Source organism: Anser anser (genome assembly GCF_964211835.1).
Source record: "Anser anser genome assembly, chromosome: 4".
Lineage (NCBI taxonomy): Eukaryota > Metazoa > Chordata > Aves > Anseriformes > Anatidae > Anser > Anser anser.
Window position 1 is genome coordinate 63904298 of NC_139724.1, and position 144179 is coordinate 64048476.

Below are 144179 nucleotides of genomic sequence, written 5' to 3' on the forward strand. Positions count from 1 at the left end.
TAGGAGACGTAGCAGTGCACCTGGCCAAATGCAGACCCAAGAACAAGGCATTTAGGGCTGGAAGTTGGAAACTCTTCCATGCCAGGTGCTGCTGTAGCCCCCCCAGTCTGCCAAGTCTCCTCCCCAGGCCTGCTGCCACTGTCCCAGCATCTGCCAGCAGATCCCAGGGCTTCAAAGTCAGCACACCTCATGGCCACAGACGTTTCTTACAGCTACCACTGGAGCGGCCACCAAAAGAGCTGAATTAAGTCCTGTGAGTGATATGGTGTTGTATGTGAAGATCCTTTGCCTCCGGATGGTTTCTGTCCCCTCCATGATAACTACAGGTAAAGTCAGAGGTATGAACATCACCATGGGCACAACTGATAATGTTCATATCATTCCTCCTCACGAAGAGGAGCAATCATCGTGGTGACAGTACAAAGAGATAAGACTGCAAGGATGTTGTTGTGTATTTTGCAGAAGACTCTGTCGCAGTGGTCTTTTTTGGAGCTATGAAGCACAACACTTTGTTTTGTTAGGAGATGCATTTCCGGCAAACGAAGCACATCTGACGCAAAAGAGCATTGGGAGTGAGTGAATGCATTGCCCCTGCATTACCCTTCTCTGGTCAGAGTCCCTTTGACACAGAAGTGTTGCACAAAGTATATATACACTGTGTGAAAGAAACACAAACTCATCAGAAGTCCTCCAGAGATATGAAAGGACAGATGATAGCAGCATTTTTGGCTGAAGACAGGGTTTTAACGCTTCCTACAGGCAGCAATCTATGATGGTCTTATGTGGGGTTGGAACAGCGAGAGCGTGTAGAGAAAAGCGTGGGTTTTTTAATCAGCTCTCATAAAAAACAGACAACGCTATAAAGCACCAGAATGCCACACCACATACTGCCCTCTTTCCCAAGCAGGGAGAGCAGAAAGCTCTCACTCCTCCTGCCAAAAATAACCTCATTCATAGTGCAGGAAATCACAGCTTTCCATCTTGAAAGTATTACCAAAATGTCCTTCCAGCCAGCACTCCTCTGCCTTCCCTGCTTCATTCTCAGGCAGATTTCTGTGTCCTTTTGTTATGGAAAACCTCCTGGATAAATAAAAGGACTTTCTTGGTTTTCCAAGGGATTCACAGCTGACATTTTGTCTACCCACATGTCTGGTCCCACTTAAGCACAGCCCCCCCGTAGTGCTGGGGACTTCTTCAACCTTTTCATTTACTCTCATTCATGTAATGAATTGGGTGCGAACTGCTTTTGTCATATTGCATATTTTTAATTCTTTGTCATGCCTTAGCGTTTTTTTTCTTCTGTTAGCCCCAAATGTCCCTGGCTAATAAATTATAGAAACTGTTACTCCTATGGCAGTAACACCCTGAGGACCCACTCAGGCTATGTTCACTCAACACCATAATAACACCCAGCAGGAGACACCTTGAAGCCCAAAATCTCTAATTTTAGTTGAGAAAGCACTAAAAAACAAATGGAGCAAGGAATTCTGAGAGGGGAGAATGAGCTTCATAAGGACAAGGAAGCGTGCGTATTTGCAGTCATCCATAATCGACATGTTCAAAGTCTCTGTTCTCTAAGATGCACGCGGAAAATACGGACAATAACTGAACTGCCTGCAGACAATTCGTGTCGTGTTTGCTAATTTTCTGGCGGCCAATTAAATTTGCATATGACCTGAACAAACCAGGGCCATTAATTCATTTGTGAAGTCTATGTAAGTATTTGTATTATCACTGAGCCAGCCAAAAAAATTCATGATTTAATGTAAAAGCTGTGTTTAAATGAAATGTACGGTCACTGTTCATACAAAATGATTGCCAGTGGAAACAACTCCCACGGTGGAGCTGTTAATTGCCCTAACTTCATGAACAAAACACTGGATCCAAGGTCTCTGTGCTCCAACAGCTTGGCCTTGCTGCTCCACAGGTTATGGGGTGTGGATCACATCATGAGTGAGCTGCCCTTGTCCCCCTGCTGCACGGTGTGTCGAGCTGGGTGTCCTGCTTTCTGCCAGAGGTGTCAGAAAGCCCTCAGACAGGCTAGGATCCCTTTGGAGAGTTGACACACCGCAGGGTGAGATGTTTGGTCTGAACTGCCTGGCTTCAGGCTCTGCTCGGAGAAGGGATGGGTGCGCTCCCGGAGGTGCTGCTGGTGCTCATCCTGGGGTTGGGGGCTGCAGATGCTTGCCCAGGGGTAGGAACAGCACAGCCTGCCTGCCCAAATCCTCCTGCAAGGTGAGGTGGCCCAAGGGCATCAGGCACCAAGGGGAGCACCAGGCCACGGCAGCATAAAGTGTCAGAACTCGCCAGGGCTCCTCCCTTTGCCTCAGTTTGACAGAGATCGGTGTTTACAAAAGACGCTCTTAACAGGAGATTGTACCCCTCTCTCCAGAAGTGAAGGGAATTCATTCTGGAAGGTAACTGCATGGGCCTGGATCGAAAACAGGACAGCAGGACCATGATTATCATCTCTGCAGCAAGTAATGTTTGGGCACCCAAGTTCCCTATCGGAATCCAGGCTCCTGAGTCTGAGACAGCCAGCTCTGCAAGCAGGAATCTGCCCAAGAAATACATTAAAAAAATAATAATAATTTTAAAAAAGGTTCTCTGTCTCCATAATTTAGGCTTCCAATTGAGTGAAAACGGTGTGAAAAGAGGGAATCGTTTGTCTTAAATTCAATTTTTTGGGGTAATTGGTGTTTTGTATAAATTTATAATATATAAGCCCCAAACCATCTCAGATATTAACTTTTATAGGTGATGAATAATAAAGGGGTAGAAAAAATAGTATAAAATGACTATTGACTTGCTACCAATAAAGACATGACTCTTAGACAAAGATCTGTAATCACCTTGTAATTGTAAACAGTTCCAGTGTCCTGAGAGGCGTGCAGGTTTGCTTGATTTACGTAGCAGAAAATCGATTGTTTAAAATTTGCCTCAATAAGTTAGTTACCAAGTTAGTCCATCGTATGTGAAAAGTGAATTCAGCTACTTCAAAATTAAAAAAAAAAAAAAAATAGGATGAATTATTACTTACTTATAGATTGAGGAGCAATAATAAAGGGAACCTGAACTTCACGTGATGTTGCACCCAATAAACATCAAATGACTAATTTGTACTTTAAGTGTCCTTAAAAGCCTAAAGACTTGCACACCGCAAATGCATCTAGTGTGTTTTAGCAAATATTTATTAAAACGCTCCAGCAAATAGTAGGCAAAAAATCAAAACAAATAGATGGACTAGATACTGGATGGTGACTCATGCGTGACTTCGGCATGTCATTCTGCTTCTATTCTTCTATCAGAAAGTGCAAATAAATTCCACTTTTATTGAATATAATATAATTTGAATATACGTATTGAATTTAACTTTATTAAAACAGATGAGAAGCTAAATACAGGAACAAAAAATCACAACATTTATTTCCCAGAAAAATTCAAAAGCTTTAATTAATGCCTACAAGACGCATCTGGCCATTTGGATACGACGGCTTGTTTTTTTTTAGTAAATCAATTTAATCCTGCCCGGGCTGCATTTAACTACGTCAGAAGACGAGGAATATATAACCATTTACTTGGGTAGTAGGAAAATCGGCGTAAAAATAAGGAAAGAGTCAAGGAGAGGACTGACTTCAGGAGATGGTCTTGCCTGCAGACAGCTGTGAGCTGGGGCTCCCGGTGTGTGCAGCTGGAGGTGGCCTCCTGGCACGGCGCTGGGCATCGACAAAGCATCTTCTCTCTTTCTTGGGAGCTCAAGGATTGGGTAATCCGTACGGTTTTTTTCCTCCTGGGGGTCTTGCAAGGACGGATAGCTCGGGAGAAATGCTGCCACGCGGTGCTGACAGCGAAACGCTGGTAGCTTTGCTTCCTTGCTCGGTGGCCGGGCGTGCCAAACCCTGGCTTTTTATCCTAAAGGTGAAGCAGCAGGAAGGGGATCTGGGCCGGTTTTCCCAGGAGCAGCAGCTCCGAGCGATAACAGCGGGCCGAACCGTGTCACACCACCCGCCAGCCCCCGGTTTCCTCCCGTTCGGTTGTAAGCGGCGACAGGAATGCTCGCATCGCAGCCTCCCAGCCCTAAAGGACACGGGCTTTTCCCCATAAAAGGAGCATGGGAGAAGAAGGGGATCGCCTGCCAGCTATTAAAACCCGCTGAGATAATTTGCTAAGAGTTTGTCAAGTCGGTAAAATTAAACCCCTCGCTGTCAGCGTTATATTTGCACATTCTCCGGGCTTAATATTCGGTTGGGTTCCAAAAATCATTACTTTTTTCCCCTCTAATTTGTAGGTGTCGTGTCCTTCTGTCCCTGCAGTCCATAAACATCTCACTCTCGACACCTCAGCGGGCTCCTGACGTCAATTTACAAAGCGATTTGGGGGCTGAGTGTCGCAGCAGAGGTTTACGCGAGGTCCCCCGGGCACATATGGACGAATCCTGCCTGGGGCTTGTCTCAGAGGCACGCAGTTACAGCTGCGGTTACATCTGCCTGGAAATAGGCTGTTACTGTTTAAGAAATAGGGTCGAAACCCGTTCAAAAGCAGACGACCTGAGATTTTCCTGCAAAACCAGCGAGCTGCCCAGGGCACCTTTACATTCGTTTGGTGCGCAGCCAGGGAGAGGCACGGCCGAGGTAAAAGCCACGAACCGCATCTTCCCCGCCAGCAGCAGAGCCGGAGGGGGGCGAAACCCCCTTGCAGGAGGAATCCCCGTTTGTGCCATTGCCATCTTCCACCCGAGCCCCTGCGAGACCCGGCAGGAGGCTCCGTATTTCTGTAAGCACGTCGGGAGGTAAAACAGGGACGAGTCTGGGGAGGAAAAAAAAAAAAATCGCATCTGAATAAATACAGCAAAGGTACTGTGTCCCAAGCGCGGGGCAGCCCTGGGCCATGAAACTGAGGAAGGGTTTTGGGGCGGGTGGCCGGGACAGAAGCGGGTCTGCCCGGCAGGAGCAAATCCTACCCTGGAGGAAAAGCTGGAGCATCGCCTTCTCCCCGTGGGAGGTACTCCCACCCGGGAGAGCTTTTTTTATACATTATATATGGGGTGTGTGCCCTTGAGAGAGGTTTTGCAGCCGTCTTTTTCCTCTGCGTGTGTGCCGTCGACTCTTTCCTGAAGCATCAGGGCATCCTGACAGTGCTTCAGCGAGCGAGTTGCATCGCACCTGAAAAGAAAGATGGCCCGGCTGATTGCATGAATAATAATAAATAATAATTAAAAAAGTAGTAGAAAGGGCCGAGGGCAGGAGCAGCGGCGGCGGGCAGTGCGGCCGGGACGCCTCTAGATGGGGCAGCCCGCCCGCAGGCGGCCCCGGGCGCTGCGGAAGGCGGGCGGGGAGCCGGGAACCCTGCAGGGCGTCGGCTGAATCCCGGGGGGGGTCTCCAAAGAGGGTCCCCCCCCGGGGAGAGGCAGGGATGGGGCAGAGAGGGGAGGCTTCATGCTCGGACTCCCCTCCGCCGCAGCCGGGCTGGCTGTGCATCCCCCCGGCAGGCTGTCCGTCCGTCCGCCCGTCCGTCCCGCTGCCCCTCTCCCCCGAGGGTAGGGGGGGGGGGGGGGGGGGCTCGGCGGGACCACCCAGCTGGCCCCCGGGCTCCGCAGCCCCCCGCCGGCCTCCCCCCGGCGCTGCTCGCTCCCCAGGCGTTTCCTCCCCCGAAATGTCCTTTTTTTTTTTTTTTTTGGCCGGGAAGAGGGCGCAGAGATAGCCCGAGGAGGAGGAGGGAGGTGGTGGTGGGGATAAAGAGTAAAAAATAAAAATAGAAAGATAAAAAAAAAAAAAAAGGACGGCAGGGAGGGAGGCTCGGTAAATCAGCGAAAAATCGCAGGCATTGTGAGCTAACCGCAGGTATTTCCAAAAGCTTGGAGGCGAAGCCCCACAAAGCAGGCACTCGGGGGACTGCAAGCTAGCTCTTCCTCCTCCTCCTCCTCCTCCTCCTCGCCGCTCCCCGAGCCCCACAGCGGCTCTGCCCCTGCTCTGAGCCCACACACCTGAGCGGCGCCTGGACGAAGGAGCGCAGCCCGCTGCTCCCCGTCCCCTCCGCGCCCCAAAGCCTCCCCCCCGGCCCTGCCCCGCCTGCCCTTCCCCTTGTTCTCCCCCCCCCCCGCACTCACACGTCCCCTCTGAGACCCCAGATTTCATCCCTCGGCTCTCCAGCACCCCTTAAACTCCCCGCGCAGGGCACCCTCCTACACATCTCCTCCTAAGAGGATCGCTCGCGGCTCCCCTCTTATTTCCCTCCATCTCTTAAAAAATCCCCTCGGACGTTTCCCGGCTGCATCGTGGCACGGACGGCAGAGCCGGCAGCTTCCAGGGGAAATACCTGGGTGGGAAAACGGGAAAAAGAAAGGAGCCCCCCGGGGTTACCGGCGCGGAGGGATGAGCCCTCTTCTCCTCGAGCCAGGCGAAGACCATCTCCGGCGAGGCGCTGCGTACCGAGGCGGGGTTATCTATTGTCTTCATTTATTTTGTCCGCTGAGGACGGTGTGGGAAAACATTTCCCTCTCGCCAAAGTCGTCGCGAACCGATTCCGGCGGGGCAGGAGGGTGCTGGAGGTGGGCGCCCGGCCGGGCAGGAGCAGGTCAAGGGCGCGCGGGTGGCCTTCGAGGGGCGAAGCCGAGCCCGAGGGCACCGCGTGGACGCGCTCTGCTCCGTTCCCCCTTGCCCCAAAAAACCCGGGTGCCGCCCTCCCGTCCAGCAGCATCCCCCCGACGGCGCGGCCCCGTCCCGCTGCACACACCCCCCCCCCCCCACCCGCCCCGCCGCGGGCCGCAAGGGGTTAACCCCCGGGGCGCGCGTCTCCCCGCGGCGGGGAGCCAATCGGCGCGCCGCCTGCGCGCCCGCCGCCCAATGGGAAGGCGCGGGGCCGGCGCCGTCGCGCGGCGGCGAGGGCCGGCGGCGCCGGCGGGAGAAAAAGCAGAGGGCGGGCGGGGGCGGGACAGAGCGGGGCGGAGGCAGCGCCCGCGCCGCCAGGGACCCGCGGCGGAGCGCGGCGGCGGCGGCGGCCCCGGCGGCCCCGTCCCTATGGGCGGGCGGGCCGGTAGCGGCGCAGAGAGGCTGCCCCCGCTGCTGCCCCCGCTGCTGCCCCCGCTGCTGCCCGGCCTCGCGGCGGCGCACCAAGGCCCGGCACCGGCAGCGGCACCGGAGCGGCCGGCGGCGGCGATGCGGTCGCCCAGCTGAAGGCGCGGCGCCGTCGCTGCTCGCTGTCGCCCCGCCGGGCCATGGCCGTGCGCGGCGGCAACGCCCTGACGCCTTTCTCCATCCAGGCCATCCTCAACAAGAAGGAGGAGCGCGCCCGACACGCGGCGGGGCGGCCGCCGGGGCCGGCCGGGGGATGGAGGCTCTGCGGGGCCGCCGAGGGCCCGCCGCTCCCCGCCGGTGTCGGGGCCGGTGCCGCCCGCCCGGCCGCTGCCGCCCCGCGGACGCCGGCGGGCTGGGACTCGGACTCGGCGCTGAGCGAGGAGCCCGAGGGCGAGCGGCGCTCCGAGGAGGAGGGCGCCGGGGGCAGCGGCCGCCCCGCCGAGGCGGCGGGCGGCGGGGGGAGGCCGCCGGCGGCGGAGGCTCAGCCCCCGGAGGCGGCGGAGCGGGACAACGCCGGGCTCAGTGACAGCGAGATGTCGGCGGCCGTCTCAGGTACGGGACGGGGCGGGAGGAGGGGTCGCCCTCCGGTGCGTCGCGGGTGGGAGGCGGCCGCGGGGCTCTTGTGCCGAGCGCCCGGACCGGAGGGGTGGGGGGGAAGGGGTCGGAGACGGGCCCAGGAGGCCGAAACCCCCCCGGTGCCGTCGGGCCCCCGGTGCCGTCGGGCCGGAGCTGCCGGGGCGCGGGGGACCGGGGAAGGGGGCGTCCCGGTGGCTGCCCGCCGTGACCGCCGTGCTGTCGCCCTGCCCGCAGATCGCAGCCCGCCGGAGGAGGAGGACGGAGCGGGCAAGTGCGGGAAGCTGCTGCCGGCGGAGGACGAGGCGGCGGCGGCGCCGAAGCCGCGCAAGAAGCGCTCCCGGGCCGCCTTCTCCCACGCGCAGGTCTTCGAGCTGGAGCGGCGCTTCAACCACCAGCGCTACCTGTCGGGGCCCGAGCGGGCCGACCTGGCCGCCTCGCTGAAGCTCACCGAGACGCAGGTGAAGATCTGGTTCCAGAACCGGCGCTACAAGACCAAGAGGCGGCAGATGGCCGCAGACCTGCTGGCCGCCGCGCCCGCCGCCAAGAAGGTGGCCGTCAAGGTGCTGGTGCGAGACGACCAGAGACAGTACCACCCCGGCGAGGTGCTGCGGCCGCCCTCGCTGCTCTCCCTCCAGCCCTCCTACTACTACCCCTACTACTGCCTGCCCGGCTGGGCTCTGTCCACCTGCGCCGCAGCCGCCGGCACCCAGTGAGGGGCACCCAGCGTGCGCCCCCCGCAGCACCCCGGGGAGCCCAGCCCGTCTCCCGCCCCCCCACCCCGCTTCCCATCCAGAGCCCCAGCCGCAGCTCTCGGTGCCTCGGACAGTATTTATTATTATTTTATTGTTATTTTTATTATTAATATTATTTGGACGGTCCCTCACCCGCTCCTCTCCCAGCGTAGGACTTCTCAGCCACCCCCTCACCCCATCCCCGCCCCGGCAGCCGAGGACTCTTGCAATTCGGCACGACTAGTTCATGGTATCCATGTTGTCAGTGTATTTGGTGTAGACTTTTTTGTTTTTTGTTTGTTTGATTTCGCTTCGGATCGGTAGAGACTCGATCTTGTGTGGGAGAGAGAAAGAGAGAGAGAGAGAAAAAAGGAAAGGAAAAAAAAAAAACACACCACCAACAACAAAACGCCGCGAAACCAAATGCAGCTCCAAAGAGGAGATCAAGGACTCCCTCGGTGGATTGTAAGGAAGCTTATTTTTGACGTCTGTTTGAGTCCTTGATCTTCCAGCTCGTTGCAAACTGAGTGTGCCTTGTATGGTGCTGAATGTAAGGAAGCCTCTTTCAGATCCCCCCTGCTCTTGTTGCCCATGTTATTCCTGTACTCCATGATCCCTGGCAAAGGATAAATATGTCACAAAAGGGTGAGACTTATATCGCAACTCCAGACTTCTTTTTTTTTCTTTTTTTTTTTTTTTTGTTTTCCTGAGATCTTTCCGTGTTCGGGGAGGGAGGAGTTACGGATTTTTCGCACTTTCCAGTTGTATTAAAGTTGTTGTTATTATTATTTTTATATTCAATGTGAATATTTCTAGTCAGGCTTTAAAAAAAAACAAAAATCGATGTAACGGGAAATCTTAATACCATCAGTGCCTTTCACAGTTCTTCTGCAGCCCTCTCCTTCAGGGGCGGGGATTTCCGATCTGCTCAGCAATGTAATTACACTTTCTTTCATTCAAGGTAACTCGTCGCTTTTTTTTTTTTCTTTAATTTTTTTTCCTCCCTTTCTCTTTTAATGGCACTGTGCACTCAACTAGAGTATTTACTTCAAATGAATTGTGAATGTTTGTAAGCTACCCGCTGTACCTTTTTTTTTTTTTTTTTTTTTTTAATTTATAAACTTTAGTTTAACACCTCGCTCTGCCGCGTGTGTCGTTTCTGAGGGCTGGCAGGGATTTCCCCGGCGGCTTTTTCCCTCCCAGTTCTGCTCCTTTCCCTCCGTGCCCTGCTCCAAGGGCACCGGCAGCGGCTCCCGTTTTCCTCCGGGGGCTCGGCCGTGCAGGGCACGATGCTGTTGGTCCGTCCGGGACGGAGCAGAGCCCCCAGAGCCCCCCCAGCTCCCGGAGAGGAGGCTCCCGAGCGGCTCCCGGGGAGGATGCGGCGCGGTGCGGGGACCCCGGGACCACCACGTCGGTTTTCCCGTGCGAGGGGCTCGCCCGCATCCCTCGAAAACCCGGGCGGCTCCTGAGGGAAGCGGATGGTGAGCGTTATTATTATTCCCCCGGGTCTGCGGGTTATTCCCTCCCTGCTGGAGCCTGCAGCCGGGCTCGTCCCGGCGGCCCGAGGCCGCACGGCCGCGACAGCCGCTTGGGGCAGCCTCCAGCTTTGGAGAGCAGCCCCCGGGGCCGGCCCTACAGTGAGCGTCCTGCCAAGGGCAGCTCCCCCCGGGGGGACGGGACGGGCCGGGCAGGGATGCGCAGCCCCTCGTTTTTCCATCCGATTTTGCCTCGCCCCTCTCCCGGGCACCCCCCCCGCCCCCCCCGGCTCCCCGCAGCGAGCGGCCCCGGGCGGATTTGCAGCCCCACCGCGCTGCTGCCGAGCCTCGAGTCCTCCGAGCAGCCTCAGGAGGCCTCCGGGCAGCTTCCTCAGCAAACCCCCTCGCCCCCCCCGGTCGTAATTTCGCCCCGAGAGCAGCGCTGCGGGCTGCGGCTCGCTCCCAGCCAGGCTCCCCGCGGCGTGGGCAGGGGCAGAGGGGTCGGGGGCGAGCGGGTCGCTCCTAAAGCTGGCGGTGTCGGTGGCACGGAGGGCTCCGCTCTGAGTTCGGGGCTTTAGCTGTGCCCCGCCGGGCGGATTGGGGCCGAGGGAAAGGTGGTTTGTAGCGAAAATCTTGGCGGATGCGGGAGGAACGACATTTGTTAGCCCCGACCCTGAAATATATTTTTTCCTTCCTTCTTTCCCTTTTTATTTATTTTTATTTTTATTTTTATTTTTAACCTTCTCCTCCCGCCTTTCCCACCGCCTTTCCCTCCTGGGAAAACGAAAGCTGTAGGTGGCTGGAGCAGGGATGGCTCCGAGGGGACAATTTGCAAGAGCGGAGGGGCCGGGGGGGGACACGAAATTTCTATCGCGACCGGGGGGGGCTTTCGGAGAAGCTGCTCACTGCCCCTCTCGGGCTCCGGGATGGAGAGGGGGAATTATTTCGAAGCCTTTCCCGTAGGTGACCGGGTTTTGTTATTTTTCTCCGTGCTTGCTGACGGATGGAGCGCTGCAGGGAATCGCCTGATGTGAAAAGAAAGCGTCGGTCAGGAGAGCTTCCCCGGGGCCCTTCGGGTTGTGCCACCGGGTAACAGCCGCGGGGCAAAGCCGCAACCTATTTTTCTTTGAATCGAGTAAAATTAAGATGCGTTTTATTCGAGACAGAAATCGCTGAACAGGGTGATCCGGGCGAAGTTACCCGGGACGCTAGGACGAGGTTCGATATCGAATATTTCAGTTTCGCTGCTGCAATCGTTTGGCGTTGGCAAAATCTGGTATTGGAGGAACGTCAGTGTTTTACATCGGGGGGGTTTAACTGGTAATTTAATGGAATTTTACGGCACTTTGGAGGCTTTCCTATTCCTGCTTCTACCAATAATTTTACACTTTGAAATATAAAGCAATCGCTCCGAGTCTTTTTGCCTTTTCTTAATGACAAAATCCCCAGTAAACCGCGCGTAACTGCACCAAGGCCGAAGGAATTAGTCTGGATTTTCGACGGTTCAGTTCACAGCAAAACCCGGGCTCTAGCTTGCTCTCTCCATCCCCCCCGACCACATACTCGGCTCTACAGCACATCCACTGCTGCACCACGACAATAACCTCCCCATCGGTCTGTCCCGGCCTCTCTCCCCGAGCCCGGATCGGTGCAGGAGCCGTGGGAACACTTTTCCATCCGGCCACCGGCAGGCTACGGTCAGAAAGAAGGAAAAAAAGCAGTCGCAATAGGGAGAGAGAGAAACTACCGCAGCTACGAGAAATTCGATTGTTGAAATGTAATGTAAATTGTGTATATCTTTGCATATGTCTCCACAGGCGCTCGTGTTTGTGTATGCAACACTCGCACAGGCGCAGAGACCAGCCCTGCGACCAGAAGGCTGCCTATATTTAGATCCCTCCTGCTCGCTCGCAGGGCAATAAAACAGGAAACCACGTAGGTTTCCCTTCTCACACGCGCTTGTCAGGTAGAAACCGGCGGAGAAGAAGGAGGCTCCGGGCTCGGGTGCTCGGATGCCCGCCGTGCCCGCTGCCTGCTCCCGACGGCGCGACACCTGCCCGGCCTCCCGGCGGCAACCGGCAGCGGAGGGCAAAGGTGGCCCGGGGGTTAAGGGCCTGTCCCCAGCCGGAGAGGGGCTTTGCAGGCCCCGTTCCGCTCCGCTTCTCCCGTCGGTGGGGAGAGAGGAGCCCCGAGGGCGGCCGCACGCCTGCCGTCGAGGGTGGCGGGGTGCCCGGCCGGGAGGGACCCTTCTCCGCTGTCTGCAGCTGCGAAGGTGCCGGGATCAAGCGGCTCCGTGAGACGGGGCTGGAGGTGTCCGAGGAGGCCGGGCAGCGCTGGGGACCCTGCCCGAGAAGGGAGCGGGGGCGCCGGGCACCGGGGCGGCCCCGACGGGGGCAGAGCGGGAGCCCCGACGCCGGGCAGTGCCGAGCCCTTGGAGGGAGCTTGGAGGTACAAAGCCGGAGCCCTGCGGCCAGGGGAGCCCCGAGGTGGTGGCAGCGGTGGTGGCAGCGGTGGTGGCAGCGGGGAGCTTGGTTTTGGCCGAGGTGATGCCACAAATCCGGGGCGCTTCTTCCTCGTCCCATCCCCGGGGCTGCCACCGCTGCCAACCTTGACGAGTCCTTTTCTCCCGTCCGAAAGTCGCCCAAAAACGAAATGCGGGCTGTGCCCTGCCGTTGCCCGTTGCAGGGGGAGCAGCACCGGCAGCCAGGGAGCAAAGGCAGCGCGTCCCCTGCCGAGTCGCACGGCGCCGGGACCGCGCACCGCACCGCGCCGGGGCAGCGCTCTCCAGCCTCGGCAGGGCTCCCCCCATCCCCGGGGGCGAGCAGAGAGGTCGGTGGGCGAGGGGGCTCTGCCCGGACCCCCCCGGCCCGGCTGGAGATGCCTGCAGGGCCCTGCGCACCCCGGGTGCCGCATTTCCCCCCGACGGCTGCCGGTGCCTTGGCGAGGAGGGGGCGGAATGTCCCCCGCAGGTGGGATTTGCTCTTTTTATTTATTCCTTTATTTAGTTTTATTTTAAGTATTGGCGTTTACGGTCTTTCTTTTTTGCAAAACAGGAAGGAGCCTGGAGCTGCCGGGAGGAGGCCGCGGGGCCGAGCGGGAGGGCACGGCCGGGGGGCGACAGCGGCGGTGCCCGGCGCGATCCGGCACCATTCCGGGGCAGGGCGGGTTGGGGGGGGGCCAGGGCTGCCCCCTCCCACCCTGCCCAGGGCTCGGCCGGGACCCTAGGGCCCGAGCAGAAAGCCCAGGGGAGCTTTAGTCCTGGAGCTGGGAGCGCTCGGCTGCCCGGAGCCCGTGGGGAGGCTGGGGAAGAAGCATCCCAGCCTCCTCGCCGGAGGGCTGGAGAGGTGTGACCCCACGGCTGGTCCCCAAAGGGATCCTGGCGAGCAGTGCCACTGGCGGGGGGCTCCTTGGAAATAAGAGCTGGGGCTGCGGAGCTGCGGCGTTTGCATCCCTTGGGCTCTCAGGTGCGCCCGTGGCTTTTAGCCTCAAGTGAGGCTCGGTAGCAAAAGAGGCCGGCGTTTGGGCTCCCCGAAACCCCCGCCGGTTAGGGACACCGCTGGTGATAAAATATAAATCTCTGTAGCAGGGCTCGTGGATAATTCAAACATTTATTTTAACTATTATTATTGCTCTTATTTATTTTAAAAAGAACCCAAGGCGGGGGCTCGGAAGGCTCCACGCAGCTTTTTCTTACACGGCCGACCGCAGAGCAGCCCGGTGCTCCACCCCCACCGAGCGACAACGTCCAGAGAACGGGGAACAGGGCTCTCCTGCGACACAAGCCCCGAGCTGAAAAACCGTGGCAAGGCTGGGAAAACGCACAAGTGCCCGATCTGCAGCTTCTCGGGGCCGGACGGCGGCAGTGGGCGAGCGGGGGCTCGGCTGGGCAAGGGCAGAGGGGCGGCGGGGGGGTTGGGGGGGAGTTATTTGGGATTGTATTGGGGCGAGAGCCCACGGGGCAGCAGGCGGCTGCTGGGCGGCGCGGCTTGCGGCTTTGTTTCCTCGATTGCTCTGTGGGGAAAGCAAATCCTGCTAGCGATGATGGCTCGGGAAGAAAAAAAAAAAAAAAAAGGAAAGGAAAAAAAAAGAAAGGAAAAAAAAAAAAACTGGTTCAGAGGCGAGCCCTGCCTTTCTGCTCCGGAGGGAGGTGGCTGTTTGACGACCCCGCTCGCCGTCGGTGCTCAGCTCCCCGCTGCAGCCGCCCTGTAGCGGGACCCCCCCAGCCCCAGGCTTTTCTCCGGAGCAGGGGCAAAACCCAAACGCTCTGCCCGTGGATCCGCGCTCCGAGCAGCCGGGGAAAGTCTTTGTGTCGCAAAGGACTCGAGTGATAATTAGGGATGAAATGCGCGTGGAGAGGACTAATATTATTTTTGGCTTGGGTGGGAATAATACAGATTTGCAACCCGTAAGAATAAAGCCGGGGTAAGGCTGGGAGAGGAGGGAGGGAGGGGAGGCGGCTCCGCTCGCCGCCGGCAGCACCGGGTGTTGATGGCGAGCTGCGTGCCGGGCGCTTCGGCTTGGGACAGCGACGGGCAAACGCTGCCGTGCTTGGGATTTGCCTCTTGGGGTCTCTGGGGAAGGCGGCCGGGGCAGGGCTGGTGCCGGGACGGGGGGGAACGGGGCCCTTTGGCTCTCGGGCGGCTGCCGCGAACGGATTTACCGAGGCTGCGGTGCCCAAGGCGATCAGAGCAAACAAATACTGTGCCTCGGGTAACTAAAGAAAAATAATAATAATAATAAAGTGTCCATTCGCAGCTCCATTTATTCGGTTAGGAACAAATACTGATCACAAACGGGGAATTTCTGCGGCCGCACTGCGTTTTCCCAGCGAGCGCACCGAGAAGGGAATATCTGCGCTCCTCTGCTGCTTACAGGCACCGCTCTGCAGGGCTGCGGGCTGTCGTTTTGTCAAGGGTCTCCGAGGTTGCTTTAATTTCTTACAAATCTGGCTAATTTATCGGATTTAAAAAACCCAGATGATGCCTGGAAGGAAAGGACGCTTTTCCTCTCTCCCAGGGCGCTTTTCCTCTCTCCCTCTTGCGCGCTGTGGGCTCGCGGAACCCGGGGAGCTGCGCGTGGATGGCCCCGTGTCAGGCTGTCGGGGATCACCTTGGCATGGTTTTTACCAGCAACGCCTCCCGAAGACGCTGAAATATCGGCTTCGCCTTTGCGAACAACTGATTTCGCCGAAGAAGGATTAGAAGCGAAGGGAGAAGGCGCAGAGAGGAAAAAAAAAAAAAAAAAACCACAAAAAACCACCAATTCAATCTCCAGCCCTCGCCGTAAGGGGGGAACTTTAAAAGGAAAGAAACGACATTTTCTCTCGGAAAAAAAAAATACGCAAGCCTCGCAAAGCGCAAATTGCTCTCGAATTGGTCTCGCCTCGGGAAGGATGCCGTGTGCCAAAAGCCCCATGGCCAGGAGGGCACCGGGGGGCTCGGAGGGAGCGTGGTGCCGGCCGTCCCTTCGTGCTGGAGCAGGGGGCTCAGACGGGTCCCCCTCGTGGACGGCATCCCCCAGCAGCACCCCACAACCTCTGCCCTCCGGGGGGTGCCAGCAGCACCCACGGGCTCCCCGAGGTGCTGCCGGCCTCCCCCGGCCGGCGGGGAGGGTGCCCTCAATGCCAGGCCTGTGCGCTTGGAGCTTGATTTCGCACGTCAAGGGTAATTTCTCCATACAACTTAATGGACGCGGCTTGACATCCATAATGATCGCTAATCATTCAAATTATTTTTGCTAGCGCCCAGACATGTTCCAGTTGTTGTGATAGATCGCGTTTCACCCATAATGACGGACAATTACCATTTCTAATTCGCCGGCTTTTGACACCTAAATCCACCCACCATATGTGGCTGAAACGCTCGGCGGCGAGGCCCCGATGCCGTTTGCACCGAGCCCCTCTCCTCGAGGGAGGGCCGGCCTCCGGCCTCCACGGCCTCCACGGCCTCCACGGGCTCCCCCTCGGCCCCCTCCCGATCCCGAGCCCCTCCGGCTGCCTCTTTACGGGACGAACGTCGGAGAAAACCCGGCTGGAAAACCCCCAAACCCGAGCCGCCTCCTCGGGCTGGTTTTCCTGGCTCTCCTCGACGTGAGGATGCGCAGGGGGAGAGAAGGACGGGCTCGGGGGGAGGATCAGCGGTCAGACGAAGGGGCCCGGGGCCACTTTCCGTTAAGAGCATCCCCGTACCGCCGCCCCGTGCCCTGCAAATGCGATGCTCCCGACGGCCCCAGCCCCTCTGCACCCCGGGTGACTTTTTAATCTATTCCTTTATTTTTCGCGAACGCCTCCGTGCCAAGCGCTGCAGGGCGAGAAGACCCCCCCTCGCCGCCGTCTCCGCGTGCCCTAAATATTTCTGCCGCCCTGACGGTGGAAAAATCCCCCTGGGCAGAGAAAACTCCCCGTGGGTATCCCCGGCGCAGCCGCCAGGCAGGGCAGCGAGGAGCAGAGGCGGACGGATGCTGATGCCGCCGTGCTCTGCCTCGCCGCGAAATGCTCTCGGAGGCAGCCCGAGGCCCAGGCAGGGCCGGGGCCAGGCAGAGCCACGCGTGTCTGGGGCAGACCCGAGCCAGGGCTGCCCGCTCGCGACACGCCCGAGACGCCGCGGGATCGCCCTCCACCTCGTGGGGCATCCCCTAAGCGACCCTACAAAAACACCCGCAGACTCGCCTCTCCCCTTGCCCGTTTCCCTCGTTTCCCCGACTCGCAAAAACTTCGAACCCACGCGAACCCGACAGCTCCGCTTTAATTGCCCTTTTCTTTATTCTTTTTCTTCCTTTTCTCTTTTTTCTTGTTTCTTTTTATTCTTTTGTTTTGTTTTGTTTGTTTTTCATTTTTTCTTTTCTTTTTCTCTTCTTTTTTCCTTTTTTTTCTTTTTTTCCCATGTTCCATTTCATTTTTTCCTTTTTTTCTTTTTCCTATTTCCTTTCCCTTTTTCTTCTTCCTATTTCTTTTTCTTTTTCTTTCTCTTTTTCTTTTTTTTGTTTTTCTTTTTCTTCTTTCTTTTTCTTTTTCTTTTTTTTTTCTTTTTCTATTTTTCTTTTTCTTTTATTTTTCCCTTTCACTTTTTTATTTTTTCCTTTTTCTTTTTTCTTATTTCTTTTATCTTTCTTTTTCTTGTCTCTTTCTTCTTTCGTCTTTTTTCTTTTTTTTCTTTTTCTTCTTTTTTCTTTCTTTTTTCCTTTTTCTCTTTCTTTCATTTTTTTCTTTTTTTTCTTTTTCTCTCCCTTCTCCTTTTCCTTTTTTTTCCTTTTCCCTTTTTTACTTTTCCTTTTCCCTTTTTTCCTTTTCCCCTTTTCCCTTTTCCCTTTTCCCTTTTCCCTTTTCCCTTTTCCCCTTTTCCCTTTTTTCTTTTTCTTTTTCTTTTTCTTTTTCTTTTTCTTTTTCTTTTTCTTTTTCTTTTTCTTTTTCTTTTTCTTTTTCTTTTTCTTTTTCTTTTTCTTTTTCTTTTTCTTTTTCTTTTTCTTTTTCTTTTTCTTTTTCTTTTTCTTTTTCTTTTTCTTTTTCTTTTTCTTTTTTTCCTTTTTTCCTTTTTTTCCCCGTTTGCTGCAAGGCACACCCCGACGGCAGCGCTGCTGCCTGGAGCCTCGGCGGGGCGGCGGGGGCCGAAGGGAGCGGCAGGGCCGGGGGCGTGCAGCCAGCGGGCTGAGGAAGGGCTGCCGTCGGGTGACAGCTCGGGGCGGTCACCAGGAACTGTCAGCGACCGGAAAGTGCTGAATTTTGACAGATTCTCGCAAGTCCCGCCTGAAGTTGGCACCCCCGAGGTGACTCCAGCGAAACGGCCCCACCAAGAGCAAGCCCGGCGAGCCAGGCACTGAAGTGTTTCGGCCACCACAGTGTCTTTTTAACGAAGAAAGCTGGAGATTTTCTCTTTTTCTATGCATTTCAAATTTAGCACTAGCGTGGGTTGCCTGCCTGAGTTTTCTTGGTTCACAGATAGGTATGTGGGTGAGGAGGGGCTGGCTTCTAATTAAACATCCACGGCGTGGTTGTGGTGTATTGCCATTTCCCCAAGAACTAAATGCATCTCTCACACTTTTTACAAGTTAAATATCAGGTGCCGAGTGACCGTCCTCCGTGAGGGAAGGCTGCCCCGAAGCACATCCCATGGCAAGGCGATGGGGCAGCCAGGGAGTGCTCGAGCAGGATCCCTGCCCTGTATCCTTGTCCCCATACTGAATGCAGGAAGCATTGCGTCCCCTCCCTCCCGTCCCTTTGCTACCTGCTGCCCTGGGTGCTTTAACCCCCAGCCCTTTTTTTTCTGGAGGGTCCCCACCAGTGCTTGCACCACCTGGCTCCTCAGCCAGCTTCTTGTCCTTCCTCCTCTTGCTCCCAGTGGATCATCCTGGTTTTAGGTCAACTGGAGAAGTGCATAAGCTTGAGCAGTACGTGGCACCTTGGTAGAGCAGCATCACTGCAAAAATCAGTCCTCGTTCAAGTGCACTGCCTTAGGATGGCGTCTGGCCAGGCCATGGAGCTGAGGTGGGAAGAGAGGTTGAGGCATGGAGCAGTGCAGGGTCAGTCTTTCTCTGGGAAAGTCATGAATCCCCCCATTTCTGAACCATTCCTGTGATGTGAGACGGGATGGGATGGGATGGCATGTCATGGCATGTCATGGCATGGGATCAAACTGCTACAACATGGGTCTCACCAGAGACCCCTGGAAGACTGGTCTCATGGGACTCACTGCCCTGGTCCCTGGTGCCAGCAGCAGTGCCTGATCACCCCACCTGCTCCCACCACCAGTGACCGAGCACTGCCTCCACCCTAATCACTACAGTTTTGTAGGACAGGGCCCTCCCTGCCTCTGTATCCTTCTGGTAGCACCAACCACTGGGTGCTTACCTGGCTTTGGGGTGCGTGGGTCAGAACAGGACCTCCAGCCCCAGACAGACTTCTGCAGCAGCAAATGCTCTTATACTTAAGCTCTTACAACATATATTTTACAAGTTCATGTTGGCTAACTTTCTTCACCCCAGTAAGAAGCCCCAAACTCAGCAGAACAGGGAGTGTTAATTGCCATAGTTGGGTTTGGACATACTGGTACGGTTAAAGGGTCTTTAAAGTCTCCGTCCCTACCGAGACCTTATCAGGTGTCTGGACTCCAGAAAGGTTCATTTCTGCCAGGTCTGAGCTGGAGCTTTGGCCACAGGTTTAAATCATGTTTGCTCTTTCACCACCCTCACCTACACATTAGTTGTAGTGAGCTTCCAAAAGCAAGCAACAAAACCAAACCATAGCATTTAAGAACTAATAAATAAACTTTCCTGTATTCCTTTGACAAAGATTGGGTTCTTACTACATGTGTCGCTCTAGCCAGCTACGGTGAGAGGTAAGTATTTTGAAAAATAAAATAAATAATAATAATAAAAAAAACCACCCTAGATTCTGTTCTCTGCTAAGATAAGCACAGGGAAAAGAAAAGCAAAATCCCAGTGGTCAGTTTTCCCTGATAAATTTGGAAGGCATATATTATTTTACATTCAACAGACTGTCTTAAAACGTAGAGATCCCAGATATCTGCAAGGAAGCAAGACCAGTTCTGCAGCAAATACTGTTTCTTCATCCCTTCTGCAGGGTATTTTCTAGGTATTCGGGGAACAAAGATGTCTCTTAACTTCCTAGGAAGATTTCCACAGGGGTATCAAGGAGAGCACCAAGTCCTCCGTGCTGCCCGCTCCTGCTCCCCCTCCCAGGAGATGCAGCTGAACCAGCCTGCAGTCCCCTGCTGCCCTGGCACATTGCGTCTGACACTGCCATCTTGTGTCCTAGAGTTTAACCTATTATTTACAAAACCAGAGTCTTTGTCACAGTTTCATCGAAAAGGTGTAATTGAAAAGTAAAAGCGTAGCTGAGTCTGCAGACAGTCTGATACGTGCTCTCAGAAGGAAATGCCAAGTGCCGGTTTTATTTAAGACAGTTAATTTCAATATGTTAGCTGCTAGCCAAAGAGGAAAGGTTTAAGCGTACTTTGAGCCTGTTGGATCTGGAAGGATGAGCAGGTATTTCTGTGTCTATCATGGTTAGACTCAGGCTTTTGCTGAACTCCCAGGTTTCTCCAGTGGCACTTTTCTTCCAGCCATGTTCACCATCCCCCAGGAAGAAACCAGGAAATCTGATTTGCCCTTTGTAGACAAGAGCATGAGGGTCATGGCAATACCTTCCCGCACATTTTCTGTCTTTGCTACCACCGCTGTAACCTCCAACAGATCTCTGCAGACTCACTACTCTACTAACCATGCAGTTCTGGTGTGTGACTTCAGTGGGTATAGCTGCATAAGAGACAAGCAAAGGAAAAAATCTCAAACAAGGTAAGACAAGGAAGACGGTACCCTCGCTTTATCATCACTCTTAACACTCATGCCGAAGAGAACTGCCCTGCTGTACACATGGAAAGGGGAATTTACCATGGATTGGCAGAAACATCTGGACAGGGAAGACAGTTGAGGTGAACCAAGGGTGATATGCTTGTTTTATGCCCAGTAGGAAACACCAAAACATTTGGGGGAGCTGGAAAGGGATGAGTGAAATGGGGACAACAGAGACATATCTGGAAATGCAGAAAGCTCGTCAAATTGTGTCTTCACTTTTAAGTTATCTCTCTCTATATATATATATTTCTCCTTACAGAGAAGGCCTAGTAGCATGTTAATGAGAATGAACCAAAGTTTATTTAATGTTTCCTGACTTTATTTCTTTCCTTTTTTTTTTTTTTGTATGCTATGACCTAGATTACTTAAACAGAGTTTTCTTTTTTAATTAAAATAAGTATAGATTGCAAATCACTGTATCCTTTTAAAAGTATTACAGTCACATAAGAATGGTGTAATTAGAGTAAGTGATGAAAACTTTCTGGTAAGGACTTCAAAACACGTCAGATTAATAATGAACAACTTGAGGAAGGCGTTGCAAATAATGTTAATTAAAAATGTCCACGTGCAGTCCCTTTGAGGGCATGTGAATAAATATCTAAGAGCTTCTATTGGGGTCTCAGTTTATACTGAAAATGAGGAAGTCTTTATAATTCATAACTATTTGGAGGTTTTATGAACAGTCTTTCTCATATTTCCCACTGGAAACCATTAGATAATCTGTTTTTATTATACAGAGCCAAACATTAGGCTTAATATTTTTGTTTTAGAACAGACCACAGAATCATGGGGATATTAGCCATCTCATAATTTTTAGGGGTGTCTTAAACCATGTACATTTATTCCCGTCTTGAGAGTTTCTTAATGTTACAATCTTTGATCCCTGTTCTCCTAAAAATGTTGCCCAAGATACATATAAAACAGGCATTAAAGGAGTTTCCTACTCTATGTTTCTTCATTAACCATCTACCTTACCACCCACCAATCTACTGGATTTAAGAGCCTACATAACCGAGTCCGTAAATTAACAAAAACTCCAGGCAGCTGGAGCAACCAAGCAGTAGATGGTACATTGGCCCTAATGTTCTCATGTTAGCACATTAAACAAGCAGGCAGGGAGCTTTTAATTATTATTATTATTATTATTTTTTACAGACAAGGTGCATGTCTTTCCTTGACCTTCTTTCTTGCAAGCCAGTTCTTTTTTGGGGCCAAATCTGAATTAACGGAGATAACAAAAGGCCTTGGATTGAAAGATTATTCTGAGTTTCTGAGGAACATTGTAAATGGGAAGTAATGAACTTCAGGCGCAAACAGAACTGGTGTTCGGTATTCTAACCGATGAGTTATTCAGCATGTCAAACTGACAGCTTGTAAATGTAAATTTTATTAAACGCAGAGCAATAAATATTTCTAAGTTTCTGTCATTTTGAATTTTAGTGGCTCACCTTGAGGCCTCCAGCCTTTTAAATCACAACTTGTACGAGCACAGCTCTGTACCAGTCACTATTCTCAAACGCCTGCTTTTAAAAGCCTCATTATTGCATTTGCTCACAAAACATCCTTGTCAGAATCCAGGTATGCATGTCTCATGTCAGTGATAGGCTGACAGGCTCATGCCCGCTGTTGTGTTTACATTGTATGTTGTATAAAGCTTTCTCCTCTTCATTCTCACTAGGCAGAAAATAAAACAGGGTTAGCCGTGATATCATCCTTCAGACCAGCCAGATTTTCTCCTTTGATCTCACAAAAATGCTTTGCATGTGCATGGCAAGAGTCTGGCTCAAGGATCCTTGTTTTGCAGTTGAGACAGTCACTGAAGGATTCAGGACAAACGAAAACACACCAACACATATCAATTAATGCTAAAATCCACCAGGAAATATTTGGGGAAAGTTCTTGCGTGACACAGTGAGATCAGTGGAGACCTCTGGTAACACTTTAATGCATTAACAGAGCTTGAGGAGGAGGCAGTTTGGTGTAGGGAAAGGATCTCAGGAACTCGGCCAAACAGCTCAGACATTTATGAGAGCAATTTTTTTTTTTTCAGAAGATTACAGCTGCCAGTGAAGCACCAAAGCAAAGTGACAGAATTGCACAGCCTCCAACAGGTTTATGATTGCCAGTGAGAATCTAAAATCCAGCCACTTCACTTGATGTGCTCCAACAGTCACATATAAAATGCACGTCTGTGTGTGCAGCTTGAGAGTGAGTGTGTTTGCCCAAGTAAGGGAACACTATCAATACAAATATCATTTTTTTTATAAAAATGGTTACTCTAGTTAAAAGTAACCATAGTAAATCACAACAAACATTTCAAATTGTGTTGCACGGTGAGAAAAATTAAAGACTCTACACGTCTAATTGTATGTCTGAATCTTGGTTCTCTTAGCACTCTAGATGTGTATTTTTTCACAGTATTTAATTTTCATTGTATTTCATAGTATTTCACTTGCAATACACTGTACAAGTTTTTTATTTAATATATTGACAAGCTAAAAAATTATTCATGTATTTATTTATTTATTAATCAGCAAGAATTTCCCCTGAGAAATAACTTAGCAAAACCAACAGGTTTAGATTCTATTAGATTATTCTATTATAGTCAACAACTATTAGATTCTACAGGGATATATGATGAAAGCCTCAAGACATTGAAAAGAACACCTAATATCTTATTAGTAGCACCTGCATATCCTCAAAACCTTAACAGCGGTCTACTTGAGTACAGAACTAGTTACGTAAATTCTGTCATAGTCTTTGCTTTTAATTTTTCCTGGTGTGCTTCCCCTTACAATCTCTTACTCACTGACCATTTTCTATACTCCTCTGGCTGCTAACAGTTTGGCTGACATAGATCTGAGATAATCACATCATAAAGCTAATCCAGCTCTGTCAAGAACACCTATAGTTTTGGCAGTGGTAAATTAAGAGGCCTCAAAGATATGAGGAGGAAATTAGTTTGGGAGCACATAGACTAGCACTGAATGAAAGCATTTTGGGTAAGTCATGAGTTTTGATAACATACGAGAAGAGAGTTTTGAAAATCAGTTATCCCAGACATTATTTTGCTGGTCAGACTCACTTAGGTATTATTAGCAGTTCATTCTCGTTTTAGTTTGCTGTGTGCAATAAGAAAGATGGACAGAAAGTCTCTGAAACTCTAGCCCCTTGTCATTCCAGCTGAGATACATTATCTCCGAACTGCAAGCTTTACTGTGTTAAATAACACCAATAATGTCCAAGAGAGTATGTTTACTAGAGCTATGACAGGCCAGCTGCTGAATTTGTCCGCCCTCCCCAGCTGCCCAGCCAGGACATCAGCTGCCGGCTTGCTGGGTAGCCAAGATGGCAGGAGGGATGGATATGTGCCCAGCCTCGCTGCTCACAGGGGGCTGAGGTGTGACTGAGGTATGGGTACGCATTCATTTTTCCCAAACCTCCCGTGGTGGGGGTAACCGCGGGCAGAGGTGTGGTAGAAAATAACGGAGGGAGCGGGGATGATAACATCTCGAACTGCTGCAGCTGTTTGCGCTCCGATGTGTCAGAGCCCTCTGTCACTGGTTGGTGACAAGAATGCCTCTTGGGCACAACAGACATTTCAGAGCTGATTAAGACTTGCTACATTTGGTTATTGAAATGGGGATCACTTTTCTGGCAAAGCACACGGGGGTATTTAACATCGCAGTCGTCTTTGCCTCTGTTTGCTGACAGGTTGCGCTGACGTGGCTCGGCGGATGAGTGGCTGGATGGTTTGTGGAGGAAACATCAGGCCCATCGTCTCGTGTAGTCACCAGCAGCAACACATGGCGTGAGTGGGAGGCTAATAGATGACACTTTACAGACATTTCAAACTCATTTTGGACTGGAATAATTGTCTGGTCAAGAAAATCAAGCTCGGTTGTCTGCAGTCAGTGCAAACCTATGTCTCCATGAAGGTGTCACAGAAAAACATGCATCCAGCTAAGTAATTAGACTAAGTAATTACTTATATATATATTATAAAATCAGACTGAGGTGTACAACTGACTGACTACATTGGTTGTATAGTTAAGGCGGCCCAAAACTCCTTGTCAGGGATGAGGATTTCAGTCCACTAAGTGATTTACACAACCAAAGCCATTGGCTCATATTTGTTCCATAAAAAAATGCAACTTGCAAGCTAGGCATGAAGAAAGAAACAGGAACTTGCCACAGTCATAGAGCAGAACCAGGAAACAACGAGGCAGTTTTATTCAACAGGATAGATGACTGTACTGGATCACCAGTACCTTCCAGTTAAGATATTTATAGACAAGCAGGTGGAGCTGTGAATGACAGGAGCAACAGGCTTTCATCTCTTCACATCCGAGTCTCTGTGTAATTGGACTGATTTTTCCCATACAGTATGGGGTCTTCTTGAAGAGCTCTGCAGATGCATAACCATGAGCATAACGAACATCATTAAAGACTGCAGAGATCTCTTGCTGAAAAAAAAGCTGCTGGAACAGAGGTTCAGGTTTTTCCAAGCAGATCATAACCCAGGCTATTTTTTCTGTGCTATTCAGAGACTAGTAAAAGAAAGCCTAAGAGTCTAGGGAACCAATTAGTTTAGAGCACACTGAAAGCATGGTTGGCATGTGCTGTAGTGAACACAGAATTGCCTGTTTAGATAGAGCAGTCATGACTGTAACACCTGCAGTTTAGTGACGGAGATAAATGTATTTCTGGAGAGGTCAAGGTAGGAGGCCCTAAGCTCTAATCTTGCCTTTGACGCTGACATCATGTAGGACTTTTAGCAGGTCCGTTAGGCTTGGCAGAAAAGGGATGGTAGTGAATTTCCCAGGTCAAGATTCATTCAGCTCATGTATGTGCAGTTCTTGGGACAGATATCAATAAGGAATGGTAATTGTTGGAGAGGCCAACCATAAAAATGTTGAAAAGGATAAATTCACTATCATGGACATTTTAACAATCGTTTGCAATTAATAATTTCTTCAGAAAACTGAATTTTTCTTCTTGTTCACGAATTGTTTACAAGTAGATCATATCTTCACAGATTGATAGACTATATAAAAGCATTTACTGATGTACTTCCAAGGGACTTCTCTTGGCATAAAGTGCAGTGTGAGAAAAGAATAATTAATAAGGACCCCCAGGCAAGTAGAAAATAGGATACATTGCAACACAGGTTTATTTCAGGTAGATTGTGTCAGATTGACGTGACAGTTTTCTTTGCTGAAAGATTTTTTAGACAAGAGGTATATAGTAGGTATCATCTATGTGGACTTTGATAAAGACAGGGCAGCTATTCATCAAGTTAGAAAGGTGGAAATCAGTAAATGATCTGTAAGATGGGTGGATTAGCTAAAGGGAAAATGATTATGGTATTACTGAAAGAAGTATCATGTTGGAAGGGTTGGGCTTCCTCAAGGAGCTCTAAGCTTCAGCTGCAATCTTGCATTTCTTGATGAGGTGACCACAAAAAGAAGGATTAGTCTGACTAATTGATAAGAGAATGTTCAAAAGCTATAGCAGTGTCTCAAGATATTGGGCCAAAAGAACTGGTTGACTGTGGGATAAGATTCAGCCATATATAAACAGCTGCACTTGGAAACTAGCAACTGAATCTTCAGGAGAAGATAACACATCATAGCTAACAATTAAATAAGGGAATGCATTGGCTGCTAGATCTATTGGAACTATCTGTCACCCCTGTGATTTATCTTTGAAAAAAAACCACAAATGCAATCCTAGCATTTATCTGCAGAGAGACTTAAGACAGAGAGAAGGGAGACAAAAAGGACAAAAGACTGCTAAGATATTATCTGACCCTCTAACGTACTTACTCGGAGGGACTGGTAAATTGGACTAGAACAAGTGTAGGGAACTGTTAAGATGATCAAGGGATAGGGGACACTGAAGGGAAACTAGACTAGAAATAAAAAAAAAGACTGAAGAGCAGTATTTTGGTTAGACTGATAAAATTAAAGATTAAAGAGTACAAGACTGCTGAAGCTACAGGATGAATAAAGCATCAGACAGGAAGCTACAAGACAGTTTAAGCACCAAACATAACGACAGAAAGCTCTGATCGATGAATTTAGCTTATGGTTTAATTTGTAGGCACTAGTTTTGGAGTGTACTGAGTCTGGCTGGGATGGAGTTAATTTTCCTCATAGCAGCCAGTAGGGTGCTATGTTTTAGATTGTTGACTAAAACAGCATTGATAACACCCTGATGTTTAACAGCATTTGTATAACTTCAAGGCCTTTTCTTTTTCCCATTCTGCCAACCTAGCGAGTACGCTGGGGGCAAGCAATAAGCTGGGAGGGGACACAGCCAGGCCAGCTGACTCCAGCTGACCAACGGGATACTCCTTACTGTATGATGTTCGGCAATAAGAGCTGGAGGAAAGGAGGAGGAAGGGAGAACGTTCAGGACTATGGCATTTGTCTTCCCATGTAACTGTTACATGTGTTGAGGCTCTGCCTTCCATGATGTAGCTAAATATCTGCCTGCTGATGGGCAGTAGTGAAGGAATCCCTAATTTTACTTTGCTTGTGTGTGTAGTTCTGCTTCACTTACTGTACTGTCTTTATCTCAGCCCATGAGTTTTTCTTGGTTTTGCCCTTTTGATTATTCTGATTCTACAAGAGGATTACTGATGACTCAGGTGTTTTCTTCCAATCCTGGCTTCTTAGATGCTATAAAATAGGCCAAGAATTATTTTCCTTAATTGTCGTAAAGGGAAGAAAACTTTCATGGCATGGCCTTTCACTAGACTGTCATCAGGCCAACACTGTGAGAAAGACAGCTTTCTCTGTTATTTGAACAAGCACTGTGGTTTATAGACAAGGAACAGAAGTTCCTCTTGATCCCTGGTGTTCAGGCAAGAAATTTCAAATTTGCATGACTCAGTAGCAGTTAGACTTTCTTTGTGTGAATGCAAGTTGCCTCTCCTCTAGATAAGTTATTGTTCTGAAGGTCTTTCTGACCTCTTTTGTTTCCCTAGCTGTTGTTGTAATTTACCCTGGCTGTAGCTGAATTTTCTGCTCTGAGTTGGCTAGCGTGCTTTCCTTCAACAGCGAGAAAAAATGTTTACCACAGTGAAAATGTGGTGTGGCTTTAGTAGCAAATTTGGCTAATGGAAAGACCAGAGAACTTGTTTGTGAGTTCACACAACTGGAGAGCAAGTTTCCAATGTGGGTTTTTCGGGTTAGCTGCGGCCAGAATTACTGTTGGTGTCTTAAGTACTGGCCAGGTGTTATTTAGCTATTTCCCTTTTCACAGTGCAGGGAAAATTTAGCACCTTACACAAAGAAAAAAAAAAAACAAAACAACAAAACAACACCATACTATTTAATTTACTCTTCTCTCACCAGCACAGACTGGGTAGAAGGAGATGTGCTGTTTAGGACCAAACGCCTTGTTCACTTTTGCGGGGAGGAAGATGAGGTTAGCCTTCTCTTAAACATTTAGCTTGGCCTCCATACTCTTGTGCCTGGTGAACCTCACTGGTCCTGTTTTACTGGTTATTTTGTGGGGAACAGCTGGCTAGCGGTTCTTCCCTGTTTTATTATGCAATGTAGTTCATAAAAGTTGCGGCCTTCAGTTTAACCATATTCCTGTGTGGAAAGTCTTGTTCACTGCAGCGTCTGGGCCAGAGACATTTACATCACTGTAATCAACAAGCACTTAAAGCAGTTATTCCTTAAACAACCTTGGCTTAGCAGAAAGCAAGATGGAAGAATGCCCTTCCAAAAGCAAGGATTTCCAACTTGAGTAGGAACTGTTTTTTTACATGTATTAAAAACAAATGATCATTTGCCATTTCCGTTCAGTTGCCAGTCTAGTCAGCTGTGTTCATCACTCAGCCTGACTCAAGGCACAATAATCAAACAGCACAGAAGAAAGATGATCTGGTAAAGACATTAGAGATGATACCAATGAAGAAGAAACCATTTGTTGCTGTTGTTTGTTTGTTTGTTTTGTTTTTATTTGGAAATCTCTACTGCAATGAAAACTAACAACTGCTTTCTAGTCTGGTCTGGAGCAGGGTGCTAAGATTAGCATAATAATAGATCTGTTACTTATTTTTTATTGATGCACATACCACCTATTTCTGCAACATGTTCACTTTTCAAGAAGGACACGTTCCTCATTCAAACTCATTCAAACTCCTCATTCAAAAAATTTCCATCTTGAAGATTAGGAGGATCTATGGATCTCAACTGCAAAGGACTTGAAACAGAAGAACTGGTCTGAATGAAGTATGTTAGGAAATGTGTGTGTGTGCAAGCACAATAAGAAACAGCAGAACAAAAGTTAAAGGAGGGGCTTGTACTGGTAACAGAGGCCACAGTTCCCACACAATCAAACTGAGAAATGTGTTATTTCCATCAAGATCTGAAGACGACAGCATCAGTGACTTGCTAGCTAAAGACCCTGAATTCTTGACGAGGGTGGCAGGAAGGTTGCAGAATCTCACACATGCCGTTCCTTTTTCCATCAGTCCAGATTTCTACCTCCTGGAGCTTGATTCACAACTATTACCAGAACGTGAGAAACGTCCACAGGTCTGACACAGGGAAGGATGACGCAAATGATTGATTCTTACTATGGATATTTCCTATGAGAGTAGTGATTTTAGTTTGCAGCAGCAGCAATAAAAATAAACAAACAAAGCCTTGTGGACTCTTGAAAGTCTCAGTTGAAAGTGGAAACCTATGTTGACTAAATTTAAGCCTTCTGACATTTGGTTTACTCTTCTCAGCAACCTCTCAGGGACTTCTGCAAGGTGTTTCAAAACGCTAAGGCTCCACTGATCAAGAACCATCAGGTTAGGGAATTGAATTTCCCTCCCTTTATCTGAAGTATAGACATAGAAAACTCTACATACTGTTTGGTTTCATATACTGAAGAAGTTGATTTAATTCAGTAGAAAATGTTAAAGCCAAGTAATAGGCCAAGACGTGACAGAGGATGAGGTTACAATTAGTTTCATATTTAGAACCTAAATGAAATATGGGGATTTGCAAATTGCTTCCATATAACTTATCATTCAAAATATTCTCGGGACCATCAGGGGAATTTCTTCATAAAGGAATAATATAAAGTACAATGTAAAGTAGAGAGTATAATGAATAACAAAAGAGTAAATATGAAAATACTGACTGAATATCTACTAAACACTATATAATTTTCCATGTCATTGGGTGTTCCAGGCATTTTTACATGAAAGTTCTATTCTGAGGCACTGCTCAAGATTTTTTTTCTTAGTATTCTAAAACTGCTGAAAAAAAAAAGTGACTGCAGTGTGTTCAGTTTGTTAATTCCAGGTCTTTTCAACAGAGTTCATAATATACTTCCTTTACCTTTATAGTATCAGACAATCCAAGACTAGCTTCTTTTCACCTATAAAATTTGTTGACACTGAGCAAATAACAAACTAGTTAAGATTGCAATGACAAAAACATTTGAATTTCTCTCTAGAGGGCCTGCTGGAACCAACAACCTGTATCACTCTGTAAAATAACCATAGCACAGTGCTAATGTGCTTACTGAACATTGACAAATAAGATATATAAAGACTTGTACCCTGATTGTCCTCTCTGTTATGGTAGTATAAATCAAAATAATGGTAAATAATCCTGTTTGGTATTTCTATTTTCAATTAAAGCTTTAACTGCACCAGGCAGCTTTAACCTCATACACTGGTTTTCCTATGGCCATAAAGGATTTTGGTACCTCACTGTTTTCCATGCACTTAACAACTGCAAGGAGGCTTTGGGAGTTGAGCTGTCTGCTTATGTTACCCCTCTGTCTCCTGGGGTAGTTTGCATTCACCTTTTCTGGTGGTCAATAACAAACATCAATTTTTTACCCATAACAAGTTTTTTTATTTGCAAAATAATGCTTTAATATATAAACATTTATTTAAGCAGATCAGTTATGCAGCCTTAAGACAACTTTAAGGACATGACAAAATAGTTCTGTATTGTTCACTCACTTGGGTGATGAAGCTAACTTTTAATAAGTTCAGATGATTTTCTAGAGGACAAATGAATGTACTATAGGAATAAAATTAAGTTTGGGGATACGTATTATAACACAGATGTTTCTTTGTCGTGTTTCAAGTGAGAATACATGGAGCCTAGAACACCTTCCCCTCTGACTGTCCTGCTTTTGCACTTGTGGCCCCAAACCACGCTAAATTATCTTAATTGTCTTCTCTCAGAAACGAAAAAGCAGTGGGGAATTTTTATGTCTCTGGGGTTTAACAACCTGCCTCCCTCATGCCTTCTCCTCAGCCTCCGCCCCTGCACCCCGAGGGGAGCAGCACGTGCGCCCAACGGCTGCCATGCCACCCCTGCCTCCTGGCAGGTGCCCTGTCAGCACAGGGTGGCCATCCTCCCCCACGGCCCAGCTCCTCCCCTTCTGGGCTGGGAGCCGTTATCTCCCAAAAGTGAGTTCTCCAAGGGTTGGGGCTGCTGTAAGGTCGTGGGACCTGCGTGGAAAAGTTTCCCCTGACAGAGCTACGGACCTTTGTGAGGAAAAGTTTAAAGCTGAGCTCCTGGTGGAAAAAAAAAATGGAATGAAGGATGAGGAGCCTGGCTGTGTTTTCACTTGCTAACCCATGCTATGAGAGCACTGATATAAACATCTCTTCTGGAGGAACGAGGGAAAAAACGCCCTTTTTGTTCATGAGTTTTAGGTAACTTAATCGGGAAGCTTTGAATTCATCCGTTCTGTTCTTTCTTAAGGTGACTGAGGCAGAATCAGCAGGGTTGTGGATGGTTCCACCAATATTTCCAGTGGTTTACTGAAGCATGTGTCTGCCCTGATGAGAGATGTGGAACTTTTAAATGCCTAATGGTAAGTGTACAACAGCTCTGTGTCAGAAGTCTTCAAGGAAAATTCCACATTTGTTGTCCCCATTGCTCTTTCTCCTGAGAGCTGCCATTCAGCTGGGCCCTGGTGCTGATCTTGCTGAAGTTCCTACTTAGGATAACTTGCAGTATAATTAGGCCAAAAGATGATTTGAAGTGGAAAATAGTTGATGAGTAACACGCTTAATTTGTTTTCAAGTATAGAGAGAAAGTGACATAGATGTGTGTCTGTCTGGTTTTCCATTAGAAATTAGTCTCTCTCTTTTTTTTTTTTTTTAAGAATGTCACTGGGAAAGCATTTAGCCTCAATTCTGCAGATGCATGAATACATGAGTAATTTCTTTTTTTTTTTTTTTTTTTTTTTTGCATAAGGAACCTTGATCCCATTGAGGATTCAGTAAAACTGCATACTCGTAAGATTGGAAACTTCTGGCATACATTCCAAGCACAAAACCTGAAAGGGATTGAAACAGGAATTATTTCTATTCAGATGTTATACAAAGTTGTTTTAAATATTCATAGCTTGTTAAAGTACATCTATACTTTATACAGCTTATGTTGTCTCTTTTGTTCAACTTGCTTAAAGCCTGTTCAAAGAATTGTTATCACTTGTCATACTGGAAGGATATGTCAAGTAGGGGAGTGTGGTGATCTGGCATTATCGCATGTTTTATGACTTTGGAATAAAGCAATACGATTCTTAAATTTACATGTAAAACCAAGTTGGGAGATGTAGCATGCATTTTGGAGGACAGTACAATGAATAAAATTATATCGACAAATTTTATAAGTAACCTGAAATATAGGATGAAATTCCATGGGGACATGTAGAAAGCACCACAGTTAAACAGGAATAAAACCTTAAGTGTATGAAATTCTGATAACAGGAGAGGATTCAGGGGTTGTGGTGTGCTTTTTTTTTTGCTTTTTTTTTTTCAGTAAATCAGAAACAGTATGAGTCAGCAATGTCATACCGTGAAGAAAGCAAACATCATACTGGGATATATAAACAGGAGTCTTGTATGTAAGACACATGAAGTAATACTTCCACTCTACTCAGCACGTATAAGGCCTCAACCAAAGTACTGTGTCCAGTTTTTGGCACAACACTTGAGGAAAATGGAGAGGGGCCAAAGGAAAAAACCAAGAATAATCAGAAGTCTAGAAAAGACAACACAGGGAAAGACTGAAAGAAGAGGAGTTGTTTAGTCTACAGAAAAGAAGACTGAAAACATACTAACAGTTTTCAAATATGTGAAAGATTGCTGTAAAGAGAAGGATATAAACCATTGGCCATTGTGCATAACAAAATAATGGTTTAAAATTTGGCTGGGGTAAGGTTTTACTACCACTTACCTATAGGGATAAAAAAAGTTCCGAGTAGATAGCCTAAGGAAACTGTGATGTCTCTATCTGGTGGCTTTTGGAGGCTAGAGAAACAGCTGTCAAGAACGGCTGAACTGCAACTTGAGGAAAATAGGCTGGCCTAGGTGTGGTGCTTGCTATTGTATTTGTTTTCTACGCTAGTACAACATTTTTAAATAAATATTAATCTATCTTGTTGCTGTGTGAAAGCCCAACCAAACAACACAACAAAGAGCCTTAGCCATGCAAGATGATCGAGCTAGAATGAAAACATAGCTCCACTGTCAAAATACATTACTTTCTGTTAAGAAGGCTCACAGACCATGTATTTTGTGCTTCCAAAGGGAATCTCCTGGGGACTTGCTCATTTTTTATTTTCCTTTTGTAAGTCTTACAGTGACCGGTCAGAAGATGCCTTTCACTGGAGGCCTGTAGGCTAACAAGGTATGCGAGGACGCGGCAGGACACGAGGTGGCCATCCCAGTGGGACAAGCGACATGAAGTAAGATGGTCAATGATTTGGACTTAGTGAGCTGCTGGCTGGGTGCAAGATGGTTGAAATTGCGCCGGTAGGTTATAAACTGAGTTTGCCTTAATCCAGTGCTTCTTAACTAACCTTCTTGGACATCTGTCGTTTCTTATACATTAAAAAAAAAAAAAAACCGCCAAGGAAAAGGTTTGAATTGTGTGGGAATTACGGCAGTGGGAAAGAAGTATAATTATCTGAGTGCATAACTTTGTGACGTGATGATCGCTCAGACCAGGAATTAATTATATGAGCGCAGAACTTCGTCATACGTGACGATCACTCGGACCAGGAATTAATTCTGAGCGCAGAACTTCGTGACATCCGACGAACTACCGACCCGAGATCCCTCGGGCCGGGCGCGGGGCGCTCCCACGCCGAATGGCGGCAGCGGGCGGGCGGCCAGCAGCGCAGCCCGGCTCCCGGCTCCCGGCTCCCGGCTGCCGGCCCCGCGCTCCCGCCACTGCCCCGGGCGGCGGGCAGGCGGCTGAGGGGGCAGGGGCGGGGCGGGAGGCGGGGCCACAGCGGACCGTTAGCCCCGCCCCCGAGGCGTGGCTAGCGGTGGCCCCGCCCCCGCCCCTCGTTGCTTAGTTACAGCGCCGGGCGTCACTCGGCGCCGGGCCGAACCACTCTCCCACCCGCCGTGGGGGGGGAGGAAAGAGAGCGAGCCGCGGCTGCTCCCAAGTGCGGCTGCGGGCCTCGCTGTCGGGATCCCCTCTCCCCCCTCCCCTCCGCTGTCCCGTTGGTTTCGCCCAGCGCGGCCCTTAGCGACGGCGGGGGCGCCGAGGGAAGATGGCGGCTCCGTGACCGCGCCGCCGCCGGCTCCGTTCCCCTTCCGCCGCTGCGCCCCGCGCCTGCCGCCCGCCCTCCCCGCCGGGGCCGCCGGCCATGTCGGACTCGGAGGAGGAGGAGGGCCCGGACCGCCAGCTCAAGCTCGTGGTGCTGGGGGACGGCACCTGTGGCAAGGTCAGTGCCGGCCCCGCCGCCAGCGCCCCGGGCCCCTCCCGGCCTTCCCTATCGCCTGGCGCTGTCGCGACATCGGGCGGCGTGACCCCTTCGGGTGGTCGCCCCGGTGGAGCTGCTGGAAGGGCGCTGAGGTGGCCTGGGGGTGCCCGGCAGGCTGCGGGGGCCGAGGGCTCGGGGCCCGGCCCGCGAATCCGGTGCGAATCCGGTGCGAATCCGGTGTTCGGCCGCAGCGACGAGCGGGGACAGGCCGCTGGTGGCTCTGTGCAGGGTGGTTCCGGAGCTAAACACCTGCACAGGGGTACGGAGCGTTTTGCAGCTATTCCGGTTACTGTTTCAGGGTTTGGAAAGGCACCTCTGGGCTGTTTTAGAGTGTTTGTGGCTTTTGTTTTTATTTTGTTTCCCCTAGTCGATATAAGCGTCTTTACAAACAGTTTCTGAGTGTATGTAAACATCTTGTGATGTTTGCAAGGTGCTTGTGATCATATCTATTGTAATACGTAGCCTAAATCGCTTTGTGAGTTGCACCCACAAATATTCCTTTGATTGTGTATTAGACAAGTGTACCTCTGTCATTAACTTGTGTATCTGAAAAATACAGTCATACCTCTGTCATTAACCTCTCATAATGAAGAGGGGCAGGAGGTCTTCCTCACAGGTCAGATGTAAAGTAGAAATATTCACAGAGGTGGTTTAAACGAACTGCCTGCCATTAATAGAAAGAAGCCCTTAGCAAAACCATGCACATGTTTTCACTCACGCAGAGCCCTGTGAAGAAACAAAAGAAATGTTGTCTTTAATGATTCTAAACCCAGCCTGAAGTCGTGTTGTGCTCATGTGAGTCAGTAGGTACAATTCCAAGTGACTGTGTGAGGAGAGCATAATAAATGCCTAGGACTGACAGCCGGAGTGCTGTTTCACTGGTAGCTTTCCCCAGGAGTCTTCTGTTGAAACTGAGGAATCCTTTCACTACTCCTGTTCAGCACCACGTGGCAAGACCTCTCGCCGAACATGGATTTTCAAGCATTCTTGAGTTTTGATGTGTATGCCTGCTGGTTCCTACCTCTCACTCAGGAGCTGCCATTCATTGAGTCTCCTGCAGGCTCTAGGAATCCTGTACTTCAAGTGCAGCTTATTTTCCATGAGCAGCAGCTAAATTGTGGTGGGCTGCTTTTCCTCCTGTCCCCCCTAGATGATGCTGTAATAGAGGCTTCTTCTACTCATCCTGATGGCCTGGCAGCAAACACTGCAATAATATATTTAGTGTAAGATATTGGAAAATAAAGAAGTGATTTGGTCTTGAAATGGAAGGGTAAATGTGCATAGTGCCATTTCAAGCACCTCAGAAGACTAAATTGTTGAGGTTCCTCTCCTTCATTGCTTACTAATTTGTTTCAGTTGTTGAAGCATGTGTATATGTCTATATGTTTTCAACTCTGTCTTACCTCTCATGTCTGTGTTACAGCTGGTCTGTATGCCGTACGTACTTAGCTTCACATTTACTGTGCAAAACATTGATTTTTCTCTTCTTCTGTCACTGGGACCATTGGACAGGAGAAGTGTAGGAAATAATATAATATGTCTTTGAAATATCACGTCATGTGTTTAGTGTGAGATTTTCAAATTTGACCTTTTCTCATTGCTTGCTCCCTCCTGCCTTTAAACAAAGTTATTTTACTTATTCACTCTTGGTCATCTGGGGCTGGCTGATCTTCAGTTTCCAGAAAAAAAAAAATGATGTTTTTGTGCATCAGTGAGCTGAAGGTGAAAACTTGCATTCTTTTTCCTCTTCTGGTATCACACATTGTGTAGAAGCAATGTGATTCACGTTCTGTGGACATGCTGATGGCAGTTTTAAAACAAATCAGTATCAGTTCTAAGCTAAGGGTAATGTTTATGTTTCCACTAGCTAGGAATTCCTGTCTGTGAGGCAAGGGAGGGATATTGTGCTTCTTTCTATTCTTTTTTTTTTTTTTGTGTGTGGTTTTAGTGAGTGGTGGGATACTTTGGGAGTTGTAATGCAAGGAGTAAGCATGGCTGGAGCAAGCTCGAAGGAGATAAGATTAGTAAAGGAAGAAGGAATGAGAGGGGTGTGAGAGTAGAATCTGAAAAAACGTTAGAATAAAATGGAGAGAGTAAGGAAATGGTAGGTGGTTGAAAACAAAAATTAGGAAGGCAAGATTGGTCAGTAAGAGAATGGTTTTCTAGTTTGTGTAGGTCACCAAAATCAACCTGAAGGCAGATCTGAAACTGGAGGTGGGGATAACTTGATAAAAAAATCCATCAATTATTAATAGTAATCAGTTCCTCGATTTTGATGACAAGAAGGAACATAGATGCATTAGGCTGTTGATGAAGGTTTTAAATCAACCCACTCTTCCCAAGCCCAAATGATTTTCCATTAAAATAAACCAGCAGTGCAAGTATGAATTGGGGTGTGGGGGGTTGGAATGTGGTCATCTAGATATTTCTACTCTTGATGCACACGGATTGGTGTGGTATTGGAGTATATAATGATGCTGATTTGAACTACAACTGTTAAATAAAAACAGTTGTAGTTCAAATTGTAAAAATTGCTAACATTATAAAAAATTTTGTGCCTCTGGGAGCTATTCATGGTCAAGGAGGTCCTGAAAACCAGGTGTGTGGGAGGAGGAAAGCAGCCAAGGTTCTGTCTTCCTGCTGTCCCTTGCAACTGGAAACCGAAGGGTGTTAGCAGAGACCCCTTCTGTCTTCCAGCAGGTGGATGATGATAAAGTAGCAGGTAATGCTCAGCTCGGTGTGGGAACTTGCAGGAGTTGAAGCACAGGCTGGAATACAGAGGGTTGTTCTACTCCCTTGAGGATTTGGTGGGATAGCATCTTTATTTATTTATTTTTTAAAGTGTTCTGCTAATTCTGGATCTAATTGTCATGCTTGGGCTCGAAAACTTGGTAAATGTTGACCAGAAGTAGCCACTGTTCAGTCTTGCAAATGGAAAACTGCATCAGGTCTCGTGTGCACGCTGGCCTATCTTCATAGCTAAATGTCTAATTTGCGAAAGTTTTGGTATTCTCTACTTCAGCGAGCAAAGTTTCATCAGTAGTTAGGAGTGGAAAGGCTTCACCTTTAGATGACAGAACTGCTTCCTCTGTTAGTATTCCTCAAAATACTTCCCTACTTCCCGCCTCTCACCCCGCAAAGCGAGGCTGTTGTGTCAGAATTTCTCTGTGTTGGGCAACTACGAGTTTTTGTGCTAGGTGAAGCATTTCGTTAGTTGGCCGAACTTCTTCACTTTGCATGTCTTAAGCTTCTTGCCAGTAGGGATGGTATGTGCACATTGCCGCGCTTGGAGAAGTAGACCTGGGTGTTTGAGAAGGGAGGGAGGGAAGGAATAGATGGATGTTGCTGATGGAAAGTGGATTTTCTCAATTGGTTGGTGAAGTTGGTATGTGAATGGAGATTTGTGACTCTAGGACTCTGTGCTTGCATCCTGCTGAATTTTGGCTTTGGTTTTAATTTCTCACAACTATGATACTGTCCTCTGGCTTCACTTTCTGAAAGTGTTCTTCTGTAGGAATCTACTCAAAGAATTGCCTTTGGCAGGGTGAGTAGTCGGAGCTGCCTATCATTACTTGTTCTATTTGGCTCGGCTGCTACTATTTCATCAATGTTTTTTCTTTTTCTGTTTCTCAGTATGTAGGTATTTAGGAACGGCGTGTCGGCACAATTTATAGAGATAGCTGATTTGCACTGAAAAATACAAAAAAGAAATTGTCTTGCCTCACCTGCAAAGTTTAATTGTGTCTTGGTTTATTTCCAGAAGAACCTCCCAAAAAGCCCATTGTATTTCACGATTAGAATAGTGTATTTTTTTTATATTTGTAATTATTTTTTTTTTTAGTGTGCCTTGATTGCTGTGGGTTAGAACCCAGAGAACTTTTATTATATGAGAGGGGTGTTTGTAAGATTCACTAGTGTCTTGCTGTTCACAACAGCACGTGAAGATTGTTTGAAGGTTATTAAGAGAAATGTGCGAGCCTGCCAAACCGGGTCTCATGGCAAGTCTGCTGTGAGAGGTGATGGCTTGGTTGTCACAGTAGAGATGTCAAGGAATGAGGCCTTCTTGACAGCATGATGAACCTCTGATGAACCAATTTTTTTTTTTTTAAAGTGTTCTGATCATTTTAGTTCTATTTAAAGCTACAGTTCTGCTGAACCATTATTTAACTTCCATTGTATTTTTACACAGATCATACCCATCATATCTTTGCAGGCAAAGCTGTTATGCAGAGTCTTTCATGAGAAGCATGGTAGAGAACAATTTTAGGACTGAGGGGAGTATTTGCATTGTAGAGGTACCTGGATATACATTGAGATAACTGCTCTGGCTGGTGTGGAGGAGTTTGAACTGTTGCTCGTTTTGTGGATAAATGGTTTTTCTGTGAATGGAGAATTCCAGTCTGGTAACCCAACGCCTTCCGTGAGCACTAACATTCATTAGAAAAAAATTAAAAAGGAGTTAGTCAATGATTTTTCTGCTATAAATTCCTTTGCATTTGAGAGCACAGTAGAAGAAAACTATTTAAGAGAACTTTGCCATGCTGTTGATTACTTGCCGCTCTTATGGGCTGGCTGTTAATTGAATGGATGTTGTTTATTTTTACTAACACCCTTAGAAGCCCTCAGGGAATATTGAGTGTCACAGAGTGATAAAGCTAATATTTACCGAGCCCTTAAAACAAGAAGGGAGTGGTTGCTTATATCATGGGGATCTAAATTAGCATGTTGGAGAATACAGCACGCTATGATAGAGCCAGATGATATTTTTATCTGTGCTTTGGTACTGGTTTCCTTTTATGAAAGGGAAAAATTCAGGAAGACTCCACAGTGTATTTGTTTCTGCAGTGTTCTTATTCTTATCTATATCTTTAAGGTCCGAACAGATTAAAAATGTCTTGTAATCTAGAAATTCATCTATTAAGACTTTCGATAGTGTTTATTTTTAGTGTTACAGTCTAAGTTTGTATTGAATTTAATTTGTGCGTGAAGTTGGTAATACTGTTACATAGCTGTAGGCAGAAGAATCTTCTCACGATTCATCCTCTGTGGTCTTTATCCTTTCCACAGTGATATAAATATATAAGCATACTTGTGCTATTTCTAGTTTACTTGCCTTTTTTTTTTTTCCCCATTTACTTATTTATTTTTAATTCTCTCTGGGCTTGAGTTCAGTGAAGTAAATGAAAATGCTGCCATAGTCTTTAAGTGATTTTTTTTGGATTACTTCCTAAACTGTATCTTCTGATCCCAAAATACCACTTATGTATATTCCTATCACTGTCATATTTAATGTGATTAAAACCAAGAAAACAGTATATCATCTGTTATTTACTTCACAAGTAATTGTGTAGTTGAATAGATGTTTGTCTTTTCACACTAGAGCTTTAATGCTGGAGCTCTTGTGGTCATGTTTTCGTGCAGAAAAAGAGTAAGTTACCTTTTCTTCCTGTGTGTGCTTGACACATTACTAGTATAATTTAGATCTTTGTTATAACAGTTCTATTAACAGAACTTGCCTATTCTCATTATTTTTAGAACTGTTGGCGCTATTTTGCTATTGCATTTTTAACTAAATGTGCTCTAACAGCAATTTCTAATAACACTTCACGTGAATCCCTTCTTCAGGCCTTGCTGAACTGAAATCTGGAGAAAAAAAATTCTTTCTTGCTTATTTATTTATTTTTTATGACTATTTTTTATTATTGTTCCAGGGCTTTTGTGAGGCTCTCAGGCTTCCCTCCCGTACATGCAAAAGCATATTTTTTTTTATCTTTTTCTGCAATTAGTTTGTTTTTATAATTTCAGATGTCACACCAACAAGAAATTTCTAAGCACGTGCCACAGCTGGATGTAGGATATATGTTAGCTACCTGGCATTCACGTTTAATACAGTATTTTATTTCTTTTTCCACAACATGAACTCGTGTATTCTTTGTAATTGCATTTCTCTCCTTTTTTTAATGCTAGATTATGGGGCTTCTGTCTGTCTAGAAGTCTTAAATTGCTAGTGAAGGATAGAAATGCCTTGCTTTGTTACTTTGTGTAAGTTGGGTATCCTTTCAGCAGTATGTAGCAAAACCTGATACCAACAGTGTATTTAATAAATCCACATAACATAAATTGAAGAAATAAGATTCCAGAGCTCTCTTTAGAGGAACGTTTCTGTAAATATGCATTCTTAACCTGAGTTTAGTAGTTTCTCTGTAAAAATGTGTGCAGTCTCTCTTCGTATCTTAGACAGCATGTAGTTGCTGATCCGGAAGCTTTGATGTCCAGGGGCAGGAATCCTGCCACACTTCGGAGCCCCTCTGGGACTCTGCACTGTGCAGATATCCCTTCCCTCACAGAAAGTTGGTCTGGGATCGTGGTGTTCTGCAGCAGGGATGGACCCTTGCTTGGGAAATGAACACTTATTAAAAACAGTGAGCTGTGCAGGTATGGATATTGTCACTTAGATATGAGTCAAGTTGAGCTTGCTTTTGGCACCTTACTCAATTTTGTGTAATATTTTGTGATATGAATATCACAGTGTCTTTGAAATGCAAAGGAAATATGCGCCTTGCTGATTTTTGTGTAAATTAGTAGCCATTGCCACCTGCTGTTACTAAGTTGAAGCTGGCTGGAATGCTTATCAATATAAATTCATGAACACTGGCAGCATGCATTGATGTAAAACTTCTTAACTGTGTTTTGTACTCGTGGTTTAATATCAAGTGTTTTGCTGTTTAAAATGACAACTTAATGTGATATTGTTCTTTTTTAGACATCCTTAGCCACACGTTTTGCCCAAGAAACTTTTGGAAAACAGTACAAACAAACCATAGGACTGGATTTCTTCTTGAAAAGGATAATATTGCCAGGTAAGAGAATAAAGATTCTTAATGCTGAAAGGTTGAGATGCAGTAAGACTGGCAGAAACAGTCTTCAAAGTAATGTATACTAAATAAGCTTAGTAGAGTGCTTTTTATGGCAAAGTAAAATAGACTATTTAGAGAAAATTTACTTAGTATGTTCTTGCCAGGTGACAAAGGGTTATGTATTTGCAACATATCTTTAAGTATTTAAGTTAAGCACTGCATTCAAGTAAAAGGAATGCTATGCTATCTGTATTCATGATTTTTATTATCTCTGCTTGAGCGTACTCTCTGTTTGTGTGAATAGTGCAGCATAAAACAATGAAGTAGAACTTTAAATATATTCATTGAAAATGTATATGTGTTTTGAAAGAAATAGTTTATTATTATTATTATGTTTTTAATGAAATACACAACTTGTATTCGGCTTGTGTGTGAGAAGCATAATGCAGCTATGGAATCGCAGCGCTCTAATATGTGAATGCTGTTTTATGCAAGGCAGCATGAAATTGCTGGCATTTAATAGACCACTAAAATTTAGGGTCCCTCGGCACTCATAAAAATACAGTTTGAGCATTCAAGATGTTTCACTTCACGACGGCAAAGAAACTATTTAGATGCCAGTTGCAGCACACTGCATGGAAAAGGCAAAGAAATAATTAAAAAAGAATAGTTGCTGCTAGAAGCTTGTTTCTGAACAATCGGAGGTTTAAAATAAGGCTTTTCACTGATTGGAAACTGAGCAACAGAGCAAGCATGGAAGTTTTTTCAGTATAAGCAATTCTTCCTGTTTTCTGAAATAAAAGTTGGAAAAAATATGTTTAATGGTTAAAGTTGTAGTGAGATTTGATAAAGTTGATGCAAATTCTGTGTTTTTCCTTGCGGGTTGGTGGGAGAAGCAAACTCAGATATTTAATATTTCAGCTGTAACCTGACGTCATAAGAAAATACAAGATCCCTGAACTTATTGTGTTAAAAATTATATTGCCAATAATCTTGTGATTATATGTTACTTTGCATAAACAGAGTAATCTAGTCAGAATATTCCTGTAAGCACCGTTTTGGTTTGGCCACTTTGCTGTACTTCTTCAGTATCTGCTGAGCAATATAGTACCAAACTTCAGTGCTTATTTCTCCATATCATCAACAGAATGCTTTTCTTATTGTCCTGCTCATTCCTTTAAAAATATCAGAATGCAGATTGCTTACAGCAGTACTTGCAAATGGAATGTGTACACAAATCATGCAGTGTGAATGCTGAGAAGTTGTATTTTGCAAATTTTTTTTTCCAGCTGCTAAGCATACAGAAGCTATTAGTACATTACTGGGATTCTAAATATTCTTGTTGAATAGAAAAATTAGAAAAATATCAACTGTTGACCCATTTATAATTTACTTTGTTCTAATTTATTTAATAAAATCAGAATGTAGATGCAAATAAGACAACAACAAAGTCTTCGCATCCATTTTCCTTGTTTATCAGCAACAAAATACTAACAGACAGGGAATGTTTTCATATTTAGGAAAAAGCATTTTTCTATAGGTTTTTACCTATCTATTCAGTTTTTACCTATGCCTATGAATGTACTTAGGGAGATATAAATTTGTGTGTTTTATAGGTAACCTGGACTGGTGGGGGGAGTGAGAGGAAAGTAAGGGGGGAGGTAATATTTCTAAATACTGGTATGGAAAGCATTACTTAAGTAAAGGGATTTTTCTAATTTCTTGATTAGTTCTGGGTTTGCAGAGCTGCTATGTTTACTTGTAACGTTAATTCGTACCACTGCACGGGATTTATAATCTGTATATCTGTAGGTAAAAGAGCCCTCATTTCTCTTCTTTAGTAGGATAGTTAACAATTAACTATGTTACAGTGCTTGAAATGTGTTTTTCTCCTTTAAATGTAAGCAAACACTTCAGAAGTTAAAATTACTGATTTCTGGAATTGCACAGAAGTTTATATAATGATACATTAGAAGTCCATTTTAACTTGTAAAATAAAGTACTGGTATTATAATTTTTAATAAAAGGTCTATTTATCTCCAGTTCTTTTAGTAACTGATGCAGTCTTACAGTGAAAAAGGAAAATACTTGGTAAAATGGTATGAGTTAATACAAACAGTAATTTGACTACTATTTATTTGATTACTATTTACTTAAATAATGATTTAAACTGATCTTTGATTAATTGTGTACAATATGATGTATTATTCAGGTGCTGAAAAATTCTTTTCATGCAGTTTATTTGAAGTATTTTTCTCAAATGCAAATCAATTTCAGTATATTTTGTGATGCAGTATGTTGTATAGTCTGGATGCAACCACGGTGCAGATTTTAGTGCTTAAACAACATATGTGTTAATCTGAGGTTCTGCTGATAGAGACCCTTAAGAGCCATAGTCAGAAACTTTTAGGAGGGTTGTGGATGCAGTCCAGTAAACAAGATTCTTCCCTGAAAAGGATTTTTTAAGTCGTCAGTGCAAGAAGTGGGCAGACTTGTGTTTTTAGCTCCATCTTGACTGTGCAGCACTTTGAGTAAGGTTAACCAGTGCACCAAGTGTACCTCTGCAGGGTCGCTGTTGAATCATCCCAGTGGCTTTAGTTCATACCAAAAATGATCTGGAAACCTGCACTGTGTTGCCTCAGCTATTTTATCTTTGTGCTTGAACAGAGTAAAGAAGTGTTATCGTTTTCTTGTTCAGTGTATTATTATTGTTCTGGGATTCTTCTGTTATTTTTGTTGTGTGTTAACTTGGTTTCTAAGAGCTGTCTTAATTTATGCCTTGTTAGGTTCTCTTTATTTTGTTCCTGTTCTCTCCAGTTTGTATATTCCTTTTTAATACATATTAAAAACATAAGAATTCAAACTTTTTGCAGAAAATTTCATCTGTTGTCCTCATAGTTATTAATTGAATATTTGCTAGGCAAATGATCTGGTACTTTTCCTTCTGTCAAAATAATTTTAACCTCCTTCTTTCTCCCCCAAAATCAATTTGAGCACCAAACAAATACTACAGGACCTGTTTTTTAAAAAGGGGAAAGTAAAACATTGCACAAGGGACAATCACCATGAATTTCAGTAGTTAGCGAGGTCTTAATAAAGAACCATTTCATGCAAATGAACATTCCAGACTTTTTTCTCCAGTCTTTCTTCCGTTGTTAGTAAAGGAAAGTAAATAACAGTAGATTTTTAAGTAGAGGAGTCACTGGCAGACCATTTAATTTAACGTCCTGTAATAAAGTTTCCCAGATAATCTCCATATCCAGGTACTAAGCCCAGTTTGCTGTGCATGGTTGCTGCTCTTGGGGGAGAGATAGAGAATGAAGTTAGATTTAAAGCATTTGAACACAAAATTAGGCATCCGGAAGTTGTTGGGTTTGAAAGTGGTAATGTTTCTAAAGCTTTTTTTTCTAAATAGCTGGTATGAATGATGTGCTAAATTTCCAGTAGACTACATGCAACCAGATTTGGGTAGAATACTTCAGCATTGTGGGCTTCTTGAGCACGTTTGTTTACCCACTGAGGATGCGTGGTCACTTCAGGCTGTGGCAGCTGATAAGACCTGCTTATCCATGGCAGGTGCTCTGTGGAAGACTTACCTGCATTGTCTGCAGTCACTCCTGCTCTAAGCTTTAAAAAGAATCAGTTAATAAATTGCAGTAGATGCACTGTCAAAAGAAACAAACTTCTTACTCTGTAAAAGGTTGCCTTTACTGGACTGGAGTGTTTTACGTATTTACTAAGATCCATTTGGAATTTCTTTATCTTAACGTTTGGTAAAACTTAATGCAGCTTAAAAGTACTCTGACCAGATTGTCCCATGTTCATCCCTGCATATTTGAGACCAAGTTACCGGCTTGAGAAATCTGTGCTTTTAACCAGATAAAAGCAAGATGCATCATAAAAATGCAGTATATTTAATAACACAAGTAGCATATATTCAGCTATATAGTTCTAATTTGTTCTTATAGTCACTGAGTGCTGGGATATATTTCCATGGAGTGCATTCACTTGCATAACTAATGTGCAAGGTGGTTTGTTTTAAACTGATGGCTGAACAGGTCACCTTGTATAAAATAAGGTTGTTAATAACACAAAATAACTGAATTAAAAGCATACCTTGGAATCCCCAAATACCCTTTTCACTCAACTCAAATTCTGTGATGGGAAATTTCTGGCTATCTATATATTTAGGAATAAAATTCATAGGGAGTTACAATTGTTTTTGAGTACATAGGATTGTTATTAATGTGGTTTTATGGAGATTAGAAAAGAAATAATCAGATCTTACTGCATTAGTTTGGTACTTCCAAGTAATCAGTACAGTTTTGTAGTTCTCACTGCAAAATGAGTCAGATTATACTTTAAAATCTGTAAGCATGTCGTGACAGATTTCTATGTGCCCTTGTTTAGTCTGTGGGTTTGCAGGATATGTATGACTTGTAGAATATTAAATATTCTGCATTTACAGTGAATTTTTTCTTGTAACTATGTTTTGAAAACCCGTTAACAGTTTCAACATAGTTTTAATATCGATTCTGAAGACTGTTTAGAGTAGAAAGGAAGATCTGTTCTTGGTGCAGATTCTTGGAAGATGAAATTATGTAAATCACGTTCGGCTTAGTTGCCTGCTTTGGGGTGGTGGATGGAGGAAATAATCATAGTCTGCATCCTCAGTGTAGACTTGTATTGGCATATCCAGTTTAATCTGTCAACTATATAATTCTTTGTAGTACTACTAAGAGCATCATTACTAAAATACAATTACTCTGCATTTTTCACACTTCTAAATTTTCCTCTCAGATTTTGGAGGTGGAAGAGAAAGGGGATACAGTATTACCTAATGTGGTTAGGTTGATATTAATTGCATTAACTTTCATTTCCAAGTGCTGCTCTATAGAACTTGCTTTCTCTGAAAAGTTTTACGCATTTCTTTAGTAAAGTATGTTGTATAATTTCTAGTTAGGAATCTTTATGCAATTTTAATTCTTTTCTGCGAGTTTCCTATATTGGGATGTTAATATTTAGCTATGGTTTTATGGCATTGTAATGAACTACCTGGACACAAGTGACTTTTTTTCCCAAGTGATAGTCATCTTTATCTTTAAATTTGGTTACTATTTGTGCTATACTCATAAAAAGCTATTGCTGTTGATATGCTATGGTGTATTACCTGCCATGATAATATATCTTTAACTTATTTCTATCTCAATTTTCCAGGTTACACAATATCTATATAATTTTCTTTTCCAGGAAATTTGAATGTTACTCTTCAAGTGTGGGATGTCGGGGGGCAAACAATAGGAGGCAAGATGCTGGATAAATATATTTATGGAGCTCAGGTACAGTATAAATGATGATAATTATATCTGTAGCAATTATATAGAATTAATTAAAACTTTATGCTGCAAGATACCCATAATTTTGAGGATATTGTTTTCTAGATCTCAAATGTTGAATCTTTCTTGAATCTAAACTTAATTGATATAAATATACATTTTTTTGGTGTTGATTTAAAAAGAAAAGGAACGGTGTGCGTTTGTAGATCTGAACAACTCAAGAACAGATGTATGTTTCCATGCTTTTTGTTTTAAGAAAAGCAATCATACTAAATAGTAAGAGCTATTTGGATATCCACATGGTAGATATAGTGGCTGCTTTTAGAGCAGATGCCTCCTGGGGGGAAGAAGTAGAAGGAGGAAATTAAGAGCAATCCTACACCATTAAACTCATACGTGCAACTGAGGTTATAGGAGGGCAAACAAAAGGAGGCAACCAGGTAGCTAAATGTTTTTGCAGAACTCCAATCCAATGAAAATTTATTTTATTTTTAGGTTAACTAAGCAATATAAAGTGAGTGGTAGGTTTAGGTGAGGGCTAAATGCTATAATAGTATATTGAGTTATGAGCTGATTTAGGAGGATGCACTGTATGCCGGACTTTCTAAAATGATTAATCCTAAAATGTACTCTGTTATTTAATTTGGAGTTTGTAATGAGAACAATAAGCACGATATGTTTCATTATATATTACATTTATCAGAAAATAAATGTATTTTTTTCCTGCAATAATTTATGAAGTATGGAATCCTAAAAGTTGATTTGGATAGAACCTTTGTGCTGATAAGTGCAGCACAGGAATGGCTAATCTTAAGAAGATTAGGAATTACTAACTGATTGGATAAAGATAAACTTAATATTTTGTCACTTTCAAAAACAAATGTGTTTTTAGCTGTTGCATCTGTTTTATAAGTTTTTCTTATTATTTTTAATAAAAAACACTTTGCTGCCCTGCGAAAGATATATCAAGCAACAGGAGAAACTGGCTTCCATGACAGAGAATTTGATTAATCACAAATTGTTGCCATATGCCCAAAGTGAACTCAGTGAATGAAATAAAAGGCTGTTAACCTTTTTCCTGCACTGCATTTGGTGATAAACTCAGGAGTTCCTTATCCCTTGTTCCTTGATAGTACATCAAAAATTAATGCCAGTACCCCAAAGTAGGTGAAAAAGTTGATATCAGTAAGTCTAAAGTCAGAATAATATGACTTTTAGCCATTCTGAGCATATTAACAGCAAAAAACCCTACATCCAATCTCTTCTTCGTTTCTCTTCTATTAAACCCCCTCCACATCATTGCAAACCTATTTTTTTAAGGAACTAATGGCCGTTCTCACTCCTGGTATTGGTGAACAATGTCAATTTCTGTAACAGGCTTCTTATCATTGGAGCTGACTTTCAAGACACTTCTCTATTAGTTTTGTAACAGCATCTTTGAAAGACAGATTAAACTGATCTTTATTTTTCAGCTATTCATGAAACACCATGAATAATTCTGAAATTCTGCTTGCAGTTTATTTCCAGGCAGAAGCTTATTTCATGTGGAGCATCTGTAGCTTTGTAGAAGAAATAGGGGAAAGATGAAGTAGAACAAGTAGGAATACTTAGAAGGCAAATTCCTTCTGTGTACATAGAAAAATTCCTGTGAATGGATGGCAAAGCGGCAAGAAAGTAATTAGGAAGAGCTAGCATGGAATTATCAAGGGTAAATTTTGCCCAACCAATTCAATTGCCTGCTGTGGTGAGATGACCAGCTCTGTGGAGAGGAGAGCAGTGGATGTTGTTTACCTTGACTTCAGCAAGACCTTTGATGTAATTTCTCCTGGTAGTCATACAGACAAAATGTATAGATGTAGATTAGATGGATGGACCGTAAGGTGACTGAAAAACTGGACAGACAGCTGGACTTAAAGGGAGGTGGTCCACAGCTCTGTGTCTGGTTATGAGTTGCATTCCTTAGGGGTTGATACTATTTCATGTTTTATTAATCCTGTGAACAATGGAACAAAAGATTGTAAGTTTGCAAATGATTCCAAACGGGAGGAAGGGTCACTGTGCTGGAGGTGAGGGCTGATACTGCAAGAGACTATGACAAACAAAAGGAATGGGTCAACAGAAATGTTATGAAGTTCAGCGAAGGCAAATGAAAAGTGCTGCACCTGGGACAGAGTAACCTTGGCCAACAGTACAGGCTGGGAATTGACTGCCAGAGAGCCAGCTGGAGAGTGTCCAGCGGAGGACCACCAAGCTGCTTAATGTACTGGAGCATCACACGTGAGGAAAGGTAGAGAGAGATGTGACTGAGTTTGGAGAAGATAAGGCTCATCAGTGTGTATAAATACATGAAAGAAGGGGGCTAAGAAGACAGCCAAGCTCCTTTCAGTGGTATCCAGTGACAGACAGTGGTCACAAACGAACACAGGACCATCTGAACATCAGGAAATACTGAGGGTGTACTGAGGGTGACCAAGCACTGGCACAGGTGAAAATGTGAAAATAACATTTCTGTAGATTTGCAAGGTATCATAATGAGGTTACTCTACTAAAGTTAATATTAGAAAAAAAAATTACAGTTTTGCTCTAACACTTCATGAACATTAAAAAATAAAAGGAAAATTTAGTTAATTCATACTGAAATCCCTCATAAGAGGAGGGCAGCTGAGGATAAGCCTGAAGACCAAAACAAGTGTTTTTAGTTACTGCTCTCTGTAGCTTTCTTTTATGTCCAAGATTTATCACAATAAAATTGACACCTTTTAAATGGTGATTGTCCAGTATTCAACCAGTCAATATATTCATACTGTTACGACACTTCCATAATTGCAGTTCTGTTGTATAATAGCACTGCTGCTGTTTGTGTAGTAAATATTTCAGGACCACTCCTATCTCTCAGCTGTAATTGCTGACCCTATCCATGTATCTAGTTTAAAGTATCTTTAAAAGCTGGCATATGCTACCTCATAAATTGGCTTGTTAATAGTAGTAAAAGTACTGCAGGCTCTACCTTCTCTAGGGACCAGCAAATCATTTCTGCAATATTCTAAGTTTCCAGTGGCCTATTTTTTGAACATATTCTATAATTCTGAAACAAAAAGCACTCACATATGCACTAATGTAAGCAAAATGTCTCTATTACTGAACTGCAATTATGCAAGCAGGGACTATTTGCCACATTGCTGGAGACTAGAGAATTAGTATACTGTTCTCGGCATGTTGTCCTCCATATGTTTCAAACCTTTTTCATGGCAGTGAAATGTGCTAATTATTTAAAATAATAATAATAATAAAAAGCCAGTGTTAATTTTCCATCTCAATTCCTCATGCATAATAGGGAAATAGCAGGCTTTATACTGTCTACTCATTCCATAGTAGTCCATATGCTGTAAGTTGGTGGAAAATAATGCATTTTTTGGGAAAGCAATGATGGGTTTTCTATCTTAAATAAAAAAAAAAAAAAATTTTAGATGTGGAGTTATGGCTAGTCCTTTATTCACATCACATTAAGTTGCTTACAAAGTGCTTTTTTGACAGAACTTAGGCAGGAAGTATTCTTTGTGACCTGGATGCTGTGGTGCCTTTTTTCCTCTCTCTGAGATATTGTATCTGTCAAGTACAACAAGTATTCAGAAGATTTAAAAAGAGAGTAGTTAAGAAAAGAATATGCTTTCATGGCATTGTGTTAGGTCATGGAGAAAGGTGAAAAAAAAAAAAGGAAGCTAGTTCTAAACTTTGTTCAATAATATCTTTCACGGTAAATCTACAATGAATGCCCTTTCTTCTGAAGGAATTGGCTACACTTGACTCAATGATCTGTAGCAGTGTAGCATTTTGATGAAGAATTAGTAGAAACAGCCAACATTAAGTGCTTAACTTGTCAGTGCTGAAGGTGCTTTAGATTTTTGCAAGGTGGTGGGAAGAAGACTTGACTGCTGGTGAAAGAAATGAGAAAATGCACACAGCACATTTACAGCTTTCAACCTGTTTTTTTTTTTTTTTGCCTTTACAATACCTGTCCTTCAGCTCGAATTTCTTTTCCACCAAGCGTTTAATAACACTGGTATATCTTTTCTAAAACAAGGCTTATATTATGAAAGACATATATACATGCGAAGTCATTTGGATAGTTAGAAAAATGTTCAGGAGTTACTGAGACAAGATACTAAGGGATAAATTGTAGAAAAGTTGGACGAAGGAAGTGGATGTTTAATATTAGATTTGATTGGTGAAATAAAGGGAGAAAGATAGGGAAAAGATGGGTGTCACAATTCTTAACTTTCTTAAACTAGTGAAAGCTGTTCTTCAGAAGTAATAGTAGACATACCAATATAAGTCACAAGAACTCAGTTTGCCAAGGAGTTGATGGCATTGCAGGAAAAGGGGGATTGCTGCGTGTTTTACTGATCACAGAATCATAAGAAGGTTCAGGCTGGAAGGGGTCTCAGGAGGTCTCTAGTTAACCTTCTGCTCAAAGTAGGGTCAGCTGTGAGATGAGATTAAATTACTCCAGTTCCTTCTAGAAATCTCTGGGATGGAGACTTCACAACCTCTTTGTACAACCTATTCCACTGCTTGGTTCTCCTCATACTGAAAAAGCTTTTCCTTGTCTATAGTTAGAATCTCTCATTTCAACTTTCAAACCCATTGTTTTTCATGCTCTTGCCACACACTATTGTGATTCCATCTTCTCGACAGCCTCCTCCTGGGTCTGGGAAGGCTGCTTTTAGGTCCCTGCAAAGCCATCTCTTCTGCATAATGAACAAGTTTTGTTCCTTCAGCTTTTCCTGATAGGACAAACGCTCCAGCTTCTGGTCATCTCATGACCTTCCACTGAACTTACTCCAGCTTACTGATGTCTTGTGGTACCTAAGACTGGAGTTTAGATGTGATTTGACACGTGCAGCTATTAACATGTCCCTCAGTCTAGTGGCTGTGCTCCTGCTAATGCAGCCCAGAATCCTGTTGGCAATCCTTGCTACCAGGGATCATTGCTGGCTCCTATTTGGCTTGCTGTCTACCAAGACCTGAAGGTCACTTTCAGTTGCTCCCAGCCTGCACTGTTTATTCCTCCTCAGCTGCAGGACTTTGCATTTGTCCTTGCTGAATGTTGAAAGGTTCTTGTTTGACCATTTATTGTGTCCACGTGCAGAATGTAGCCCTGCCCTTAAGTATGTTGGCTGGTCCTCTGAATTCAGTGGTGTCTGCAGACTATGCATAAAAGCATATAAAAAGAGAACTACTGATATCTTCTCTTCAAACTTTTACCAGCATCATCATGCCTTTCATCAGTCTTGTGTTTGTTGAAGCATTCCATTTTTTTCAACTTTCTGATGTTCGTCATGTTTTCTAAACCTCTGATACTGTTAGTTATCTTCTAGCCTATCCTTTTCTTGACATCGTGACCAGAGTTGGACGCATTATTTCACCTGAGGTGTTTCGTGCCAGTGTGATATTTGCCTTTTTCGTTAAAAAAAAAAAAGCTTGATTTATATTCAACTGTGATCTACTGTAACTCCTTGATCCTTTTCTATAGAACCTGCTACAAAGCCAGATGTTTCCTATCCTCGTGCAGCTGATTATTGCTTCCTTTGAACTTGTCATGGTACTTATTGAATTGCGTCCTATTATTTTTAGATTTTTTCTCATTTTATAATCTAAACTGTCTTCAGATACTCTTGTAGTCTTTACCAGTTTGTATAGTCTGTGAAATTAATTTAATGTGTACGTTATATTTTGTGATCTAAGGCAGTCCTTATGAAACTAGCAAGTAAAGCTGGGCCCAGACAAGCCTCTGAAAGGCTTGACTTGAAAAATCTGTATGTATTTGTATGAATTGTATTTATTAATTATTATTATTTTGAAAAAAATTCATTAAATTTTAATATGAGAAACAATGCTCAGTTGCAGGGATCTTTTCCAGATGTGAACTCCATGAAAACAAGCACAACAGAATCCAATTCTAATGGTATTCCTTGTATACAAGATTCTCAGGAATGCCTGTTTTGAGTATTCATTACCTGCAGCCTGGTCCACAGCCTCTGAAATACATGGAACTACCCTCTTCTTGACTTCTGACCATTTTTAATTTGTCCTTTGAAAATTAAAAAGATTGTCAGTACTTCTTGCTTGCCTTCTACAGCAGTAAAGGAAGGGAGCTTGACTTTCTTCCCAAAGGAAAGCAGAGATGCAACAAGTTGGGCAATGTGCAGAAATGTATGATTAAGCTGTTTTTTTCTTTTTTTTCTCAGAAAGAGAACAGTAAACTACAAATACGATTAGCTAAAATAAAAGTCCTTCTCCAGTGTGATTTTTCTCTTACTATTAGTATGAAATGCTTTTTGGATTTTTCATAATGCATATGCAATTTGACATATTTCTAATATAACTAATTGTACTCTTTCCTGAATTGCCATATTTTTCTCCCTTTGTAGTTCAGCTAGTGTCTGAATTTGGAACACACGGAATGCAGAAATACTGTAGTAAAATTTGTTTATTACAGTGGCTTACACTGACTCTTGGTTAATTTCTGAGAAGATAAAATGCCATTAATTGTAAATGCCCTATCTTATTATAATAAAGTAGACTAATGCAGATTTTGCCATATTAAAATATCTTTACAACTTGTAGCATTTTAAATGTATCTTTTTCTTTAGGGTATTCTTTTGGTTTATGATATTACCAACTGCCAGAGCTTTGAAAATTTAGAGGACTGGTATAATGTGGTAAAAAAAGTGACTGAAGAATCAGAAACACAGCCACTTGTGGCCTTGGTTGGAAATAAAAGTAAGTTACTCATATTTAAATATTAATTGGAATACTCTGGATGTTGCTCTCTAGTGAAGAAATGTCACAGGGCATATATCATTAGTAAAATGAAACTAAATAATACTGTCTTGTGCACTATTGCCGTGTACAAATGTCATATTTGGGTGTACCTCAGGGTTCTGGGCAGTTAGGTTGAGGAACTTGTTGCAGCCTATCTGCCTGTGTTTTCTTTACTTGGAGAGCAGCACACAGGAATGGAGAGATGTCTCACCCATGTTTGAGTTTGATAGGGCTTCAGGATATAGCCGTGGCATGCATCTAGAATGCAGACCTGAGAAGCGTTCCTGGCTCTAATAACAGATACATTTCATGGTTCTGTAGGTCAAGAGGCTGGTATATTAAGCTCTTAATCTGTTACTTAAAGTAACTAGACACAATAGTTGAGTTGTTAATTAGGCCTTTTTACATGCTATCTCTGATTTTGCACGAGTTTACTTATTTCCTGTTGTTCTGTGGGATTTTTTTTAAACTTGTCCTCTTTTTGATCCTTTTTGATCACGTAAGTATGATATAATCCTTTTCTTCTGACAACTAAAATATGCCCCTTTAAATAACCATCGCCTCATTAGTTCCCTAATTAGCTGGATAACAAATTCCCCCATTTCCAGTTAAGAAATTTTCAGAAATATTATTATTAGCGTATCTGAGGTCTTGATCCTTGTTCTATTACCCTTTTTCTATCGAAGATAAGAGCAACATAATTTTATAAACAAAGCCAAGTGGTAGAAGCAGGTACCCATTTTTAACAATTTAAATATATTTATTTGAACAACATACAACAGACTTTTTCTTTTGACTTTGCAATTCCTTTGCGTCCATGTCACAATGTCCACATCAAGAACAAATCTGGAAAAAAAAACCACACTCATCCAGAAAGGTAGTATTGTTTAAAAGAATTTTAATACAATGTAGAGACAACACTTTCATTCAGAAGCATTAATGTAGTGTTGCTACTACGATGCTATAACATTTTATGATCTTCATTGTGAGACTGTGAAGAAAACAGAGAAGCTCTTAGAGTTACAATATACAGATAACACTTCTAAAAGTATAACATAGACAGTGTTGTCCTGCAGCAGACCAGAATCAATAATACAGATTCTGTTGAAATTCATATGAAAAACACATTTCACTGACTTACATTTTGTCCCAAAACTGTACTTGCTAACTGGAGTTCTGCAAATCTTATGAGGTATTTGCAGTAGGATACTTTGTAACATAGGATAAGTAAAATTCTTTTGCTAGAATGACAGCACAGAGGTAGTAGATCAAACTCTGTTTTTCATTTGCAATTAAAGGACTTTGTTTTGTAATTATACCTTTAGTATATATTTTTTTCTCATATACGTGCCTATGATTCTTTAAAATCCAAATATTTCCTGGGGAGCATCTGCAAACAAAATACAGTTTTGTAGGTGAGTTTCCAGATAAAGATTGATGCTGACTAGGGAAATGGTTTTCGTTTCATGATGATGGCAGCTGAAGGAATAGTGTACTTGCTACCTTGCTTTTCATCAGAAACGGTATATAAAGAAAAAAAGCAAGCTATTGCTTTCGTTTGGTCCTAAGGATGCTTGTTGTTTTTGCACACATTGAACCCCTTGGTATCTCTCAAAAGAAGGCAGGCAGGAGATACTTTTACAGTTGTCATGCTTTTAATTTTATTTCAGCATGATAAAAAGTTCAGCTTTTAGAACTGCATTATTTTTATGAATTTGGTAAAACAGAAGAACATCTAGGAGGGCTTCCCTCTCAGTACTTCAATGGCCTGTGAGAGGTTACTGATGTTACAGAAATAACAAACAAGGTAAGTGTTTATAAAGAAGTATGGTACTGATTCTTGCATATTATGAAAGTATAAAGCTACTGATAACAAGTTCTTCAGATGGAATCACTGTGTTCAGAATAGCTCAGCTTTACTCAGTAAATTATAAGAGATCTATGCATAACATAAGAGCAATAGGTTTGAAGTCAGTAAAAGCCATTTGATGAACTAACGAACTTATTTGACCTTGTACATTGTAAAGAACAAATAATTTCAGTCAGTAGTTTGTCTCAGAACTGTACTTGTTTTTTGGAGCTATTTGTGTGTTTTAGAAAAATATCCAACTATATTCACACCCTCAGGCAAGTGATTCAGAGAATCACAGAATGGCTTGGGTTGGAAGGGACCTTAAAGATCGCCCAGTTCCAACCCTGTTGCTGTGGGCAGGGACACCTTCCACTAGACCAGGTCATTCAAAGCCCCATCCAGCCTGGCCTTGGTGTCATTGTCAAACTTGCTGAGGGTGCACTCAATCCCACCGTCCATGTCACCGACAAAGATGTTAAATAAAGCAGGTCCCAATACCAACCCCAGCAGAATGCCACTCATTGCTGGTCTCCACCTGGGCATTGAGCTGTTGACCTCAATTCTTTTGAGTGTGATCATCCAGCCAATTCCTTATCAACCAAGTGGTCCATCTGTTAAATCCGTCTCTCTCCAATTAGAAGACAAAGATGTCGTGTGGGACAGTGTCTAATGCTTTGTATAAGTCCAGGTAGATGGTGTCAGTTGCTTTTCCCTTATCCACCAACCCTGTAGCCCTGTCATAGAACATCACCCATTTGCGAGGCATGATCTGCCCTTAGTGAAGCCATTTTGGCTGTCACCAATCACCTCCCTATTTTCCATGTGCCTTAGCATACTTTCCAGGAGGATCTGCTCCATGGTCTTGCCAGGCACAGAGGTGAGATTGAGTGGCCTGTAGTTCCCCGGGTCTTCCTTTTTTCTCTTTTTAAGAATGGGGGTTATGTTTCTAACAGTCAGTCTAACACTGTTCTAATATCTTTCTGATAAAAGTTTTAAAAATATTGCCAAGAATGAATGAAGATAACTGCGTGGCATTTGAAAAGTTGGGCCAGCATTCAGATACCTCAATAAGAATTTTGTAGAGTCCTGCACTTGGGAAGGAACAACCACATGAATCAGTACAGACTGGGGTATGACCTGCTGGAGAGGAGCTCTGTGGAGAAGGACCTGGGGGTCCTGGTGGACGACAGGTTGGCCATGAGCCAACAGTGTGCCCTGGTGGCCAAGAAGGCCAACGGCATCCTGGCATGCATTAAAAGAAGCATGGCCAGCAGGTCAAGGGAGGCGATCCTCCCCCTCTACTCTGCTCTGGCCAGGCCTCACCTGGAGTACTGCATCCAGTTCTGGGCTCTCCAGTACAAAAAAGAGATCTGGATAGAGTGCAGCGGAGGGCCACCAAGATGATACGTGGCCTGGAGCATCTCCCCTGTGAGGAAAGGGTGAGAGACCTGGGTCTGTTCAGCCTTGAGAAAAGAAGACTGAGAGGGGACCTTATCAATGTGTATAAACACCTGAAGTGTGGGAGACAGAGGAGTTTGGCCAACCTCTTCAGTGGTCTGTGGGGACAGAACAAGGGGCAATGGCCACAAAATGGAGCCCAGGAAGTTCCGCACCAACACGTGAAAGAACTTCTTCACGGTGAGGGTGCCGGAGCACTGGAACAGGCTGCCCAGGGAGGTTGTGGAGTCTCCTGCTCTGGAGATATTCAAGGCCCATCTGGACGCCTACCTGGGCAACCTGCTCTAGGGAACCTGCTTTGGCAGAGGGGTTGGACTCGATGATCTCTTGAGGTCCCTCCCAACCCCTACAGTTCTGTGATTCTGTGATTTGTGCATTTGATAAACAACAAATAGAATTGTAAAGTTGAATTTCTTTTTTATGTTAGTTATAAATTGTAAGATCATAATAATCCTAAAGTTTACAGTTAGTGTGGAATCTTAAATTTAACTTCCTTTGTAACTTACTTTGCAGTAGTTTTATTTAATATAATGTATATTTGAACCGTGCTTATTTCTGTGTTGCTATGTACAACTTCAATTGCACCAGATATAAAGGTTTGAGCCTTACTGTGAAGATTAACAAATACCTTTGAGCTTCAGTGCACTAACGTTTATAGACATGTTACCATGAAATACTTTTGAGTTATATTGTGTAGTATAAATAAAGCTGTGGTCATCAAGTGAATGAAGTGTATTTTTTCACTTAAGATCTTTGCTTAAACTTAGGATTGATTTAAAGTTCAGTAATTCACAATGGATCTTCTAGCTGTTAGTGTGAGTTAGAGAGGTTTTATGGTGTTATGCGTGACTGATGTGTTTCTTTCCTTTCTACCTTGACTACTACTATATATATTTTCCTCTGCACTAATCTACAAGCAGAGTCCTCAAGTGTCCTACCAACTTTTTCAGTGGATATATTGTAAACAAAAATTAACCCAGGTTGCATGGGAGCTACACTCATTTTGATTTATAGCTACCTAGATGGTCTTAGGGCGGTGGTTATCTGTAGCTTATATGGGGACTAGGAATTATCAGGTACCGTTGTATAGTGGATGGATGAATGATTTCTATCCCTAGAGATATTAACCAGATCCACTCCTCAATAAAGACTAATAACTCAGATTTTTAAACAGTCTTCATGACAGATGAGGGCACAGAGGAGAATGCATCAACACTAATTAAGAATGTTGACCATTTGTTCGTCTTAGCCATGATTAATTGATCTTGGAGTGCTATCTCTGAACAGGAAGTGATATGCTGTTACACTGGGAAGTTGAAAGGTTACATTTTAGTGTACCCTTTAACTTGCATTTACATACAATGTAAAATCTTTTTACCTATCTTATCTGAGTGCAGAAAGAAACATTTTCCAGCCCTGATCCCAATGAACATTTGGCGTACTGTGTACTAATGTGAGTCTGGCTGGTAACAGGGCATACCCAGCCTGCATTTGGACTCGGTTACTGCCTTAGCCACTTAGTCTCCCCAGTTGTACTGAGAACACTACTTCATTAATACTCTTTTTGGGTCTGGCATATTAAAGTTCAGCTCTACACATTTATTCTCTTGTCCCTCCCCACCTCCCCCAGCTGTTTTCTGTTCTGTTTCCTGTGGGCTTGCACTTGTTAGGTCCTTCACCTGTAATTAAGACAAGTGTTGAACAGCAAATGCAAAGACCCCTGTTCTTTTGAGTCTTATGCCTGATTAAACTAAAGTTCCTGTATGTCTGACAGCAGGTCCCATATGTGCTCCTGGGATTGGAGGGTAAACTACTTGCATGTAGAGACTCCCTTAAAAAGAAAACCTTGTCCTATGCTACGGTCAATTTACCAACTCATTTGAATAAATGTAGAATGCTACCCTGTTTTAAAATATGTATAGAATGTTTGTCTCGACTAACTTGTAAGATTAGTAGAAAATCACAGTCTTATGTATTTGTTTCTTCCAGTGGTCAGTTAACTCTTTAAAAATTATTTTTATTAAGAAACTTAAATTAATGAATGGGAAAATCACAGGTGAAAATGGTCTTTTATTCACCATAATGATAAATTTCCAACACAGTGTCTGAATGTATTCTGTATTACTTTAGAGATGGGAGCAAGGTGAAAACATACAAATTCTGGAGTGATAAAGTTGCATTGCTTGTCTGGGAAAACATCTGTCATGCAAGATTTTGATCCTAAATCGTGCTTGGTGTAATAGTAGTGGAGCTGGCTGCCTTCAGTGCCAAAATGGTCTATTTAATTTTCTCTGTTACATTGCTACGTGGGCAATAGTAAACTGTGATATATGTCACACAGGGATAGAAGCCCCAAGTGTGATTCCTTAGAAGGTAACTAAGCTAACAGAAATTTGTACAGAACAAAAGGAAAGGAGTGTGTGGGGAAAGTTTATTGCTGTTCTGTAGATTTACTTAGTATTCCATTGCCTGAGAAGGGAAACCAGTTGACAGGTTATGTCACAAGGATCTGGACATACATACATACTGTATTCTGGCCCAGATCTGTTGTGATAAATGTTGCATCTGGCCACAAATTAAATCACAGAATTGTAGGGGTTGGAAGGGACCTGCTGAGAAGCAGACTCCACAGCCTCCCTGGGCAGCCTGTTCCAGTGGCCCTTTGTGGCCCTCCACTGGGCTCTGATATAAACAGGTATAATACTATGAAAGTCAACAAATTTGTGTTCATTTGAATCAGGGCAGATTAGATACTGTGGAAACTGCTTGCTGAAAATGACATTTCCTCATTCTAATTTTATGGTGCTTTAACAAAAAAGGAGGGTAGTTATGAAGTAGTCCAGCCAATAGACTGTCCTTATGTTATGCTTTCTTACTTCAGTGAGTGTGGGTAACTTGGTTTCTTCTCCTTCCTGCGCTTAATCCTGAGTCCGCTTGTCACTTTTTTTCATTTGCTCACATAAGTTTTGCCTGCTAAGACCAACCAAGAACTGAGATCAGTTTCAAAGACCTGGTAGAATATTATTAGTGTGGTTGGAACTCAAATGCTAATGTGACAGAAGTGCCAGTAAATAATATATTCTCATTCACTAACAGTTATGCTTAAATTCAGAAAAATCTTAAAGATGTCATTGAAAAATGGAAATAGAAGTAAACCGTTTAAATACAAAGGTTAGAACAGTATATGTATCCTATTTTTACAATAATACACAAACGAAATGCTGAGAGATCTCTTACTGTTTCCATGGATTTTGTCTGTAGTTTATTTAGCAATGTAGACACACGTCTAATAAAAAAGATGCTGCATAAACCATAGTCCAGGCTGAATGTGCTTCTGTTTTTGGTTTAGGTAGAAATGTTTTTTCTGGCTGCGTCCTTCATACTTAGGTCTTCTTACAACAAATGGAAAGCCCTTAATTGTACCTAAGGGAATAGTTAATCTACGGTGGACATATGGTGGACAAAAGCTGAGTCTAGTAAATGAAAAAAATTATAAACAGAAAATGTGTGAATGTCTGCACAGTCTTGAGAGTCATGGGAGATATTGTGCTGTTGCATTTTAGCTTGTTATAAGTTATTTTGCTATTCTTTTCTGTTATGTTAATAGAAGTCAGTGCAGGATAAAATATGCGATTAAAAAAAACCAACCAAACAATTTCTTATCTATTTTATTGGATTGAAAAAAATACCTGTTTTTAAGATAGCACAGAATTTATTTTCTTTGCAAGTGTTCCTGCTCCCATCTTTGCCACATGCTGTAAATGCAGTTTAATTTCACTAGTGGAGTGAAGCTCTCTGAAATTTTTAAAAGTTATAGCTTCTGATTGGGGGCAGTTAATCAGTGTTAACCCTGAACAGCTCTTGGGCTTTATGGATTCAAGCATTATATGTGGTTGCACTGCTCCAGCAAAAGGTTAAGTATTAATGGAAAATGTTCACAGCTCTTTTACTCAAAGAAAACATGTTACTTGTAAGTTTTCTTTTGATTTTACTTTTACAGTTACATTGAATGTCTTCATTCATTTAGCCATCCATAAAGCAAATATTGTTGCACATGCAGTGGATAATAAGTCTTTTTAGGACTACTTGTGTGGTATGTCACAGATCATTAACTGCAAGTAACCACCTGACTTGAGGGAAGTCTGGAAGCATCATTACAGTGAAATAGGCTTTTATTTCTGTATCACTGCAGCACATTGATTTGTAGGAATGTCTCCATTAGCTACCGTGGAAATATATTCTCATATATTATTATTGAAGGAAGTCGATGATAGAGGATAACCAATGTTCAGGTGTGAATAGGACATTAGTACTCAGATTTTGGACAAAGTGGGGAAAAGAGACAAGTGCTATTGTAGCGTTATTTTCAATTTAAAACCTAGATAAAACTAATCTTTTTCGTAATGACTCACGGTTTTAGAGTCAGACTAATAAAATATAGTAACAGTTGCACAGTATTTATGTGTACACTACAACTTCAACTGCAATGTATTTAGTAACTGAGTATGTTTACTACTCTGTATAGGCAGAAAGTGTGGAAGAGAAGTTTCTTCCTAACCAGCAAGGAAGACTTAAACTTTCTCTATTTAGTTCAACAAACCCTAAAAATTTAAGATTTTTATCGGAAGTAACCAGTAATTATTTCAGATCCAATTAGAGCCTATTAGATAGGATTAGAGCCTATTAGATAGGCTTTGTCAATTTGGAGGACAGTCATAACGGATAACCTCCATTAATATGATTAACAGCAGTTTGTAGTATGCAAAATACAATTCTGACACAATGTCCTGAAAATACTTTAGAAAACTTGAAGTTCTTACAGAGAGTAAAGTTAAGATAATACTGTAGGATTATCTTGCTACATTGATCTTTTGCAAAGTAATTTGCTGTGAGATCCCATCTCATCCAGATTGGTATTTTTAATGCTTAATTTTTTTTAACAGCGTAAAATGAGCTGTACCACATTTTCTGCATTCTTTTGTTCAGTGTGAGGAATTGGCTGTAAGATAAAAATTGCAGTTGGTTATGTAGATATAAACGTGGAGCAATTCTAGTGACTTTATTTGGGCTGCTCCGAGTTTACTTTGGTATTTACATGACTGGCTCATAGATTGTAATATTCTTGTGGATTACTTTTTTTATACATACCATGTGTTGTTTCTTTTTCATTAAATATCATCCAATAGGTTTACTTAATTTTGTATGATAATACTGTAGTTGTATGTGATGATAGAATCCATTAATATTTTGAAAAAAAATATATATATATAAGAGAAATAACATTATCTTTTTCTGAGACTAAAGAACCTATTCTTAAGCATTCCTACATTTATAGGATAAAAAATCATTTGAACACTTTCATCAGGCTTATTGCTCTTTTTTTTTTTTTTTTCAGATGCTGGACAAACAAATTCAGAAAAGGTGTAGGCTAAATAGCCTAGTGGAACACACAGAATAGTAAACTCTCTTAAGAAAGGCTTGCTTTTGGAAAATACTAGGAAAATTATTTTGGAAAATCATTATGTATATTGAGGGCAACTTTAAAATGCCTGTTTCTGAAATCTTAAACATTTTTGTGGTGGATAAGTTAATTTAGAATGAAGGCTGGAAAAAGGTTAAGATTTGTACTGATAGTGCACCTTTGATACTATTGCAAGAAGAGAAGAGAGACCCTCAGTTGCTAAATGTTTACTTTATACATTTACAGGAGAAGTTTGTATGAAAATTCATGTGGTGTAGTCATGCAAAGGAGAAAAGCAGGGTGTAAGAGTTGTTGGTCAGGCTGTTAAGTAGGACTGTTCCTAAAAATGTTTATGTTCTGATGTCCACATAGAAAATTGTGGCATTCTGGAGTCTACTGGACACTCTTCAAAACCATTACGGAAAATCTTTAAGTATTTTGATCTGGAGATGCCATTGCTATATCATGGGAAGTGGGATGCTTGTGCTTTTCTTCCTGTTCTCCTACAGGCTGGGCTCCTTATGCTGTGGTTATAAGGGCTGTTTTTGTTTTTGTTTTGGTTTGTTTTTGTTTTCTCTTTGCCTTCCATGAATGACGTATCACATCGTCTTAGGTATGATAGGACTTTGTCAGAGTAATGTGTTACAAATACTGTCTGATTGGCAAATCCAGACTTGGGAGAAAACGACAGTGCAAGACAAACAAAGGCCCCTCAGACTGAGCACCATAGAGATATTTCTGAAACAAACTGTTCTCCTGGTTGGATTTTTTTTAGGAAGTTAGTTTTGTTTGGGAAAAGGAACATTTTTGAGCAGAAAAAGCAGTTTTCAGTTAAAGAAAAAACACCAACTAGTAGTTCTGGCTAATGATTCTGGACTTGTCCAGTTGCAGAGTATTGACAGAGTTTTTTTTTTATTTTGATCCACTGTTCAATTCTAAGAATGCTGTTGGGGTAGTTTATTTTAATAATATAACCTGTACTTGCACATATTAGGGGCAAAATAAAAGCCTTGTCTGGCTATATTGCAATTCTGTGAGCTTAAAAAATATTTTGAATGAAGGGTATCAACAGCTCTTTAAGAGGAATATTCAGTAACTATTCATCATGTTGTAAAGACACTTTCTAGAAAGCACAGTATAAGGAGTTATAAAGTATGCAATACAAGTACAGGCTGTAGAAAAGTTATGGGTTTTCCTAGAAGTTATTTATTGTTTTCTTTACTCTGTTAATTTTTTTTATGCTATAGTAACTGTAACTTTCTACAACACTACTGATGTCTATAAAGAGCAATTACTGAAAATATCTGTAATTAATGACATTTGAACTTGCAGTTGTTTTGTTTGTTTGTTTGTTTGGGAGGTGTTTTTAAAGTGAAGGCTTTTTACTTCTTAAGTTGTCCCAAGCTACAAAGTACAAGTAATGGAAACAATATAATGGAAGAATAAAGAATGATCATTGTAGAAATCTCTGCATTGCCAGCTAATACAGTGCAAAATTGATAATTATTAATTTTCTTGAACTGGCTTTTTAAAGAACGTACATTAAGAGCTTCTCTTCGTACACAGTAAGTTTTGCAGTTTAATTTTGGGAATGGTGCATCCAAAGGGTTTTTAGAGAATAGTTACTGGTGTAGTTGCATGTTTAAGTGGTTGATCACTAGAGCAATAATGCTGGTTTCTGAGCACAGCCAGTACTTTTTCCAGCTGCTTTATAGTGATATCTTGAAGCTTAAAATGTAATCTATATGGGTAAGCCACAAAAGCCACTATATATTAAAGCAGACTCTGACAGTAAATCAAAATTGAACAGCTGGCAACACTACTAAAGTCATAAACTTATTTATTAAAAAAACTAAACAGAAGAATTATATTAAAAAGAGAGGAATATGTTCTACAGACCAGTGGATATAGCTTAAAACCTGGAAAGTGCTGTAGATTAAGGGCCCAATTTATGAACATCTGTTCTGGCAGTTTCTGTAAGATTCTCATGTTCTTTACAATAAAAGTGTGAAACATGTTCCCCCCCCCCCCCCATACTAATCATGCTTTTCTGCAGTTCATAAAAACTTGCACTGAGCCTTATGTAACTGGGCCTGTCTGCTTTACGCACTTGCTGGAGTAATTACTATTCGTGAAAGAGTAAGGACTACAGCAACGTCACAGTCCCGCGGCATACAGTTCTCCTAGCTTGTTCCAAGCGGTCTTACAGACTTCAAAAGCACTGAATGAACACCAAAGTTTCCTTCATATATTTAGACTTAAAGTGTGGCAATGAATAATGCAGGCAGGCCACTAGAGAGCAAAACGGACAGAAAAAAACGTCTTGTACGTGGTCATGATGTTCTTGAAATGTACTTACAGCACTGAAATGTACTTACAAATTAGCTGTTTTGCTCTAATATATTTCATATCTTCGGACATTTTAATAGTCACCAGAAATAACTGCTAACACCCCTCATCTTCTATTTTTGAAATAAATTATCCTATAATGAGTATTGTAATAACTTTAATAATTTTAATAACTTTGTTGATTGTGATATTTCCACTGAGTTCATTTTTGTCATATTGACAGCTGTCTGGGGATAAGCTTTAGGATGTTCTTGATTTTGCTTTGAGAGGGAACTGAAAAATAACGCATTCAAAACTGAATGTTTTGTTCCACAGTACTGCTGTTCCAGCAGTAGTGCTGTTTTGCCTTTGACATCAGTGTGACTAAGATTCATTTCAGAGATTTTAGCTACAAGCTCCTTTTTATAATCAAGTTTGACCCGTGCAGCACAGGTGATAGTATTTTGTGCTCTAGTTCTTTCTTCATGTCTGGTGTTTAGATTGAACTAGAATAGATCATTGTGAAATGTTGTCGGTTTTATTCTCACCCAGTGCAGCATCTGCTAACATCCCAAGCACTGCTGCCATAAGGAGACAAAGTCAGTCTCCTTACAAAGTCAGAGCTTAGGAAACTGAGGCGCAAAGATACTACTGAGCAAATGCACAATAAAACCATTTTCTTTTCATTTGAACTTGATTAGTTTCACCACATTATGCCTTTGTTTATTAGGTTGGATATATGTTATTATAATTGTTCAACCTGAGGAGAACACTTCTAGTTTACAGCAGGGAAAATAGAGTATTTCTGGTATCCTTTCGACAAAGAAATATCGTATGGGAACGAGGGATTTTCTGTTTCCATGCCATCCACTTTTGAGCATTTTATAATGTGAATACATCCCTGTGGTCCTATTTATTGGGCATATCCATTTCTCAGAACATTTAGCCATTTTTTTTTCTTTTTTTAAGCTAACTTATGGAATATTAAGGAACTGTATTTCTGCCAAATCTTTATTGGTCATTGATAGCTCCTTTTGCCTTTTTATTAACTGATGCTATAATAATTGATTTATATGTATTTGTAGGGCTGAGGGGAGCTCTATTAGACAGCTAAACAAAAAGTTACTTTACTTAAAGTTACTTTTATAACCACTTCATAGTTATGAGAAACACAGTTAGGAAATTATTTTTTGGGTCTGTCTAATATGAAACATGTTTTGTTAGTTGATTCACTGTGAATCATTTTGTCTGTCAGGGGTGTACAGTCTATTAATCTCAGTTCTCAAAGCATGCCTTCATTCAGAGAAGGTTCAGCAACATTAATGCTCTATTTGCTTTATCAGCATGTTTCCCTGTAGTGAACTTCTGTTTGTTGGGTTTGATATGTTGCAGTGCACAAATGTAATTTATATGCACCTGTAGAAAGTATTTCACGTGACCTTTGTTTCATTTTCAAATTGTGTCTTGGTTTCAGCAAGGGACTAACCCAATAGAAATCAAAGCTTCGTATCATCAAAGACGGTATCAAGTTATGTCCCTTAGGCAGGGGTCCGAGTTGTAGTGTGTTTATTGACCTGACTAGAATACTCTGGATTTCTGGTTTTGATTAGGTCAGCTGGTCAAATTTGTTGTGAATGCTTTACGTCTCATCCTTGAGTCTCTTATATGTGGGTGGACATGGGAAGGAACAGAGATCACTAAAATTTTCCACTTGCCTCCCTCTACTAGGCACTGCTGTCTGGGCTGGATTACTTCTCACTCTTCCTACGCTACTTTGTCCTTTCCATTCTCTCTACACCTAGTCCCTTGTACTTGGTGCAAAGGGAGTGCTCTTAATGTTGTTGCTTTTCTTTTTCATTCATAGATTGGCGCTTCCTCACCAGGTGTGGACACCAGGTTTTTGTTCTTTTTAATAGTATCTGTTTTTGAGAAGTACAGGTTGTTTTGCATACTTCTTTAGTATATTAGACATCTAAAAATTCTAGCAGCTTCTCTGGCTGAGTAAACTTAATAGATGCACTGTTAAGGTCTTCTGGTTTAAATAGTATATGTACCACTGCACTGGAAAAGATTTCTTCTGGAGCTGCTACAATCTACAGTGTATATAATCCACGGGAATTAATGTGGCATTTCCTTCATAATCCTATGAGTTTTCTGCCTTAAAAATATGTTTATGTTTTTCCTAAATGTTTGAGTAGAAAAGACCCTTTAAATACTGTGAAGATATCTAGAATTATTTTATCGTCATTGTGTGCTTTTGAACTTAATGTGTATATGTAGAACTATGTAGCTCGACATTTTTATTCTCCTTTAAAAAAAGGTCTATAGTGCTGTTTAGTAAGTAATATTGAACTTTCATGAGTTTGCCAGTGCTCAAAAATGTAGATAGCTGTCTGATGGGATTTTCAAATGTAGTTAAACCATTGCCTGGTTGCCCAGTAGTTGCTTTGGTGCTTTAAAATGTCCCTCTAGGCATGCCTGCTTGCATCTTTCAGTATCCCAATACGTTTGCAAATCTGATTTAAAATGTTTAATTATTCCAAGAACAGATGTAAGTGCATGGGAAGTCAAATTCCTTTGAGAGCCAAAGCAGTAAATATATGGCAATATTAGTGAGCTAGTGCTGAGTTGTGTGTCACATAAGATGTATTTGGGAGTAATATTGGAACCTGTGAACCCACTTCATTCTGGAATTAATTTTAGGATTGCTCCAAGGGAAGAGCAGAGCAGATAGCCAAATTCTATTATATTTGCAAAATATGACGATTTAATTTTTGAAAATATTTCTGAAGAAACATAGGGTTAACTTTCCATTAGCTAACAAAATCTCATAAGTGTGGTGTGCACTTAGTTTTGTGAAACTTACTTTGTGTGTTTACTCTGCCTCACTTCTTGTTCTGGAATTCTTTTCCCTAGCATCAGCACAGCTGCATCATCCATTTCCACGGTCCTTTTAACCTACGCTTTTAATTAAAAAAAATTAAATCAGATGCTGTTTAAAGCTTCCCGTTTAGTTTTGGGAAAATAAAAGTTCACATCTAGCTTAGGCGTGTGTGAACAGCTGTTAAAAGCCACAAGCAAAACGATACTTGTAAAAGTGGTGGGGGGAATTTTAAGAGCAAGCTGCCAGTCTGACTGTACCTTTCAATAGCTCTTCACTTTCAGCCAAATGGTTTTAACAATAATTTTCTTTGAAAAAAAAAATCCAACCTGTGTTTTATAGAAGCAGCAGCCCAAGCAGTTAGGCCAGTGGTAATAGGAGGCAACTTGCCATTTCTCTTTAACTTTTTATGAAAATTTGCTTTGAATCTGGGGAAATTGCTCATTAGAGAGGTTGGAAGGGCTGATGTCCATCAGCGCCCACCCACTGTGTGGGTACATCTGTCTCCATCTGATTCTAATGAGGGGCCTTGTACACTGAAATTCCAGAGTTCCGAGTCTAGGCATAGGAGGGTAATACTTCACTTGCACTGTATTTTACAGGTATTATAGCCCTGTTCACGACCGCAGCATTTTAAAGTAATTATAGAATTTCTATTCTCAGTCTGAGTTACCAAATTTGGTTAATCTGCTGGATAGAAACATGCAAGGAACTTAATCAGATGCTGACTATTTAAAAGAAAGAGGAAAGACTTAGAAAGTTCTTTATCCGGTCCACAACTTTCAGAGGCAAAAAATAAAATAGATTTCCTCCAAGAACGCTTTGGCTTTACTGGTGGTGAGGGGCTACAGTGTGAAATACCCTGTGACCTAATACATTTATATATGTATCTCTAGAATTAGTATGAGAAGTTCTCTCTGGGCCTGTGATAGTCTGTTCTATAAGCGAGGTGTATCCAGTGCAGCGCCTCCGAGACAGGCCTGCCCCGTCCCCCCACAGTGCAGCATGGCAGGGGGAGAATAAATTGGCTTAGCTCAAGCTTCCCATGTCTCTATGCACTGGTACTCGTGCAGAGCATGCTTCTGGCTGTGGAATCGTCTTCATGCAGTTTGTAAGCCTGACAGATTTTTGGCTGTGGAACCGGCCTGGGCTATGTGTGGAATATGGATGTGAAGCGTGAGTGTGACAGAACAAGCTGGTGGTAACTCATGCTGAGCCACCGAGGTGAGAGGTCCGCTGAGCCACACTTTCTAATTAAGTCTCTTGACTTTAACATGGGGCAGCAGAATGATAATAAATGCTTTTCAAATCTCTGCAAAGCTGCAGTTTTTTTATTGAGGTTATTGAGGTGTCTGTTTTCTTTTAATCTCAGCGGATTATGGCCTGTGCTAACTGGTGCTGTCAGTAAAATGGCTTGGTATGTGTTGCTTTGTTGTACTGGTAGCTGCTGTGTTGGGGTTTCCACACTCATGCTATGCCTTCAGTATCACTTTTGTTCCCAAGAGTGTAGCCTGCAGTGTGCAGCCTAATGTTTTGTGTTTGAAGGCTCAGCATGGCTTTCGTTTGACATGGCTGTCTTTGCGGTATGCCAGTGCGTTCTTTGCTTGAGCAGCTAGTGAAGAAGTATTGGGTAGCAGTGTTAACTCTATGAAATTATTTTGTCTTCACATCATTGTTAGCAAGCAAGAATCAAAAAGGTTGTTAATCATTTCCAACTTCTTGGCTGTCTCATTTTTGCATTGTTTAGTCAGAATTCCATAAAAACTTTCCACCATCTTTTCTGAAAGGGAAAGAAGAGATGAATACAACAAACAAAATGCCAGGTCAGTCATTTCTTCATTTGACAGTGAGTATCCCTCGTGCAGTATTGCAAAGCTCCTGTAGGACTCAGTCTATATTGGAATTAGAATTTTGTGTATACATTGCAGAATTATTCTCAAGAATTGGGAAAAGTTAAGATGATCCCAGCCTTCACAGTGCATATAGGAGAGCAACAACAATCAGAGGAATGGAACAGCTTTTGTATGAAGAGAGATGAAATAGTTGGATTCCTTGTCATTAGAAGAAGAGACAAATACATGTATAAAACTGTGAATGATGTGGAGAAGAGACTAAAGAACAATTATTTAGCATCTTGTCATGAGATTTCCTTAGTTTTTGAAATTTTGTTAAACAGCAAGCCTTAAACAGATTAAATTGTTTTCTCACATGGTAAGTAATTAAACTGTGAAGGCCAAATCACTGGCTGTTGTAAAAGCCATGCACGTGGGTTCAGAAAGGGACTGCAAAGATTTGGGAAGGGTTGAACCACCAGTGGCTAGTAAATATTTCAGCTGTATTTGTAGCAGGTCAGAGATGTAGTATGAGGCTGATGGTGTGTATCAAGGAACAGTCACTGTATTAGCTTATTATTTGCTCATGTGGCTTTCTAAATATCTGTTACTGACTGCTCCATGAGGCAGGTTACTGACTGGGTAATACCAGACCTTCAAATATCAGATATAAAAAAAATCATGTATATATTCCTGACCTTGAGCAGTTACAACTCCTGCTCTCCAGCCCCTCCAGCCTTCCCCTGTACCTCCAAAATAACCAAAACAGCCAACAAAGCCAACCCACTCACTGTTTTGCCATTCAGTGCCTTACATTGTGTAGCTGAATTTATATATATTACTTTGTGGCTGGTTAGTGGGAACAATTGAGATAAGTGAATCTGGGTTCTGGCTGATGTTCAGTGGTCTTAATTGTTAAATACAACAGTTTTTGGATGAAATAATTAAGAAGTTTGTGGGCTAGAGAAAGGAACTGTATATTTCACTAGTGATTAATATTACGTCCTCAAGTTCTTTACGGTATCTGCTCTGAACACATTCAGCTGTGGTAGGTACTCAAACTCTTCTGAATACCCAGCTTCTTGTCTATAACGTGTTAAAAATGTTTGTTTCACTGAAAAGATCTAGAAACCTAATGTGTTGTTTAATACATTTTTATAAGTGTTTTTGATGGAAGTATGTTAAATTGTAGCCTAAATGGATGTCTAACCATTAGCTAAAGTCAAAGCGTCTTTGCCATCCTAATTCTGAAAATTTCAGCCATGGAAATTATGCCCTCTTAATATATTTTAAAAGAGGAGTGTATTAAGTGATAAAGAAAATAAGATATTATCAGGACTGTGCTAAAATTTTCATAGATAATATGTTAGGGTTGCATACCCCAAGATATTGTTAACTTCTTGACGCATTCTCCCTTTCCTTTTCAAACCTAGTAAAGGAAGTGTGGCTTATCATTGAGGGTTCCTACTTATAAAAAGTAGAGTGGGTTTGCTGAACTTTCCGAGGTTGTGACTGACCAAAATGATAAGGCAAAACACACTTACAGCATCTAAATTCCCCTGTAAGTCAGATGCAGCTGATTGCTTTTTTCTAACTTCAATAGAAATTGAATGAGGCAGAAACTCTTAAAATCCTCTTTGCTTTTAGAATGATTTAGGAAAAAAAAAGTTTTAAAAAGTTTCGAAATATAAGTCCCAGATGAACCTTAACTTGCCTGCTTAATATTTTCATATAAAAGTGATTCCTGACCAAAAAAAAAAAAAAAGCGCATACATGTGTGAAATTCAACTGGTCTCAGTGTCTCCACAACACTCAGACTCTGAGAAGGTGATTTCACAACTGATTTAACCCAGTTTTGCTTTTGTCAGCTGTAGGCATGGTAGTACTGCACAGAGAGTTCAGTTCATTGATCCAACCTAAACTGAACAGAACAAAGGGAGGAGCTCTTATTTGAATGAACTTATGGATTTATCTTGTGCTGTGGTGGTGCTGTCACATGAGAAGGTTTGGAAGTGCTTGGCCAGCAGCAGAGGGAAAGCCGGGACCATCCATTTGACTTGCAATTAGCTTAAACTGCTGAAGAAATGACCACTTTTCTAACCCTAATTTCAAGCTAGCATGAACAAGCTAGCTACTGAACATTTCTTGAAGTAGGTTTTTTTTTGTGGGAAACTAGCAGAGTCTGAGGGAATAGGATTGCTCTGCACAGCCAGGTGGCCAAGGTAGTTCGGAAAAAGAGTATAGAGGCTGCTTTGTTAAATCTATAACAATTAAATAATTTACAAAGTATTTTTCTTATGTCTTTGGATCCTGGATTATGTATTAATACATAATTACATAGCTTTTTAAGTCTTAGACAAAGTTTGGGTTTTTGTTCAGTCCCTTGTAACTAGCCTGATGAGTTGGTTCCCCTTGCTCATCTGGGACTGGTTAATACTGTAAAGTTGCAATATAAGTGTACTCTGTCTTAGTTTATCAACTAATTGATGTTTTTAGTTTGCTTAGAGAAATAGTAGATACAAATACGGCAGAAGATTTTTTACATTTTTTTTCTTCAGTATCTGAATCAATTATAGTTTTCAGTTAAGTTAATGAATTTTTGGACCGAAGTGTTCATATCATGATAGAAATTTGTCAAGAAGAAACAAGCTATATGCTCATTCTACCTGGAGATGAGAACAGCTTTTCACATACCATCATGAATCCCTTACTAGTAGATGTATTGAATGAAATTATTATTGTTATTATTATTATTATTATTTGCCTGGGTGACTGCTTAGTATATTAAAATATGTGAGATAGCAAATGTGAAAGATTTGTACAGATCTATGTCTACTGCCTGATCCTATTGTTGAAATATAAATAGTCTGAATTCAGTTCTTTGTAGTCTTTGAATTGCCATAGATTGATTTAACAAATAGCTCATAAATTTACTATCAACGATCTGAATATGTTTGATATTATTTTCTCATTTTATAGTTAAAGTATATTATGTTTCTTTACTAAGCAGTTTTACTTTTTTCTTATAAAATCTTTCTTATAAAATTTTTCACTGCCGGTTGAAAACAGGTTGGCTTGTTAATAATTAGTTACAAAAGCTTCCAAATGGAAGAAAAACTGGGCTGCTGTCAAGGAGGATTTGATACACATGGAACAGTTAAGCAGTAATAAATTGCTTAGTAACTGAGTAATTTCACTCAGATATGTGCCAATCTTGCATCTACATTGGAAAAAGTTTGGAAGAAGAACTGAAGTGATGTTTTAAATTGCTTAATGCTGGAGTTTTATTATAATAACAATAATACTGACTTGGACTGATCTTTGAACATTAAAGGCTTGTTTTTATATCCTAGTGAATGATTTCATATTCATTTATAATTTTTGTTGTGGGAGAGCTCCCAGAGGAGTATGTAGGAGAAGCAGTAAGTGTCTCCAACCCATTATTACATCTTCTGGAAGCAACAATGGAATCAGGCATGGAAGGGCCCTGGAGGTGACCTGGGCTGGCTCTGTTAGGAGCAAGCAATTCAGAGTATTGGATGAAAGCACCACACTCAAGTTTTTTAACATGTCTGTTTGGCCTGAAATGAACAGAAATATACCTGGAGAAACAGTCTGTATAGATGGATGCAGCAGCGGCCATTAAGAATGCTGGAGTGGCTCCTGTGAGGAAGTGTTATTTATTAGGTCAATGCTTTTTATAGGAAGAAGTGTCTTATTAATGGTTCCTTTCCATGTCTTCATAAAATACATTACTCTGAGATTTGTTCCTACCCATTCTGTTAAGAAAACTGTTCCAGGAAGTGCTATGTAAGGATAAAGCGTTTACCTTGGTGTTGTAGTATGTCTGGACTTCCTATTTTTGGAAGAAATGACCTGTACAACTGTACCTTGCTTACAAGATGCTGTAGAATGCTTGAATATAGGCACAACTGCAAATGTGCCAAACACTTCAGTGTAATAAAAAACCAAACCAACCAACCAACCAACCAACCAACCAAACAAAAAAACAACACAAAGAACCATGTAATCACAAATTGCATCTAATCTCTTAATAAGGAGATACCTACTTTTAATAACATGAAAGATTTCATTTTCTGTATTCAGTAGTGAGACTGACTTTATTAACTTGCCTGCTCTTTTGAATGCTGACAGGAATTCAACCCATCAGAGTTCCTGAAGGCTCTATTTCCATGGTGGTTGGTTTTGTGATAAAGCTGGTTTACAGCTTGAAGTTAGCACTGGTACCCCACAGGAAATCAGATGGGTGACTTGATCTGGGTTAAACAGAAGATAGCAAAAAAGAAATGGCTATTTTTAACATGGATCAGCTCATTGAGCTTCATAAGCTCATACAAGCTGTGTGGCCTCGTAAGCTGGTGAGAAGAGAGTACGTGCAGTGTGGCGTGAGGGTGGGAATGAACAACCAGGAGTGAGACAGGACAGTGATATTTGTTGAGCTTTGGTGCTGACGGTGGTTTGTCTTGAAACTGTGGCCAGAAACTCTTGTTGTTGCCTGTAGAAGACAGATGGGAGTGAGTGACTGCAGGTAGGATCTAAGAAACACAGAAGTCTTCAGAAAGATCCCAAGACCCTGAGCTGACAAAATTATAATGAAATTTATATTTGTTGGTTGTCAATCCACTAAATCTTTGTGAATTTCTGAATGATGAAATTATTTAGTAGCATTCTTAGCATTTAACTAAAGGTAATTATACCTTTTCCTGCTATTGATAAATTCAGCCATGAGGTAGTAGATACATCAAAATTAGTTAAAATATTTGAGAGATGAAGAGAAGCTGATCCATCTGTGGCTTGCAGATATATTGGACTAGCACCATCTTCTGAATGTTTGCTACATTACAACTTAATGTCTTCACTCAGGTATTAAAGACCACATTAAAAAAATCACTGAGCTTCGAATTTCAGTGATCATAGTACTGTAATACATTCCTTTTACACTCTATTGAGTTTATGAAATTGTTAAATTAAACCAAGATCAAGAACAACTCCACTTGAATTAATGAGAAATCCACATTTTTAAACACTTTGTTTTAATCTGTGTCCTAAAAAGCAGATCTAATATTACAAGGAGGGAAATTATTTTGTGAAGAAAGCTATTGAAATCTAGCAATTTGTCATTAGTAGTTCAACTCTATCGATATAAGCAGTTTCTAATGTTGTTTCAGTAATTCTGATTAAAAAAAGTTCATGCTGAATAAAAGCAGTTGTTCTTTTTCTGTCAGTAACTTTTGTTTCAGAGTGTTTGGTCAGTTATTAAAGTTCAGTGTGGGAAAATTGGAAAACTACTTCCAAAAATGTTAATGTGTAATCTAAAGAGCAGCATATGTTTTTGAAGTTAGTCTCATAGAAATTCATTTGCACAGAGGAGTTCATATGAACATTTAAAAATGCATATTGCAGTCATCAGTGTTAAAAATTTTCTTACAAGATTATGAACCAAGTATTCTGTACTTCTCATACGTTGTTCTGTGTTTCTGAGAGAAAATGTAGATTCTAAATGGCATAACTTTTTCTTTCAAAGTATTGCTGAAACACTGGCAATTAGAAAATGAAATACCATTTACAGCTTTTTTTGAGTGTTTATACTTAGTTATGTCGTTATGAAGGATGCTGGATATAAAAAGTGAAATATTGCATTTATTATTTGTAGAAACTTTTAAGTATGTGAGAAGAAATGCTGCAGCTGGAGTTCTAGAAATACGAAATAATTACTACAGATTTTTGTGCTGTATTTCAGTAGAGCTTCAGTATTTAATTAACAGAATTGCCATGTCCCTGAGATGGTCACCCTAATGCTATAATGGTATTATATCTAATTCCACTAGCCTTTTCATTGTCTAGTGCCAGTGTGTTAGAGTTGGCCGGAGGGGACTGGAATTCCAGTTCCTGTATGATGTGTTGATGCTGGGCATCCTGGATTATGGCTTGCGTGAGTATAGGTTGATTTGTTTTGTTTTGCTTTCTCGGCGTTGTTCAGTAAATAAGTCTTTCCTGACTGTGTTTGTGTGCCATGCTGGCCATTGTGCCTGCCCAGTGATTTCTATGGTTGAATTAATATAGCAAGGAAAATCCAGGTGGAGGTGTTCTTCTGGTCTGGCCACTCTCATTTCTTTTTATCTCCAGGAAATAGCTATTTATAAAAATGTTTGAGTCCGAATTAGCAGCTTTAACTTAATAAGGAAGAAGAACTAATTGCTATCAAAGTTCTTGTTGGCTCAAGGATTAGGAGACCCAGCCACAAGCATTAACGAAGATGAAAGATGATTTAGTGCATAAAGCGGTAAAATTATGGTTCAGTGAAACTTCATGTGATCTTAGGCAAGGCTTCAAATTTATCTTTTCATTAATGTTTCATTTTTCATTTGTAAAAATACGGATAGTCTTTGCCTAATTTACTTGGAAAAGAATTAGTCAGCAAATGATCTGTTAGTAATTGCAGAGCGCTTCTAAATGATGGTGATAAGGGCTGTGTAAGAATCTGACTGTCTAAATAAAAAACAACAGTGAACAAATGGTCTTTTTACCTGGAGTAGTTTATAATCTTAGCACACATTTCATTGTGGAAAGTAAAAACTAATTAACCAAAGGTGTGAAAATAAAGAAGGTTAAAGCCCTGTGAGATGATGCTTTTGAGAGAGAGTGGCATCGATTTGCTCACACTAGGCTGTTCACTCTCCATAACACTATCCAGAAAAAATGTTTTATGTTCTTTCATTCACACCCGCACTTGATGTCTTAAACTTACCCTAAGGGCCTGCTTGTTTAGCTATGTACACTGCAGACAGTAAACAGAGGTACACGGTAAGTTCATCTGGGCTGCCGTGTCTACACCCTTTGTGACCAGGTTAATGCACTTACTTGGTCATCTCTTTGTTATGTCGCAGTCTGCAATACAGATATATCTTCAGTGCACTTAGTCTCGCTGGAGTTGCAGGACGGGGAGATGCATTTCATCCTCCTCTTGCTTTATGTGTCTTTATGTTACCCTTCTAAAAGAAAAATAAATAAATAGGAGAATCGTTCCAGTATTATTTTAATCCCAAGCTAATACTACAAGGTAGCTCAATTGCTATATTTGTTTAATAATATCTCTTTTGAATACTTGCTTCCAAAAACATCTTCACTAGGGGTAGGGATAAGGAGTATAGGTGCCTAACAGTGGGCATTGGATTGTAACTATTAGTGTAATCATAGTCTGTTCAAATGATAAATGGTTGCAAAAATTTCTGTCAAGAATGTATTGAAAAATAAAAATGGGAATTGTCTAACTGAGAAAAAAAATATGTATTCTCTTTAACTGTCTCTTCAAGCTGTGTCAGCTGATCATCAGCTTAGTTTTGAAAAGAAACTTTGGTGTATTTTTTTCCCCTTCACAATAAATTTTACTTTGGTATGAAAAGATGCCTGCTGTTTGTATTTGCAAAGGTTAACTTATCTTCTTAAAAATGACCTGTCAGCTACCAAATATTATACACGCTTGTTATTAGGTGAGAATCTTGTCCCACTGTGTCCTCCGTTGTCAGCTGCACTGGGTGTGCTGAGGTGGAAAGGCCTGCTTCTGGCTTTCTTTCTTGTTATTTCCTACATCAGAAAGAACTATTAGGACCAACCGGATTTTATTCATTTATCTTTATCACATAAGCTCATCACAAATTTTGTGTTTTTTTATAGGTTGTTCTTTGAGAGGAAAGAGAATTCCACATAAGCTCTGTACAAATAAATGCAGGCCCATAAGAGAGGTATGCCTGAAAGCAGGCAAACCTCACTTCATGGACAAGATGCCTTTCTGCTTTTAACTGAAGAGACCTGGGGATTGCACACCTTATATTTCCTGTATTAAGCATACATTTTTTTTATATTGTTTCTGTAGAAATTCATGTCTTGGATCAGAAAGAGCTCAGATCATAGATTTGACATTTATAAGGTTGACATACATGTTTGTTGATAATTCTGATTTTTTTTTAGAGGAGGAAGTGTTACAATGCTTTGTGTAAATCACAAGAGTTTTTAAGCTATCCATTTTTTTTCTTTCTGAAACCAGTGATTTCCTGTTGTAGCTGGAAATGTTAAGTATAGTTTTTTAAGTATTAAAGTACAGCACCAGCTATTATTATTCTGCCTTAGCAAGTCTTCTAATACAACATTTGATTTGTTACTACATCCTCATAGGGAAGCATCAGCAGCAGAGTGTACATGACAGTGAGAAAGTAAACACATGCTTGCAATCAAATTAATGTATTTCATCTGTCTTCAACTAATAACAATCTGTCATGCTATCTATCTGAGAAGGGGCATAAACAGTTTATTTTGTGTTTGGAATAACTTCCTGGAGGTAGTTAATGTGACACGTAGTTTGTCTGACATGAGTATAACCAGATCAACACTCTAGATGTTTTCTTGATAACCTAAAAAAATTACTGAGAAAATCTGTACTGGAACTATATTTATATTTCATTGAGCTTCCTTAAATCAGACTAGAGGCATAGTTTTCAGGACTTCCATGAAGGAGTTTTCTTTTCTTGGCAGCTATACAAGTTTAGTGTGAGAAAAAGATGGAAAGTATTAAAAAAAAAAAAAACTACAAAATGTTGCAGTTTGCACTCTGGCATTTTGATTTTTGAAAATTAGCTGCTATATTAATTTAAAAGTACCAAATCAAAACTGATTTTTTAAAAAGCTAGGTAATGTACAAAGTCTGATAATACTGCAGACTCGTTGCAATTGATTATTATTTCTGCACGATTCTGGTTAGTCTTATAGTATTATGTCAGAGATTAATTAGTTATAATTAGTAATAATATCAGATAATTATTGTAGCAGATAATTATTTACACAGAAAGAGCCTTTATGTCTAATTAGAAAATGAAAGTGCACTTGCTTGAAGTTCCAAGTAACCCATTCAAATTCTCTTGAAAAATTAGGGCTTAATTAAATAGCTGCATCTTTTAGTGAGAAGGTTACTGGCAAGCTGGGCAATAAAAAGCTGGGGAAGTTCTTTTTTTTGTTGTTGCTTTTTTTTTGCTATTTTATTCGGAGCGACGGCAGGGCTGGGAGAAAAGCTGGGTGGTATCGTCTAGTGCAGACGAGGCCTGGAGGGCTCTTGGTGGCCGGCGCTGTGGGGCCGACCAGGCCGGGCCCTGCTGAGGGGTCTGCAGAGCCCACTGCCCTGCTCCCAGCATGTGTAGGGATTTCTGCTTTATTGCATAGTGCACATCTCGGAGAAAGCCCCTTTATGTTCCCTTTCTCAGGCACTTTTACTTAGGTAGAGGCGAAGCAGAGCCTTCATGCTCTGCCTCAGCCGTGCATGCTGCGTGAAGACAATACTGTGTAGCACTGCTGTCTGCACTGGGCTGTCAGGGCTTCAGGTGCTCAGGCTAGGTTTGTTCTTAAGAAATCAGTCTGAAATTTTAACAGAAACAGGATGAAAAAAATGTCATATACAGCCCCCCCCCCTTTTTTTTTTTACGACCCTGGAGTATTTTCAGAAGGGAAAATATGTACATAATTTTAAGCACATGTAAATCAAATTAATAAATTATTAAAGCATTTTACTTGTCATGTCTGTGTGGGCTAATCGTGATAGCTCATTATTTAAACATTATGTAATTGTATACCTTGTGTGAACAGCTGCAAATACTTTGCAGAAAGATTTATATTTCGTTTTTCACAGCACACTATAAAAGAATATATTTTTGTGCACTACCATAGATTAATATAGATGTTTACTCATAACTTTCAAACCACCCGTAATTATACTAAAATATAAAAGTTATGCATGATAATTATGGATCAAGATAGTTGTAAATTTATGTAAGTGTTAATACAAATTTTAATGGTAAATACTGTAATTATCAATGAATAAGTTCAGCTTAAACTGGAGAACCAGCCCTTTATAACAGATTCCCTCATAGGTATTGCACTCGCAAGCTTTGAAAGTGAAAGACTGTCAGATTTGGGTGGAGAGGTGTCTTTTTTAACTGAAATACTCGGAACTCTAATGTTTCTTTTCATACACATGGTTTAGCAAGGCTAGTTATCACTGGTATTATCAACTGAAATGACTATATAGTGCCTTATAGTTTGCAAGTATAATCTCAGGGTCCAGGAGAAATGCCAACAAACTATTAAACGTTCAGACTTGCTTAACATGCATTATGCATGCCACTCAGCTGTTTATGGCACTCTGAACAAGTACTGTCACTATTTTTTTCAGCTGCCTGGAAGTACCTGTAGAAGTTATATGTTTGTGTTTCTTCCAGACTTACCTGAAAGAATGATTCTTGAAAAAATGTGTGTTTTCTGACTTAAAGGAAGCTTCTAGTTTTACGTGGAGCTCTTCGTCAATGATGTTATGAAAGAAGACACTGGCAGTCCTCTGGGAAAGGGAGATAAATAGCAGAAGTAACAGCCTTTAGATTCTGCATAAATGATGTTCTGGTGTCTTTTTAAAGTATGTGCAGTTATTTGCTTTGGTGACAATATTTAAATCAAAATAAACTATTATTATTTGTGTTTTGAAAGATGATGAAACCAGAACATTCATCATTTCACTGGTTAATGATGCATATTTTAAAATGTTTACTGGCTTCCTGTTTTTCCCAGTTGTATTACTCTGTAAATTGTTATACATATTTTATTAATACCATAATTTTAGACAATACAGCTCTGGGATTTGATATCACACTTTATTACTTGAAGCATTACTTTATTACTTCTGGTGAGCTAATTATGTTTGTGGTAGTTCATTTCAGTGAACTAAACTAGTATTTATACTGCTTGACTATTGGGTTTCCACGTATAAGGTGTATTGGATGGAAATCGTAGAACCACAGAATATCCTGCGCTGGAAGGGACCCACAAGGATGATCTCTTGCTCCTGCACAGTGGTGTGAAGTGGCTTGTTGCAAGCCTCTGTTATCTTAGAGTGGTCTATACGTATAATAAAAATAGCGTAACAGAAACACATTTGACGTTAATTTGTTTACCTTTAGTAGTTTCAGAGTCTCAAGTAAAAATAGCAGAATTAATCAAGACTGAATTGCTATCGGCTATGTGTGGTGGAGATTGTAAGACACTCATTTGTGTGTTAGCTAGCACTTCCTAGTGTCTTTGTATTTCCTTGCTGCTAACCAATAAAATCAGTTGTCTGGGGCTTACTCCTAAATACTCGTGTGAAGTTATATAAGAATTTGTCTTACAGTAGGCCAACTTATATTGTCTCAAGTGTTTGCTCAGATTTTTTTCAAATGTTATATATTTCTAGCCTTGCAGACAATCATTTAAAATATACATCTACTCTGTTTCCTTTTCTAAGTTAGCATTGTCTCTCAGCGATGTATATCAGCAATTTGAAGGATGATGAAAAAGTTGTTTACATGTCACCTGAAGATAGGATCTAATCAATTTTCTCCAGTTCTGACTTAAACCTACTCTTTTATTCTTATCTTCTTTGAATTGTCATTTACTTTCCAAGAAGTGACAGTGATGATGTTTACATCATTTTCCTTATATTGATTCTGCAATTTTCTTCTTACCTGCTTTTCTTCAGGGATGTCTTGGAGGGAATATCTCTGGGACTTCTGTGGGAGATCCAGACCTCTCCCCTTGGTTCTCTTTTCTTTGTTCACTTCACTAGAACTCTGTTTGGTCTCACCTACAAATCAGAACTGAACTCTGCAGAGTTTATGAGAAGCAAGTCTTACAGCAAGTCTCATCCAATTCTGCAGCAGACTCTGATCTATTCTAGTTTCAACTGAGATCCACATGTATCTAGCTGAATTTATGAAGTTTCCAATCTACTTCCGTTGTGCCACGATCTTTATGGGATATCTGTGCATACTATATTTATAGATATGTTACTTAAGGAGCAGCAATTACCTGCAAGCTTTGCTTGAAGTGACTCTTCACACCAGACAATTTGAAGGTAAATGTTGAGTTTGATCCCTGAGAAACAAAAAGTTAGGTTCTTGACTAGGTAGAAACAGTTGCACAAGAGGAAAAATAAGACAATGGAGATAATTTTTGGAGCACATCTGGGAACAACGGTATTTCTGTCGTTGTCACACCGACTTTTAGTGTGTATTTCAAGAATAAAGAATGACCAAATGGCAGCAGCCTGTGTTGTTCTTAGAAGAGGACTTCAGTATGACTTTGGGGGCTGATGAGACCAAGACCAGGTTAGGTGAGGCCCTGAGCAAACTAATCTAGTGGGCAGCATCCCTGCCTATGGCAGGGGGGTTGGAACTACGTGATCTTCAAGGTCCCTCTTTCTGTCCTCATCTGGCCAGTCAGGGAAACGATACCGGGACCTTTCTCTCACTCCCGTTGGTTGTAATATTACTCTGCTTCTCCTGCTTTCAATTTTATTGTGGTCTATTACTCCGTTTGATTTAAAAGTACTCCATTTAATGCAAATGTGCTAAGTGGTCCCTTTACAGCTGAGGAATTAATAATGTTCTTGTACTCCTATTAGCTTTTAACTATTGCTTTACTTTAAAACTTTAGAGTTTTAAAGATGATAGATAAAAGAAATATTCGTGTTATATTCTGCAAAATTTACCCATCTTTTTTAGCTTTTTATGGACAGAAACCATTATTTATTAATAACACAGTTCGTATGCAAGTGCTTTAACTACGGTACCTGTTTGTAACATGTATGTATTTTAGGATTGCGATGTTTGTGAACAGATAAATCTCTTTTCCCTTTTCAAACAAAATCCTTGTGTCTCCTTTTGATATCTCATTGTGGATTTCTAGCCATAAACTTAAATTCTACTTGGTAAAAAGGAGCTATTAATTTCCTCTTGCTATTGTCTTCTCCCTCGTTCAGTTCAGATGAGGAGGATGATTGAACCATCTGGCAAGTAAACTTTTCTCTTGGCCTTTTTCTAAATGTTTGTGTTCAATCCATGTCCAAATCTTGCACATTCTTTCTTCGTGACCTTCATTAGATACGGCCTATGATAACTATCACAGTTAAAACGTTCTTCTTTTGCATTGTAATTGCTGAAATTCCTTCATTTTGGCAAATGCAATGTTATCTAGTCATTTAGAATATTTTGCAAGACCATTTTCCTGGTTTGTAAAATCAAACAGTATTTATGTATATAATTCTCTTCTTTCTATCCAAAAGTTATTTGTCTTTGCCATTAAACTTTTCATGGCTTAAGTGCATCCTTGTTGTCATCCTTCATCCCAAAGATACCCACCCGTTCCTGCTGTTAACTGGCTCATCATATCAGCCCATATTGGCCAGCTGTTTTTCTTTTTTTTCCTATGAATTTCCTACATTCCTTACAAACATCTATTCAGAAGATCGTTTTTCTTATCCAGATCCCTCCTACAGTCTTTTACTGTGATGTCTAAAAAAAAGAAGCTGGACAAGAGTTATCTCCTGGTAACCAGGAGTTCTGCCTGTTTAGCTGACCAACGTCAGATGTTCAACAAATCAAAACAAAAGAAAAAAGAAAAGGACTGGAGGGTAATTATTTACTTCATTTTAGCTGATCTTCAGTGACTCTCTATGATTATGCCCTTAGCCTGTGGCAATGCAAGGTAATTTGAGTTAGCATAGTCGTCCTTCATTGACTGCAAACAGCAACTTTTTATAGTTAAATATTTATTAATGCTTGAAACCCTTTTCTTGTACTAAAACTGTGCCCTCTTTCATTGAGGGCTAATGCAACATGAATTGCCTTGCATTTACTGTGGGCTGAGAGTGTGCACATGGACAGTTACCTGGCAGTTATCTAGCATAACACTAACTGTACAGTTCACAGCAGACTGCCCATAATTCAGAAGGTATGAGCTGAAATACTCCTAAGTGGGGAGAGGGACTGAAAATTGCACGAAATTCAGAAATGCAATTTCACTTTGATTTTCACTTCCAGTCTGTTAGATTCTGGGATCATATGTGCTTTAATTTCTCTGCTATAGTAAAATATATGCTCCACTGACAATATATTATTTTTGATATTTGCTTGAATAGAAAATAGGAAGCATTTGGGGATATGATTTCCTAAATGGCAGAGGCATTTTCTTCTTGAAAATTCATTTACATTTCTGCATGCTCCTGTGTTCCTCTGGTCTGTATTCTTTCCTTCTTGGGGAAGAGATTGTAACTTGTAAGTCTGTAAGCACAAACTCACATAAGTATGCCATGGTATCATCAGATACCGTGTAAATATGATCAGTGGGTGTCTTTAAATTGTAATTGTGTGGGGGTTTTTGGAGTTGTGATATAGTTGAAGAAATACAATGATGTGAAATTTGGAGGTGGGGTTAAGGTTCTTCAAATGAAAATAAAGAAAATATTTATTGATTTATTTTTCCCAAAAGATTAATCTTACTGTTGTGCTTTCCAGGCTCCACTTAGCATAATATATAAAGAGTAAAATTAATAGTTAACAATGACATGGTTTAGACAGAATGCTGCGCTTTTTTTTTTGTTTTGTTTTCAAAAAGCGTTTCAACAGAGGCTCTCTCCTGGTAGTTATTTTTAAAGGAAAAAAGTTAAGTAGCTGTTACACAGACTGCATGAGTTTTTTTATCGACTTTGAGATTTAGCTTAATAAATGTATTTGTTCTTCCTATTTTTTGTGAAACTGTATAACCTACATTTAGTATTATGAAATACTGTACTACAAACGTTCGTGTTAATAGCTTAGTATTTTAGTCCTTCACAAATTAATGCCTGTGGTAACTGGGTGATTTTAGGCCTGTTCTTGTAAACAAGGCCTTACTGATGTGCAAGGAACAGTAATATGTGGCAAAAACTCCACATTAACCAAAGTAAGCAGTATAAATGGGGTATAGGAATCCCCTGTTAGACTAAAAATCTCCAAGAGAAAATCTCCAGAGCCTACAAATTAAAGACCTCCAATATCATTTTAAAATAAAGCCTTTTATGTAGTATGAGAGCATTTTTTCAGCTGATAATCAAATGACACTATTATGCAGGCTTACTAGATTTGCAAATTTACAAGTTTTTACAAGTCAGTTGGGTCCCTTCCTCAGGAAATCAGTTTAAGTTTTTTTTTCCTGTATTGACTCAAAGAGCCTGGTTGTCCTTAAATCCTTCTGAATATATTTGCCTTATAATTTGACGGCATTGAGTCAACACCCTTATAGGAACTGTAATGCAATAAAAAGAGAAACTGTTCAATATAGTTTCCAGTTACCTTAGGATCAGATTTGGAGAAACTGGAATGTACACAATAAAACCTGTGCGAGACTTGAGTTCCATGTTATGTTGTAAGCAACCAGGGCTTTTCAACAGAAAATGCCATTTGAAAGCTTTACCCTGCTTCCAATGGTTATAAAATGATAAAAATGAAAATGTGTGAGACTCTTGAAATACGCATTTTACTATTCTTAATTTTTGGAACCATACCTTTGTGGTATTGAAAACTTCATGTACAAGTAAATAAGCACATCAATGTTTTTATTCAGGTCTTTTTTTATTATAGTGAATGTTTTTGCTCTACCGTTTTCTGCAATAAAATTCTTTACAACTCATTTACATTTTTTAACTTAGAAAAAATATGTAGATTCAGCTGTACTTTGTGAACTCTATTTTAGAAGAGTCTTTAGATTACAATGGATATCCAGCATACATCATGCGTGCAAATAGAATGCACACAATTTAATTCAGTCTTGTTTTTTTTTTTTCCATGTAGTTAGCAGGAAAGTTTTTACAAATTGCTTGTGTGAATCCAGAAATAAATTTGTCCTTTAGTTCAGATATGAATTTGTTGCATTTGATTGCACAATTTTAATTGTGGTTTCATTTTTATTTATTATTATTGTTTTCTGACATAAGATTATAAAAAGAAATGTGCTTTTGCATACGTCTGCAAAGAAAAAGGTTACATTTGATGTATTTCCAATGAATATATTTTCTAAGACAGGTAACTAAATAAATGGTCTCTACTATAGTAATTTATCTTTTTTTGCACTTGCTTTTAGTTGATTTGGAGCATATGCGCACAGTGAAAGTTGACAAGCACCAACGATTTTGTCAAGAAAACAATTTCAGTAGCCATTTCGTGTCGGCCAAGACAGGAGATTCTGTAAGTATGAAAAATAAAGTCCTTGTAGATTTTTATTTTTATTTTTTAGAAAGCTGTTATTCTGAAATATGATGTAGCAGTTTTTATTATACTTCACATATCGAACACTGAAGAACTCTGGCTACTGCAGGTCCTTTTTGCCAGCCTGCTTGCATGAAAATAGATCTTTTTATGAGTGTGTATGTTCTTTACAGTGGCTTCTCATCTGATTTGTGGTTTGAGGTATAGATCTTAATATGGAAATGCTCTGGCTTATACGTCAGAATGAGAAATGAGACCTGCTGGATCTCTGCTGTCAGCCTTTAGCTAAACATATACCTTAGTTCCAGGTGAAGTTCCATCTCTAGAGCATCAGTACAGAAACTTTTAATAGTCAATAAAATCACAGAATCCTGTTATGATCACAGTTTTTAATATGGGTCCTGAGCCAGGAGTCATTCTGTCTGTGGGTCCATTGAAATTTGAACATTCTGGTATTTGTAATGCTTTGCAGAGCACATTTTTGAACAATCATTTGACTCTGACCTAACTGGCATATTTGTTTTAGTTGGAAGTGTATGGAAGAAAAGGTTCTCTTTCAGTTGACTGTATCAGTCAGATTAAATCATGTTGTATTGTTTTGCTTGATTTCTGTCATATGCCCAATGACATTGTCATTCCCATGAAAAAAAAAAATCTGTGTCTGTCTCAGTAATGTTATTTATAACAACATAATTTGCTTTATTTTAATGCTATTGAACGGTAAGACCATGTTCAATTATACGGAAGTACAGTTCTGTAACACGTGTGGACTCACTGATTGTCTTAAGATCTTTGATGAAAGATCATTTACTTCTACAATGGATTGCCAAATTTTATTAGTTAATTATTGTGTTATACTGCTGATACAAGTGCAGTGAATCCTGATTCTCCTTACAATTTGTGTTAAATCTTTGGCATAATTTTTTGTTTAAATGTGAAAATGGCTTTTTATGCTAGAAGAAGAAGAAAAATTTTATAATACTTTACGCAGTGAAGCTTGCATATGTTAAAATCTATTTATTTCTCAAGGAGACAACAGTTTGGTGGGAGCTGGTAGTAGGAAAACCAGCATTTTTTATAAGATTGATATAGTTAACATTATAAATTATGAAGGAATCTTTATTATGTCATTTTAATTGATTCATGAATTGCAGCAGCATCCCACTATATATACTGATTATACTTTTTAACTTGCTGTTTAAAAACAAAAGTAAATCTGAATATATCTAGAAAACATTAACCAGAAGTTTCTGTTTAAATGGCTACTAACAAAAGAAGCTATGAGCTATAGTTTACAGTAGTTCATTTTGAGTTTTGGTATAGATTTGAATTAACTCTACCTACCTACTACTGCACACTGGCTTTTCAAAATCTTCGTAGTTAATATATTTGGGTAGTTGTGTGGAAAAGACAGGGTGATTTGCCAGTGATTTGAGACGAGGCCATCAGTTAAGGTAGATGAAGTGATTTGTTTGGTTTACCTCAGATCTTTCCAACAAACTCATTTGCAGAAGATAATTTTATATACTTAGAAAAACCCAGATGTCTCCTCAGAGGAGAATTGATCTTCATGAAAGACTTGCTGCAGCTTAACCATCTCACTGTCCATCAAACTGCCTACCTAAAGGGCTGAGCTCACACCTCATGTTTTTGTGAACAAAACATCCTCATGGTAGGTGATCTAGTTTAGTACACCTGAGAGCCTGGTGCGGGTTAAAGTAGGTCTCTGGAGAAGGTCTGCCTGCTTCAGGTTGCCTTCCTTGCTGTGTGGATGCTAGTAAAATAGACCAATACTAGACCAAGGAGGGCATAGAAAGAAAAATGATTTTTGGAAGCTACTTTGGCTTGTTGGTTGTGCCACGTATGTGCTACCAATTTCCATCTGAGCTGTAAGAAAAGACTGCATGAATGGTATTTTTATTTGACTTTTAATTGAAAAGGAGTATAAGCACTTACACAGGCCTTACCTTTTGGGGGTGGTGTCTGTACGATGAAAAGCAAGGTATGCTGGTGGGTTAGATTGTGTGCACCATGGCACAGCCACGTAGGTAGTAGCTTGACAATGCAGTGAGTTCAGCAGCAGTACAATCGTAAGCTGTTCCTGTTTAATATCTGTTGTGTTCTTTAATGTGATTTAAAATGCAGCTGCCTAAACAGTAAGATTGGTGGACTGTATTGAGATGAATTAAAGGAGTTATTTAAGATATCCTTGCCTCCCAATGTTATCTGTCAAACCATGTTTGAAGTCGAACTCTGCTAGGCTGCTTCATGCCACACAACATTTTGCTTATTTCCTAAATACTTCTGTTCAGTATAACACATTTAATGTTTTGTAAGGCTCTTGAACAAATGTATCATTGCTTGGCTTTCGTGTTCATAATGTTTTTAAAACGTGTGCAGCAGAGATTTTGGTGATATTGATGCACAGTTCTGTTGTTCTTAATTTCAGAAATCTACATCTCTGTTGCACAATACACCGGTAAAATATTTTTGTGCTAAACTTTAGTGAATACCCTTATTCATATTTTATAGCACTGAGAGTGGTATTTGAGAGGTGGGTTGTGTAAAAGCTTGTTTAAACTTAGGTCTCTGGAGGCAGAGTAGAAGTGTTGCCTAACAATCTAGCATACTGTTCATTCCTCATACCATTGTTGAATTATTTTCTCCAATTTTTAAACAAAATTGAAAGTACCAGATGAGGTTATTTTCAGATCTGCTTTGCACAGGTCATAATTTTGTATATCTCATTGTTTACAGTTCAAGAATGGTTTGATATATTTGAAAGAACTTTGAGGATGTCTGTTTTTAATCATTTAAATGCGATTTAATTTTTTTTTTCCCGTAGGTCTTCCTGTGTTTTCAGAGAATTGCTGCTGACATCCTTGGCATCAAATTAAACAAAGCAGAAATGGAACAATCACAGGTGATTTCCACAAATACATGTTTTTCCTTAATATTTTGCTTAGTATTTAGAAAAAAAAAAAACAAAACACAAATCACATTGCAAATTATTAACTGTCCTATAAAGCAAACTACAGCCATTGTTTTAGAGACAATTATTTACTTTTACAACAGCCTTTTAAAAACATTATCATTCTTTATTTATCCATCATGATAAACTTGCTGAAGTAAGAAAATGTATGTTCAAAAAATAATAATAATAAAAAAGTTCTAGATCTGTTTGTTTAAAAATAGTGCATAAAAGTTTCTTAGAAATTAAAATGTCTCTACATGTTTGCATATACAGGTAGCATGGAAGATACTCTTCTATATACATGAATCACTGTACACTGATGTCAGATACAGTTTTTATGACAACCCTTTTCCTTTTTAATTCCTTTACATATTAAATTTCATTTTAGAATACTACAAGCTTAAATGATAGAAGGCATAAATTGTGAATGGAAATCTTCTAAATCAATGTTCAGTGTAGAAATACAGGAAAAAAATATTATTTGTCAATCACAGAGTCAGGAATTAACTATGTCAAATCCTTTGGTTGGTTAATCTCAGATTTTAGTCTTCATTGTGTGCCTATATAATACAGGATAAGGATACTTTCCTCAGTAGTGACTGCTTGCCTCAGGGAAAGAATGTTGATTTTTGTAAGAGCACTATTTCCCATTTTATTTCTGATCTGCAGATGAGAAATGAATCCTGTTCTGCTTCAGTATACCCATTCTCAACAGCATACATACCTGTGGAATCACGTTTGGATAGCTATTGTGGCTCCCTGCCATATGAAATTATTTTTCTCACCATACCAGTCCCAAATAATCTCCCCCTAAGGGAGTTGTGTAGTTTTCTTCCCTTGGACTTTGTGTTTTGTTCGTTGCAGTGAGTTGGGGATTTTCTACCATCTCCTCTGCTGTATGGAAGGGCTGAGAGAGAGGACAGTGCTTCCCAAAAATAGGTGGGAAGGTCGTTAAAAAAGGATGCCCTTCATTCTCTTATATTGGTTAGTAGTGAGTGAGGGATGTGAATGCAGTGATTTTACTGTGCACACATGTCAAAACCCTGTTGCATGTCCTGCTTTGAACTGTAACAGCTTTTTTCTTTAAAGAGTATTTCATGTAATTGTTGCATGCAAAATAGCTCTAATGAGGGCAGTTTTATAACCTTTTAATTTAGTGGGGAAAAGATGTTTTCAGTATTTTTTGTTTTAATTTGAACTCTAATTTGATTAGCTGCATTTAATAGAGTTTAAGCCATTTATTTAATATCAGGGAGCGTTCAAAAATGTGTTAATTGTTCAAATAAGCAAGCAAGCAAGACATTTTCCACTATAACTCCTTTTTCCTTACCACCTCCCTCTTCCTAGTTCCTGCCTCTAAAAATAACTTTGCTGCCAGGAAGATTCTATGTGCATAGGTTTAAACCAAAAGGGTTTTACATAAAACCAGTTTCAGAAACCTCAGAAACAAAGACTATACTACTGAGGCAACCTTTACTATATAAGGACATTTAAGATTACAATACACTTATTTTAAATTTATTTATTAAACTAAAAGGTGGCTGAGCTGCTGGCATAGTATCCTGGAATTGCTACTTGCTGTTAATATTAAAAAAGTACTCCAAAAAAAAGTCAAGTTTACTTAACAAACAAACAAAAAACAGCACAAAACACTTCTTGTGTATACAGGTTGGTCTCCTGCTTTTTGAAATATACAATAAATATGTAATTTCTGAAAGTGTTTCACCATGACAGTGTTTACAATCATTGTGGAAGTGGTCAAGAAAACTGTATTGCAAACAGTAAAATGGCAAAATATACTTAGAGTGCACATCTAACAAGTAAAGCAAAAAAGCTTCAAAAATGTATGATTTATAAGTAGAGAAATATGGAGTGTGTCTTTTCAATATTCTTTTACTACTAAGTCACCATCTTTCTATTGTTCTGAACCCTATAATGGTTACTACATAAATAATGTATCACATAAATAGTTCTTTAATTTTTCTTTGGCTGTTTAGCTTGCATTGGAACAGTAGACTCAGATCTCTTGTGCTGACTGCTGTTGTGTCCTCATAACTCAGGTGTAAACTTGTAGATAGGTATGAAAATGCCTTCAATTATAAAGAGAAGGTGAGGTACGAGGTTATACAGAATATTGTAGCTTTCTAGAGAAAGTGTCTGTTTATAGGTTCTTTTTAAGGTAACTGATACTGGCTTCTTCCTACCTTAGTATAATAATCACAATTTTTAATTATGTTGACCAGATCAATGGAATATGCAATATGAGGGTAGGACAAAGTTGATATTAAGCAATTTACAGTAGCAATAGCCTCTAAATAATGTTCATAATATAAATACTCACTGTGGCCCACACGTTACTGTTAATGTGAATCCAAGCTGTCAGAATTAAAAAGTAAATAAATCCGAACATAAACAGCAAAACCACCAACAGAAGAAGAAACAAAGCCTGTAAATGGAAGTGGATAGAAAAGAAACTTTATTGTCTCATCATTCAGGTACAGCAGAAGTCACTGTATGGTGATATGCTGCATGTAGCTGAAGGGTGTAAAGAAACAGTCTGGCTTTGAAAGCTTCTTCTAATCAACCATAGTATCAATATATTCTAAATAAGCAATAATTTGTTGTCAACGGTATAATGTTTGCTTGAGAGTGCTATTTTGAGTGGGCAGTAGGAATTGTCCATAATTAAGTCAATGAGAAACCAATGATAATTGTATTTGAGAGTTCATCTGTTAGCTTTATCTTAAGGTTCATTGTTGTATGGAACCAAATACTCTGGTCACTTCCTAAGAAAGGAAAGGAAAAGTCTGCTTAAAATTGGGGAAGGAAAATGTTAACCTTCACAGCTTCAGAGAGAGAAATAGAAGGATGTTTCTTGAGAGAAATTTATTAGTCTGCAGTGGAAAAGCCTAACTGAAGTAATGTGTAGATGCTGTTGTCCAAAAGCATGGAGCTGGTCTTTTGGCTGGGAGGAGGTGATGTTAAATGATATTACCATTACTTGGGTACTGGTTTACTACAAATGTTTCTGTATGATAGGTACAGATTCTATAGTGTGCGTGTGTAAGGGGGGATGTTTGTTTTTAAATTTCTCTCAAGCGGGCGTTAGGCTTCCTTAAATTGTAGAATGGCTATATGGTCATTCTCCTAAAAATTTCTGGGAGTTTAATATTCTACCTATTGTACTATAAAAGTAGATAGATGGGTAGATGCTATAAAGGAACAAAACAAAACACAAAAATAAGTGTGACTTATCGTTATCTCAGTAAATACATGAGTAATGAATTGGATTTCATCTTTGATCAAAGAGTAGAACACATTTTAGTTTTACAAAAGTGCACTGTTTACTACCTGGATTATATCTTTGAATTTTCAGTATTTTGTGTAATGTGAGGTTTCTTCATTTTGAAAAATAAGAAGGTGTCTGCTTGAGTATGTTTGTCAGAGAAATTCAGCCTAGGAGGTGACAAAGTATAAAATGAAACACTGAATTTGAGTAAAACACGAACAGTGGAATGCTATATGCTAGTTACAATCTGTTATGTATTTATTCATTATTACTGATTGTCTAATATTGAGAGTATTCTTTAAAAATTATTTCTAGCACTTGTGATTCTATGGCTGAAGATGCTGTTTCCTTTGTTTAGAAACCAAATCTAATTGTCGCAGTCAATAAGAGGACCCTAGAAGTGAGTCACTTGGTTAGAAATAATAGGCATCCTAAACACGTTATTGAAACTGGTGTGAATCTGGGGGGCTTGACTCATGTCTTCTGAGCTTTGATAACTCGCAGAACTGCAGAAATTCTTGTGGAAAGTGGATGGGGTTCTTGGTCCTCTTCAAATTAACTGCTAAACCGTTAATTAAGTGCAAGAACAAACCCTAGCAATTGAACTATTTACCATGCATTGTTAGAGAAAATGGCTGCAGCAGTTTAACATGTAAATGTGACCAAAGCTATTTGTTACTGCCCTTTTGCTGGAATTTATCGCTCCCACAGCAGAATCACAAAATGGAAGGCGATCATGTGCCTTGGCCACATCAGGGTGAAGTTCAGCAGCTTAGCTTAAACTGCTGATGAAAGTTATTTTTAAGTGAAGTTGCCAGACTTTGTGCTGAAGCGGATGAGGTGCAAGTACACGTTACATTCCACCAGCTCTCCTTTGGCAGCAGTGATCTCCAGCAGAGGACTAGAACAGACATTTGGGGGTGGTAAGTTTTTAAGCTATCTCAGCTAGAGCTACTAAATCTTGTCTGTTCACATGCTGAGATGACTGTTAATCAAACCTTTATTTGGTCAAAACTGTGGTGAAACAAAGGAATAGATTACTGTTTGTGTGTGACTGGAACGTGTTTTTGAAATGGAACCGTTCCAAAGTAAGAAAATTGCAGATTCTGACTTATTTTCAGTCCTCAAATTCCTCTCTTTTAAATCACAAGGGTCTGATGAAATTTGAGGAAATAGCTCCTTTACTAATCAAATGTTTTTCTTTCTATATTTTTTACTTTCAACCATAGTATAAAAACTGTATGGGGTACAGCTTTGTTCCTTGGCATTGGCAAGAGGTAGCATTTTTGTAAGTGATGTGTAGTTTTCTCTTTAACTACATGCCAGTTCAGCAAATGAGGGTGTGCGTGTGCCAGCTTTGTACAATAAAACGCTTGGCAGATAAGTCAGATTGGGAATTCAGAGCACCTGCACCAAGTAAGTTTCTTTCTCATTACTGACAGTGGTTTGAGCCTTGGCAATGATATGGTTTCTATAGATATGGATACAAAGAGGTTTTTAATTACTGTGGAGTTAATAAAATAAATGCTTCAGTGTTGTTTTTTTTTTTTTTTTTAAACACTTATTTAGGTGAAATTCCTTGAGAAAATCCATGTCATTTATGTTAGTCAGCTTCTCGCTACAATGTGCCTAAACAGGGGTCACTAACCTAGCTCTGTTTACACGATGGGATTTAGACCAATGTTTTGAGGAACAATTAATTGCCTACTGATTGCAAGATTTTTTTCTCAGCTCCAGTCAAAAGATTGGTATGAAGAAACTAGGTCCTGTGAGGTCAGATAACACTGTTTAACGCTAAAACTCCTACTACTGCCTTACATGGGATTTGGCAACCTTTCCCTTGATAACATCAGGCCAGGAGTCTAGTAAATCATGAACGTTGTCTACTAGATAAGATAATACCAATGTGATCAATTAAACTCAAGAAGAGTACATCAGCAGCTAATAAATCCAGATCCTTTACCAGGCTATCTAATTACTATTACTTGTTTGACATACAGGTTTTATGTACAGTGGTAATCTTTAACATGTACTGCTTATATGTTCATATAATCCATTTTATGTATTGTTTCCTTCAAAATAATAACATAATTTCATTTATCCTAACCTTGAAAACATGTTATGTAAAAATCAAAGTATTTTAAGAAAAAAGCATTAAATTGGTTTAGCATATCTTTCATAGCAGACCACCTCTGTAGGTTTTTTGCTCAAGTTATAGTATGAGCTTTTCTCCCCTTTGTATAAACACTGTGTTAATAAAAAGCTCTTAACAGTTTTGTTTGCCTTTAAGGGGAAAAATGACTTTTTTATGTTTTTGAATGAAGTAAAAATCAAAGCTTCCAGCACTTTGATGTGAGGTTTTAAATTTGTCACTGTTTTTTGATTAATATTTGGTTATAATGTAATAGCTATGTAATGGAAAAATTCATGCATACCTCTAGTAGACTTGTTACAGTTGCTGATAGGAAGCTGACTACTGTAAAAAATTTATGTACCTTATGCTTAAAAGAAGAGGCCATTGTCATCTTTCCTTCCACTGTATTGCTTTGCCTTTTATTCTGTCCCTTCCCCTCCTTTAACACCTTTTGTTGATTGCATGTATGAATATTTCACTTTGGTGCTTTGAAAGTTGCATGTCCTTGAAGAAGCTTGAGAACCAGCTCAGATGCTGTTAGTGATGCCTTCAGCTAAACACGTTGCTCTTGTTCAGCATTTGACCTGAAAATAAATGCATTTTGTTTTTGCTTCTGCATTGTCATTTTATGTCATTCATTCTTTCTCTCCAGCTACTGATCAGTCTTTCCATTTTTTTCCTTCTCTTTTCTTTTTGCCTTCTTCTCCTTCACCTCTATCCATTGTGTTGATACATGATTAACAACAGCATGTTGTCAGGGCAGAACTAGTGAAATATCCTGAAGAAGATAACCAACATCACAACACTTCCAACTGCCAGAGCAAAGTCTGCTCAATGCAGTAGTTCAGGTATTGATGTAAAACTTGTTTTTTTCAAGCTGCTTTGCTTTTACATGAAGTAAGATTTACAGTAAGTTCTATTAGAAAAACATATATCTGTAAGCAGTAATAATAATAGTGTATTAATTTGAAACAGTATGCAATTATGTGGTATTTCTAATAACTGGTTAGTTCATAGAAAATCTGTAATAATTCACAATAGTATTAGGAAGGGCTTTCAGTGCTGTATGTTCAAAATGTTACACTGCTGCCTCAAATGGAAATGGACACAAAATTGGAATCTCGTTTCTCTCTCCTCAAGCAGGAGAGACCAACAGTCCTGTCAAATGCTTTGTAAATAGAATGGGTAACATCTGTTGGATTTATAATTGAAAATAAATATTTATAGTATGCAGAAGTTCTTTTTATGTTAATCTTTAGTCTACATGCCTGTTGAAGCTTTTTTTTTGAAGTATGGTTGTATGTGAAATTTGCATTGCATTCTGTTAGTATTTCCTCTGAAAGTGCTTATAGCAAAGAGTGAAAGACAAACTTGCCTACAATTTCCAGTTATCATTAAGGGAGTTATTCTTAAAGAATGCATACTATAGTCTTTGTAAACTTCTATTATTTACATACAAAACAATTCTCATGGAAGAATAACTGTATTCATTGCTTTTGCAAAGGAGTTCTGTTTTGTATTAGTCCTGTAAAATTGTTATGAAAACCAACCTTCCTTCTGCTTAGTATGAATAGACTGGTATTTAGACTGAGACCTGGTACCTGATAAGACTTTCTATAAGGTACTGAAGAGAACTGAACTGTGACTGTTTTGCCTAATTGCTTTTTTTTCTCTTATGTTTCGTAGTAAAATATCTCTTGAATGCTTTGCCAGCATCAATATTGTATTTTGTTTCTGATTATTGCTGTGTTTTCTTTTATGACAGAGGGTGGTGAAGGCAGATATTGTCAACTACAGTCAGGAGCCTGTGACAAGAACCGTTAATCCTCCTAGAAGCTCAATGTGTGCAGTTCAATGACCATATTATTTTCCTTTTGTTTGATACCTTTGACTGTCCTCCTACCTTGACACAGGCTCTGGGATTGCCAGGAACTTTTAACAGTGACCATCGCTACAGTGCAGTTCAAAAACATGTTGTACCATTGTACATTGAGAAGCAGCAGGCATTTTTTTGACCGGCTGAAATGAAATGTTAGACCACACACTTTGAAAAATTGAGATCTATATTCTTTTAAATTATATTTCAATAAAACAGTATAACTGTGTTTATAGGTTTTCTCCTACCTATTTGACTCATACTGGAATACAAATGGATGAAGAAGTCCTGCATTTGAAATAGTTTTAAAAGCATCGCTACGGAAGGGTATTTTGCCAAAGTGTTTTTTTTTTGTTTTTTTTTTTTTTTTGCTCCTGTGATCTAAACTAACATTCAGCAAACTGTTACTTGGGAAAGCTATTGCTGGAATAATTTTAGACACTAATATATTTTATCAGGATTATTTGGAAAATACTCCATAAATATATCTACATAGTGCGAAATGTATAAATTGTATCCAGGAAGAAGCAGTGCTTGAAATAAAGCTGTAATATAAAAATAGTTACTTTTCTGAAGTCTCAAGTTGTCTTCATGGATGCTCTGGAAAATGCTAATGTTTTGTGTATTTTTATTACCACATCAGCATTACTTCTTGCAGCAGCAGATAGGCTCATATGTCTTCATGAATATGGATGAACCTCAGTAGGCAGTTTGGGCTGTAAATGTTGAGTGATATATTCAGCATGCATTAGAAACTGTTGATAGATCAATTAGGATCAGTCATTTTTAATAACTAACTGAATGACTTACTTTTGGACTGGTACTCTTTTCTTTCTAGTTCAGAGTAAAAAACAAATAAAAGCTGGCTCCTCCGTGATCATCACATTTCTACTCTGTTCTTTTTCTATCAGTCTCTTTTAGACATGCAGTTCTCTCCTGCCACATCTAAATGTAAAGGTAAGGTGAGAAAAAAAAAATCAAGCCAACCTAATTCCAAGCTAGAAAGCTTTTCCTGCTTTAACTCTAGAATGTGTTTTCTTACAAAGTATGACAACACATTGTGAGATTTAGAAAATTAATGAGGTTGAGCAAAGGAAACTTGTATATTGCAAGTGGAAAAAATGAAAAGGTCCTTCAAGAAAATATTCTTGTTGAGCTGTTCAAGAAAGGGACTAATAGTTGGAACAAATATGTTAAAAAAATTACAAATGGCAAGAATACACTATTTGTTATCATTTTGGTATACTCAAAGTTAATTGAAAAGCTCAATCCATTTTTAAACTGTTCAGTATACAGCTTGATGCGTAGCTCTATAACTTCATGATAATGACTTTGTGTTGTGATATTTTAGCATTCAAATGCGGGAAGTTTTCTGAAACAATCTGTGTTACTGGGAAATTGTACACTAGAGGTAGGTGTGAATTTTCAATAGATTATTCATTTCTGGATTACGGTCTGTATTGTTGCTTCTGTCCCATGGAGCTCATGTCCCACTGTATAGCATTTACCTTACAGTTAAATGAAACTGAAAGGTGAACTATTTTCCACTTGCCACCAGATGAGAACATCTGCCTCAAACATTTATTCTGAAGTAGCCAATGAGTTTACAAGTTTATGTTCTCCAAATCATGTGGTAAGTTTTTTTTGAACCCTCGGATTTTTTTTGTGTTTGTGTCCTGAAGACTGCCCGTATGCTCAGATATTCATGAGAACCTCTCTGAGATCTCCCTGGATCTTTCTCTGGCACGTGAGTCAACTTCATAGTCCTGCTTCCCAAGTAATGTGTAATATGGTCTTAAAATGTGAGTATTTTTGGCATTTCAAGAACTTTTCCCCACATTTTATAGTAAGCTAAAATCAAGGACTTTTAATAAAGCTATGTTAAAAATGGTAGAAATAAGATGCCTATCAGTTTGTATTGAAAGCCTGTCAAAGATGTTCAGGTACTTAACTGGCAATTGTCTTACACTCTGATCACTCTGTTGGTGTTGATGTTAAGGAGGTTCTGTGTGCAGGACCAAGACAAGCAAATGCTATGAAAGTTGTTTGCTCCCTGTATGCTTTTGGCATGCAGGTTCAGATGATGGGAGGATTCATAGTCATACAGGTCTGCTGAGGCTTTTTAGCAATGTAAACTGAGGCATCCAACTCTGAGGTGCAGAAAGTCAACATGACAAGCCCTCAGCAAGTTTGATTAAATTAAAAAAAAAAAAGTTTGTTTCTCTTAAAACGTTTTTATCTCCCTTTTTCCTTTTTCACAAGAGAATATTTTTTCATAACTGGTTAAGCAAAGCCCCTTATTACCTGAATAATCAAAAACTTCTGCTTTTACGTTTAGGGTAACCCTGCACTGTGAAAGCTATGACATTTCCTAGTCTAGGCTGTTTTACAGATGGATTTTATTTCTGTCCCTTTGTGATCTTTTATTCTCAACGTGTGTTTTCGTAGCAGTCTTTGACTTTTACTTCCTTTTGTGTTTTTTTCCCATTGATCTCTTCACCATTTTTTATGTTTCAGTCCTACCTCCTCTGAATGTATTTTGTTTACATTTGCAAGCCATTCTCATTCTTCCTCCCTAACATGCATGTGTATTATTTACGCTAACCATGAATCTCTTGTCTTCTATGCCCCCAGCCCCTCCTCGTGCTGCCCCTCTTAACCTCCTCAAAATTTCTGTGTTGTATACTCACTTCCACTCTCCCTGCCTTTCCCTACCTTAGCCACCCCATTTAGATCCATTACCTGTCCACATTTTAATCCTTACAAATGAGCTTTGCTCTTTTTTGCTCAGCCCTGGGGACCCCACCCTGAGCCTTCGGATTCCAGCTGCAGCCTAAATCCTTGGCGGTGGTAGCTGCCTTTGAAGTATCGCAGCAGCTGTTGCTGGAGATTCACGGGTGCCTTTGCCATCTGTATGGCCTATGCTCCACCAAGCTGAGCAGAGAGGTCAGAGATAATTCTGGAGGATTAAGCAATGTGGAGAGAGGGAGTAGCCTGTTCTGCAGACAAAGCAAGGGCTATCTGGAGGCTGAATGATAGGGAGGAACCAGCTGAGCTGGAGAGGTGTGTAGTGGGGAAGCAGGCGAGCCAGCACCTTGTATCGTCTCCTTCTGCAGGTGATGTTGCAGATCCCCGGGGTGCACACGCAGCTGAATTTAAGCGTGTACCACATCAATGAACTTAAAAGTTTCTTGCAAGGTGAGAATGGGTTGAGAGCAATTCAACAAACAGTAATGAGGTTAAATAATGCAGCACTCTCCTGAAGTGAGGCGACATATGCTTAATGTCCATTGACATTGGGGGGCGGGGGGGCAAGCATGTTCTTTCCTGAAGCTGAGGCCAGATGAAGGGAAGAAACTTGTTTAGGCCCTGATCTTACACAGATGCACACTGATGAAGTGATCTGCCTGCTCAGAGCTGTTGTAAGTAATCACTGAAGTAACAGCTCTGCAGCTAAAAATTGTGTTTGAGTTCAGCTCGCCACTGCAGTCAGTCGCACGTGCTGTCCTGGATACCAGCGGCTATGTTCTGGCTGAGGGTATGTTCAACTACCAGTGCTTCTGAAACATGCATTTGAAATGTTGTTTTACACAGGCAACTTTTTTCTTTTGTGGTTCTAAAATTTGGTGGGACCAAATGTAGTCTTTTTCATGAAGTTATTTTCCCTTATGACTAACTGCAGTGAGTGCCAGAACCTCTGATGAGTCCTGGATCTCCTCTCTCAATATATTGTTCTTCTGACAGTTCATAAAAGCTATGAAAAGACATGAATTTCTTTTTAACCAAATAACTTTTTTTTTTTTTTTTTAAGCTTTAAAGGAAACACACAAGGTCAAAATTACACAAAGTGTGCTCTTCTGAGAGTTTGAAAATTGTTGGTGCTATCTATCTGCATCATTAGGCATCTATTTACCTTAAGAATCTGTTTCATAAAGCACTGTTTGGGTTTCAATGAAAGTAAAGGGCTTTTGGATCAGGTCGTTTCTTTGAAATGCAGAGCTAATTTGATTGTCATAGTAAGTGCTGGCAAATTCACCTCATGATGAACCTAGTAGACAAAGTTTTGTAATAATTTTATAATGAAAAAGAGCATAGTGATATTTAAAGTTGGCAATTCTTTTGCTTTTTTGATGATACGGTAATTTAAATAAGTCAATCTGTGTTTTTCCTTTTTACATATACCCTGTGTTAGGAAAATGGCTGCGTTTTCATGAAGGAGCTTTGTAATTTTTGTTTCAAGATGATCATGACCTTTTCACAGTAGCTGTAGTATGGAGTACTGTTTAGGAGGGGGCCCTATTTCATCACTGGAACAGGTTGCCCAGAGAAGCTGTGGGTGCCCCATCCCTGGAGGTGTTCAAGGCCAGGCTGGATGGGGCCTTGGGCAGCCTGGTCTGGTGGGAGGTGTCCCTGCCCATGGCAGGGGGTTGGAACTGGGTGGTATATAAGGTCCCTTCCAACCCAGACCATTCTATGATTCTGTGATTTGTGTGTTGATCTGAGACCAAGATTTAGGTCACTGGACAAGAGCAGCAGGTGGCACTGAAGCTTGGTCAGTATGTACCTTTGCTGTGGTTGGATCATGTCTCTGAGCTGGCACAACAACTGTAGTTTACTGGTGACAAAACAAAACCCCTTGTAACTTAGTGTCTTTAACTCTTTTGAAATGCATCTTGGTATATGTGACTGGAACTGTGCTGTTCTGTTTATCTTTTATCTTTGACCAAAGACTAAATTGCTGTTCCTTAACATAATTAACAATTCTACAATAGTGGGATTTTTTTTATGAGAGGATTTTTCTCATTCAGAATACTTGCATTCATTCCTGATGGTAGTTGAAGAGTTTGTATGATGGTTGTGCTACAGATGTACTTAAAGCAGCAATGACTTTTACAGAAATTGTATTTGCAAAACTGACATGATTAACTACTGTCTTCTTTCTTCTGGAATTTTAGTGTTATTTCCCAAGCAAAGATTTTCTTCTACAATGTTGGACTTGCATTCTTCTTCTTCTCAGTTCAAGTACTACTGCTTAACATATCATCCGATTTCTTTAGGCTGTCTTTATTTAAAAACGACTCATAACCACTTAAAATGTCAAAATAGCTGAATGCTGCTGAAAAGAAGCAGCCAAAACATATCCATGTTTGTGTAGGGGTAATGGCATACATATGAGATTAAAACACCAGTCCAGATAATTATCTGTAGGAAGCAAATTTATACTCTGATTTCAGACACTATGAATAGAATGTGATTAGAATTTAATGTGCTACAGCTTTATTTACAAAATACACAGGTTCTATATAAAACCTCTTTTTATAATGTACTCTCAAGAAGCCTTGGGGATCCCTGTTTAACTTGCAAATGCCGAAGTTTGATCTTCCCCAAATAGAAGATAGTGAAGCTCCTGAGTTCCACGAACTGTGATTTCTATTTTCAGCTTCCCATAGAGAGCTGACTGTTCAGCCAATTTAAACTTTTTTCTACTCCACTTCATCTTCGTTCATTTTGGCACCGACGGGGCTTTTGAACTGGAAAATTTCCAGTTAGCTAATTGGCCATTTGCCTTGTTTTATGTGGGGGTGATGTCAAGTGCTGAAATAACCAATTGACTGAAAGCAATCTTGTTTCAAAGGTTGGTCAGAACCAAACCTAAGAAGGTACCAATTTCAGGTTTGTTTTGTATTTAACCGCTACACTGAGTTCCTTATTCTGGTGGACAAACCTCTGAGAAGAATATAGATTTGAGGTCAAGAGCTTGTGTTTGCTCAGATACCACATTTAGAGCACTGAATTCTAGGGGAAATAGCTAGGAATCCAGATCTTTTTTTAATTTCACTTTCAGGACTTTCTCTACATCTACTCACTAAAATCATATTGGCAATCAGCATTTTTATAAAGATATGGATTTAAGTCCCTGTTAAAAAAAAAAATGTGGTAAGTATACATTTGTTCAGGATTTTTTTTTAAGGATGAGTGGACCAAACTGCTTATGTTGTATGAGGTGTCACTGGCATAGGTGAAAGTGTTTGATACTTCTTAATAGCCAGCTGTACTAGTTATGACCTGCTGAATTTCCCATATTCTGCTTTCTACTTTTCTTATTTTAAAATATGTCCTAGAATGATTATAAATGCCAAATAAGATACCAAACTGATTTTAGCTAGTTTCTGCCTCAGAAAAAATGGATCCTGTAAAGTGCTCCAGGCAAACATTTTTTCTTTGCCAGCTAAACTCCATTTCTGTCCTTTCCTGGGCTGATCCATACCAGGTAGCTTGCAAGATCATGACCTACTAATCCTTTTTGATTTCTGGTGAGCTTTTAAAAACAAAGTAGACCAAGAAACATCAAAGGAGGATTTAAAAGACACACACCGTGCCCTGAGAAGTAAATGTTGCTTTGGAAAGCATTCTCTCCTTTACAGAGACCTAAATGCTGTGGTTCAATACTATTCACCAAAAGCACTTAAGCGTATGCTCAAAATTAAGCGCATATTTAAGTTCCCTTGAAGTCTACAAGATTTAAGTACACACTTGAAGTTAAATACATTCTGGCATACTTTGCTGACACAGAAATTCTGGCTCCATTGAAGTAAATGCCTTTGAGGCTAAAGTTCATTCAGGAATTTCAGTGTTGTTTCTGAAATTTACTATCCATTGTGAAGGGTATAACCTAAAACCACTCCCAAGTTCAAAAGAAAAAAAAAAAAAGAAAAAGGTGTTTTTCAGATATTCATTTACCTTTCTGATGCCTTTTCCTAGCAAGAATGACAGAGAATGTGGAGAGAGGAAAAAAAAGTGAGATACTGAAATGTGGTTCTTCTGTGATCAGAGCATTTACTTGTCATTGGGTGAGTTGCCATTTTTGGAACAACCGTTCTTCAGATCCATAATGAACCAGAACCAGAGAAAAGAATCTGGAGAGGCTTGGTGTAGGCAAGTCACACTGAAATCTGAATGCCGGACCTATAGTGCAGCAAAACATATTTGTAGCGTCTGAATTGCAGATCTGACATGGAGGATAAACAAGAACTGGTACTTGTTGCTCAGATTTGGAGAGGTATTTGATCACCATTTTGGAAAAAAAATGAAGTGTGATTTCTGGATATATTCCAGTGTTTGTCAAAGAATGGTGAGGCAACGTTTAACTGCATAATGGAAACTGGAGAGAAATTTTGACATCCCACTCATCAATCCAATTGCTTTTTTATCTCCCCACTGTCTTGGAAAGAGAGCAAAGTGTAAACCAACATTTGGCACAAATGGGCTGTCTGTGCCGTTTAGCAGCAATTTGCATGTAATTGGTAACAATTATACAGACAACCCATTTATAACAGAGAGTGAGCTCACAACCTAGCATAAACTACAAGAAAACTAATCATATCCCTCAGGAATCACACACTGATGTAAGAAAGGAAATAGATGTCCTTCAGTTTAACATCTTTCCTGGTTTTATCACCCAGAAATTCAGGGATGCAAATTTGCCTATTCTTGCCAGATTACACATTCTCAAATTAAAAGTACAATTTGCATTTATGACAAGTAAGCTTGAGTGCAATCAAGAGTCTTAAGAGAGAGCTCCCTATCTTTTTTCCCCACTATGGTTCTGCTAAGCTTCCTCCTTTTAAAATCTCTCGTCTTGACTAATTTTTCTTTCTGACTAAATGGGCGACATTTGAAAGTCAGAATGTGAGTCTGTCGCCATGCAGTTAACAGCCTGATCTCCTCAGTTGAGAGGACCTGGTAGCCAGCTGGGTCCCCAGCAGCAGAGACTGAGATGACAGGCGGTGGTGTCATGCTTGGGGAAAGCTCAGCCAAGTTGTGCAGTTGCAGAACTGTATGTGATTAGTTTGACTTGTACACAGCAACCAGCAGCTGAATGTCTTCCACTGTCTTTTGGAGAAGGGACAAGCTGATATTTTTTAAGGGGAGTAGAAGTTTACTGTAGTTTTCTAATTACGACATCAGGCTGGATTTTTCTGCATCATCCTGGGTGTAGGCATAGTCCTCTTTGGGTGAGAAAATCATAGCAGTATAAAGATGTTAACTGTACTGATTTTGCCTGCTTCTGTAGGTCTGGAAATTCCAGGTGAATGTTCCCATTTCACATGCAGAGTAAATTCAGTTCCTTGCAGCTATTACATAGGTACTTACATGATACCTGTGCTGTTATATGTGATGTCATCTCCTTTTGTTGCTATATACATATACTCCATAAGAATGTGTTTGAATTCATACAACTTAGCCCTGTTAATAGAGTTTCATTAAAATAGAAATAAGGGAAGAACTCCGAGTGAATGATAGAACTGAGGAAAATGCAACAATTTCAAAATGAAGGTGTTTTTGTGCACATCTGTTCATTTCCATACTGGCGTAAATCATGCATGTGAAAGAGGGTTGTGGTCAAGGTCCATGCAGAGCCTTCTGTTTCATGCAAGTCCTACACAGATTTGTGGAGCTGACCATGTGGAAAGGCAGAAAAATGCTAGACAGGATCAGCACAAGAACTGTGCTGTTGGCTCTTCATTTAATTATAGAATAAAGTCCTTTAACTGGTTTTGTACCCATTTTTTGATACTTCAAAGTGACTAATCAAATTATTACTATTGTAAGTGCACATAAGCCTCCATTTTTTATTAGATATTTTTGCAGGCAGATTTTGTGTGTTTGGAGCTGGGCTTTGCAGGCAGGCATTTTCAGCAGAAATTGGCAAGACAGCATCTCTGGTGTACAAGGAGGAAGTACAAGTGCTTCCCGTGTGCCTTTGTACAGCACTCAAGCTGTCTGGATCTCAGGACTTTCTGCAGGGTGACTATAACCCTTCACCCAGCAGGACTGCCATGGACACAATGGGGGATGCCCTTTGCTTACATACTGTGGCTGTGGAGCTGTGGTTTTGACTGGTATCTTGCTGAGACATGGGAGGCGTCAAGCAATCTTATCTAGGTTTTATTGCTAATGCTTTCATTGTGCAACTACGCAGTCTGATGGTGTCTCTGCTATAATCACACGCACAGTGGAGAACTGGGCCAGATGTATTTCAAGTGGAAAATAGGTTCAAGTGTATAAATTATCCCTGTGGAGTTAGCTGACTCTTTGCATCACACAAGCCATACAACATTAAAAAAGTCTATTTCTGTTATGCAAGTGATCGCTGAGGTATTTTGGCAAAGCCTGGGGATGGATGAATGGTTTGCTTGACTGCAAGCCATGTAAGTCAGTCTTGGGATTCTTTTGAATTAAAAAAAGAAAGACTAGTCTTTTTACTGTTTTGTCCCTTTCCCTAATTATTCTAGTAAAATCCAAGAATTTAACAAAACCACCTTGTTAGAATGCTTAACTCATTAGAGTTGTGGTCTCTCGTATATATGGCAACTTCAGTCATCCTAAACAGTAGCCATGTATCTACATAGATCTATTGAAGACATGTAACTGCAGAAGAATTGTTAATATTAGCTTATATTGTCTGATTTTTGTTGTTTGTTTTTGTTTTCATAAGGCATTTGGTCTGAAATCTTTGGCTTTGTTTCAAACTGTGGCCGTTTCAGCTGCCATTTTTATGAAGAACAAACGTAGGGTTCATTTTCTTTGGAGTCTATTTTTTCTGCTCTTTATATCAAGCAGGTAATGTATAACTGATGCTTTCCTTATGCTTATCTCCCATTTAAGCATTAAACCTCCAATATGCACTTTTCAGTGGAAAATTAGGACTTGGATCTGCCTCATCCACAACTTGACTTTTGCAAGTTTACGAATACATCCCTCAGTTTCTTCTAAGCATGACTGACTCTTTTCTTGCTGTGCTCTTTAGTGGGACATTATATAGCTTATACCCACACAGATGTGTGTGTATAAATATATATAAACATGCATAGTCTTGCACATGTGTATATGTCTTGGTAGTTGGTGTTAGCAAAGTTTTAGATAGATGGTTCTCTCCTCACTTGTCTTTTCTTACTGTTTTAACACAAGTTTTTCAGTACTGCTAAAAGCACATATTAGATCATGTGGCTAAAACTTGGAAATACTTACAATATTTTACACATAATATCAATAATTATATTAAGTATAGCTGTCTCTACACTATGACTATATCGATACAGTAGATTAAGCAGCTCCAAGGAACACTGCTGAGCAGTGGTGCATTGTTGCTTACACTATTGTGGTGTAGACTTGACATGCCTGCTTAGAGCTCATTGACTTCTAATTACATGGTGGGTGCAATTGCATGGTGCTGGAATAAGTATAGAAATGGGAACGTGGCTGGAGAATAATTGTCAAACCACGTCTTGTTCTCATTTCTCCAAAACACTTGGAAATTGCCGGTAGTATCGGCCTATAGTATTTCAAATCCTCCTTCCTCTCCACCATCTAAGGCAGCACAGTTATTTGTCTGGCCATGTTATAACCTGGACTAGAAAAATGACCCTGCTGAAAAACTGTGGAAGAGGAGCGTAAGAGAATCAGCGTTTATTAGAAAGCAGGAGCAGAGTGGGGAGCAACACACATTCGTTAAACATAGCTGAGGGAACAGGGAGCTGTGGCACAGGCATACCCTTGGTCAGTATTTCTGTGAAGGTAGCTTCTCATGGAATTGTAAACTTGGGAATATGTGCAGTTCTTTATGACCTGCATTCCTCAGGCCATACAGAAGTTGTAAGGAAAATTGACCTTCTTCTCACCACTGTATAACCTCCTCTTGACGTCTATTCACCTGCAGAAAGTCAGTTTGCAAACACGTCCTTTCCTGGGCTCCCAGATACTCAATTCACAGTTCCTTGCATGTTGCTATTAATGGCAGGGGCACAGAAGACAATGATTTTCAAGAATTTCCTCTTCTTTTGCCAAGAGAGCTGGCTTATCAAAGAACTTCTGGCACAAAAAGACAGACCTCGCTTTGTTCCGTATACGGGATATTTGTTTCGTGAGTATGTCTGGACAGGTGGAAATATCAAAAATAAGACACTGAATACCTGAGCATCTGACAGTAGGACTCGGGTTACTCCAAGTTTTACAAACTGATCTCTCTCACTTCTTTGTTCTATAAAATCTTGCTGTTTTTTTTTTTTCTTTTTCTTTTTGTTTCTTCTTTTAATTCAATAAAGAAAGATAATTACGATAAACACAAAATGACCTATTCCTTCTCTTCTGCATCTCTACAGTGGTTTCTTGAAACAGCAAAGGAAAGAGCAAGAAATGCACTGGGATGCCCTTTCAGTCTATCTAAAGTCTGTTATAAAGAAATACTTTAAATTCCTCTCTGGGTTTGCTGGCATATATATATATATATTTTTCTTTTCATAAAAGGAACAGTTGCTGTTCTTAACATACCTGGCTTTTCTCTTTTTCTTCCATCTGATGGTGAATAACTGACTTGAGAAAGGGAGTGCAGTGTCATGCCAGTGATGGCTCTATACTGATTATAAGCTTTCTTGTTTAATTCTGCTCCTGGATCAAAAATGTGTGTGAGAAATGTGTATGTTTACTTCAGTATAGTAACCTGCATCTGAAGCTCATGTAATTGTGTCTACGTGCATCAAAGCTGAAGTTACCCTCTCAAATAGAAACCACAATACCTAGCCATAGCTTGTTCATTTATACTTTGGAGTATGTTATGTACATAAATGCTTATGCCATGTAAATGACACACATTTAGTCAAATAATTCAAACCGAAGAGCATTCCCCTCCCCATTGTTTTGTGTGTGTTTGTTTTGGGAAGCATAGAAATACATTTAATTGTAATCTTTATCAAAAAGTGCTAAAAACTCTAACTGTGATCTGGAACTCCTGAAGCTATGTTGTTCAAATGCAGAAAGAAACACATTTGCCCCAAAGAGCTGCCATCGTAGGCAGGAGTCAGGGGCCAAATGTGGATGTGGGATGATAAGTGTAAGGGGAGGGATAGTGTAACTGTACTGGTGGAAATGGGAAGCTCTGTAGGTTGGATTTATGGCCAATGCAAAAGCTCACTGTTCTGCTACATCTGGGATGCTTGGTGGCACTGATTTTGGTAATTAAAATTACTCATTGGACTCTACTAAAGACTGAGAAGCATTTCTGTTTACCACGGCTTCCATCCACACTCTCAAGGTGGAGACCGAGTGAGGCCTCCTGGATTCCCACAGAGACCACAGGGAGTCTGTCCTCAAGCTCCTGCTATTCAGAAAAGTACGTTCATGTGTGGCAAAAATGGTGATATCAGCATCATATATTCAGTGCGAAGGTCTTGTGCCTTGCACTGCAAAGCTGGATAGTGGCGTTGCACAGAAGCTGAATAGCAGTGCTGCAAATATCTTCCATGTAGGAGCCCTTGGCTGGGGTCCATGACTTGTGAGTTTGTTGGCATTGCCTGAACCATCCCTGCTAAATTCAGAGAATGTGTTAGACACACAGGTGCTTCTGTGCTCCTGATGGAAAATTGTCCTGTTCTGTGCTTAACAGTGGCATCTAGTCAGATATGATAAGTGTTTTGTGTTAAGATTACGAGGTTTCTTTTATTTCAAGCCCACATTAATGCTTGACAACCCAAGGAGATAGCTGGAAATGTAATCAGGTGGGTTTACATCCTTCGCCTGGAAAGCATCCATTTTAGAAAATGTTAAAACCACGAGCAGTACAACTAATTATGGTAAAAGAGCAGAGGCTCCTTGATTCCAGGTTGTTTCAACACTAAACTAGATGGTATAGCCTTCGGAAGAGTTGCTAAATTTTAATGAATAATAGAGCATAAAGGACAAAGAGTTTATCCATGCAGCTACACAGTACTTACTACTGAATCTAATACTGACTGTATTGAGTCAGGAGATGGATTTCATGGAGTTGGACTCCTGCCCCAGATTACTAATTGGTTACCATTTACACTCACAGAGTCATTGACCTTTCAATTTGTAATTTATGAGGGAGTCTTACATCTGATGATACTTCAAAATATTTTAGATCTTACTTTTTATCCAGGCCAGCTGAATAAATGTTCTAAAAAGTCACAGGGATTTGATAAAGCTGAAATAAACCCAAGCATATTATTTTTTGTCAGTGTGCTGCTATTTTTTTTTTTTTTAACTTGAGGCATTTCATTTGGTCTTAAAGTTGCAAGTAGGAAAACTGTTTCTGTTGTGGTCTCTGATCTTACAAGTCTTCATGGCACTTCCCATGAAGACTGAGTGCTCCTGGTTACTGTGAGATTTTTTGAATGCCTGTATGAATTTGACAAAAGGAAAAATTAATTTTGCCTCACACCTCTAACAGGGGTTTGCTACCAGTGCAGATACTGCACAGCGGAGGACCAGTACCTCTGTGCTCCCGTAGTCTCATTTGTTCTACAGATGAAGCTGCATAGCTGTAGATTGTGCAAGGACATACCAGCTGTCCTGGAGACAGCAGGAAGGGGAGCTTCAAAGGCACAACAGTGACCTAAGAAGTACAGACAGACCTCCGGCCTTTGGATTGAAGGCCGCCGATCTCTGCACTGAGCATCCACGCTCTGACCGTGAACTCTGGGATGTAAAGGCAGTGCCAGGATTTTCTTCAAACTCCAAGGCTTAAAGCAACTGGTGGGGATAGAGTGTCTGAGAGGTCTCTCTTCAGAAGCCAATAGAGAACAGACTGCTTGATTTTAGGACAGTAAAGATTTAAATAAGCGTTTTCTAGACCCCTCTGGTTTCTTCTTAGGATCCAACGTAATTGGTGTGCAGAGATCATAGAATCATAGAATCATAGAATATCCCAAGTTGGAAGGGACCCACAAGGATCATCGAGTCCAACTCCTGGCTCTACACAGGTCTACCCAAAAACTCAGACCATGTGACTAAGTGCACAGTCCAAACACTTCTTAAACTCCGACAGGCTTGGTGCTGTGACTACGTCCCTGGAGAGCCTGTTCCAGTGCATGACAACCCTCTCAGTGAAGAACCTCTTCCTGATATCCAGATACTGCAGAAGGCGCATATTTGATCCAAGGCATACACCCACCACTGATGCATCTGTACCGGGCAGCTGTGTGTGTCTGGGTGAGGAGAACGTGCAGCAGGCGACGCAGAGAAACACAGGTTTTAAAAAATGGGTCTGTTCTTATGCTCATGGTTGACCAGCCCATCAGTGCAAGTTGTTCTTCAACATGCAGGAATGTGCTGATATGACCGCCAAAATGCAGGTTAATGTAAGAAATTTTCCAAAAATTCTTTTTCAATTACTGTAGAGATGAGAAATTGGAGCTTGTGGGAAAGGAGAAAAAAAAGTGTACTTTCATGTTACTGTTATTTTTACGAAACCTCAAATCTACAAAGATAGCAAGGGTTAACTCAGAATGTGCAATATACTCTGTCTTTTTGAAGAATTAAATAAATGTGCAGAATCAACACCTTTCACCACAACCATTAGCATTGCCTGCCTTCCATAGGATCATCTTTCTTTCCTCAGAAGGCTTTGCTGGGAACTGGCCCTTGAAGTGGTGCAAAACGAGGCACCCCTATCCTTGGAGGCTGTCTTTGCAAGCGAGTGCCTCTCTCTCTTCCAGGTGGTGATTTTAACCCTGTATGTTTTTTTTTTTTTTTTAATCAGTTCAAATTCCCTTTTCCTAGACATTAGTATTTTCTTTTGTAAAGACTGTCGGCAGAGCTGCTGCAGCTCCTGCGGTGATTTACCACGTTATGTTCCCCCTTCCAGTTCCCTGCTCTCAGTTCATAAAAAAAAAAAAAAAAAAAAAAAAAAAAAAAAAAAAACTTTGCAGGAATGGGGAGAGGAATTTCACCAGCAGGGGTTCAAAGAAATCGGGAGAAAAACCTAAAGTGTTTTTTTGGCCAGAGTTGCAACTTGGATGGAAACCTCGCTGTCTAGGTGTGGCTCAGCCCAAGGCTGGATGAGGAATGGGGTGAGTGGGGCGTGAGAAAGCGTGGAAGGCAAGTGCCGGCCAAAGGGGCTGGGGCCGAGCGGGGTGACGGAGGATGGGGACTGGGGTGCCGCGAAGAGGCCAGAAGCAAGCAGGTTGCCGTGGTGATACTCAACACAAAATAGCCCGCGGAGGAAATGAATTCTGCCCTCACAGCAAGGTTTTCATTCGGGCTCAGTAAGAGAAGGATGTGTCACACCTCTCGGTGCCGTGTCTGAGGGAGGGCGCCCGGGAAAAAGAGCGAGCAGCTGCGTGATGGGAGATGGTGCCGTAATGCATGGGCATGAGTAGCCAGTGCTAGGGGGGAACAGGAGACCCTGACTCTGGCTTTCTGCTCACTTTTTGGTGTTTCGCTTCAGAGCCTTAAGGTTCCTTCCGATGGCGTCTTTGAATCCAATATATGTGGAACCTAATCCGCACGTATAAATAATTACTCTGGGGTGGAGCCAAGGCTGTAAGGCAACATGTAGTAGAATTTAAAGCAAATTATCTTGCGTCTTAATTGAGTTTTCAGATAGATTGCGCTAACAACATTGTAAAAAGGGGCACTTTTAGCTTCTTAAAATATATCCCTCAAGGTTATTTCAAGTTACCGCAAACGGATTGTGTGGGGAATGTGTTCATGTTCTTAACATTCAATCAGTAAGTAATCTGTGAAAATTCATTTTAGTCCATGTTATTTTTTTCGTCTTATACTGCTTGCTACAAATGATCCATGCCATATGATCGTTCCTTGGTTTTGCACATTATTCTTTTTGTTTCCTTATGGAAAGCTTAAGACTGAAAAATGTGCTATCTTGTTCTCTGTTTCCAAGTTGCCTAAGGATTTGTAATGGTTATTTCTATACTGTGGAATAACAGCTTTATTTTTCCTGTAAATGCAGAATGTGTATCCGCGGTTTGCATGGGATGGCTTTTGATCCGTGCGTGCATGGTCCCACTGGCTGGCTCTGCCTGAGCAAGAGTTTGTGCACACAGGCGTGAGCAGGATCCAAGGCAGGAGGGAACAAGCAGGGTGCAAATACCAGTACAGTGAATCACCAGAAGAAATAATCGACAAGGGAATAGTATTTGCAAATAAATGTTGGCGTATTAACCTAGCACTATGAAATAAAAGATCTGGAAATATTAACTGCTGTGATTATCTGACAAGTGAGCAAAATTGCCAATAGTCACTACCAGTTAAGCTTGGAATTAGTTAGTCATAGCAGACTGAAGGGTAAAAAATTAAAGTACCAATATGAAATGCCAAAAATAACTCCAGATAAAACAGAATGTTAATTTTTTTAAACTTTCTCTGGCCTCCTTGCCCCGTCCCATCTGGTATTAATTTTGATTTTATTTTATTTTCAATAATCTTTAAGACATCAAGGGCATTAGGACTTTGCAGCTTTGGAGCTCTGCTTTTCACATTGAAGTGAAAAGAGCACACATTTGAAGTGCACTCATTCATGGTTCAGAAAGGAATAACCCTCCCCCCCCCCCCCTTTTTTTTTCTTTTTAAACCTCAGAGATTTTAAATATTGTTTTGATAAATGAAGTTGGAAAATGTTTGGGAGCAGTTTTGTTTCCTCTTGAGCCTCGCATCAGCCCTGAAGGGAATGCTGCCAACTTAGAGATGGATGGAGAGATGCATCTAGCAAGTGAAAGATTTGAATGAAGTTCTTGCTCCCACCCAATTCTGTGTTGCACGGTCTGGATTGCACTGCATGCTACCTGATCCTTAGCTCTCAAATTGCCTGGTACTTCCCTGAGTGCAGAACCGGGATGGTCACAACCACGAGACTGCATTTTTATGCCAGGCAAACTTTCTTCCTATGGCTTCTCCCACTCATGGTGCTTGAAAGAGTGAGAAATACTGCTTCTCTCTCAAATGCATCTCATCGTAAAGCATACTGTGACAGCAGTACGGTAGCATGCTCCGCTAGGAAATAAGATTTTATTTTAAAGGTTGCCTAAATAGATATGATGCTCATTCTCAGTGAAGCAGTGAGTTTACATGTCCTCCTGCCTGGGAGGTCCAGGCTGTTCTAAAGTGAGGGACTTTCAGCTTATGCACCCAAACTCTTCTAAGAGAGCTGACTCTGGATGTGCCAAGGCCCAGTACCATGGTTATCGTGGTATCAAAGCTCAGGAGACCACGGAGCACTTCAGACTCCCTGGCTAGTGCTGCCAGGCGCTGCCTCCACGGGCAGTGCTGTGACATTTGCAGCAGGCTGCATAGGGTCAGCACTGACACGGTCCTCCCTCCTGCACAGCATAAATCATCTGTCGGAGCCTTCCCCAGGATAATATCACCTCCCCAGGTTGGATTTTGCTTTCATATTGCAGTATTTGCACATTTATTTATTTATTTATTAATGGAAAAAGTGAAATCAGGCAAGTGCTGTGATGTCACGTGGTAATGGTGATGCCTGCCTTTTAGGGATTTTCACTACTTGCTCATCCGTGTTAGTGTGAATTATGTTTCAGTACTGCAGTGCTACGAAGTTCTTTATATGAATAAAAGAAAATGTTTGAACAAGAACAGTGCGTGTGTATATATATATATATTTAACCTATCCTTTCTTTGCCATGGTTAAGAATGCTACATCATTAATATTCTATGTAGTAGATAGTTTTATGAGGAAGGGAGCTATTATAAGTGTAAGATTTACAATTCCTTTGTCTAACTTTGTGAAACAATATTAATTTCTCAAGCTACTGCCTAAAAGAAAACATGTCACTGTTGATTTATAGCCTTTGGTCAAATACTCGCATAGAGTTTGATCCATCTGCTAGATTGTACAAATTTTTAGAAAGATTAATTGAAGCATGTAAATTACATCTTGGTGAGGTTTCTCCTTGTCTAACTATGCATCTGTCAAATAGGTAATTACACTGATTAAATTTGTCAAAGAAAAGGAATTCTAACCAGATGCGTGAATAAATGCTTTGTGCTTTTATAACAATTAAAATCTTCCATTGATGCAACAATTTAAGGAAGCATTGAATTAATTAGACTTCATAAGAAGGGGGTACTTCCGTGAAACCACCCATGAGATTTTACAGAAACCAAAATATTTAAGATACATGTTACATTTCATTAGGATAGTTTCACATTTCCTCTATGATTCTCTCAGCTCAGAAATACAGGGCTTTGAACAAAAAAAATGCTCACCTGTTTTTAGTAATTGTATTCAGATGGGTAATGTCAGACCTGTTGTACTCAATATGTGATACAGTAGTGAGTTTATGGATTGACTTGTATTTATTTAGGGAGCAATCGAATCTTTAACTAACAGCAGAATAGAAAGCCATGGGAATCCCATAGGCTCTCATATGCTATGGAAAGCAGATGGGCCTGATAGATCCTTTGCACAAAGCAAAAAAAGTTAGTGATGAGTAGTGAGAAGAGGAGAGAATAAAATGTAGAATAGAGATTAGCCACCATCAGCACAGTCCTGAATTCTTCACATATTAATTGAATAGTCCCAGTAATTGTGGTGAGACTGCTTATGGTAGTGAAGAGTTTCCTGCACATAGTGCCTGTGTTCGTTCATTCTGTTGCTATGCTTTTACAGCTATACGTGGCACAGGAGAAGTAAACCTATCCATTGTACATTCTCAATATATTTTTTTTTCCTCCAAAACCCCTTTACTGAAAAAAAAAAAGCCTTTAAAATATTTTGCTATAAAACTCTAGATTCACCATTAACACAGGCCAGCTAATTCAAAATGTGTGCGTGTCTGTTCGACTTAACAAGAAAATGAGAACAAAACTGTTGTCTTGAGATGTGAGGGGAAGCTCAGCAGAGCTGATTTCTAAGTATCAGGCACTAGAAGTATTTAATCTCCAAATTTCAGTGGATTTAGTATAAAAATTAGGATATGGACAAGTAAAACACCCTTATGGAACCAGCCGCGACCGAATTCCAGAGAAATAGCTGAAACTATGTGTGCCGACACAACGTGTCATTAGGTATCCTCATCTGGATACATGCATGGCATGACAGCTAAGCAAAAATAGCCTTAAGGATAGATTATTTAGTTGGTTATTATGATTTAAAAATAGTATGCTTGTGTTTCTGACTGTGTACATTAGTACAATTTAAATAACTGATCCAAAGCCTGTATCTTTTGAATCCTTCTAGAAGAATACAAGATCCTGCTGTTTGGATGCTCAGAAAATGGGAAAGTATTTATTGCTTTTACTCTACTTCAGCACTGGGAATGGACCATAGTGTTTAGTGTTACAACTGGTTTTCATCAAAATGACTCAGTCCTGTCTTCTTAAGGGAAGTACCAATTTTACCAGATTGTATTTCAGCAGTGGGGTAACTCTACCTATAATAGTCTAAAGAGTTTTTGTAATCTATCTCCATCTTTTGAGCAAAATTCATCTTTACTGAAACTTCATGTCAGGGATACATCTTACCCGATATTTGTCTTATGTTTGTGTATATGGGATAATCATAATTCTGAGCTATTATTATTATATAGAATTTAGGAGTCTGCAGTCCACTTGCTTGTAATTCATGGCATGCCGAAATTTAGTCTTGCTAAATGACCTCTCCATGATGAATTGCTCAATGCTATTTCTGGATAGAACAGCAGAATTGGAGTCAATTGGATTTTTACAGTAAACTTGAGAAACCCTCAGCTTCTAATAGAAGAGTAACTACAACTAGATTATTTCAATGTGCCTAACAGTACTTTTAAGACAAATTAGTTATTTTTAGTCCTGTCTATCATAAGGAATTTTACATGACAGCTGGCTGATGAGGCATAAATTGGCATTCTTCAGTGTAACTGAGACGACCCTTCCTTGCTTCCAGTCTTTGCCGTCCCTCTGCTAATCTGACAGCTCAACAAAGGTGACCGGTGTCTTTGGCTTTAAAAGGAGTTCAGGTGATCTAAGCCCAACAGCTGTGTGTTTTCTCCCAGGAACATCTGGCACTCATCGTGGTATGTATTGTTGTATGTTTTGTTTTACATGTGCCAATACTGCCTTAAAGCTACTAGAAGGCCAAAGTTTATTTTGGCTGAGTAGTCAACTATTTAGAATACACAATAATTTTAAATTGCTCATTTCCCTCCGAGCTCCTACAGCTGTTTTGATAAGTTGTAAAGCAAAGAGGAAAAACTAGACATGACTGCAACTATAAGATGGATTCTCTGGTGCATCTGCAGTGGGCTCACAGCTTGGGTGGTTGCAGGTCAGATATATAAAAGAAAAGGGATCATTTCACACTGGTATCCATCATTAGTAGTAACTTAGGACAAATATTAATATTAGTGAAATCAAAGCTCCTTGAGTTTTAAATGGGCTAGTTACATGTAATAAACTACTTAAAACATGATGAATAGCTTTAGAATTGTAGTGTCTTCAGCAATTAAATGTACATTAAATAAAATTTTGGATCTTTTTGATCACCAGAGTGGATTCATTAAAATTCAATATATTAAGATGAATGCATTCATGGTAGTGATGGTCAACCTGCCCATGGTTAAAATAACGAAGCTTTTCCTGAGCAAAGCATGTATGGCTGAAAAATGATTCTGAGGTATTCTTTTATTATAATAATTTCTATACATTTTTTGACTGTAATAGCTTCTCTAACAGGGCTACCAAAAGAAAAATTCTTAAATAAGAATCTCCACAGAGATTTATTTCTGTCTAAATAAGATTCCTGAAAGAAAAAAAGATTAAGTCACAAAAAGTCTGATAGTGGGTCACCAAGGAGAAACTATTCCAGTCTGTTTGCAGAAATTCACATTTAATGTCATGGTAAAAATTTATTCAGTAGCCTGTAATGGAAACTTCAGGTGGTATGTTCTCTTGTTCTCTTTCACACATTCATCACAAATTACAGAACCACTCAATTCTGTGCAAGACACAAACTGGAAACAGTCCCCTGCTCATTGAGTTCAGTGCTTAAAGATGGAAAGAGAATATGCATTGGGAAGCCCACTGGAAGGATTAGTTTTCAAGTTATGTTTTTAGGCAGAAGAAGATGGAATTAATTCAGAAGTGAGGGTGGCATCATATTTATCATAAACTTCAGTTCTGTTATTCTGGTATGAAATGTGTCAAGTTCCCCATTGGACAAGCCATTTCACTTACAGGCCCTACAGGACTTGCCATCTTTGGGTACAGCACGGGGCAGAAAAGGCAATTTAGCGTAGTACAGAAGCCTGCTAGCAATTATACATAGCAGGGGGAAATTAAAGTGTTTTTAAGAGGATTCTGTTCTTTTTTGGTTAGATGTTCCATTAACTTTATGGTAATGTGGAAAAAGCTGCAGTCAGAAATACATATGAGATGGGACAGCTAGAAGATACCGCTGTCTGGGTGAAGAAATGAGATGATTGTTAAGTGGTGCCTCGAAGGTAAAGACGAGCTTTGTTTTGCTTGGAAATGCTTAACATAAGGGTGTTAGGAGAAAACAGTAGTGGGTGTTTGTGTTAGATGGACTGGAAGGGAGAAGCATGGGAAAGTTGGGTGTGTTTTAAGTGTTTCTACATTGTACTTATACTTTCAAAGCTGTTATCCTGTCTCTTGGGTAAATAATATTTAGAAAATATTTTTAACATATACAGTCAACTTGATGTTTAGGTCTTTCAGAGCCTAGAAAAAGAAGGAAGTAGCAGTAGTGTTAACATAGTTCAACCCTTGTGTACTGAAATTGTAAACTCATGGAGGAAGAATTGTACAGGGATATGTTTGCACAGTGCCTGATACAGTGGGTTCCTGGCTTCTGTGTCTTATTATACTTCACATAGCAGACGAGAAACATAACTACATTACAGCCACTGCATTTTAAAATTATAGTTCAGACACTAGTGATCAAACTGGTTTTAAAATGGGCTTTCAGCCTGTATTTTCACATGTATAATTTGAAATTAAATCCTCAAATAAGCCAGGAGAAGTATAGCTGTAGTGGGAGCAGATGATTGGAGATCAGAGGCCAGATAGTTTAGTGGGAGGAAAAATGGGCTCTGGGGCTTCCTTTGTTTCACCCATGTATTTCTGTAACCCATATAGCTGCAAAATTACCTTAGTTGGCCAGATACTGCCTCCCTCTTCTCCCCCTTCTCTGCACATGGCCTCTTCCTACCCATACCAAGTGCAGCTGCAGAGCTGGTAGCATGCAGCACTAATGCTGGTGTTGCACCAGCCTTGTCATTCCCATGCTTATTCTCTGTAGTGCCTGCATGGAGCCTTGGTCCCTGAAAGTGAAGATTTTTCCCAAGCCTTTTACATTTTAAGTGCTTTTACATGCTGTTCTTAACACATATCCAAAGTATTCTATTGAAAGACACAGGACAGTATCCTTCCTTACCCAGTTGTATATATACATACATATATATATATATTTCTGACGATGGCATGAGCAGATAAAATCTTGGTGAGATAGCACAATCAAGCCATTTATATGTGTGTTTGTTCTTTTCCACAAGCTTTTCCTGTTCTCTCATGTATATGACTGGACAGGCATACTTGTGTTTGCGATGCTGGAGAGATGTGAATGATTCAGTGCTGACATCCATGCTGGTCTTCCTGGGCAGCCTTGTTAAAATCCAACTTCTTCCCCTCTGGAGTCTCAGAGGTCTCTGCTGGGCTATTTTGCCTGCTCTGGTCGAGCAGGAATCCCACCGGCTCTGCCCACGGGAGGAGAGCAAACAGAGATGAAGCCTGGTGTGCATGTGTAAGAGGGGAATTTTGCTTAAGGCACCTAAAGTATTGTGGGAGGCTTAAGATAAAAGTTGTTTTTGTTTTAGGAGTGCAGCTGTGGAATATCTGACCTAAGGCTCAATAGCTACCAGGGACTTTTACCTTCATCATTTGTTGGTATAAAGTTTCAAGAGCACCGATTCTGCCCTGCTAATGCCTTAGGTGCAGTGGATGCTGCCTCTAGTTCTTCAGATGACTTGGCTGGAGGGCATGATCTCAAGAATTTTTCTCTTCACTTTATTGGATAAGAGAGACTGACACTGGCTTTATGTGAGGATGAATTTTAAGTATCACTTCTTAAAAATCTCTTTTTCCACAAAGCCTACAAAAAGAGGCAGGTATCAGACAAGCCGAGACTGCTGTACCCCAGGACGACCAGTTCCATCTGTCCACCTGCATTTGTACCTTCTTGTCCCGTACCTCATTGCAATGTTTCTGTTGCAGGGCCTTTCTGCTCAGGGTCTTGCTACACCTAACACACTCATGTCCATATCCAGCGCTTGTCTTCCCACAGTACAAATACAGACAAAAATGGGCTGAAGCATGCTTCAGGAGCTGCAGTTAGCTCTCTCACGCTGCTGATGCCTACGCTGGCTGTTGCTTACAGGTGCAGGCTAAATCCTCACAGTGTAATTCCTCTTGCATGCGTGTGTGCTCATATTCCTCTTAACACAATGCTTCACCTTACCAGAGGCCTGGGACTTGTTTGGTTTTTTGTTTGTTTGTTTTCACCCAGAGGAAAGCAGGAAGATATTCCCTGTCCCAAGGGGATGCAGAGCTGAAAGAGGAACATTTTGTCAGGTCAGGTCGAGCTGCAGAAATGGTACTTATGGTATCTTGTCTGCAGCTTCATTTTGTCTTTTTATAGCCATGATGCAAAGGTTTTATTACTTGACTTGTTAAAAAATGGCTATACTCATTAAGAATCCAATGAAGTTTTAATTCAATCATCTGCATGAGCTCTCCCAGTGCAGTCCCAGCCGCTCTCAGTATCCCAAATACTGCACAAATTTATTGCAATAACATTCTGTGCTGTTTGAAAATATAAGTCAGTTCCCAAATCTCCGTAAACAGGTTGACACCTTTCGACAAGCATTTAAATAGAGGGGAGAACTCTTTTGTCTTACTTCAAGCCCACTCAGATGTTGTGGCTTTTGAGGTTCAGCTGAAGTTTGAACATTACCATGTTCATGTTTCATTCCAAGACTGAGGTAGACAGAGAAAAAAAATTGCAGTGAGAATGTAAGCCTATTGAGTGCTTCTTCCTCTGGAAAAACAAATATGAAGGTGGTAAACGATAAAGAAACAGGACTAGGAAGGGAAGAAATCAGTTTGAAAATGTTCTCTGGACTGTGCGGGCCAGTCACTGGGCTGGGTGTGGAGAAGTCTCCCTCTCTGTGAAGAACAATTTCCATTTAACTGAATGGTTGAAAATACATTACCCATACCATAACAAAAAAAGGTTTAAAGAGGAAATAAAGAAAATTTTTGAAAACTTTGAGCACACTTAATACCAGTGTTCAGCAGGAGAACTTTCACAAACTTTTTAGCTTGGGAAAAGTTGTTCATCTCTTTAGATCAATGTTTCTTTTTCTTCAGTTTTCCAGCTGAACAGGTGCTGCATGTCTAAGTCTGGCTTGCTAAGGTGCGATAGGACTAGCTTTCAACACTTACATTACAGTCTTTTTCCCTATATTTCTCTTTCCCTGTATCTCTTTTTCCTTAACCCTTTTTTACTACCTAATACGATATATGGCAATTGTGGTGCTACTTATTCTACTTGGTAAAAATAATTTGCAAGTATGTTTTGCCTTCTTGCTTGCTTGCAACATGTTGCTTATATTCCTTACTTGCAAAAAGTATGTGATGACTGTTGTCTACAGTTCAGCTAAGTACAAAGGACTGGCTGGGAACAGCTGAAGGCTGGAAAATTTATTTTGCTTTCAACTGGGCTTTTTATCTGAACTTTCTTTTGCCTTGTGTTTGGGGATCCCTGCTTCATGTCGGTGCATGGCCAGGGAAATATGGAGTGTGGAAGCCCTTGGAAAGAAGAATGGAAAATCACAGAATTGATACATGCACCCTGTTCTTCTCTCCAAATAATTCCCATATCTAGATGTTCACAATTTCTCTATTTTGTAGACAAAACTAATTGGACAGGATTATTATTTTGTGTCCATAACCACTGATTCTGTACTTGTGTCAGCCTGACAGGAGAGTTGACAATGACCACGTTTTTTGATTTCCAGTGTCAAAACCTAGCAAGGCTCAATAATCTTTTCATCCCATACTCCTAGACCTTACTTTCATGCTGTATTTTAACTGACTTGTAATATACCAGCACCCCTCTCTCTCTATGGACCCTGATACTATAATCCACTAACGGTATTTAGGGGCAATGTTAGGGGCAATGGTGTTCTGATTAGCTTCCAGTGGTGATTAATCTTTTTTTTCTCTCTCTCTCTCTCTCTCTTTTTTTTTTTTTTTTCCCCTATTGGCAGTTGTTTATATCATTGGTAGCGCTCTTAGTTCTGACCAGCCTTTTCTTATCAGTCAAGTCCTTTTTCAACACCTGGACCTGGCAATGGATTTCATGCATCAATGCCTAAGAGCTATTTTTGAGCCATTAGCCACACCGGTGCTTACAAATGTAGATGCTGCTCTCTCGAAGCAACATCCTGCTCCCCAGTCTACATACTTCTCTTCCTTCCTCTCCCTATTCCCTCAAATAATTTTAAGGTAACCCAAAAATCAGACTAGCCTAGCACCTTTGGCAGCCGGTCCTGCCTTTCCAGTTTCCAACTGTATGTTGCCTTCAGTTGAGGAGGGAATGGGGTTCAGGGGGTCAGGAAAAGGATCTTTATTTTTCTGAAGCTGGTTTAAACATCTGCCTACTATTGGCACCATCTCAATCTGGAAATTTAACAATGCTGTACTCGGGGTTGGCCAGTAGGTGTCAAAATAACCTGTCATTTGAACAACTGCAGTAAGTTACTGATAGGAAACTGATAATCTTTTGTCTTGGCTATTTTATGTTTTATGAAGAATTGGGGTCAGTGAGTATCTTGCATCCTTACCCAAGAACAGAGCTGATGTTGAGGCAATTTATGAAGAGTTTGGTCCTGCTGTAAAAAATAGTATTACAGACACTGTCTCAAATTTGGTTCAATAGGTATTGAATATTTACTTAGTACGCTGGATGTATGTTTTTTAATAGTCTGCATGCTGTGCTCCCATAAATTTGGATGAACACTTATCTTTGCTGGTCTTGTTGACTTTGCTTTCAGCCCTTTTGTCCCACCACATCTGACCTTAACCTGATTTCTTGAGCTTCTTGTGCCTGAGAGCAGACCACAGGAGATGAGCCCTCAGGGTGCAAGGTGGCTCTTGGTGACCCTAAGAAGTGAAATAGTTTATTCGGATTTGTTGTTTCACTGAAACACTAGGGAGCCTATTTACATTCTTGGTGCGTTTGGGTTAGGAACAACTCTCATGGTCTTTGAGCACTTTGGCTTAGAAAACAGAAAAATAATTGACTTTTTTTTTTTTTTCCTTCAAAATCAACAGCTCACATAACTTTCAGGTGTAAGTTTATTCTTTTCAGCCGGAAGTTTTCCTATTTAATAATGCATATGAGTATATTTTGTGGTCTCAGTGTACCTGTATGAAGGTGAGCATGGGTCTGCTGCTGCCCTAAAACTTCATCTGCTTGTGCAATTCTACTTTAGTATTATGAAGGGGAATGTTTATCTGCATCTATAATTGTAGATGTCATAAACAATTTTTTTTGTGTTTCGGTTTAAGGAACAGAGTGAAATACACAAGCAGTGAGCAGAGGTTTAACCTGTCTCCTTTGGGATGGATTTTTATCTGATTTTCTAGTTTCCTCAAGAAGTCTTATATGTCTGTATATGGATTGCCTGACCTTTGTGAAGGGTGCTGCTACTATTAATTCCAGTTTATTTCAAGTTTGGTCACCCACATGTGGCAAAAGAGGCAGCCTTTTGGTTTCAATGAGGATTCCAGGCATAGGTCTGGCTGGAAGATCTCTCTCCTAAAAATCACCCCCCTGTCTCTGCTTACGATGGTGAGGGACTGAATTAGCTACAGTAGGGAAGAGAACTAATAACTTAGCAGAGGCTTCACTGAGGAAAAAATCTGGTTTTATTTGGAGTTTTCACTGAAAGGGAAAATAAAAACCAAGAACAACCTTAACATAAAGAACAGATGGATATAAATTGGTCATAAATGCAGCAAGACTGGAAATGAGAATGTTCCCACCCTTCAGAGCAGTGAATGTCTGAAACAGTCTTCTAACACAATGAATGGGAGAAACAAAACCCATGAAAACAAAACAAACCACAGATTATTTGAGATGAATAAAAACCATTACCTGAGTTGATACTTCTGAGAGCCAGAGCTGGATCTGATGACCTGAAGGGTACTTCCAAGCCTGCTTCTTTGGAAAACAATACTTGAATCTCTGTGTTGCCTCTCTCGTGCTACAGAAGAGCCTGTGTTCATGTCACAGGATTGCCTGGTGCTAAGTACCAGGTGCCATGCTGGCTTTGATGAGTGATCGGTGGAAGTCTGTTGGTTTCTCTCTCTGACACTGTTGCAGGAATGCAACCCTGAAACATCTTGCACAATGGTGGGCAACTTGGCAAAAATAAGCATGTTTATTATTGTTTTGACCTATGCTAATTCTTTGGCTTGTGTGTTCACAACTTGTGCTGGGTGTGTTCCTCCTTACTGCCTTAAGTTCATGGGTGATTTTTTTTTTTTTCAGTTCATACGAGATCAAAATCAGTAGAAAATATTAATGTATGGAGGAAAAAATCAATTCTTTTTAAAAGAGTCCAGAAAATAACTCCCATAGGAGGCGTACAAAAGCTCAAAGGTCAAAGTGAATATCTTCAAGCAGCACAGTGATCAGCAGTGTTTGGTTTGAGCCAGAGAGTTCCAGCTGATGAGACCTTACAAGTCACACATCCAGGGGGGGTCTGCTGGCACCTTGGCTCAGTGAGCAAAATATAATTAGTTTATTAAGATTTAAAATTGATGTACAATGCTTTGAGTAGTACTTTATAGTATTGAGTATTGAGCCCTTTCAACTTTCACTTTTTTTTTCAGATGAGTTTCTGATCCTTAATGCCACACTACAGTAACAATAAAAAAATCTTTTTAATACCTTATAGTAGCTGCCAGTAATAACACTGGTTTATAATGAAGCCAACAAATACTGAAATTTGAACAATTTGTGAAGTCAGTAGAAAATGTGTAACCACATACTCAGGCAAATAGGCTTTTCTTATATAATAATCACCCTGCTCTTATAAGAAGCAGATGCAATTTCAAAGCAATAGAAAATGCGTGCTGCATACTGGAACACACTTATTTAAGAAATCATCTCTCAAGAAGTCCACGGCTTCATGTTTACTGCCTCTGTCTCGTCCTTTTTCTCAGTGAGGTTGTTCTCTGGTTTCCCCCGCCACCCATCGAAGGTGCACACCACCCACCACGATCATGCTCCATTAAGCTCTTGCGTTAAACAAAAAAGTTCTACTGAGCTTTCATTTATCAACCTTCCCCCAAAGTGCTTTACGCATTTCATCAGGGATTTGCAAAACTATTCACGGCTTCGGAAGCACAGCGCTGGAGGACCGTGATCGATGGAGGAGGAATTCAGTAACTGCCCAGTGCTGTGGAGCAGTCCTGGGTAGTGGTTTGGGACAGGAAGTGAAAGAGCAGCAGATAACGAGCTGAGGTATTTGATAGGGTCCTTGTTTAAAATGCGTTGGGATTTTTAAGTGCTCTTAGTCATTAAAGACTCACTTTCAACTCTCGTTCAGAGGTGTTTGTTTTTGAGAAAGCCATAATTTAACACGCTGCTGGGTGTTGGTCCAGGCCTGTCCCAAGTAGATGTTCAACCCTGCAAAGCAAGACAAAGTACAAAAATATTTCATTTCTTCAGAATATTTCCTGTATTTATATACACTAATTTTATAAAGATGCTGATGGACAGTGGTAAGCACACATGTAAAACCCTGCAAAAGATGGATAGGACTGCTTCAGGACAGAAAGCCCTGTAAGCACAAAGTTTTGTTGTTTGGATTTAACTTAAGTGCTTCTACCAAATGCAGTCACAGCTTAACACTGCTTGTCTTATTAATTAAAATAGAAATGCCTTTGAAGGCAACATTTTTGCCTTCTCTCTTTCTGGTGTAATGTTGGTGTGATCTTTCGGTGCTGGAATAAGGGGTTTTGTTCTTGCAAAGAGCTTCAGAGGGTGTCTGCCTGAGCCCCTTTATTCTGCAGTGTAGATGTTTGGAAAGCTGCCGCATCTCCTCAGCTGGGTATTCTCATTGCTTAGCACATTCCCCGCAGCCCCTGACAAGAACGTTACTGTGGGAACAGGGGAATGTCCAAAGCACACTATGTTCTGGCAAATCCCAGCTGGCAGGCAGCCCTCTGGGGTCATAGCTAGCCAGATGTGACGTGGGCTGCTCTAAATCAGACCATTGGCAGGCTCGAAGGACCAAGAAATTTTTTGCTGCATCCACTTACCCCCAGCAGATACTGGGGCAGCTGAGGTTAGAGGCTAACATAGTGCTTCTTAGCAATTTCGAGGTGGAACATCGATCACTGGTTTCCATGAAGAATTAAATGGTACATTGAGTTTATTGACAAGAGAGGATATATAAAAACATTTTCTCTCATACATGAGAGAGAAAATTACGATGCTTGAAGCATTCATTAAGTCCAGAATTTCTATCACAAAAACATGGGGCTGACAGTAATGTTGTTTACAATTTTAGTTAACACAGAATTAAATGGGACTGTTCTTGTGGCCGGCCATAAATAATGCTGAAGTCACTATAAATAGAAGTTAAATTATTTCTGGAAGCACCTGAATCTCGTATCCAGGATTGGGGTCCTGTTGTGCTGGTTATTTATAAGCATGGAATAGAAAATTCTTTCTGAGAAGTTACTGGCAAAAAAAGGACATGGCATGACATGGGCAAATAACCAACCAAAAAGTGAAATAACTAAGTGACCATACGAATGAATGAAATGATCCTCACAGCCCTACGTTAATACTCTTTTTCATGATCATAGGTAAAATTGTACTTACTATGAACAATCCACAGTTTTTTTTTAAAAGTACACATTTTATTTAAAAGCAAACAACAAACTACTGCAATGAAGGCACTGCAGAATTTTATTAAATATTATTCATTACAGTTTTTGTTAATTCTTATGTAGATGGTATTTGTCTTTTTATAAATGGTTATTTGCCATCTATTACTTCATTAAAACAGCTATGTTTTTTAATAAGCCTTTTAACTTTCTTTGGGATGTTTAGTTTAGTTGTGTTGTAATCACAACCCTACTCAAGTGGTGCAGAATAAATAGTAGATAACAATGATGAATGAAGTTGAGTATTGCAGAAAATAGGTGTTTTATCCAGCTTCTGCTGAAATCCATGAATAGATTCCTATTGACATTGGTGAAAATAAGTGGAGAAAAGATCTGTCAATTCAACTTGCAAGCTTTATGATAAGTTAGTATACAGAGTTAAACCACATAGACCCTCAGCCATAAGGAAGTAGTAGTGCTATAATTTTTAGACATTTAGAAAGGGATTATTAATGGAAAACTGTTTATTTGTCTGACAGTAGAAGAGTTGTCCTTTTACATTATTGATTATAGGTAATTTAGGAAGACCTGGGTGGTCTTATGAAGGTCAAAATAAATTATGCTGGAGATAATGTCTATGCGTGTATAGATGAGGCATACCTGTATGGTATACCATATAACAGCGCTATATGACAGTGAATTACATATTGCTTTTTATTTATTGCCTAAAAATACTATAACAGTTCTTAGTCAATAAATTTATATGATAAGAGAACAAGAGCAAAAACAATGTTTCTATGTCTTTCTGTGCAGTCCAATAGTGTTGCTTATTTATGGAATGTAATATTGTTGATTTTGAATGTTGATACAGTTGGTTTTCTTTATCTTCATAAATAAATGATTATGCCACATGTAAGTTCTAACATGCAGTAGTAGAAACTGCAGAATCAAAACTCCCCTGACAGGGGGCATTTGATGATACATCTTGATCATGCAAAACTGATAAAATCGTTCTGCTCAAGAACTTTCTCTGGATCACAAATTTAATTGTAGTTGTGTTCTGTTCCCTGAATGAGTTTTAATGTAATAGTGAATTGTTCTTTTTCTGTCCACTCTCTCTGAAACTTGCTTATTTCTAGGTGGGAGACAGAGTATTTTCCTGCTTAAACCTATTGGCTATACATAATTCTTGAAGTTCAGTTTGTCAGAAAACAGAATTTACATATAAATGACTTATTGAAATTTTCATGCTGAAGTCTGCACCAGCTCTAGGAGAGGAGTTTTTTGAGGTAAGGGTTCACTAAAGGCTCTTTAACAAGTGGCAGAAAATTAGGGCACAGACCACAAAGATATGAGCAGCAAAGACATGAAGTGATGGGCACTTGAAGAAAGGTCTTGTTGATTAATCAACAAACAGATACTATTTTGATGATGTAAGAACAAAGACATATACTCGATGTGTAACCTGGCCATGGTGAAAATTACTCATAAAAACAATTGGAGGATGTGGAATCTTGATAGAGATGATAGATTATGCTAAACATATGGTTCCCTACAGAGAAGAAGGCCATCCAATACATGTTTTTTACTTGAAAACAACTCTGTAATGGGTCTGTAGACTGGAGAGGAAATGGAGATAGAAACGACAGCCAGTTTACATAGATATGGAAGCTCAAGTAGAAAAGGCAGGTAGAGGATAGAGTATTTGGATCATTTGCTGAAAGTGGGAATGAAAAGGAAGGAGAGATTCTGATTAACACACTGAATGCATAATCAGAAGGCAAAAAGTAAAAAATTAGATGTAAAGAAGAGAAGCACAGCAAAGGGTTTATAAAAGCATGTGAAAGTTGAGGGACCATGAAGGTAGGGCAGGCCCATCTAGATTCAGGTAGGAGGTATGCTTTGCTGTACCTGGAAGGATGTAATTTAAAAGGAGAAGCTAGGCTGGACTGAGTGAAGGATGAAGTCAGCAGGGAAGACTTCAACATAGGTTTTCATGGCAACTGTACAAAAGGTAGGATAAAAAGGTGGAAGCCAGAGGATTTTTTGTGTCTTTCTTCTTCACACAGTGGAGGAGATTAAGGCATGTTTGAGTCAAAAATGTGAGGAAAGTAATGCGAGTGAGAGGTTAAGGAAAGTCAGGGAGAGTAACAGGACAGCAGGGAGGATGGACTGGGTCACTGTCTGATGGTGGGATCATAACAGTCACTGTGACAGAATGAAGGAGGAATAAAGTTAATATTAATAGCCTTCCCTTCCAGCGCGCTTGTTTCTCTAATGGCTTTACTATATGACACTGCTGATAGCCTTCTGACTCCCCCCAAAGTCACAGCCAAAAATATGAGCAGTCCGTAGGCTGTTCTCCTGTTATGCATACAATGCAGACTGTGTTCCAGTGTTGTGTCCAAGACTAATGTTAAAGGAAGGCTCTGCTTTTTATTTTCAAGGACTCAAGCTTTCAAGGCTTTGGACTGAGTGCCAAAAACAATTCATCAGGAACGCTTTACAACTCAGCAATACAAAACCTGTTAGGACACAGATCACCCACAAGACAGAGTTTGGGGAGGAAATATGTAAAGCACTGGTTGACCTCAGCATGATTAATGGTTTTTAACACATTGAACTCTGTTGCTTATGATGTGAATTTTTACACTGGCTCACCCATGGTTGTTTATTTTTATTTTTTGGAGGAGGGGGAACCTCCATTAATTTGTGAAACTTCCATTCATATAGAAGTTAATGACAGTCCATGTATAACAGCAAAATATTTATTTGAGACACAAATGTCCCAGCAGATTCTACTATTCCTCAGCAGTTTCTTCCCCTCAAAAGCAGCCCTTAACAATTACAGCCCTTTACGGACTTTGTGTCAATCATGTCTGTCCCGAAAGGATCGCTTACTGGATGAAGGCAATGAACAAGATCTCTTCCTATAACTAGGAAGTCACTCAGTCCCAATCTCCTTGGATTAAGCCACTTTAAAGAAAAGATGAAATAATTTTGATCTCCTGGCATAACTCAGGCCTGTTGATGGTCAGTAGGCCTGATTAGGCGATTGTGATTCATAAAGCCCAAAGGCCTAATAAAGTGAATAAAAAAGAGTTATTAATGTTGCATTTGGTGCCCTACATTTGAATGACCAACAGTACCTGTACATTTCTAGGTGCCAGTAGTGATGGGCTACATGTATTTGTTTGTAGTGACTGAATTCACCCTTCCTTCTGACCCTGCTTACATACAGGAGCTTGCTCATGAACATCTCTGTTCACAAGGCCTGCAAGAGGTTCCTTATGATGAAGAGAATTGCCATTTCACTTAATCTCACCATTCCCTGTACTCAGTGCTGCTGAGTGATATCTACTTGCTTTCCATGAACTACATACACAGTCACCTGGAGGGCTGGGTGTCTTACAGAGATTTCTGCATCAGGGTGAAAAAATAGGGCTTGGTTCTCCTTCAAGTCATTTTAACATCACAGCAGCAAAACCCACGACCAGACAAAAAACTACTGTGTGAGAAATGTTCTGGTACTAGCTGAGAAGGAGGAAGGCAGCACCTGCTTCATATGTATGTACCTTTAACCTAGAGCTACAGCTTTCGTCTGGTTGACCCCTTATATAAGCAAAAAATCCAGACCTGTTTCCATAAGCCAGTGCTATCCATTTATCTCCCAAGAAGCCAGTCTCCAAATTTCACCCTTGCTCTGACTAATGTTACTGGTTAATCCCAAGCTAAGATTAGAAGAGTGAACATGTTACACAAGGTTAATACCAGCTAGTTCAAGTCTTTTAGCAGTTGATATCTTTGTAAATTCACTTAATGAAGAAGAAAAAATGTGACTCCTCTTCAGTTTTTTTATTTTTAATTTTTTTTGCATGTTAGACACCAACACTTTACCTCTTCATATATGTATTAACATTTTTCGTTATTGCTTAATTGCATGTTCAATAGTTACATGCTTAAGCTCCTTAGAAACAAAGATGTTTTTAGAAACACTACCTAAGATTTTGGAGGGTTTATTACTTGCTCTTTTTGTTAGGGAAATCAAGCAGTTGGAATTTTACAGAAAAGCAGTTACAGGCGTATCCATTTGCGATTTTGAAATGGTAATTCAGAGCCATGCCATTATGATACACTGTTGAAAAATATTAAAGTTCATATTGAAAAATTTACTGATACTATTTCAAGTGGTTAATACTACTGTCATCATTGTAATCTTTCATACTTGTTTACTACAGAAATCATCATAACCATGTGATCTACATTTTAGATATCAGGCATAATCTAGGAGGAAATGATACTATGCAGAAATATTTATATGCTCTTAGTTGGCTAAGGCTAAAGAATAATACTGTGTCACATCAGACCTACAGCAAACTGTTTTCCCTAGCAGCAAGATGAAGCATGCAAGAGCCCCTGAAGTCCTGAGTTTTAGCATGTTTTCTGCCTTTCTTTCTGAAGGATTCTATGGACTGCATGTTCAAGTGCAAGCATCGGGTTAATATCTAAAGAAAACATGGACCATGCCCATGGACACAAGGGGTGAGAAAAGTACATTTCTGCAAGCATAAAAGTTAATGGAGGTGCTGAAATAAAAGTCACATTTCAGATGAGGTAATCACCTTATGATGTCAATGTGCAACAGAAAGGTTTTGGGCAGGGTACAAAAGAGGAAGAGAGCATAATGCAGGGGTGAGGCCTTCAGGACAGATAGCAGTTTGTTAAGCCAAGACACTGCTCTGTTGAGCTCTGACATCAATCAGCTATCTAGATTCTTCTCTTAATGGTTCTGGACATGAAAGTTTCAGCTGGTTGGATATATTCTGATTACCCATTTATTGTTAGAGAACAACAGAATAGAATGGAAAACAAATTATCTTATCTAAAGAATAAGGGTACTTTGAGTACTGTAATTAAAACAAAACAAAACAATACTTTTCCCCTTGTTTAACTATTTTCCAAATGAAAGTGTGTCTGTGTGTGCAAAGTTGTTTTTTTCTGAAACTGCAGTTGAGCTATGAGGTGAAAAGTCCATATATTTAGCAGGTCAAACAACACGTATTTCAAAATGAACAGTTAAGTTAACCAGTATACTATTATTTATTTGTTAAACTTTTTTCATCGCCTTCACTTTTCATCCTATTTTGGACTGTCCAGCTATTTTGTTGTCTATGTGGAGTGCTTTTAGAAGATCAATGAATATTTAGAGAGATTTTCTTCTATTTGTGTTTATAACTCTTGACATTGTACGTAGTTGCTGCTTTCTAAAGTAAAGTAAATGAGATTTTTTTTTCTTTGATTTACCTGCTGTGAAATGGGATAGACATGCAATGGGTGTTACAAGTGAATGGTTATTTTGAATTCCAAAGTAATCCTTTATTTTTTTTTATTTTTTTTTTCTGTTCCAGTGATTAGAATATGTAAAACCATGGCTTGGTTTCTGGTGTCCATTTGTAAATGGAGGGTGGGTACAGCAACATAATAAAGAAAGATAGCATATATTTGATTTAACATAATGCTATGATGACACTTGATACAAATTCTTCCTACTTCTTATTCAAACATGGCACTGATGCAAGAATAAAAGCTTTCCCCCTGCCTTTCATAGTCTGAATTTACCCAGTTCAGGGCGCAGTACTGCTGAGACCTCACAAAAGGGGTAGGTTGCTCTCTATTCCCAGACTCATGTACTCACTGTTTCTCACAGGAGTATCCTGCACCATGAAAACTTGTGGAGGTAGAATTCAGCTCTAGTTCTGTAGCTGTAATTTCTCCCAAATACTGGGCTTTCTTTCCTTGTAAGTCTCCCATCTTGAGGTTTATCATTTTCACTATTAATTCAAAATGAAGCTCTGGCCCACTATGTCTACTTTTAGGAAAGAGGAGGAAAAAGGAAAATAAAAGAAACCTCAAATAGAATATTCATTTCCATTTTTGAATTATATAAGGTGATATGTGGCATATAAAAGCCTCTATTGGTAGCTTGGGATCACATGCTTGTGTTTCTGCTCTCCCTCATCTGGAATGAACTTGGACTATCTGTGTTATGGTTTGGACTGGAGATGTTTTTTCCCCTTCTGTTAAACTGGTGACTACAGGATGTGGCAATTCTGATTATACTGAAAATTGCTGTAATTGTTATCAGGCAATAAACATTCAATATATTTTTGTAAGATTTAGAGCTTAGTGGATGTTTTCAAGTATTTGAGAATAATAACTGGAAGCAAAATGGTAAGGATACAAATTGAATTTGGACTTTACATACTGAGAAAGTTGGCCTGCTTTATTCTGTTAAGAAACCAAGGATTACTGTAACACTGCAATGCAAGACATGTTCTCAGCTACGAAAGAATATGAATGTCTTTTTCGTATAAAAACACATTGTAAGTAGTGCAGGAATGCATACCTGTCATAAGCATAACTGCTGTACAGAAAACAGAACAGGAATGTGAATTAAATGTTCTTACAAAGGACATAATTTTCCTTTTTGGTTCTCTCATAGTCTATATATGGGCAACTTCTATCAAACAAACCTGCAATAAAAACTATGTATTGTGTGTTCACCTTTAAAGAAACCAATAGATAATGCTTGTATAATTTAGGTGAGAGCTCTTATTTATTACTCTGAAATTATAGTACTTTTTAAAGTACTACATATGTGTAGATGGGAGTGAAGATTCTTAAGTTGTTAACATTTGATCTCCTGTTATAATTAATCAGATCCAGAATGTAGCTTAAATAATGTGTTTATATAGTGTTGTCTAAGAGTTTTACTTACAGTCCTGCTTTGAAACTGTCTGTGTTCAATGGGACTAAATATAGGTGCACTCTTTTTCCTTTTGATAAAACACATTTCCACCGGATATTCCTCTTACTTTATTTTAAGAATTGATGATTTTAGAAAAGGTAAAGCTAATTCAGAAATCCTGTAAGTATTTTATCGGCCTAGTAATGCCCATAACTCATTCACTTGAAACATTGCAGGATGGGAATTAGGTTCTTGGATTAAAAAGCTCCCTTTTAAAATAAACAGGAGGAAACATAGAGGAGAGACAGAAAAGTGTAACTTGTTTAACATTTAACAAGCCTCTTGATCCGTTTTCTGGACCAGTTACTATGCTTTTGAAGATAAAAGCAATTACATTAGATATGGGAGTGGTTTTTGTGCACTGAGGGTTGAGAGAAATTGGTTCTTTACAGAAGCAGGAATGTGAATGCCTGGCTCTGTCTCTGTGGTGATTTTTTGACCATTTTTTCTGAGTCCATCTGGGATAAATCCAGACCTCACTGAAATCAGTGAGACTTTGCTCATTGCCTTCAGCAGGGCCAGGATTTTATTTGTGAATTCTCTAGTTTTTAGTCACTGGCCAGCTCCAATGAAGCTACATTTAAGCTTTTCTTTTTTACTACTGCAAGTTGCCTCATCCTGGCCCTAGTCAGCAAAATGACTCCCAAGAAATTTTCTTTCTGGAAAGTACATCGTTGATGATCTTAGCATGGACTCTTGTTAGCTGGAGCACACCAATATTTTGATGAAAGACTAGGGACCCAGTAATAAAGTCTGAATGTTTGCTAGGCTGTGGGTTGTGTTAGGCTGTGCCGGGTCAAAGAGCTGTCTTGTAAATGTTGGCCAACCAGCGGAAAGCTTCCGCGTGGGATCTGAAAGTTGGCCAGGTCCTGTGGGATCTCTGTCAATGCCGTAACATAGCTAGCAGTGACATTAGATGGTGCAGGGGAGGATGTTTGAAATCTGCAGGTCTCGAACAGAGTGGGTTTTTTCTTTATACTGCCTCTGTGGAGAGAAAGAGACACATGCCGCCGATGCAAATTCATTCAACTTGGTGCACATCTCCAAAATGCTTTGTAGGAAACAATTTACAGAAGCCAACCCAGAGACTTAGGAACTTAAGGAATGTTTTTTGAAGTCTCAGGTGTTTAGCATAGCCCCACTGCAGGCCAGTGGATTTTGAAGTCCTTGATACATCATTTGTGTCTGAAAAAATGGACCTGGTCTCCAAAGTCATTTATCTACTGATAAGCAGAGGCGGAGAGGAGTTTCAGTGTTCCTGTGCATTGTCTGTGCCTGACCTCTGGCCCTCTGCTTTTAGGAGACAAATTTTCAAATTCAAGGTAGGTGCCAGGAGTCACCCCAGACATTGAATAAGGAGGATCAGGTACCAAAGATTGGGTTTGCAGAAGGTGAATGAGAGGTGAATGAGAGTTGAGTCATTCCATTTGGCTGTTGTTTGGTCCCTGCTGAGACCTGGATGTGGGATACGTATTTTGAAGGCCAGTAATGAAGTTACACACAGGAGGATGGTGCTGTAGGTACTTTACGAGGCCAAGGTGACCTGAGCAGTTGTGTCAGGCTGCATTCTGGCCATGCAGCACTTTTGCCAGTATGCTGTCCCTGTTCAGCTTGGGTTCCCTTTCACTGCTAGGCTGCTGTATTTTCAGGTCTGACATTGTGGATCACTTTCTCTTCATTCTGGATTGTTTTGAGGGAAAAAAAAAAGAAAGAAAGAAAAAAAAAGAAGTTGAATGAAAACTGAATTCCATAATTCCTTTTCCTATGATGTATCTTCAGTGGAAGAGTAAGCTGTCTTCCAAGATAACTCAAATACTATCACTCATCACAAATGTTACCTTCAAATTTCAAGTTACCTTCCTAATACAGTTACAGATCTGCTGCAAAGTCATCCAGTAGCTGGATGTCAATGTCTTCCAGTTTCTGCTAGTCACAGTATGTTCTTTGATTTTGGGAGGTTATGTAAAATTGTGATTGGTTGTGATCTCATTTTGTTATCTTGTATAGTTACTGGAGAGCATAAAGAAATGGGTGGTTATATGCAGTCTTTCTGATAATATGGAAGTGTTGAAAAAGGTAATTTAAGTTGCAGTGAGTACTCAAGGATTTAAAATACATAGTTTGCCCCTGCTAGCTTTCTCTCAATACTGGTAATGTGCTTTGGATTAAAAATATTCAAACAATTACAATAACTGAAACTATTACAGCCCCCTCTGTGTGTTGTGAGTTTGCTGCTCTGCCATTCAAGTTTTGAGTCTGATGCAGTAAATAGAAACTTTATTTTTACTTTCCTTAGGCTCTGTGCAGCTTACCAGCCTGCTGTGTGTTAGCCACAAAACGAACTCAGTGGCAGGTCAAAAAGAAAGCTGGCAACTTTGCAGCTAGGACGCCTCTCTTCCAACTATTTAGGCTATTCCCTTCTCTTTCCTGGATGGCACTGGAGTTCCCAGGTCCTTATGACTCCTGTAGTGTTTTCCTCCTCTGGCAGGCCTCCGGGCTTCTTGGTTCCTCTGTTTCTCTGCCTACACGAAGCAGGTCTGCGGGGAAAGGCAAAGGGCTGCTTGAGAGTGGACAGTGTGTTTCAGATAAAGGAATGAAGGGGGTGAGGTGGCTCAATATATTACTCCAGGAGGGGTTTGCTGGAGCCAGGAAAATCCAGCTCGTCCAGACTGGCTCTGCTTTCCTTTCACCCCCTCCTGTGAGTAATGTGAGTTGTTTATTTCTTCATCCCTGTCCTTGCAGAGAACAACTAGGCGTTCATTTCTTTTCCCACCTCCTCCTCTCCTAGGCCCCTCTTTGTTCCTTGAAGAAGTGGGGAGGAGCACGGGAAGGGAGAATTCTGCAAGGAAAAACACTTTCGCTTCTTTTGCTCATTGAATCACAAGCCTGGGGGGGAGGGAGGGGAAGGCAGAATCAGATGAAGAAGAGCAAGGACACTGAGGGATTTGGAGTAATATCTTCATGTTAGGGGCATGCAGCCTGTCCCAAACCTCTTCTTCTCCCATACCCAGCATGGTGAGAGCCTTTTTGCTGCTCTACTGCCCCTTGTTGCTGCCTGTACATTTCCATACAGCACCCTATTGGAGATTTCTGCTAGGACAGGTTTTAAGATAAAATTGAGCCTTAACTTCCTGTTCCTCTAATAGTTCTCACTACCAATTTAATTACCCTGTTTTAAACTGTTTTAAGTAATTACTGAAATAGATGTTCACTTGATAATTTGCAGTTTAAAGAAGAGTTTGAAAAATTAATTTCATTAAATAGGAAGACACTATGTAATCTCTTCAGACATTCCAAGTTTCCTCTTAATATTTTACGGTATTTTTACTATTTACTTTGTATCTCTTTTCTTGGAAGTGTTTATTTTGGGTGGTCAAAACAAAATTCTCTCTATGTCTCTCATCAGCTGTAAGATGAATGCATACAGTTGGAACAAGTTCCATTGAAGCCTTCATGCAGAATAAACAAAGTCCTGACCGAAGGCTTGAGTCATGATAGATCTTTAATGACTATTGTCGTGAAAAAGTAGTTAACATGTTCTCCACCAGAAATAAAAGAAAAAAAAAGAAAAAGGGTGTAGCTTTGCTGCGGAGTCAGCAACACATCAAGATGGGGGCAACCAAGGGAGAGATTCAAAGGGCAAGGCTGATACGGCTGATGGGCATTGGAACGAGCATTAGCAGCTGTGTGTTCGTGAATGAGGGCAATGCAAGTGTGCTGGGGAGGCCAAGTATGTCACGGGGAATTTCTGGTGTTACAGGCTCTTCAGATGGGATCAGCCTGCAAAAACGGGTATTACAGTAGGGTGCTGTAACTGTGGAGTCACCACTTACGTTTTTGTAGGCTGTATCATACTACCCTGCGGTAAAGCAATTTTGTCTCAAATGTTCCTGTACTCTGCGGGGAATCTGACATGGGGATTATTTTGTGAAGGGAGGTTTGGTATTTCTGCAGATGGAGCTAGAGAGCAGGGAGATGCCTATGAAATCACAGCACATCCTTAAACAAAGCAGATCTGTTTCCACTGCCTTTCCTACTGGTGTGACAGTTAGCGTAACACTTGGCAGTCAACAAACGCCGCATGCTGCTCTTGTCATCATGCGGTGGGGCAGGAAAACTGCTGACATGGAAAAGTGCAGACAAAATCAAGCAAAATGATTCATGGCTTGGAAGGCTGCTGTGTCCTGGGGAAAGATTAATCAGAACTGGCCCAGAAACCTCGGGGATAGTAATATACATGTGTATTATAGTTACTGGGTGATAGAAAAATATCTCTGCATGGGCTGGGCCACATTCACAGATGCTAGTTTAGGAGGTACATTATTATTTTTTTGCAGTTAGGAAAAGTCTTTCTTGTAAAAGTCTAATCTCTCTGTGAGTGAGGGGCGAGGAAACCTGCCTTGTATAGCTTACAGACCTACGATGTTCATAAACAGTACTAAGGCAGGACTGGGTGGAAAGTCATAAAAAATTGCACTTTCAGACCATTGCTTAGTGAAGAAAAGATGCCATGAGAGCTGTGGGACAAGCTTATCAACAGGAAATAAAACACTTTGGTTCTTTAAGAGTTCAAGGATCTGAGAGTGGTTCAAACTGTGATCTCATTCTCTGTGGCAGTGAGAGATTAAAATTCTCATCTTCATTTTAGTGCTCGATGATAATCTGTACATTTTGGTAAGGATGCATTTGTCTTTCTGTAGCCTTACCTATATTTGAGATGAAGGACTGGAAGAGGCAGTAATTGGAAGTCTCAAAGGTTTACAGATAGTTAGAAAGAGAGAAAACACCATTGTAACTAATGGGAAGATATACACAGGTGATCTGAGAGCAGGGAATATTTTAGACTAAATTTATAAGGGAATGAACTTAGTAAAATTGTTCTCCGATTTTGATTAGAGAAAAAAATTCAGAATAATAAACTCCAAACCTTCAGGCCACTTTTAACAAAACACCATTATTTTCTTAGAATTATTCAGTTGCTGTTTATTGTGAAAAAATAGAGCTAGGAAAGTCGTGAATACCCCTATGGAAGGAAAAGTTTCAATATAGACCATAAGCCAGTAAGCCTGCATATCCTGGCCAGCCAAACGGCACACACGGTGCTCAGAAACAGGCAGGGTGTGTGCTGCCTCTTGCGTGACCTGAAGCTGATGGATGTAGGAGGGATGGGGGGCAGTGTGGATTGCAGGGAGGGGAATTTATCAAAGGAATATGGAAAAGGGGCTTGGGTTGTTGCGCTATGGAGGGGGGAATGATGCAAGCCACAAATCTGTAGGAAACCGGGCTTTATTAGTTCCACTGCTTTTGGAACAACTTGTTTAAACTTCCCTTGTAGGTAATTAACTTTCTAATGGCACTGTGAGATAGGCCACCTGCAGAACCCTTGGGCAGGGGGATTCACAAGCATGTACGGTTCAAAATAGGGCCTCATGGAAAACTAGGCAAAAGTGTGTTAGAATAATATTTACATTCAGTAGCATTAAGTACATCTGTTTGTTATTAGTGGGAGGCTGAACTGGCTAAAAATCTTTCACAAGAGAGTGACCCAGCAGCAGAAGGCCAGGTACCTCTGACAGCTTTTCTACAGCTACCAATAGAGCTATTTTCAAAAGCTTGACAAGAGTTCCCTCGCAATATCAATTTGAATACAAAGGAGGTCAAATTTTGATTACTGGAATATGCAGATGTTTCTTTTCTGTCCCTTTAGGTCCCTGGTTTAGTACTTATTTCTTTGCTACAACGATGTTTACAGGGGTGTGCAGTTTTCATACAAATTACGGGAGTGCAGCTCTGGTTGAAATCAGTGAAAGCTAAAGGTGGTCAGCCTGTCTGAAAAATCAAGGGAGATGGGTCACAGTCTTAACCCTACTAATTTTAAACAATAATTTTAAGCTTCTCTAGAGTATTATTCAATGGAAAAATATTATTTTATCTTAATTAGTCAAAGTGAGACACAGTACAAGAGATTTTAATGTATATAATTCAGTTTAGTACTCCTGAACATAACTTTGATATCTGAAGATTGTACACATAATTGCTAACAGGGGTTACTGATTTCAGTGTAATTGTGATGATTCAAGCTACCTGGAAATAATGCTTAGTTGGAAACTCTGTCATAACTGAGTACAGTCTCTCAATCTTCTAATCATACATCTTAGATGTATGTTATGTTTATGTGTGTATGTACAAAACAGTATTAGAGAGACGGGCTATTATTGTTTAGGGTTTAGGAACTCTGTTGTAGTGGTATTGAGGCTTTTGTGTTGAATTTCCTACTTCACTATGGATTTGTTTGATGTAAAATTTAGTAACCACCTCCTGTTTTGTAATTGTTATAACATGTACCTCTTTGTCTTTTCTCTTGATTTGTAAAAGCTTGAAGGACAGGAAGAAAAAACACTCTTTGTGTATGTTTATATGTAACACACAGCACATAAAACAATGGAGCCCCCCACCTTTGCTAGCTGACTCTTTCAAATCTTAAGTATCCGTAAGTTGCAGAGAGGTTTCTAACTGAAAACTCTTATTGCAGACTCCTTTTAGTCACAGACTACTGTCATCTTTCCTCTCAATTCTTAAAAAAATATCTCCATCCAGCCACTTTGCAGGTTTCCTTTCCCTTTAGGTCAACACTCACTGCCAGGAAACAGCCTCATTCAGTAGTCCAGTGTCTTCTGTCTCAGATCACTGAATGTTGTGTATTTCCTGGCCAGTTTGCATCGTCAGTGTCTGCCAGGTATAAGTATGCCCAGAAATTATGATATTATGTTACTCCTTTGTCTCGCACCTACAGAGTCTTGTCCTATCCACTCTTTGGTATAGGGATCTTTGGATCGTTGTAGATAGGGATAGGAATCTTTGGGATCTTTTTCAGGCTGTGTAGTTTGTACAACATATTGAAAGCCTGATATAAATAATACAGATCTGTTCTGTCACACAGGCACTCATGCTGTTTGAATTCTGTAGGGCATGTGAGACAGCTGTGCCGTACAGGCAGACATGCTACAGGAGCTTTGAAGGACTTGTGTGCCCCTGGAAAGGAGTGCCCTTGCTATTGGAGGACATCTGGAATACCCAGAGGCATCTCCTGTGGCAGTCAGGACCCTTATTCGCTTACCTCAAATCATACAAGTAGACATTTATTATTTATGTAGCATTCTACAGTGTAAAACTCTCCCAGGGAACTCATTCCTGAAGAGAGGAAAAAGCAAAACCCCTTTTGATTTGACCAAATATGGAAGAAATCTATCTCAGTTATGCTCAAACTGAAATGAGCATTGGGAAGTAAAACATCTCCAAAGAGAATTAACACAATAGCAACAGATGTAAAGAGCTGTGTGTCTGGAGCTTAGCAGCAGAAGTAACCGCCTTATCAAGAGACTCAGAGTGTTGTTTTGTGGTTTAGAAAAGCAAGTAGGTATGACCAAAATGACTGTCCTTTGGGAAGACAGAGTCAAAGGGCACATGCTTGAGAGCCACAAATATGAGCTATTCAGAAAACAAACAAAGACCTCTAAACTAAAATGTGCAGGTGACTGAAAAGGTCACCCGGTGAAAAGCACAAAGAATGAAGCAAATCAAGGTGATGAGGTGTGCTCGAAACAGTGGCCTCATCTCCTGTGCAAGAGCACCAGATGAGGAGCGGTGTGGGTCAGTAGATCCCACACTGGGGTTGGGATCCTCCAAGCTCCTCCGGTCTGCACGGAGCACTGGGACACAGCTGCTCATTTAATGGCCAGTAATGTGGGTGGGTAATGTGTTCAAAATGTGTAGGTTTCTTGAGCTGTACTATTTAAACAGTGCAGAATGGCAAGACTTTGAAACAAATCCTAACGTTTTATAAGCTCTGTAGCTGCTTGAAAAAAAGGAAGCAAATATTCATTCAAAAAGGGGAGACCACCTACTTAAAATGTAACCCTGCAAGTAAGACAAGCATTTCTTAAATAAACTCAATGTGCAAGCGGTGAGTCACCCTTTCACTTCTGTAAATTTTTGTGTGGTGTGTTTCTATTGAAAGCCATTTGGTTTCAGAAAGGTGTGGACCTGATTCTCTCCTTTCTTGTGCTAACTCATATTCATACAAAGCAGGTAGATTACTCATTCAAGGGCTTACTCCCCCTCTGACCCTGCCAGCTGACAGCTGATGCTGTGCTCTCTGATACCAGCTCCATGCAATGCTGCCACTTGTTTCTTATTAACCCTTTTCATGCTCAGTAAATCTGAAGGCTCTGCTGAAATCACACACCCTTTCTCAAATCGCATTTTATATAAGGTAAATTCAGCTACACTCAGATCTACCAGAGCTGCACTAGTATGCTTGCTTTCAGTGTGCTGTTTTCTTTATTCCTTTTTTTTTTTTTTCCTTTTATTTTTTTCCCCCTCAAGCGGTTACAACTATTTTGATGAGTCTCATTTTGTCCTGTGCGGTCACTTATCTGTTGCGACCCACTTAGTGGCTTCCACATGTTGCTAAAATGTGTTTGGAAGAGGGGATTAAGTTACTATTTCTAGCTGTGAGTTTGTTTGGTCACTTGGACACGTTCACTGGGATGTGAGATCCGAGAGCCCACCTAGAGCCTTCCAGTTTGAGATTTTCTATTTTCTTTCCTCGCTATGGGGGACCTCACACATGCTTCCCCTGTAAGTCCTGCTGCAAGGAAATGCATGTAGTGTCAGAAGTGAAATCTGTTCAGCCTAGCTTCTTGTTTCCACTGCCTTTGGGATGTTACTTGAGGTGCCTCCCTCCAGAGGTAGAAGAGGAAAAAAGGATTGTGAAAGGTCTCTCAAAACACTCAGGGTCTATTGCAGAAAATCTTTCTTGAATAATTCATGACAAAAATTGAGTGAAGGCTTGCTTTTGTTTGAGTTAAAATTGGGAAATCAGAAATTCAAGAAGGATGTTTAGTAACCAAAAAAAGCTTCACTGTTCCCAGAATTTTTTATTATTATTATTATTTTTTTCCTGGATGTTCCCTTTTAGAATTATTTCCTACTAATTACAGTGCTTCTTTGAGAATGTAAGGGTTGTAAGCATTGACTAGGTCACATTTAATCAAACCTATTTCCTTGTGAGTGTTGTGACTCATCTAGATTTTACTCTTTACCATCTTTTTGCTGATGTCTTCGTATCAGAGGTTTTTGTACTTGAGGATGTTTGAGGAAGATGTTTTTTCTTGTGATTTCTCTTGTGATTCTTAGCAGTTAAATGTTTATAAAAATAAACAACATGCAGTGACATTGTTTTCATACAAACAGGGATACTTACACAGTTCTGCATAATAGTCTTTGGCCATAGCTTGGGAGTGAAGAGTTAAAACAGAGGCAGAGATGAAGAATCTGCTTAATTTCAAGCCAAGTAAATAAACCTAAACAACACAAGAAGAGACAGGATAAGACTCTTTGGGCTCTGCTCTCGGTGGTATTTTGCATATATTATGCACGACACCTCAACTATCACCAGCATGGCCACATGTTGCAGTAGGAGAATCACCTTTATGGACAACTGAGAGCATTGTTCAGGGTGTGATGCAGTGCAGGTTTGAGCTTCCTAGCCTGTTTCAGATAGGCTGCTCTTCTGGGTTTTCTACAGTTGTGTTCTTCCAGTACACTTGGAAGATACATTAATTTCCTTTGCATAGTATTGAACAAGACATAACTCAACAGCTTCCCAAGACCTCTAGTGATGGAATTATGAAATAAAAAACCCAAGAGGAACTACTGTTTTCTTTACAAATGCTGTTTGGAAATGTTTGCTGATTTGGAAATGAATGGATGCTGATGCAATGGAAACCAGAGAGTTCAGTCTCTGCTTGAATGGTAAAGTATCTGATTATTTACAGTAGTATTTTATCTGAAGACCTGGATATTAATTGATGGAATATGCAGCAGCTTCCTGAAGGCACCAGGCACCCAAGTAACTGAACAAGCATGTTATGAATTTGAATGTGACTTTCACATCTAGGGCTGTGTATGTACAGGCAATTACTTGTGTGAATGTGCAGAGGAAAACAGAATGTAATGTCTGCTAGGCAGCCAATAAACTTGAATTATATCTTTCTGTTTCCCTCAGCCAGGAAGTCACCCAGCTATTTTTAAATCTGTATCCATGAAAGTAGTCAGACATAAGGCTCTTTCTTGAGGAAAAAAAAGGTCAGGAAAAGATTGAAAATATCCTGAAATTCCCTAGCCCTGTTTATCTGTTGCTGCCTCTCTCTTTCTCTCAGAGGGCTTACAGGTTGCATTTTTTTCCAGCCTGAAAGCAAGAGTTCAGGAGTTTTTTTTCCAGAAATGTACATTTTAAAGGGGTCTGTAATATCAAGTAGGCAATCAGTGAGTCTTTCACACAAGTGTTTCTACCTTTGGCACCTGGTGCATCTCTTGGCAAGTTCCTGGGACACTTGCTAATAGCTGGAAACTAGAGGATAGCGATGACAGTCAGATGACAGTAGTTTTTCACTGGAGTGGTCATTACTGTCTGGGGTAGTAGTCCATGAGAAAACACAGGTGTATGAGCTGTTCTCAGCTGCATTTTGCAAAGAGAAAAAAGAAAAGTGAAAATGTAAAATTTGATCTTTTAAATGGTTTCACAGGGGTGAAACCCACTTTTTCTTTTTTTTCTTTTTTTTTTCTTGTTTATCACTGGAAGAGAAAGCTTAGCAGGTTAGTAAAATATCCAAGTTTAATTTGGGAGGTCTATTTTTATTTATTTATTTATTTATTTTTAACATCTGGCTCTAGAATAGAGAAAATATGTCACTTTGGGCAAATTACTCAAAGCCAATCATATAGTAGTAAAGCGCATGCGCGCACACACACACACACAAAAGAATTCCTTTATTCTTCACTGCTTTGAATGTACATTTTAAGGTAACATCTTTAGCTTGTGCAGCCCTTGGCACAAATGAGAGTCTATCTCCAGGAATTAAAATTGCAGGAGACAATTTTTAAATGAAAATAATTTCCTATGGAATTTGATATGCTGTTACTGTATGCATACACTAAATACACTAAATCAAGACAGACTTAGGAATTTTGGGGTGAAACACAGTATATCAAAAAAATTTAGCTTGTGGAAACAGAAGCTATCTGTGAGAAAAACATGGTTTAGCTAAATTTCCTAATGCAAACTTTTTTAAAGAAGAGTTTTGGGATTATTGAAATATCTTTCTGACTTTTCTGAAAGATAACAAATTCCCTTTTTTCAGAAAACTTTTTATTATGAAATTTTAATGTGCACTGCTTGGTGAAAAATTTGTTAATCTGAATTTTTGTTCATTAGGGATGCAAAAGAGTTCAAAATGTTGAAAAACTTTTATGGAGTAACAAAACATATTCAATACAATGTTCCAAACTCTGAGGTCACCCAATGAATAAAAATGTAAGTTTCATTTTCAAACAGGCTGAGTTATCATGTCAGACTTCTTTATGTAGATTTGTCAATTCTGTTAAATATTTTAAATGGATAATAACGATTATATATATAAATATTATTAAAATTTCATTATTATTATTATTATTATTATTATTATTAATGTTGATTTCTTGCTAGAGGCATAGAGAATTTGCTTGCTTGCTACTACCTGGTGTTTATTAACAACAGGGGAAGGATGAGTCATATGTCCACTTTACAGTTTTCTTAAGGATTATTGTTTAGGCATATGTTTGCTTAAAAATCTGTACTACACGAGTGGTCACAATTTAATAGTAATGCATGTTTGTGCTAGAGGTAAAACTCCTTAAATCCAGCAAAGAACTTGGGTAAGTCACAGGAAATGTGCTGTCACACATCTCTGCGCATTGTAGAGTTTCTGTTTCAGTCTAGACTTGGAACCTCTCATTTGTGGGTAGTTCAGTAACTGAAGAAATCAAGGAGATCTGAGAAGTTCTCAGCATCATGCATCCCTTCCTGGATCTAACTGAAAAATATGTCTTTGTTAGGGAAACTAAGTAAATAGCTATTTTAATGAAATGCATATTGCTCCTGTGGTTACTTAGTAAGTGTATTGCCATTGTTGATAAAGAAGAGCTTTCAGTTATTTCAGTTCTTAGTAGAGTGTATATTAAAAGAAACAAACAAAAAAAAGACACCTTCTTTTGCCTTCCCACATGATGAGCACCGGTGTAGCATTGGAAAATTGGTTGATATTTCTGTTTAAGATGTAAAGTAAATAAAAAAATGTCCCTGGAGGGGATACGTCTTGCCGTGTTCTCTCGGAAGGCTCCTGATGGGACAGAGCTGCCCTCTGTCCACACACAGGCGCTGCGATCAAACACACATGGGGAGTTAATTCCAGCAGACTTTATAGCCACCCCTCCACAATAACAATAAATAATGAAATAAATGCAGAGCACTTTGGCTGGTTGGTTCTCAAAGCGCTCCACAGACCACTCACACAGTAGCGCATTGATTTTTCTCACTCCT

General features: G+C 40.5%; 2 protein-coding genes and 1 long non-coding RNA gene across 7 annotated transcripts; 2 read left to right on the forward strand and 1 right to left on the reverse strand.

The window, feature by feature from the left end:
• Window positions 1-3356: 3356 nt before the first annotated feature.
• Window positions 3357-6765, reverse strand: LOC310899431. The gene is made up of 3 exons (XR_014584283.1): window positions 6360-6765; window positions 4961-5162; window positions 3357-4806 (listed from the first exon to the last, which is right to left on the reverse strand). It is a non-coding gene; the product is annotated as an uncharacterized lncRNA (long non-coding RNA).
• A 203-nt stretch (window positions 6766-6968) lies between these two features.
• NKX3-2 (NK3 homeobox 2) lies at window positions 6969-9307 on the forward strand. The gene is made up of 2 exons (XM_083835808.1): window positions 6969-7625; window positions 7884-9307. Exons 1-2 carry the CDS (start codon window positions 7214-7216, stop codon window positions 8360-8362), a joined length of 891 nt encoding a protein of 296 aa, XP_083691934.1. The 5' UTR covers window positions 6969-7213; the 3' UTR covers window positions 8363-9307.
• Window positions 9308-33540: 24233 nt separating this feature from the next.
• On the forward strand, window positions 33541-96091 carry RAB28 (RAB28, member RAS oncogene family). 5 transcript variants are annotated; one of them, XM_083835454.1, is made up of 7 exons: window positions 33563-33951; window positions 40754-40850; window positions 46098-46186; window positions 52837-52966; window positions 84811-84914; window positions 87781-87858; window positions 88579-91903. In XM_083835454.1, exons 1-7 carry the CDS (start codon window positions 33874-33876, stop codon window positions 88774-88776), a joined length of 774 nt encoding a protein of 257 aa, XP_083691580.1. In that variant the 5' UTR covers window positions 33563-33873; the 3' UTR covers window positions 88777-91903. The 5 variants fall into 5 exon arrangements, with proteins under 5 accessions (XP_083691584.1, XP_083691580.1, XP_083691581.1 ...); XM_083835455.1 differs by lacking the exon at window positions 88579-91903 and adding an exon at window positions 94080-95091 and having other exon boundaries at window positions 33566-33951; XM_083835457.1 differs by lacking the exon at window positions 88579-91903 and adding an exon at window positions 91910-94073 and having other exon boundaries at window positions 33567-33951.
• The last annotated feature ends 48088 nt before the right edge of the window (window positions 96092-144179 follow it).

Bases quoted from the DNA above. Each gene is read 5' to 3' on its own strand.
- RAB28 (XM_083835454.1), top strand. From the start codon at position 33,874: ATGTCGGACTCGGAGGAGGAGGAGGGCCCGGACCGCCAGCTCAAGCTC. The intron at 46,187-52,836 runs GTACAGTATAAA...CTTTTTCTTTAG, and splicing joins AATATATTTATGGAGCTCAG to GGTATTCTTTTGGTTTATGA. The intron at 87,859-88,578 runs GTGATTTCCACA...TCTGATCTGCAG, and splicing joins CAGAAATGGAACAATCACAG to ATGAGAAATGAATCCTGTTC.
- NKX3-2 (XM_083835808.1), top strand. From the start codon at position 7,214: ATGGCCGTGCGCGGCGGCAACGCCCTGACGCCTTTCTCCATCCAGGCC. The intron at 7,626-7,883 runs GTACGGGACGGG...CCCTGCCCGCAG, and splicing joins GATGTCGGCGGCCGTCTCAG to ATCGCAGCCCGCCGGAGGAG.